The following is a 115,965-nucleotide window of genomic DNA, read 5'->3' as shown; positions in this document are numbered from 1 at the left end:
CATTAAACACAAGATTGCTTTCTTAATTTAATAACCATACTTACACAAAGACTTAAGCCATAATCCAGCTAATTGAAGTTTTCAGTAAAATGTTTCTGTTGCTTTTTATTAGTAATAACTAGTTCAGGTTACTGCTGGCCAAAGTAAGGGTCCATTAAAGAGAAGACTGAAAAGCAGATTGCTTTAGTACTATCCTCCATCAGGGCAATTTGTAAATTAAACATTGTGTTGGCCATTGGACCCAGGGAGCCTTCCAAGAAACTTCATAAATCATCCTATCAGACAAGGTTCAAAGCTTTAAGCAGAAGCTGGTAAAACTCTGAGGCCGGAGTGTGGTTTTAGAGAAAGCTGCTCAATTCTAGAGACAGAATGCTACCATTGTCCACAAAAGCTTTCATCCAAAAAGCACAGGGCAAAATTTTGGAAGATCTAGCCAAAAAGACAATGGCTGATATTTAACTGACATTCTTGAAAAGAGAGCCTTTCAAGTCCAATTCAACATGCCAAGTGGAGATTCTCAATTTAACAGCAATGCCTCTGATTGCATCAATGCAACAATACTTTTGTAAATTACATTTTGGGCTCCCAAATACTCTAGAGTATTTCTTCCATGCAATCTGGAATCATATCCAAGGATCCTATAATACTTCAATTTTCTATTTCAGTTTTTGTGTGAAATGTTTGAGGCTTTCTGGAATTGCAACATAAGTGCAGAACAGACTCCTCTGATAAAGCCAAATGTACTTAGATGGAACAATACACAAATCCCATCATCTTTCTATGTACAAAAGCTGATGCATAAAAGACTCAATCATGTTATACAAGAAAACAAACAATTTCAGGAATATGAAGTAAGACCAGCTGCACTCCAAAATTTTTAAATTCACAAATTCCTTCACAATGTAGCAAGAAAGACAAAATAATAAGTGAGCTCCCAGGTTCATTCCAGAACCTGACAGACTATGCTTTGGCTATTCTTGGGACAAAGACAAAACATGATTTAGGCAGTTGGTAAGTTACTGAGTAGCAAGTAGCTCTTAAATCACACCTGTCTCTAGCACCATATGTGCTCCGTTGGGAATGAAAAATCAGACTATTTTCTTCAGAATCAGAAATCACAATTATATTCCTTGTATGAAGAACAAATAGAAGCTCAAAGCCCCAAACATAAGAACATTTGCACTTTAACATTTTCCCAATGAAAATACTGCCTGTTAAGCTTAGTATAGTGCTACTACCTAATTTTTTTTTCACCTATTTGGCTTATATTTTATTTCTAAACATTCCTAATATGCATTTGCTTCCAGGCATTATTCTGTGACCAACCCTGTTTACTATCAGAGCCCTTAAGAGTTCATATGAATGCCTAGAAAGCTTCCCAGAGCTCTACTCACCCTGCCTTTTAAACTAGACTAGTAGCTCAGGTTCCTAGAAGTAAAAACAAAGACAAAAATTTAAGAGATGCATTTAATGCATCATGGTAGCATAAAGCCTTTAGGAGTAATGGTAATTTAACCATTCTCTGCATTTCCTGAATGTCAGTTTATAATAATGCATTCCCTTATATCAATGGCTTTGACAAGTCAGGAGAAGTAAAGTAAATGGTGACAATAGGGAAAGTGCCCAAAAAAAACCCAACAACAAACAACCAGACCATATTTCTCTCAAGTAAGCATTGTAGCAGACTTATTCAATGCTTTTCCTCCATGTTAACCTACATCATGGTGAAGCAGTGGAACAGCCATACAAGCACAGAGTAAATAAAGACTCTTGATGCCACCCTGCTCTAATGCAAAGGGAACAAATGGTCAAAGGCATTCACTAACAGCAATCATTGAAACCCACACATCAGAACTCCTGGAGAGCACCATATATCAGAAAGGTGTTTTAAGTATATAGCTGTACCAAAGCCGGAGACAGAACATTCCTTGTTGGATTTGATGATCAGACTCCTAGTGAAGTTCCTCAATGAAAGCAAACCCTACTAAACCAGTTCTAAATACATACTGGTTTTACGTATGTTTGTGAGGGAAAGTAAGGAGTTCTTATCACATCACTTATTCCAACTGGTTTTGTTCTGCATTTAGGCATTTGCTTTCAAGGTCATCCTTATTCTGAGCAGCTGGTTCCTCACTGTGGGCCACAGAGATTTCTGACTGGTCTGTCTTTGTGCTGGGATCAGCCAGCTCCTCTTCAGCCGAGGCAGAGCCGTGCAGCTCCTTCACGTGGAGGGTGGGGTTGGTCATTTGCTCTGTGTCTTGCTGAGAGGCTGGCACACTGCTGTCTTTGGGAAGCTGAGGGCAGTTGACAGGAGCTATCACCACAGGAGGCTGAGGTAGGTCTTTCTGTAAATGGAAGATCACAGTCAAAATGATGGAAAACAAGAACTATTGTGTCCAGTTATCCAAGGTAATGGTCATACAAGAGGAAGATTAAAGGTCCATCAACTCTGTTACCATTCTCCAGCAGTGGACATGCATACAGTTATCCTTTCTTTGTGTTTTATAGGACACCAGGAGAATTCTTCCTTCCAGAAAAGTGTTTGCTTCCTGAGTGATTGCTCCTCACCAGTTTCAGATGTGCTCTGCTGATAAGGCAGCAACAGGCACTTGGTCCTTGGCCACTATCCAGTTCTGCCCACGTTTACTATCACTGTACAAGAACTGACAACTTTTACATAACATTTCAGATGATCTCTAACAATTAAATTAATTTCTCTAGTGGAAGCTTGTGAAAGTTATCACAAATAGTTGAATAATAAAATAAAACTCACTGGGGGAACCTCCAGCTTCACATGTTTGGCCTTCTAGTAAGTATTCAAAAACTAAAATAATGCATGATAGAAATAATTTCTTTTTGAATCAAGTTAATTTCACTTGCAGCACAGTGAAACAAAGGGGTAATTTACAATACCGAACAACATTTCCACCTTCATAAACAATATGCTATGAAAAAATAGAAGACAGCATTTTAAGGGTATATTTTATATAGTACTAAACCCCACATTTTATATAATATTATAACCTTTTACTACTACTGATACTTTCAAGAGAGATCAAACAAGTAACATTTTGGGAGAATCAAGGATGGACAAGTCTACTTTATTTTTCACTACTCTGATTTAAGTGGCCATAAACATTGCGAAAACCAGAAAAACTTACTGAGGCAAAAAAATTATTTTAAAAAGCAAACAATCAAGCAAAACCAAAATCTCTGTGTTTGTGTGAGAATACTGCAATATTTTACTCAACTTTAATTCTAGTTAGGTTTCTATAATATTAGTATTTCCTGAAGACACTCATATCAAACTGGTATTCACCGCAAAGCCGCTGCCCGTCCAGAACATGGCAAGCTCCCTTCTCCAAAGGGCCACCACCAAGCTGGTGAGGAGAGTACAGGGCACCAGGTAGAGGAGAGCAGGCTGGCCCATCTGCATCAGTGCCAAGGCAACAAAGGTCACAAGAAGGCCTATGCCATATGCTGGAAGAAAACAAACCCAGCAAAACACAGTTATTCAGATATAGCTTTGCTAAAGCACCACTAAATAACTGGCTAATGGAGCATTCTCACTGGAATTTTTTTAAAGCAATATGTACAACATCTCCAGAAGTTTTTCAGGCCTCTTTAGCATTATTTACACCATGTAAACATGGAATACTACAGTTTTTCTATTGATAACGTGAAAGTAGTGTGATTGGCCTAGTCCATACTGTACAATTAAATAATTACCTTAAGCAAAATAAATATATGAAATATTGTGCATCATATTATATTTATGAACTCAGCAGATACAGACAAATATTTTGACCACTATAATGTGCTTCTTGTTTGGGTTGGCTTTAGCTGTTTCTTCCTATCCTGCCACACAGCTAAAAAAAAAAGCCAGCCTGCTCTAGGTTATATGTTTTTATTGCTTTCTATTTAATTTCTGCATAAATGTGGCAAAATTTATTTAGTAGAACAGAAGTAGCTTGGATCTCCTAATGTAATTATTTTCAATTACATTTTCAAGACAATGAAGTCAATCCAACTTTTTCTTCAGATCCAGATTCCAGATTTTTCTTCAGAAAGTCAAGAAAGACATTGAGGGGCTGTCCAGAGAAGAGAACAGAGCTGGGGAAGGGTCGAGAGAAGCAGCTGAGGGAGCTGGGAAAGGAGCTCCGCCTGGAGAAAAGGAGGATCAGGGGGACCTCCTCACTCTCCACAACTCCCTGACAGGAGGGTGCAGCCAGGTGGGCTCCCAGAGAACAAGGGACAGGGCCTCAAGTTCTGCCAGGGGAGGTTTAGATTGGATATTAGGCAGAGCTTCCTCCCATAAAAGGTTTTCCAGTCCTTGCACAGCTGCCCAGAGCAGTGATGGAGTATTTATCTCTGCAGGGATTTAAAAGATGTATGGATTTTGCATCTGGGGATATGGTTAGAGGTGGGCTTGGCAGTCCTGGGGGACTGGCTGGACTTGATGATCTCAGAGGGCTGTGATTAGAATAATCAATAACTTTTTACAGCTCTTGAAAATGCTTTTTGGGCAGAGGCATATTCTGTTATTATTGACAGTTCTGTATATATAATTATTTCTTATTGTTTCTTATAATGATTTAAGTCCATTGCCTCACACCTGTAGGAAAAGCCTCTGTGTCCTCTCTGCAGTCTCCCATTAGGCAGCTGTGGGAAGCAACAGAATCTCCTCTTTGCCTTCTCTTCTTTTTACAACCCTGTGCTCCAGTCTTCGTCCATCCTGACGGTCTCCACTGGATTTACTCCAGCATGTCAATGTCTGTCTGGCACCAAGGATCCTGCTTAACTCAGTCTTAAGTGACAAATTTTGAGGAATAATCACTCCTCTCATAACTGCTGACTACATCTTGCTAACTCAGCCCTGTATGTGGCTCATTCCCAGTGCTGCAATAGCACACTGCTGCCTCTTCATCAATACAACATTTTCTGATTTCTGCAAACATATTTTTAAAGTACCAGATAAGACAACAATTTTGTTTTACTATATATGAGACAACGATTTGGAACATCAATAAAAGCATCTCTCTACCCCTGCTAGAAGTGTCCGTGAACCTAGATATTTTTTCAAAAGAATTTCTAAAGAAGTTGTTAATGACAATTTCTCATGAAATTCACTGCAAGCATTAGAAGTCTTTGCTAGCAGAAGTACATTGTAAGAAAGACAACAGGAATCTGTCAGATCCTATTCATGTGTGTTCATGGCACATAACTCCATGGATTTTACAAACTAAAGAAAGCTTATCCAGAGCTGTTATAGTCATCATAATAAAATTCCATAAATCATAGGTTATAGATTTTAAGAATACACAAGAAATTAAGAACAAAGTCAAAGGATGATATCCCTGAACCTGAATTCTCATGCACGATAAACTCAAAGGTTCATGAATCAAGAAACCATGATGAGTAGATGAGCACATGTAATTACAAGGGGTAGACTGAGACCCTTGGCAGCCATGGTAACAAGAGCTCCCCTCATGTAAGGCAGGCAAAACAGCTCAGAAAAGCAACATCAGTTAGTTTGGTGATGGAAGATCTAGCCTTGAAAGCACTTTGCAAAATGTTTCTGCTTAATAATAAAAGGAGGAACAGGATAAAACCCCCAAACTATGCCATGCAAGACTGATGACATGCTTTTAGAGGGAGCCACTCCTGTAGGTCTTGTGTTCAGGTGGCACTGTGGTACATACCTATTGTGCAGGCTACAAAATAGACTCTGGATGACTGCACCTGAATATCAAATCTATGGCAATAGGCTACCAGTAAGCCTAGGAAAAGAAAGAACAGTTACAATATGCTTTCAACCTAGTCACACACTTCATGATAAAAATAAAACCATCAAACCAGCTAGGAACTTGCAAGAACTTTTTTTTCCCAAAAAACTTCCTTGGCACCCTGTGTATAAGCACCATGACAACATATCCAGGAGGCTGCACAATTTACAAACCAGTTATCTGATGGTGCAAGCCCCTTGTATTGGAAGCACTCCAAAAGTAAAATACACAGCTACAAACATGCAGATCATAGATAAAAATGTCACCTCATCCCTACTAATCATTGGCAAAAATACAGTGTTCACAACAAGAGCAAGAGTAAGTTCAGCCCTTCGAGCTGGTACTGAAGACAGTAGAATTTTATGGTTAATGACTATGCCTGCTTCAGGTTGGGGGGAGGCCGGGAGACTAATGGGCATGACAGAGTTAATATTTCCCAAAATACAAGAAAGTAAAGAAATTATTTTGCAGAAGAAATCTGAAAGCCAGAAGGCGCATAATTTTTTCATCTGCAGTGATGCCAGGGATAGTTCTACATACTATCTAAAATCAAATTTGAGAGAAAGTGTGGCAGAAATACTGGGTGTAGTGTGACTAACAGTTAGGAAGTTTTGAGTGGTCAGGCATCTGTACTTAATCCGTGTGCAAATGGACAAATAATTTCCTCTATCACCACACTATCAAAGATGCTTTATAGTATAGAATCAGTTGCTAAATCTACTCCTGCAATTTCTCTACATTTCTTGACATCACTGCATGTGAAAGTGAACCATGAGATTAATGTGCATTTTTCTTGTTGAAAAGGTGAATAGTGCACAAAAAAACCCTATACTTGAAAATTTACCAGGTTTATAGTAGTCAAATCTAACCCACCACTTGAAGCAGGAGTACAAGAAGAATAAACTAATATGACAATGCAACATGTAAAATTCTTAACATGCTAAACAATACCTGGAACTAAAATGTCTCCAAATCCTAGGAGAGAAAAAGGCCTGTCACATAGAGCCAAAGGTGAGGAATTCAGTCGTGGAACCTTCAGGACCATTGGGAGCTTGGATTGAGAGAGACACATGTCTGATGAAAAGCACAGTGACACTACCTACCAGAACTTGTTCCTGTTGTACTCAAAGTGCAAGTTTCAAATACATCAAATGGATCTTTTTATACATTCATTATATACAATATTACTGACAACTAACAAAATGCATTTAAGATGGGAGCAATGAAATACTTTCTAAATACCAGGTTAACTTCAAAGTTTTCACATACAATTGGGTATCAACTCTGCTTTAGCTGCAGGTATGTACAAAATTTAGGTAAGCTGCTACATGCGTAGGAAATAATAATTTATACAGTTCATTCACCTGGGTGCAATAAAAGTCTCAGAAGACCAAGACATGAGTAATTTTAAAAAGTAATTTTTCAAATCACTTTAAAGACTCTTCCCTAACCCCTGTGTTCCTATTTATTACATAAATTGCAATGTGAGGCACAGTCTGCCACAGTCCATTGCAAACCTGTATTTTCTTTATTACAGTACATTAAAGAAACTTTCTTTTTCCTTTTCCTATATTAGTGCCAAAATAATTTTATATACTTATACTTTCATGACTTTCATGACATACTGTTTTATACAATTCTTTCTGTGCATAAAGTTGAATCCAAAGGGGTACTAAAGGGGTACAGGAGAGAAGAACAAAAGAAGTCAAAGAAATTAGCATGGACTGTATGGATTGATCCACATCCTGCAAACAACTATTTTCTTTGCTATTTTCTCACATGACACTATTACATTCATTGCTGAAATAGATCACATTAATCCTTACATTAACATAACTAGGTTTTCCTACTGATTAGTTTTTTTGTTTTGTTCACTGTATCTCACTATCTCCTACATCTCACATACTTTTCCTCCCTGAGTCAGCCACATCTTGTAAGGTGTTCATGCAATTGGCTGCTGTCCAACGGTGAAAACCCACTGAACACTGACTTCTGTTTTCTTCTGTCTCCAATTTGTGGTTCTCTCTTTTACCTACAGCCTCAGCTTTTCATAAAGCAAATGTCAAAAAAGGGAAGGAGGGGGAAGAGACAGACTGATTATATGTTTTATCTCTTTAGGAAAAGATGCTCATGCTTAATTAGAAACAAGTTAATATTTACAGATGTGGTCATGTTTGTGTGAAGCTGAGCTAACCAGCTTTTTTATATTGAAACCCTGTCAAAAAAAGATAAAGGAAAACCAAAGCTGGTGCGATGAACCACTACAAGTCTGCTTTGCCCCTCCAGAATAAACATTCAGGAGCTCTTATTCCCATATTAAGTTCTTTTCAGACTGGCATCTTCATTTCAGCTTTGTGGTCTTGAATTTTAGAGAAGTTAAAAGTGTAATAGTTGAAAGCTAGTGCCAGATTTTCAGACAACATGCAGTACCTTTTCATGAGTGGCAGAATCAGATGGGCCTGCAGCCACCTCCACCATTATACTCTCCCCAGTCTAAAGAAAAAAATGGGAAAATTGTAAATCAGCACTTCACTCAGCAGCTCTGGGATCATTTAGGAACACAAAGAGAAACAAGTCATTACACTTTGCTCTGTGGGCAGCAGGCAACAGAGAAGCACTGTACTTACCTTTGTTAAAAAAGGTGTGATAAATACAAAGAATACATCATACACAAAAAGAACCAGGAGGAGTAAGGTACAACCCTGAAGGAAGAGACAAGATATTTGGTATTTACACAGAAGGCATTAGCAAACAGCAAAGAATTAATAATTAGAAGGCTATTAAAAGAAAAAGCTTGCAAAGACTAAAACAAGTCAGTAATGTATTTTTCTTATTACCTAAATATTTTAGATAAAGGAATAGGGTCTTGCATGCACCATATAAAATAAAGTAATTCTTAAACACAAAATTACATGTTATTGCCCAAAATTCTTTATGGTGTAAAATCTGAAAATGGTGCCACTTCAGTTTGCTGGGAAATATGAAGCAACTCTGCACTGGAAGATGGCAGGCATAGCTTGAAACACTATATACCATTTACTGTCAGTCTATACAAACTTATAGGTGAAGATAATTTGAAACAAGAGTTTGAAGAGCTGCTTAAGGGGCAAATAAATGACTAATACTGATTTTTGTCTTAGGACAGTGACTAAGGTCAGAAAGATTTGGAAAAAAAACCCTGCTAGATTGATGCATTAGTTGTATGTCAATTTGAAAAACAAAATCAAAGCAATCAAAACAGAACAAATACACCCCCCCTCCCACCAAAGTACTCAAATACCAAATACATAAATAAAGAGGTGGTGTGTGATTTACTAGTCAACACTCTACAGATTCTACAGAACAATCATATGCCACTTCTGGGTCTTCATTATACTCATTGCATGCCTTTTTTCCATGCTGACATATGAATGGAATTGCATTTCCAAGACAATATACTCCATTATAAGTGACTCCTCTGTTCAAACGCATACATGCAAACTTCTCTTTAACTTTCTTCTGAAAGTCTATAACTTCTGTTTAACTTTCATACCTTAAATGTAGGCAGGCGAATTGTTTTCAACATGTAAAGACAGAAAGCAATTCCTAAAGCATCTTGTAGAACCCAGGCCCACCTTAAAAAGAGAAAAATAACATTTTTGCAGGAAACAGCAGGAAAAACAGACCAAGCCTTGTCCTCACTAAGGGACAAGGGACAAAGAAAAAACCCTTTTATTCAAAGTACTTGCTTCAAATTGACCTTGTTGTCAGCATGAGCTTGCAAAAGAGAAGTTGTTTTTCATCAATCTGATAACCTTCCACAAAGAAGTGCCTGGGAGATGAGGGAAAACCTGTGTGATAGTGTCTATCTAGACTTCAGTAAGGCTTTCCACTGACAATCTTCCATAAAATCCTCACAGAGAAACTGAGGAAGTACTAGCTGAATGAGCAGTGAGGTGGACTGAAAACTGGCTGAATGAGGTCAGTGGATACCAAAATGGGAAGTGCTGGGGTCCTTTGTCCTGTAGGTGTGCACCCTTGTGTGCTGAGGCAAATTCACAGCTGGGCCTGGTTTTCAATTGTGTTTTGCAAGTTGAGTATAGAAGTGCTCTTTGCTCTACTCTCAACTGCTAGGGTTAAAGACAAGTAGGATCTGACAAAAACAACACTAAGGTTTCCCAAAAATTGCTATGGTCTAGGTACAATGAGAGATGGTGCTGTTGGATCAATACATGTGTACTTGCTGATGGAGCTCTTGCAGGAAACACTCAGGCCCACTTCAGCTCTGATGCAGAAAATGGATTTCCTAGTCCTAAATATTTTGGAACATTTCTATAGTACTGCTGTACTCCTCAGTCTGACACTTATCTCTCTAAAGGGTCTTTCAGAGTTCATGATTCCTGGATTTGAGTTCTGTCATTGAATGGTCCACACAGAACACAGATCCCACAAAAGCACTGACATGCATTCAAAGCACAGGTCAGACATCTTTGATATCATCAACAGAAACACAGCCAGCATTTCAGTTCCAATACTGAACCCCCAGTAGATGAACCAAGAAGATGAACACAACCTGTATATATGGGAAAACTGGAATATCTGGAAGTGAGGTAAGAGGTAAAAAACCCCAAATAAAAACAAAAACACAACACTCTGTAAAAGATCCACCTCTAACAAAAGTGGTAAGAACCTGCTACAATTAGGTACTACAGCAACACTGGGTGTAGAGAATTACTGACTTGTACAAGAAAGCTGAGAGAAACTAAAGATCTGACAATCTTATCAGTTCTTATTCTCATGAAGAAGTAAGTTGGACAACTTGTGTCCAACTTTCCATATCACTTCTGAAAAGCTGTCTTAAGTCAAAGAGATCAGAATACTGACTGAGACTCAGAGAAATTCAAGCTTAACTAGAGACAGTTTTCTGTAATTTAAATGAACAAGAAAAAGACGACGCACATAAGGAACAACTAAGAATTTCTGCATGTCTCTATTTTTTTTTTTCCTGTCATTCCTAATTTCTGGATACATGTAGACTTCTGTGGATGTCAGTTATTTATATTATAAAGTGTATTACAATTTTTAGCACAGAAAAAATTTTAGCACAAATCACTTACTGATCTTCATTTCTGAAGATTCCCCAGACTATGCTGACAGAGATACAAAATACTGCCAAGAGCAACATCCGGACCTGGGGACGCTTGTGAAAATATGGCAAGTTGTTGTCTGGGATTCTGAAAAAGAATCACACCAAAGCTACAGTTGTCTATGTATATAGCCTCTTCCTTCATCAACACTTTGAAGCATGAAGCCACCTTTTAAACTCCACACCTAAGTTTCCCTATTAAAAGTTTGAAAGTTGCCACATACCTACACTTTCCCAAGGGGAATCTTCTTACAAAGGGAGACAGACAGCTGTAAAGACCAATCGAGGCAGCCAGGCAGAATATTCCTATTATAACATAGACTGAGGGGAAAAAAAGTATTAAGTCCAAGTAGGACAAGGCAAGAAATGCTTTTTGCATATCCTGGCTGAATAAAGAACAGAAAGTCAGTAAGACTAAATGAGAAATAACGCTTGCATTTCAACAGTGAAAGAAATTCAGAGACTTCAAATGATTGATTAGATTTGTGCTCTTTAAGTATCTAACTCTAGCTCCTTTTACTCAGGTGTACTTTATGCAATACCTACTTAAAGTAAAAAACTTCTATCCTGATCTTCTTTAAGTAAGTCATAAGCCTCAAAGGCAACCTATGGTGAAGCATTTATCTTCTCTTTATGAGTACGTAGGAGCATTATAAGGAACTATTAAAGGCACTAAGTAGCAAAATGAATCAATACAGATGGGATGCATGTTTCACTACTTTCTCAAAAATATGAAGAAGCATTAGGCTCTCATGTTTTGTCAATCTGGTAAGTGATCAGTAGAAAATTATAATCTTTATAAAGATAAAAAAATTATCCTTGTCTTGACTTCAAACTGAACAATAATGGAGAGAAAAAAATAGGTCTGAGAACACCTTTAACAAAAATAAAAGGTAGTAAACACTAAGTCTGTATCTACTTAATAGTCTTTAATGTTTGAAAGAAGCTTTATGATTGACCTCACAAAAAGAAGGATTAGAAATCTACTCAGTGAGTTTTCTTACAGTATTTTAAATCATATTGGGATGAAGACACATGACAGAAGAGAGATGTTTCATTATTATTTTCACAATAAAGTGTACATTGAACGATGTCAGCCTTGTGATATTGAAGATGTATCAATACAAATACAACCTTAAGAGTACCTAAGTGGTCATAGAAGAAATAAAGGAGGACGAGCATTGAGCAGCACATCACTACAAACACACAGATCATTATGGGAGTCACATCCACTGTTTCATCATCATGTTTCTCTGCCCCATCATCACGCTTGTGCTTCATGTATCTCCTGAAAGAGTAACATGCTACCATCAGTTCATTCCTTCTGGAACAAAATACACAACAAGGATGCTGAATCTTCAGCAAAAAACCACAAGGGGTTGAAACAACACCAATGGCTGCTTTGATTCCCACTCAAGTCAGCGGGACACAGTATTTTCCATGGAGGTATGAACATCAGCTGTAACACAAATGCATAAACCAGTAACCGCTGTGTTAACTTATCTAGAGAACTATTTCATTTGCTAAAAACTCAACTGAATCTTGAAAACTACCACAGAATAATTTGTTAACTTCAGAAGAAATCCTTGAATCAGGTTGTATGTACAAAATAAATGTTAAAATTAGTGTGGCACAATGACTGCCTTCTCCCAATCCCACTTGCTGATAAAAAGTAACCATAAAACTTCATTTAAAAGTTGGTAACAAACATAGCATATATTAGCCATCCAATCAATTTGGTTTGCCCTTTACCAGTAAAAGCAAATTTTATTATTTTTTTACAAAGCATTTATGTGGTGAATTTTTGCAAAAGGGAAGCCTATTAATAATTTTCTTTCTGAGCTTTTCAAATTTTTGGTCTTTTAACATGGCAAAATCCTAAAAAAATCTACATGCAATTTAAACTCTATCCTACAGTGACCAAACCAATGCAAGGCTCAGGGCCTTTTAAACATCACATCAGCATTTTCCCTAGTGTCTCCTAACCTCGCTAGCAGAGCTGCCAGGTGATGCTTACATAAACACCACCTTTTTTTTTTGGTTCTGTGAAAAATACAGGAAAACTGGTATACTGCATTTAGTTACTCACTTTTTCACATCTCTGCTTCCTGCCCAGTAGCCTCCAATTGCAACAGTCCCCACTGCCATGACAAAGATAATCACCATGTTGTAGTCCAGCACAGGTTCATTTGGTGCATACATTGCTCCTTTCACTGAGCTGCCAAAACTCTGCGGAGGTAAATACAAGTTAGGAAGGACATCCAAAAATTCACCTTAGCAAAGGTTCACTTACTTAACTTTCACTAAGCAACCTCAGAATCAGGTTTTATTATAAACACATAAGAGCCATCTATTGGCTCTTCTATTAGTGATATTTATTTCCAGCACCAGGCTGTATTTTGATTTTATTCCAAAGATGAGAAACAACCTCCCAAGAGATTTTTTTTTTCCAAAACACAATAATGCAATCTTCATGAATATACTCTCTACATATTCAAAGCTCTTAAGGTGGACTTAATACTGTTGAGCAGTGACTCATTTACATGAGATAATATAAATGAGAGCTTTTAGTATCAAGTTTACCTTGCCAATATCTAACATATCCGTATAGCTAAGCAGAGCCACAGGAATATCAATCTCTTCATACTGGCTCCTATTACCTCCAGGAGGAACCTGAAAGACAGTTCAGACCAGGTAAGAATATGTTTATTTCTGCAAATACTTCTACTGGTTCAAAAGGGTTAAAGTTGCAAATTCTGTTCTGGCTAATTTGAAAAATACTCTAGAAGGGAACTTAATGACAGCAAACACTCAAAAGTCAAAATATATGCCTGCTCCCAGTAAAACAGAAGTAATATAAGACTGTAACAGCAAAATGAAGCAACCAAATTTCAAGCAGTTTTTTTGTAAATCAGGGTCACAGGTTTCTGACTGATGTGTACCTCTAACATTGACCAGGACTCAAACCTACTAATTTTATTTTCAAAACTACTAATTTTACAAAATACATGCTGTGACTGCTCCAGCTGAATCTAAAGCACTAGATTCAGTGTGGTAGTATGATGGAGTCACAAACCAACCTCATCCTTTGACTCCAGTTTCATTTGGAACAAGGATAATCCTGAGCCCTTAACCTGAATTTCACATGAGCTCTGTGCCAACCCTTCCTACTTAAATGAGGGTTCTTGTTCCATTCATTCTTCCATCAGATGTATGGTTTCCACACATAATTATGCAACATACGTACATGCAGGAACACACATGCATTAATTACTTTAAAGAGGAACATCAAATACCAGCAATGTGCACTGAAGACAAGACAATATCTAGCATCAGAGGAGTATCAGCAGCATAGGAAGATAAAAAGCAACTTACCAGTCTCTCTCTACTAACAATCAGCAGCCCACGGGCCCCATTTATCTGAGCAAGCCTCACTTTCTCATAGAAGGTGCAATTTCCTCGCATCACCATGGGGATTTGATTATTAAATCCCCCATGAGGTACATCAGAAGGAGAGCACAAAACAGATGCTGTCTGATCCTGCAGTTGCAGGAGTGACTGAAAAAAAGAAATTAGTTAAATACATATATATAACATAAAATAATAAAAGAAGTCAAGACCAGAAGCCAGAGTTTCTAAAGAGTAATTTAAAACCTTCCAGTAATGGAGTGGTGGACTAGTCTCAGAGCAAAATGAAAGCTGAAACTATGTAGTCTTCTCTACTATGTAGGGACCTGCCTTGTTTCACCCTATTGTACAGAATTCTGCTGGTAATAAAATTTGGGATATGACCTTCACTTGCATTTATTTCCTTCAGCATTATTGCTGTTCTGATGCACAGAGCCAGGATTTGGGAGGAGTACAGCAAGGTTTTATCTTTGATGGGGCAGCAGAATGGCAGGCTGGGATGATGGAGAGTATGAACAGCTAGAAACCAAAACACAGGCTGGATAAAAGTACAGAAGCACGTGGAATAAACTTTCATCTTGAAACCTACTGTATCCAGTGACCTGAGATTTTGCATGCCAAGTACTTGAATACTGGATTCTAAGCTACTTCTCTCACCACTTGTGATCCAGAGACATTGCAAGCCTGTCCCAATTCCTTAATTTTGCCCTTCCTCAGACCCAAAGGCATCTAATCTGGTGTGTTTCAACAAGAACATCCCAAAGACACTTCAAGGTTTTAGAAATAACACTGGCATGAATTGTTCCTTGCAAAATCTAAACAACCACCAGCATCTTTGCCCAGTTCTATTTGCAAGTTGCCAGAAAACTGCAATAATCTACCAAACAACCAAGCTGTGCTAAGAGAAGCAGGCCTCAGCCCTTGCTGAGGTGAGCTGGCAGATTTGAGAAGAGGTAAAGTTTTAACCTGAAAAAATGGAACAGTTTGTATTAGAAATCCACAGGTACACAACATAAAATACCTGTGTAATGGACTCTACAGTTTTAGGAGGGAAAGGGAAGTGTCAGGTTGTCAGGAGCTTCCACCTTATTCAGAAAACTGCTGTCTCCAGCCTGACCTCTGGAGACAGCGAAATGCTCCAACCCACACTTCCTCGGCAGGCAAGTCTCAGCATGGACCACAACACAAATGCAGAGTGAGCTCAGAGTGCTGCACTGCATGGCCTCATGCAGTGCAAGAGTTTATCAGCTGAGTCTATACAAGGCAAAGACAACTTCTGATGTATCTAGGGACTAATCTAGAGGTGCAATAAACCCACCAGAAGTAACTGAGACTTGCCTACACACTGGTAAGGAACTCTAATAATTCTGTGGGGCTCATTCAAAGTGCATTTGCTGATTTCATCATTCAGTGCCAGTAACTGTCTCACAGAAAAGAGTGAAGAATTTACTCCATTTTCAGCTCGTACAGCTTTGAATAATGCAGCAAAAGCTTGACACAGTTTATGACTACCTAATCTTACACTTGACACTGAGAAAGCACTAAAGGCCACAGTTCACTATATAAGAAAAGCCATGTGGTATCTTCTTGTACCATGCTGACTACAAAAACTCCTTTGCAAGCCCAGATATGTGCCATTTTAGTTTCATTGATCACATCATTGAAAATGAGTATTTTTGTTTTGAACAGCAACAGTCATTATCTCTGCACAATGCCTGGAAATGAGCATTGCCATCCTAGCACTGCCTAGTGATCTTAGGAGATAAAACACTTTCTGGGCAGAGCAAACAAAGCAGTTGCTTCAAATTCTACCAATCCAACTAAGAAATCAGTAGTTTCCTTGTAACAAAGGCATTTCTATACATTTTTTGTCAGCAGTTAGCTAGGTACTTACAGCTTTACCCAGATCATGCGGCAAATGGGCCCACTGAGAGTTGAAGAGAATACAGTAGTCTTTTCCTTTGCTGCTCCCCTTCTCTGAAAGGACATGTACCATCCCATACTCACAGCACACCTGAAAATGTAAGAAAATTTCACAAGAATTTTGGGTTACATAAAATATCAGAAGTGAAGGGAGTAACTTGCTGTTGACTGGCCTGCTTTGTATTTTTAAAGAAAAACAAGAATCTAAAAAGTTTCCATATCTGTGCAGGGAGTACAGTGGAATTTGTTATTATTTCCATCATGCTTCAAAGAAAGGCTTTAGATATATTAGGCAGATTCCCTCCTACACAGCAATTGGCCAAAGAATCAAATGAAACAATACTGGATGTGTTTAAAGAAAAAAGACCAAACCCAACAAACCAAAAAGCCAACCTCAAACAACACTGGCGCACATATGTACATAACCACAGCAAGGGAAAGAAGCTGGACAAATGCAGAACAGATATGAGACCTGGAGTACTCTGTTCAGCTCTGGGGCTCTCAACAGCAGGAGGATGTGGAGCTGCTGGAGCCAGGCCAGAGGAGCCATGGAGATGCTGCAAGGGCTGGAGTCCCTCTGCTCTGGAGCCAGCCTGGCACAGCTGGGCCTGCTCACCTGGACAAGAGAAGGCTCCAGGCAGAGCTCAGAGCCCCTTGCAGGGCCTGAAGGGGCTCCAGGAGAGCTGCAGAGGGATTGGGAACAAGGCCTGGAGGGACAGGACCCAGGGAATGGCTCCCACTGCCAGAGGGCAGGGCTGGATGGGATCTTGGGCAGGAATTGTTCCTTGGCAGGGTGGGCAGGCCCTGGCACAGGGTGCCCAGAGCAGTGGGTTGCCCCATCTCTGGAAGTGTTCAAGGCCAGGCTGGATGTGGCTTTGAACAGCCTGGCCTAGCCCACCCCATGTCAGGGGCCTGGAACTAGATGATCTCTAAGGTCCCTTCCCAGTCAAACCATTTCATGATTTTATGAATAAGATACCAACTCCTGAAAATACAGCCTGAAATAATGATCAATTCTAGATTTGTATCACTCCAAAACTCAACCTTGGACACCTTTGCTGAAGATGTGGCAAGGCCCCAAAGCAGCAGCAGCAGCTCTTTTTCTGTCCTAGGTAGTACATGTAGACTCTCAAGTCTACCTACTGCATTTACTTATCACCGCTTCAATGACCCGTTGTCACTGTTGTCAAAACTCCAACGACATCTGCAACAACGTAAGTAGTGAGATTACATATCTAATATTTATAATTAAAGGCCTGTCCTGGGTCTGGCTGGGATAGAGTTAGTTTTCTTTATAGCAGCTGATGGTGCAGTGTTTCAGTTTTGTGCCCAAAACAAATTTATTTTTGCTGATAACAAACTAATGTTTTAGCTATTGCTGAACAGTGAGCAGAATGTCAAGGCCTTCTCTGTTTCTCACCCTGTTCACCTGGTGAATAGATGCCCAAGAGGTTTGGAAGGGGTCACAACCAGGCAGATGATACAACAAAGAGATATTCCATACCCATAGCATATCACGTTCATTTCTATAAGGAGGTTAGCCATCTTTTGCATCATGTACATGTTAGAATTCTCCTGAAGAACTCATGGAAACTGAGATAACAGAACCCAGATCCTGTAGTAACATGGAGAAAGAGAACAAGAACTACAGCAAAAAATAAAAATAGTAACATACAGCAAATCTACCAGCTTTAAATGCCTCAGTTCTGATACACAGTATGTAGCTTGCTTGTTCAGTGAACTGCTCATACTACACCTAACTGCAAGATGTGTTGATTTTAGCACCAATATTTTCAGCTTCCCATCCCTGCAAAAAAACAACCAAAAAAACCACAGCAAACACAGTAATTTCCTCATTATTTTGGTTAGGTCAGATTTTACCAGGCCACTTCCCAGCAAAACTGGAAGATCTGGGGGCTCACAAGTAGGTACTTGCAAACACTTCCTTAACACAGATGTTTTCACAAATCTTATTCTTCATGATGAGGTCTGTTCTTTTAAACATCTACTCCTATCCTTCCCTTCCCTGTGTATAGTGACACAATTTTGTGAGTACTAGGTATATTCCTCATCTTCCACCCAAAAAGCTGAACCTAAATCACCTACAAGAGTGTATATATACACACACACACATATACACATGTATATATATACATAACCTGCAAAATATAGTACTTTTGTGGAGTTGATGCAGTTGTCTGTTTGTACCGCAAGTCCTAGTAGATGTTTACCCAGGAAATCAGGAAGTAGGAAGACAAACAAAATAACAGTGGAAATATGTATAACTCCCCTATCACTAGTGGTGGTTTCCTTTAATTAATGTTGACTTCATTCTTGTATTAACTGAGTCAAAACAATTGTAAATCCTCCCTGATCTTGGAAATTATTGAAGAAACACAAAGTAAATGATAAGGTCTGTTTGTAGTGTTCTAAGGACACTGAAATAATCCTCCTGGCCATTTCTAAGTGGCAAACAGGTCCCTGGCAATGCTTCTCTCTCTGACAAGAGGCTCTTGTCCTTGCTTGAACAAGAAGGCATCAGAGCATCATCACTTTATCAGTCAGCCATCAAGTTCTAAAGGACACTTGCTCCACAGAGCAGCAACACAGGGACTGCAGGCTCTGTCTTGGGAGGACTGTCAGGCACCATTTCCACTCATTGAAAAAGAGTAAGTCAATAAGTCTTTCCTTTATACAAAATACTGGACATCAGCTCCTCAGTGTGAAGTTTGCTTATATACATTTCTGTGGCCATCTGGTCAGGTTTGAACATCAACACACTAAGAATTCAATTTCAGATTAAGACCTGACCAGCTGCTGCAAAAAGATTTTAATGCTTCACATGAAAATACATTAAGATACAAATGTAGTGCTCAGAAAGCAAGACAAAACCTAACTTTTAAAATATAATTCAATTATACAAGCTCAGATCTATCCTTCTTTTTGTAGGAGAGTCTTTCTAATCTTCAGTTGCTGCTTTAGAGCCTCACAGTGCTCTTACAGAGTAATTTCAATGTTCAAGTAGTGCTGTCTGGTAATAGATTACAAAAGGATGATGCTGAGAGCAAATGCAAATCATATCTGTATTTTAGCTTCATACAAGCTACTAGATAGTCAGGAAAAAGTTGACTGCATATTAAATGTAGCAGTCTCAAAATACTATTTCAGCTTGCTGATTTGGAAATCCAGCCCTTAGGAACACCAAACACTGTTAATGTGACTGGATTCTTCCTCTTATCATTTTTGTGTTCCCAGAGCATTTGTTTCCTATTGTAGTGGGAAGTTTCTCCATTTTATTGAGGACATTCACTAATCCTTGCTAGAACTTGGCACTCGGAAGTTGCAAAAAACCCAAAATCCACCAACCAACCAAAATCCCCTCAAACCAAACAAACAAGCCCCCTCCCCTCACAACCATCTTATCTTTCTACCATCCCCCTTTGTGGCATACTCCTCTCTCATACCACACATCAAATTCCTTCCTTTCCATTCTTCCTTCTCTCTTTCTCTTGTCCAGCACGCAAGCAAAACTGAAGTCATTGACTGAAGATAAGTTTAACTGGTCTATTGCTCTGCTTTAGCTTTCCCCAAGGAAATCACTTTGTGCCTACCAGAACTGATGAAACTTTGTTCAGAAGATAAATATAACAACATATCCCTAACCATCGCTGCTACTAATTAGAATGTTGTGACAGACTAATTTGTCAACATCTAGTTTAACATTCCTAACCTAAACACACCAATGATATGATAATTATGGAGTTACACTCTTACAAATACACCTAACACATCTGTTTCTTCATGTAGCAACCGAGGAACAAGATGCTAAAGATGACTGGAGTCAGCAAAAATGTCGCATTTTAACATGCTTGTTCAAAACTCCATTAAAAGAATCCATCACATTTATTTCTCCCTCTTTATTTCAAACCCTACTACACAGAAATTACCATGCATCCCTAGGAGACACTCAGGGTAAAAATATGTTTTTTGGAAAACTTCTGAGAATTACAGAATGGTTTAGGTTGGAAGGGACCTTTAAAGGTCACCCTGTCCAAATCCCTGGCAATGGGCTGGGAAATTGTCAAGTAGACCAAACCTTGTTCAACCTGGCCTCCAACACTTTCAGGGATGGGACACCCACCTCTTCCATGGACACAGTGAGGAGTTGTGTGTTTTACTAGTGTTTTACACTGCGCCAGTTCTTACCACCTGCATTCTTACCACCTGCAGTGTGCCCAGAGGCAATGATGGCATTCTGCTGCAAGATGTCAGCAAGCAATAAAGAAACGTCACTGTAAAAATGTACAGGAGGTAGATATTTTTATATTTAGCTCTTCTGCATATAAATGGTCTTTGTTAACATATGCAGCAACTTTTCCCCTTTTTTATAACGAGCGTTAACTAAGTCCTTTAGAGGCAGTGACATTTGTCCTGACGCATGCTGATAGGGGAGATCACACCGATTAGCTCAGTGCAGACTAAAGCCACTTGAGCACAGTGCAAGTTTCCAAGATATCTGTGGAGAAAGAGAGACACTACTGCACATATGCTGTGAGGAAACAAGAACTCCAACTCCCTGCTATAGTGGACTTGTTAACTCATATCTCAGGTATCCAACCATAGGACTTAAACAACAAAACCAAATAATTTAGAAAAATAACCTGTACTTATTATCTTGAATTTGATTTTGAAGAGTAACAAGCAACAGAGATGCAAATATAGTCACACACAAAAGACAAGAACAAAAGAATGTTCCCTGCTTATTGTACGTGGCCTAACTGGACTTAGATAAACACACAAATCATGGAGTATCCTAGCTTTGAATATTACATGTACAACTCTCTCCAAAATCTTCAGGCAGTTTTGTAGGAGCTCTCCTGTAATTGAACAGCTTTATGCATATGGGAAACAATCAAGCTGTACAGTTAAAAGTTTTACATCTGTGAAATATATCTTTATATTGCACACATCTTTAAAATGAGAGTAAGTATAGGGTGTGTTGCTACATTTCTGTGGAGAAAAGCATTACTGGAACTCAGGAATAATTCCTAAAAGGCACCCGGGGGTAGTTACACACTATTTTGCTTTCTGAGCCATTTAATGGATGTGCTTCAAAGAAATATTAAGGGAGTAAAAGGTTCCTAATGTGAAATGCTCAAAACATTTTAGAAGCTATGTGGATTTGTGTTCCAAAAGCCAAATGAAAGTCAAGGAGGAATTAAAGGCAATATGAGCAGGGCTAAAAGCAGAAGAGGGAACAGAGACTTTTAGAAACTCTGTAGAGAACATAATCTGTGGATAATGTGGATTAACAGACATTTTTACAATGCTATTATCATTTAGAAGCAAAGCACAGTTCTGAAGTTTATTCTTATCCACTTTCATGCACCCAGGTTTGTTTTTATTCATGTCAGTAGGTATGAGACAACAAAAGTTCAAGCAGTGCTGCTTATGCACAGGCATAGTGGCAACATTTATGATGATTCCTTACTCCTAGAGACTACTTCATATCCTAGATTAACCCAGGAGAAAATATCATCTCCTGTTCAGATCCTATACAATGTGCCTACAACACCAAAGGCTCTTTTCCAAGTGTCTGGATATCAAGTCCAGCCTTTTTCAAACACAGAAAAACAACAGCTGCTGTGACAATAAGGTATATTATAATACTTGCATCTTATTGATCCTGTGGCTTAAAAAGCACACAATAGTGTATAATTAACACAAAAGGAAGTGTTTTCTACAAAGCTGCAAAACTGGAAAGAGTTTTCACACAACAGAAATGTAAAATCTGAGGGCAGAATTTAACAGATGAGCTAATCTAATGTTTGTGGTAATAGAAGGGCATACTTGTTAGCTCTAAATCTTATCAGGGCTTTTTTCCACAGACCAATGTATAAAAGAGAAGAATGCTCCCCAGCAAGTTTTTTTAGGTGAATTAATGTAGCTCAGAGGCAAGCACTGGACTCGCAAGTTAAATGATAGAAGAAGGCAGAGAGGAAGAATTCACCTCACCAGTATTTCAAGAAACTTCAGTGTGTGTGACTGAGCCAACCCAATGTCTGTCTTGTTTTTTCCTCCCTGCCTTAGGCCCCACACTCACTGGATGTCCTATATACCTTTTCTGCTTTCAGTAGCTCTATTAACTGACCTAGCCACTCATATCTCAAGAGAGATTTCACAGACACTGGGAGCTGTGTTCCTTGAAGAAGGAATGAACGAGCTATCCTACTCTTACAGTAGGTACCATGTCTGAGTTCCCAGGAGCTGAAGTCATTCTTTCCCATGAACTGCACTGATCCATCTGGAGACCAGCAAAAGCAGGCAGTAAAGCTGCACACAAATAAAACACTCTTTCAACAAACATAGTGCAGAGAGCTACGTATTCATAATGCAATAATTCCAGGAGACTAAATTGTCAGCCATAATGCAGAATTTCAGACAGACTTTCCAGTTCTTTGGACCCATATCATAGAGTGCCTTAATTTAAAATACAAACCCATCACCTCAATTCAACATATTCTGCTGAAAGCTGCTATAGTGAAGGCCAGCTAGATCCAACACACTTGCTGCAGATCATGTTGCTATGTTCGTCACTAGTCAAAGGCTCAAATATCTGCTGTTGTTACAGGAAACTGAGGTATAACAATGCCTGGAAAGAATGGGAATTTAAATGAAATGTGAGAACTCAAATACCAAAGCAAGATCTAAGTGCAGATTGTACTTGGATCTATAAGATCACACCACTCTTAAAGTGTTCCCAGATAAGGACCCAGATTTGGAAGAAACATGCTTCAGTAGCCAGGCTGATCCTTCTCCCTAAATCAGAAAATAGAAGCAAATGTGGACACTACCTCCTCTTGCCCCAGAGAAAACAAATAAACAAAACATTTCTATTATCCTGTTTCAAGGCGGGAGACAAAGGTATATGCTCACTAAGGCAAGGGTAAAGCACTGAGAATGAGTACAGCTGGCACACAGCAAACCCACACAGCAGCTCCTGACAACAGCTGTCAGCTCTGTCCCCTGGAATGACTCCAGCCATCAGTCACAGGGGTACCAAACCAGGACAAGTGCAGCAGAGCACTCTTCTCTGCCTCACACTAAGGAGGATGTGCTACTCAAGCCATCCCAACAACTGCAAGCACAAGAGATGCAGAAGTTATGCACAATACAAGATATTCAAGCAAATTTTTAAAACACCAGTTTGGCTAACAGAAACATATTGGCAGCACACAGTACATCCACTTTTCACTGCAGCAGCAGGACTGTTTCAGCACCCTGGCCAGTCTGCCCAAGCTTATTCAAGTACATTAACACTTCCACTGCACAAATACACCAAATGTTTACAGACAGGAATGTGCTGCAATGCATGGAGCTGAACGTAAGACCTCCAAGTACCCACTGGTGGAATATCCACCCACTGTCCTTCTGCACTGCCATATGCTCACTTTCCCCAAACTGATGGATCAAACTGACTCCATGCCAGTCTTTGACTCATTCTTGTTAATTCGTAAATTAAATCTTATTAATTTGTTGGGCCTACACGCGCACTACCAGTCCCTGCGAAGCATCAGTGGAGATGACAAAATGCATGGGGCATGCAAGAGCATAATGAACACATAATGAAGATAAAGATAATGGATGAAAAAAGGGAATGATACAGAAACAAAGAAGATAGCTGACAACGAGACTACTCTATAACTAAAGATTATTGGCAAGGATACCGTAAGGAGACAGAGGGAGAGGAAGGAAAAATTAGAGTTCCATGTTATGATGTTACACTAGTAATATTCAAGAAGCCATAATACACTCCAAATTACCTAACAAACAATCAAGAAGTTTAAATGACACATTAAGTGACATTTCAAAATTTCCAGAACACAAAACACCAAACTTAAAAGGCAAAAGCTATATACCATGCAATGCAATTCCTAGAAATCCACTCTCTCCTGTATCAGGATTACATGCCTCGTTCATCACACCCTTAGAAACGTATTCCACAAAATAATTAATATTTTAGTAATGACAATACAAGACTCAAGACAGACTACAGAGTCAGGGTCAGCAGAAATCCCTTCTTTTCTGCTGAACGCTTCCTCACAGGTAGTTTGTCAGTCAGGATAAAGCCAGAGCCGTCACTGCGGGGATCTGGCCCGGGGGCTCGGCTGTGATCCCCTCCCTGGGGCTGCCTGGCGAGGATGCTGGGCTGGGCCCACGGGGGCCCCGAAGTTTTAGGAACTACGAGGAAAACGCTAGTTACTACGGAAAGAACAAAAAAGTCTCAAACAACCCCAGACCCACAGATATATCAATGCTGCCAAATCGCAAAGGGCAGGGCCAGCAGCCCCATGCGCTCCGCTGTCTTCCTGCGGCCACGGCTCGGCCCCGGCCCACTGCGGGGCGGCTGCAGCACCTCCGAGCGCCCATGGGAGGCGGCTCCGGGCTCGGACGCACCGCACAGCCCGCCCGGGCCCGGCTGCGCCCGCGGCCGCTCCCCGCCCTCAGCCAGGCTGGGCGCGTAGCTCGGGGAGCGCACGGCCCGGCACGGCCACTGACCTGCGGCAGCAGATGCAGGAGCAGCCAGAGGCGGAGCGGAGCCGGCCGCGCCGCCATGCCGGGCCTGCCGCGCCGCCGCCGCTTTGTTCCGACCTGGGCCGGGCCGGACCCTACCGCACCGGGCACCCAGAGCCCGCACCGGACGTCCCGCCCCAGCGCCCCGAGCCGCCAACCGGCTCCGCCGGGGCATGACGTCACTTCTGGCGGTGCCGAATGAAATGGCGAGTGGTGGCGGTGGCGGCGGCGGCGGCGGCGCGGGGAAGATGGCGGTGAGGAACGGGGTAGTGTGGGCGCGGTGCCGCAGCAGCGTTCCGGGTCTGTGTCTCCGCGGATGGCGCGCTTTAACTTGAGCCGCCTGTGCTCTGCCGTAGGATAAGGAGAAGAAGAAGAAGGAGAGCATCTTGGACCTCTCCAAGTACATTGACAAGACCATCCGGGTGAAGTTCCAGGGCGGGCGGGAAGGTGAGCCCAGCGCGTGGCTGCAGTACGAAGCTCTTTGGCCTCTCGGCGTTTTCCCTCAGCCGATGCCTGTCGGCTCTGCCCTCCTGCTCACGCTGCTTTCCCATCAAGGGAAGCGGAGGAGTAGCGGGTGCTTTTACTTATTAGTGGTTGCAGTTACTGGTGCGAAGTTTCTTTCGTTTAAATATTCCGTTGATCTCCTGGATGCACTTTTATGGCTCATCTGTGCATCTCTTTTATTAGTTGTTTTGAACAGCCTTATTTTGGCTGGGGTTGGTTTGTTTTTTGGTTTTGGTTTTTTTTTTTTTTTTGCATTGCAAGGATGCACTTAAAGGAACAAAGAAACATTTATGGATGTAACAATTAATGCAACTGTCGTGTCTTTCATCTGTTGACATGGTAAGCATGCCCGGAGTTCGTGGTTCAATATATGCCACGGTGCCTTTGCGTCCCCGTCCCTTCCCAGCTGCGCAGGTACATCCCAGTGCACTTGGTGCCACCCGCAGGCACTTATTTGTGTGAGTTTACCATGTGCTGCATTTTCAAACTCTACTCCAACCTTGTGCTTATAAGGGTTTGGAAGTTACTTGAAGTTCTTACTGAGAAGTGTATTTGTCAAACTGGGAAGTCGCTCTGTGTAATTTTGTGATATATTAAGTGACTAGTCTTGTGGAATCACGTTCTCCATTAGGACAAAGTGCTGGTCTATCTGCAGTGCCTCTCCGTGAGGCAGGGCTTATGCTAAAGACATGATGTACCAGGAGGGCACCTGGAAGATGGGGTTTCTGAGGAAAGAACTTAAAATATGGTCTTGCTTCATTTTTAACCATAACCTTTCATTAAGGATATTTATTTTGTGTTGGAGTTGTCTTTTATTTTCTTTGTGTGACTTGTACTGATTTGTTATACAGTATTCTTAAAGTGCCCTCGAAATTGTCTGAAAGCAAAAATGTTAGTATCTTGAAGAACATTTGGAAGAATTGATTGAAAAGTCTGTAAGTTTTAATTGGTGCAATGCAGTCCAGCTTTTTGTGTACTTGCCATTGATAAAGAAGACACTGTTTAATATCTCTGGCCTCATTTGCTGGGACTTGCCTGAAAGAGAGAACAGGCCTGGAGAACTGAATCTACCTTTCATGAAGTCTTATGTTGCTGTATACCTTGTTTTGGTCCTAATCATTGTTTTCTGTGTGGTCTTCAATAGCAAGTGGTGTCTTGAAAGGATTTGACCCTCTTCTGAACCTTGTGCTGGATGGTACCATTGAGTATATGCGAGGTAAGTAATGTGCAATCTTTGGAAAGCTTCCCTTCCCTGGGTGATTTTCTTGACAGAAATCTTACAGCTCTGTAAGTGAATAAGCAGAAACTGCAGATTAACATCACCCAAACTGCAGCGTGCTTGGGATAACTATCTTGTAAAGAAAGACATAAGGTGATGGGTCTATGGGACCTGATAACATGTTCCTGAGGGAATTGGCTGTTACAGTTCCCAAGCTACCCTAAAACGTTTAAAAAGTGATGGCAGTCAGATAATGGGAAAGAGGAAAACATTGAAACCATTTTTCAAAAGGGAAGAAAGGAGTCTGGGAACTACTGTGCTGTCAGCCTGACCTCTTGTGCCTGGGAAGATCATGGAAAAGATCCTCCTTGGAGCTCTGCTAAAACATTTGGAGGACAAGGAGGTGATTTTAGACATCCACCACGGCTTTACCAAGGGAAGATCCTGTCTGAACAACCCAGTGGCGTTTGACACAGTCCCCCACTGTCGCAGCAGTGGGCCCCCAGCTGGGTAATAATTAGCATTGCCTCCATGGTTCACAGAAGGCTGATCAGTATTTTTATTTTATAAATATATATTTATATATATCATTATTAAGAAACCCATTGCTTTTATAGACCGTTACAATACACCTGAACTGAATTGGTCCTCCTATCCAAACACTATCACCATTGGCTAATTAAGAAATCAGCCTTTGGTAAACAAATCTCCATAACACATTCCACAGTTCACAATAACAGGTGCAGCAGGCCAAGATAAGAACCATTTCTCATTCTTTTCTCTGATCTTCTCACAGCCTTTTCCCAGAAAGGCCTGGGAAAGTTGTCTGTTGCTCTCTGTGGCCTAAGAGCTGCTGCCACACCCACAACATCCTTCTCTCTAAATTGAAGAGAAATGGATTTGATGGGTGGACTGTTTGGTGAATGTGGAATTGGTTGGATGGTCATATGCAGAGGGTAGTAGTCAATGGCTTCATGTCCTTGTGAACATCAGGGACAGGGAGTGTCCCTCAGGGATCTCTGGGGACCAGTACTGTTTAGTGTCCATCAGTGACGTAGGCAGGGGGATCAAGTTCACCGTCTGTCTGCAGGTGACACACCTGAAGGATGGGGACATCCAGAGGGACCTGTACAAGTTTTTGAAGAGGGCCTAAAGGAACCTCATGTGGTTTAGCAAGACCCAGGCTGGGGGGATGAATAGATTGAGAGCAGCCCTGCTGAGAGGGACTTGGACTTGCTGGTGGATGAGAGGCTGGACAATATGTGCTTGCAGCTCACAAAGCCAGCTGTATCCTGGGCTGCATCCCTACCAGGGAGGGGATTCTGCTCCTCTGCCCCTGTCCTCAGGTGAGACCCCATGTGCAGAGCTGCCACCAGCCCTGGGGAACAGCAGCAGGAGGACATGGAGCTGCTGGAGCCAGGCCAGAGGTGGCCACAGAGATGCTCCAAAGGCTGGGGCCCCTCTGCTCTGGAGGCAGCCTGGGAGAGCTGGGGTGTTCACCTGAAGAAGAGAGATCTTTGAGGAGATGGTATTGTAGCCTTTCAGTTTTAAAGGGACATAAAAGGAAATGCAGGGGGTGAATGCTTCAGCAGGCCCTATTGTGGCAGAGCAAGAGGTAATGGGTTTAAACTAAAGGAGGGTCAATGTAGATATAACAGAAGATATAGATATAAGGAAGACGGGTTTTTTTTATAATGAATATGATAAAAATACTGGGACAAGTTGCTTGGAGAGGTGGTAGGTGCCCCATCCTTGGGAGCATTTAAAGATGGGACTCTGAGCAGCTGGGTCTAGTTAAAGATGTCCCTGCTTGTTGCAGGGGGGCTGTACTAGATGACCTTTAAAGGTGATTCTGCAGCAGAAGTTAGGTTAAGCACATTCCCTGTGATAGAAATCCCTGGTAGTCCTTGCTTGAGCTCCTCTATAGTTACCTCATTGGCTGCCTTGTCCTCTAAAGCTTGAATAAAGCAGTGTCTCTTTCTCTCTGATACAAAAGCTATCATTTGATAGGACAGTGTTTTTGAAGAGTATTCTCCTACCTGTTTAAAAGGGAGCGCAGAAGCTTTGAATTTCATCTTTAAAAGGGAGTTTTGAAATGTGTTGTTCATTTCTATTATAATGGAAGATAGAAGTTGTTGGTTTGTGTTTGTCCCAGTCCAGCCCTGTTTGGCCTGGTCTGAGAATGGACTGGTGCTCTCTTCCCTAGTGCATTGAGAAGTCAGGGTCTTTTTCTGATCTGCGTTAATCCCCAAGTGTTTGTCTATAATGACATTTGAAATGGGATCAATAGCTTTTTTTAATCACTTGCACGTATATTATTAGTTAGAGGCCTATGAATTCTTTAATAAATGTGTTCTGCTTTTTGTTGCATACAAAGCAAGTTTTGTTATTACTTACTGTAGGTAAGGTCTTGAAAACATCAAATGTCACTGCTGCATCATCTGTATGGTCCACGTGTTCAGTAAAACAAAGCAGCTATGCCAGGAAAGAACATGCGTGTCTGTGCCTTTTGAAGTTGATGGAATTTGGTTTCCTTTTCTTATTTTCCTGTTCTAACCATGGATCTCTGCTTTTTAGATCCGGATGATCAATTTAAATTAACAGAAGACACACGTCAGCTGGGACTTGTGGTTTGCAGAGGGACTTCTGTGGTTCTGATTTGTCCACAGGATGGAATGGAAGCTATTCCAAACCCTTTCATTCAGCAGCAGGATGGTTAATGCTTTCTTTGGATTGTCTCTGAAAACTTCAGGGGTGCAAGTCATTGGAGAAAACTGTCAGTGTGTGAGAAGCTTCCTATTTTGGGGGGGGAAGTTTGAATGTGTATTTGTTAGTGTGAAAGAAGTCAACTTTTATTTTTGTGGCTTTCATAAATGATGAGAGGATGGGGAATGTTCTTGTTTTCCTCCCGCCCCCAAATAAGCGTGTAACTATGTTGTTTAGAGTTGACAGAAGAGAACATATTGTCATGAATTGTCTGAGACCTTCTTGATCTTGTGAGTTTTGAAACAACCCCATAAAATTAGTTATGAATGCCCTGAATATTGGTTATATTCTTTCAATTTTTAAATACATTAAAATGCCTTTAATCCAAATTAAAAGCCTAAATACAGTAGAACATGTTTTTCTTCCTCTTAGATATCAGTACTCAATTGGGGAAGCATTATGTTGTAGTTTTCTGCTGTTGAGTTCAGTCTCTTTTGTGCAGGAAAATTACTCCCTTGTGTAGTGTCATCACCTTTACAAGGGATGTAACCAAGAAGGTCTTTTTCAGCATTTGTTCCAGAACTGGTGGGCTGTGACCTGTGTATCAGCAGGCTCACACATTTCTACAGATGACTGGTCTAACTTGTGGGATAATTCTTGGTTGAGTGACCTAAACCTTATGGAGGTAGCTATTTGTTACTTGGAATTTTAGGGGGAGAATATTTAATATCCTAACATTTGTTCAATTGTAGGCAGCGTCTGGAAGTACTGCATATTTTTATATTGTAGCTATCCACTTGTGGTTTTGCCTGTTATAACTTGATTTGTAAGTAAACATTTTTATTTCTTTTATACTGCAGAAAATGTAAGATTTGAGGAGTTCTGGGTGAATAAAGACAAATTGATCTGTTTCTAAATGTCTGGTTTTTAGTCTGTAAAAGTGCACTACAGCTGATGTTACAGTTCTCCAGCCATAAATCTAAATTAAATTAGTTCAGGAGGTGCATAAACACTGCAGGATCAGGAGGGACCAGAGCAGAAGCTGTACTTCAAACAGGGAAATTGATGGAAAAGGCCTCAAAGCATCTTGTCCCTCTTCTGAAGCATTTTAAAGACTATTTGGTTAAGACATGTGCCTGGAGCCTGTAACCTGCTTCTGCCACCTGCTCTTGCCTTTATAGAGGACACTTTATGAGGAGGCTGTGGCAGAGTGAATTGTTTTGCTGGCAGAGCAGTTTTGTTCCTGAAGGGTGTCAAGAATGTCACCCTGTTTTTTTAAGATTTTCTAGGCCTTCTGATGTTGACATTCTTGTAGTAAACTTTCTCAGACACTTTCTGTAAATAACTTATTGTTTTGTCTTCTTTTATAAAAGAAGAGAAAGTTGATAGACTGTTAGTTTGACCAGCTTCATTAGAGAAGTGTCACTGTCACCCTCCAATCCGCTGTCACTTTTGAAAAACTATAAATGTTAGAGTCAGAAAATAAACCTCCTCTTTCTTCCTTCACCTTAAGAACAGTAGTGTGCTTGTGTTCTTTCGTGTCTTATAGTGACACAAGAACACATGGCAAGTACAGGTTGTATTGGTTATTTTGGCCACAGCACTTTTCTCCCATGCATAACCTTTCCTGGGTCAGCTCCAAAATGGGTGGGAACTTACAGTAAATTTCATTTTAGTGAATCTGACTTCCAGGAGGCTCTGAAACTAGGGACCAGGTGTTGTGTGTGATGTGTTGCCTGTGTGAACTTGGATGCATCTGGATTTTAATCTGGGGACTCACAGAGCTGTCTATAAAGTTGCGCTCCTCACAACCTAGTTTCTTTCTAATGCTACAAAACTTGCATGTAAAACTGCACAATTCAAAAGAGAATCCTTATTTAGAGTGTGAGGAGTAGAATTTGCTTGCCATTGGTCTGAGCAGAGTCTTGAACTGTCGTTTTAGGTGGGAGAAAGATTGCTGGTGTTGATGCCAATAATGTGCTGCACTATTTTTGCACCCTAAGTATAGCATCAGAAACAGACCTGCTGGGGCTCTCTGGGGTGGATTTTGGGCTCTCAGTGCTGGCAGATCTGCCTGAAGCTGTGGGTCAAGTGTGTAAACTCTGGAGAGGGGCATGTTCCCAACATTTCCTGCTCAGGTGGTTGGTTGCTTGGTCTTTGTTGTGAGCTGCATGGTTCTCCTTTTCTGCAGCATAGACTTTGAGGTTATACTTCAGAGTCAAGTAGAGAAAATTTGAAGAATTTGAAAATAACAGGGGCCAGACATTTTAGCAGGGCCTGTTGTGATAGGACAAGAGGTAATGGTTTAAGCTAAAAGAAGGATGATCCAGACTAGAAATAATGAAAGTTTTTATGATGGCATGGTGAGACACTGGCAAGGCTTCTGTTTGCTGAGCTCTGCCAAGAACTGGGAGCGAGTCTTGCTGGTATGGGCTCTTTGGGTAAGGGCCTCTACTTCAAGGTCCCCATGCAAGTCTCTTCATTCAATACCTTTGGAAAAATTCACTGTGGCATTAGCTGTTGCTTGTCCTACGTCTGTGTTTATTTAGTGCTTTCAGATTGAGGATGACTGAACATGCGAAGCCATCTGGGTTTGAATGGGGGCTCACTCCTTCTCTTACTAAAGTATAAAGTTAGATATGTAATAAAAACTGTAATCACTTTGGTATTTGGTTAAACTTCAACTAATGAAAGATGAGGTAATGTTCAATGTTTTTTACAACTTCTTTATATTTACTCAGTGCTTAGGAATCTTTTGGTTGTTTCTTCAGTTTTTTCTTTTTAGCCCGGGCTCTTTGCTTGGCTAACAGCTCCCCTTATTTGCTGTGGCCTTACCTGGTAAAAGTAGATGCCAGTCAAATCTGTAATTTTTAGGTTATACAGCTATTCTGCTAATGCTGTTCAGAAAGCAGCAGAAAAGACAAGAAGAACAAAGCAGGAGAGTAGAAAACATGCTATTTTTAGGACAAGATCGGTTTATCTCATACTTATCCTAGCTAGGGGGATAGTGTTTCCAGAGATGGAAAGGGCTGCATAAGACTGAGTTAAAATTAACTGCCTGGCAGTATACAAGTATGGAGCCTGCACAAGAGCCACAGGAGCTGGGACCTCAGACAGAAATGATTGCAGACACAATTCTTGAGGTTGGAGAGAGACTCTTCCAGGTCAGCCGTAGGGTGCTTTCAGTACACAGTCGATATTTTGAAGCCATGTTTTTTGGAGGAGCAAGAGAGAGCTCTGAACAGCACATAGTGATCAAAGGGATCGATGCAGTGCCATTTCAGGCGCTACTTGAGTTCACTCGCACAGCCCAAGTGCTCATAGGTCAAGAAAACGTGACCAGCTTACTGGAAACAGCTGATTTTTTTCAGTTTGACAGGGTGAAACTGTTGTGTGAGAAATTTCTGGAGAGAGAACTGCATGTTTCAAACTGCCTGGGCTTGATGACCTACTCACAGCAATTTGCCTTTACAGAGTTATATGTGTCTGCTATGAATGTGGCTCTCACTCACTGGGGGGATGTGATATGCCAGGAAGAATTTAAGGCATTACCCAAGGAAATGCTGGTGCAGCTCCTGAAGAGTGATGACCTCTTCATTTCAAGAGAGGATGTGGTTTTTGACAGTATTATGATTTGGATAATGGACGACCCAGCAACAAGAGAGGAAGAATTTCTAGATTTGGTGGGCGAAGTCAGGGTCACTTTTCTGAGTTTGTCCTTCCTCGATATCTTGGTGAAACGCAGCAAGCATGCTGGAGAGACAGATATCTTCTCCAGACTAATAAAGAAGTTAGACAGCTGTCCCCCACCCAGCTGGCAAAATCCGAAACTGTGTCCTTGTGCTGGCCGGAGCTATGATACCTTATATGTCCTGGGAGGAAAGCATGACAAGGAACAGCAAGAATTATTTCTCTTTCAACCTAAAACAGGGACCTGGCAGGCTTGTTCTCCACTGCAGCGCAAGAACCTCACCCAGTACGCAGTGGCAGCAGTAGGTAACTTACAGAGGAGGGAGACTGAGCAGACAGAAGTTGAAACTGAGTCCCAAATGCAGGGAGTCCAACTGTTGCTGTAAAACTGTTGTCCTCAGCATTGCTAAAACCTCATTCATATTGGTGTTCATATTTGTTCAAAGAATGTTTTTTCTTCCTTAGTCCTGGGAGACTGCTAGACAACACTATTCTCCTATAGCAGAAACTATGCAGTCTACCAAGCTCCTTACCTTGGCTTTGTCTGGAATTAGTCTAAGAACTTGGCTTTAAAGCCAAGTGTATTTTTTGGCCTTCTCTTTTGTAGTGATTTAGACCTATGACAGGTGACTTCTGATTTATAGTTGCCATTACATTAAACTTATCTACAGATGATGGGAAATCTTCATGCTTGGAGACTTTGAAGCCAGCTCAATACTATGGCTTCCTGTATTAGTGTTGGTAATAGTCCCATTTCTGGTAGGAGTTTAGAAGTAAGATCTCTGAGGTTCTTTCCAACCAGTGTTTCCATTATTCTGTTCAAAAATGGGAGCAGGCTTGGAAAGACTGGCTGCATTCCGTAGGCCCAATGTATTAAATACTGCAAACTGATTGATAGAGCAGTGATTTTCTCTCCTCATCTTGCACCTTATCAGTACAGCCCAGGGTGAAATGAGAACCCCAGGTATCAGAAGCAATTTTTAGCCTTCACATGACTAGTATTTTCTTTGATGTGCTTCCAGGGAGCTTCCTTTTTGTGACAGGAGGATATTTCCGGGATGAATTTGTGTGGTACAGTGTGGATTGGGTGCTCATCTACAACTGCTTGGACAATTGCTGGCTGGAAGGGCCAGCCATGAAGAAGTCCCGCAACAGCCACTGTGCAGTAGGAGTAGGGCTCTACTTGTATGTCCTCGGAGGGAGCACAGATGAAGGGATAATCCCAGCAGTGGAGCGCATGGCTTTGATGGAGTCAGAGTGGGAAAGCATGAGTCCTATGGCTCAGCCTGTGGAGAGAGGCGACGCGGCCAGTGTGGGAACCAGGATCTATGTGGTCTGTGGCCTGGATGAGAATGGACATGTGTATGATGGAGTGCAAAGGCTGAACACAGAGACAGACAGCTGGGATGTCATCTCATTCTCCCCTCTTCCAAGGTAAGAAATAATATTCTGGGACCTGGCAGAAGATGAAGGATTCTAGTGTTGATCTGGCTCCAGGAAGAGGTTATAGTGTAGAAATCCATAAGTTCTGTCCCTGCAACACTTCTGTGATTGTCTGTTTAAATAGGACTTCCGATCTGAGGATCAAGGTCACCCTGAATATTTCAGGGGCCAAATCTTTCTGTTGATTCTGATCAAGAGTTTCTTCTCTCTCAGGTATGACCTCTGCATCACATCCCTGAATGGGGCTCTGTACACTGTAGGAGGGGAAGCTTTTCGATTTGATGTGGAGACAGATGAATGGACCCAGGTGAATGAGGAATGCTTGACCCAGAAGTTCTTCATGGGATGCAGCACCGTGAATGGACAAATTTATCTCCTTGGACAGAGGAAGGGAAACAGCACCCTCCCCATTGCAGTCCTCTTTGATCCCTACACTGATGTGTGCCGGGTCATAGATAACAAACTCCCTTGCCCACTTCCTATTCATGGCTGTGTCTCTGTGCGAAGATTTGATACGTGGGCATAAGAGTGGAAGATAGGTACTTTACAGCTGAAGGGAGTTAGATTGCATCAACTTTGGCCTGTGACATTTAAAAAAATTTATTCCTTTGTAATTTTACCTATTTTTTTCTACTTGACAAATGAACTTGAAGCAAAAGCCAGTGCAAACTTTGTCTACACAAAGGCTGCAGGTCATTATCGAAAATGGTTATTGGTATTGTTACGGTATATAAACTCCTTAGGGTTGATGCTTAGTAAAGGGCTGTTCTGACCTTTAACCTCTGTCTCTCTGTTCTTTGAACAACTGGAAAATCACTGCCTCATTGTTAGAAAATATCACAGGATTTAAATAATCAAATGGGTGTCAAGGGAATCTTCAGCAGGATTATAAGCCCATAGTGCGGTAGACAGAGCCAAAAACCCAAACAGCAATTGCTGTCAAGCCATACTTAATATCAGTACCATTTTAGCCTGAAATAAGCAAGTTTCACAGGTTTATTATGGCTAAAATTGTCTTTAGTCAAGGTTGAAGAGCACCACAGAAGGAGGGAGACTGTTCTGGATTTATGGATTCAGGTATGTGATGACAAACTTTTGCACACTGAGTCTTAAGAATCTGGCTTCAGTTTCCTTAGTTGTCTTTGGGTTCACAGCTGCAGAGACTCAGAATAAAAATGCCCATCCCAAAGCACTAAAATGAAGTTGCAAGGAGCAGGGTCCTGCACATGGCTGTAATTAAAGACTGTGTATGAGGAAGAACATTTCCTAGGCAGAACTATGGCCTTAGGGTGGTAGGGATTGATCTCCAAGGGCACTCAGGCGTCCCAAGTGTGGAGAAGGGAGAGACTGACTGCCCCACCGGTGCAACAGAAGCGAGCTGGGAGGCTGCACTGCAAGCACTGCTGTCATCTGTGCTGTCAGTCTGTTCTCTGATGTGACACAGCAAGAGAGCTCCTGAGCTGAGTTATTAACATCTCCAGAGAAGGGGAGAGGCCTTAAAAACTGAGAGGTGTTGGTGAAAAGCAATCCTGCCACTGTGACAGCTCTGTCAGGACAGCAGGCCTGCAGACATGGAGCCCTGAGGTCTGGTTTGGCTTCCTCTCCTTGCCAGTTCCCCCCCAGAGCTGGGGGTCCCATGATGGGGCTGCAGCAGCCAAGGCTGGGCATGTTCTCTGGGCCCAGAGGCCAGTTGTGCCTTGGAGACTGTGTAAGTCTTTTGAATTTTGAAATTCTCATGTATCATTTGGGGCTTTAAAAGAAAGCATCGTACTTGAAGGGACAAGGTACATTAATTCATGGACAAACCCTTACACAGGGGTCCCAATGAAGGGTCTTTCACCTCACCAAAGGGCAGCTAGTGGGGGTGAGGTGACATCCTGCTCAAGGCTGTTGTGCCACAGGGAGAGGGTGGCTGCCTGCCTTCCAGCATTGCAGCCTGCAGACCCAAATTCCAGAGTCCTTCAAGTGAAAGCTGGTTCAATGTTTGAGTTACATGATGTCAGGCTGCCAGCAAGCTTCAACGATTTTCCTACTGACATATGGTCTGCTAGTGTAAAAAGATTTCATGCAAAATGTACATAAAACAGACTTTTTAGGGTGTAATTAATTTTTTACATTTACTTAAAATGTATTGTTATGCTATAAATTCTGAAAATTAGAACTTATGCAAAAAATTGCAAGGTGAAGCATCATCCAACTCCTAAACTATCCAGGTGAAATGATAGTGTTGTAATGCTCCTATTTCCCATTTTAAAAACGAAATCTCAACAAAAATTTTACATCCATATAGAAAGCTTCCATTTATGATGTATAATTTCTGCTGGAAAAAATGCCTTTGGAAGAATTTAGTTCCTTTCCATTTTAGGAGACTTTTCCCTGAGTGGACATTCAGTAAGCAAAATCTTTTAGACATTATAGCTATTTTGAATAATTCATACAGAAAATACAGCTTGTATAATTGAACCTGGTCTTAGCTGCAGAAATGGTTTATCCCAGAGCCTGAGCATTTTATACTTCCCAAGTGAAAACCTATTTGCCATTCAAACCAGTACCTTTCACATGCAAGTCCTTTCATGGGGTGGCTGGCAATGAATGCCACTGTCTTTTGAAACTGCAAACTGGTTAAATCTTCCCCAGTTTTAGTTTATTATCTCATTAAACTTTTGGGAAGGCTTTGAGATAATCACAGACAGGAGTCATAACTTCAGCAGCTTGTTCAACCCCTCTTCTCTTTATACAGTGGGTCTTTGGCTGGTATACCCTTTTCTTCCTGGATTAATGACTATAGAGTAGTAGTAAAAGAATAATCCTAACAGAAGAATTATAGGAAACAACTCCTGAAGTGACTTAACTGCCTATAGATGTGATGAAATTCACCACCTAGGCCTCAGGCACACTGCAGTGAAGCCCTGTCCAGCCTCTCTCCCAACTCCTGTTCAGCCTTCCTGCATTCCAAAGACTGCCTGGATCCTGGTGTTTTGCAGCAAGCCCTGTCTTTGTTCTTTGCCACATCCTCTCCTTGCTCTTGACACTCTCTTTGGTGTCACTTCTGGCATCTTGTCTTTTCTGCAGAAAAGAAAGTTTAAATTGTATTTAAGAAGACTAGTCCTGTATTCATTCACAATCCTCGGGGCCTAACGTGGCAGCTAAAATAAAAGTAAGAGGTGTGATCATGTTGTAAAGCCAGTGCCTCATTGTCCCTGCTTTGGGAAATTGACTTAAGCTGACAGGTGTTCTATTATGGTTTCACCCAATTTTTCTCACCCTGGTAATGTGTCTTGTAATATGATTTCCTGAAAATAAGTTTGTATTTATTCTCCATATAGTTGTTCAGTATATTTTTCTATGCAATGTATTACTGTTGAAGCTGTGAAAGCCAACACAGATGTGTCCAGCAAGCATATGCACTGGACTCCTTCTTTTGCTATTGTTTACAATCCATGAGCATGTCTGTCTCAGGTTACAATGTAAGATGTAACCAAAAGTATGTATTCTATCACCATCTTCATAAACTGTTAAAAGCAGGCAGGGCCGTGTTCTTTATCTCTGCATGACTCAGCCCTGATAACACCTCCTGGGGATATCTTCTGCCAATGGGCCATCAAATCTCACTGCATGACTCAAAAATTACATCCTCTCACTGTGCAATGCTCCACCCATAGTGAGGAACCAAGCATTTATACCCGGGTATAATCTGCGTTTGGAACACCGTGAGGAGCCTTACCTACTGGATTCCAAGAGGAGAAGCTACATAACCTCCCTGGACCTTCAGAGGAAGACCAGACCTTTCTACAGGATCAGCCCTTCAACAAAACCACATCTGTCACTAAAAGAGGACTGTAGCCACCGTTTAATGGGACTGCCACCACCACCCTGACTAACAGTGTGTCAGGTTGTGTCCTGACTGTCACTTTAAGCCGGTGTTCTCTACCTTTATTTTAATTTTCCTATTAAATTGTAGTTCTGACTTGGAAGCTCCCACAGGTTTGTTTTCCAAGTAGTAGGATATCCTCTATCATTTCCTCAGAAAAACTGCTTCTTTTAATTTAGCTTTGATGAAGGGAAAACTCAAGAAAGTTGAAGGCATAGCACCAACATGGTGGAGAGGTTTTTTCTGACCACAGGTCCTCAAAGCTTTCACAAATCTTCTCAGATGCTCCCTCAATGTCATCTCCCTCTGTTAGCAAGGCCGGCTAGGGAGCTGCCCTCTCTGATGACATTTATCCCAGTGATCCCTATACAAACTCTGGCATGAACCAAGGGCCTGTGGAAGGCACCCAAAACTCAGAGATGCAAATACACAGTGTGTTATCTACCAGGCTTACGTGGTTGCTCCTTCCTTACTCTTCTTTGGACGTACCAACAGGTTGCAGTTCTCTGATACTACATACTGAGAAGCCATTAGGCAGTGAGGAGAAAGGTCTGTGGATAGCTCCCATGTCACTAGAACATAGCTGCAAGCTAGAAGTGAGCTCCTGCTCTGATCTTTGTGAGATAAGGTATCCATACAACTCCCCACATACGCCTTAAGAAGCTGTTGGCTGTTCGTGGGGCAATCTCATTTCTCTCCTTCCTTCCTGCAGGAAAGTAGGAGTCACCCTGAAGCTCACGTTCTCTCATGAGCAGTGGTGGCACAAAGGAGACAGAGACTTTTCATACCTCACCAAAGAGGATGACATTCAAGATCATCTGGATGATCACAATAGGACCAGAAAATGTGTAACAACTGCAGGATCACCCGGAAAGCATTTATGAGACAGCTTATGGGGAATGTCTTGGTTTGGAAAGACAGGAGTCTGCTAAGAAAGGCAGGAGCCTCCCCTGAAATGGAGAATGTAAACCCTCCCCACCCCTCCAAATTGCTATAATTTTAAATTAAGGGGCTCTCAGGCAAAAATATAGGAGCAGGAAATAACAGTTCTTTAATAGGGAGAAAAAATTAAAATAAACAATGCAGTCCACTAGAACAACACTGACAGAGTCAGAACCCAACCTGACACCCTGTGTGTCAGGGTGTTGGTAGCAGTCCAATTGAAAATGTGGCTGCAGTCCTCTGAAGTATCAGGTGTGGTTCTGTTGGAGCAAGGAGGATCTGTAGAGAAGGATGTAGTCTTCCTCTGGAGATCCAGTGGAGGAAAAGGCAGCTGCTGTTCCTCTGGGGAATCACATGGAGAAAAACCGAGTTGCAATTTCAAAATCTCAGAGTATATTGGGGTAGCAGTGCTTGGCTCCTCCCTCTGGGCGGAGCATCTCACAATGGGATGTTATAGTTCTTATCAGTCATGCACTGATATTCAATAGTCTGTTATCAGCAGAGGTCCCCTCCTGAGGGAGGTGTGAATGTGGCCACTCAAAGAGAGAGGTAAGGCAAACTGCTCACTTGACAAAGGTAATCACCCATACAGATGGTAATGGAAAACATCTTGCATGCAATCTTCAATAGGGAACAACCAAACTTTTGTAACGAAATAATAATGTACGCTGTGGGAAAGAGAGGGAGAGGCAAATCAGAAGACACAAGAGTAAAGAAAGCAGGTTAAGTCTCTTCAGACTTACATGGATCAGGTGTCTTTCTGCAGGATGACTTGGCTGAGGTGTTCTCAGGGCAGAGCTGAGCTGAACCAGGATGGCACCACCAGGCTTCACGCTGTGCCCAGCTCTCACAAAGCAAGTCCCAGAGGACCTGCTGAAGCTCTGTATTAAAATCACCAGCAATGCAATAGGCTCTGCAGACACGTCAGTTATCAGACACCTGCAATGCTCCCTTAGAAGAGACAGGAACTGGCAACATTTCTCCTAACATAAATCTTAAGAGGAACAATGGGGAAAAGTGAAACCATAAAGGGACCTCACTTAAATAAAAAGATTTTAAAATGAAGTTAGGGAAGAGTTAAGGGTGCAGATGACCAGCTGGGCACAGCATTATTTTTAGCAAAAGTCACAGAAAATCTGTATCCTCAGTGATGAGAACAGAAAAGAGGACAGCACTGGTTTGGAAATGGAAAGCAGACAGTACAGAGAGCAGTTCAGCACAGGAGAGAGATGATGAGTTGCTAGTATGTCTTCCTCCACAAATTACCCATGACATGAATATATTGTATGCTGGGAAACCTTGTTGGACAGAGCATGTATTTGCTCTGCACTTGCCTTCCTCTGCTGCTTGCTGTTGGTGCTGAGACGTGCTGATCTCAAGGGACCCTTAGTCTGATCCAGGACACCTCTTACCTTCTTTGTCCTTACATTATGGTACAGCAGTTTGAGATTCTGGGACTTCACACTTCGTAGTGGAGACAAGTGAAGTTGTGCTTGTTCTCAGGAAAGTTGCCTCAAGCTTTTAATGCTTTTCTCTCTAAGGCAGATATACGACCACCAGAATCTGGGACTTGTCATGCAAAGTCAGCCTCATAGGCATCCAGACTAAATGGCAACATGACCAAAGTTCAAAACTCAGCATCTTTAGTGGTGGTATGCAGCAAGAGCAGGGACAAAGGACAGTAACAGAGACTTACCCCTTTCTGTCTGTATAGCATGCCCTATTTTTGAAATTCTTCTTGGTGTAACAAATGAAATGTTTGGTTTGAAAGAAAATAGAAAGATTAGACTATAATGCTAGTGTTGTGGAATAAGTTTATGGGAAGTTAGTCACTATCAGCTTTTCCAGGCAACTTGGCAAAGGTAAAGAAAAAAGAACCACTTCAGCCCAGTTAAAGGCTGGAAGGGCTGCCAGATGTGTGTATGTAAAAGCCATTCTCCAAGGCTGGTACCTGTTTGTGGCTTCTGGAGGAATCATTGCCAATGCCCTCCCAGCATGCCCTGAATGCCTCATGATTTTCTTGTTTTATTTCAGATACATGGTGGGTAACTTTAAATTTACTGTGCTGTTTTCTACTATACTAATTGTATCTTAGTAGACCTTGAGCTTTAAGGCTTTTTCAGTCTGTTAAGAATTTCTTGGGAAATTCTAACCAGTATGGTTTGCACCTTCTCTCTCTCATAGGAACCAGTGCTTATAACATTAGGAGTGGGAAAAGAGGAGCAGAGGCTGTGGCTCTAGATTAATTAGTAGAATTAATTCATTAATACAGTTAAAACCCTAGGGCTTTTTTTCCCCCTGTGTGTTCTTCTGTTCCAATTGAATTAATTTTTGAACTTGTAGTGTTCTGTTCTCTGCCTTTCCTCCCTCAGTGTGGAGGGTGTCTTGGTTTGGAAAGACAGGTGTCTGCTAAGGAAGGCAGGAGCCTCCCCTGAAATGGAGAATGTAAACCCTCCTCACCCCTCCAAATTGCTATAATTTTAAATTAAGGGGCTCTCAGGCAAAAATATAGGAGCAGGAAATAACAGTTCTTTAATAGGGAAGAAAAAATTAAAATAAACAATACAGTCCACTAGAACAACACTGTCAGAGTCAGAACCCAACCTGACACCCTGTGCGTCAGGGTGTTGGTGGTAGTCCGATTGAAAATGTGGCTGCAGTCCTCTGAAGTATCAGGTGTGGTTCTGTTGGAGCAAGGAGGTTCTGTAGAGAAGGATGTATTCTTTCCTCTGAAGATCCAGTGGAGGAAGAGGCAGCTGCTGTTCCTCTGGGGAATCCCATGGAGAAAAGCTGTGCTGGTGTTCTAGAATCTCAGAGTATATCGGGGTAGCAATGCTTGGCTCCTCCCTCTGGGCGGAGAATCCCACAATGGGATGTTATAGTTCTTATCAGTCATGCACTGATATTCAATAGTCTGTTATCAGCAGAGGTCCCCTCCTGAGGGAGGTGTGAATGTGGCCACTCAAAGAGAGAGGTAAGGCAAACTGCTCACTTGACAAAGGTAATCAGCCATACAGATGGTAATGGAAAACATCTTGCATGCAATCTTCAAGAGGGTCACCTATCCAGAAACTAACAACGCATAACACCCACATGCAGAGGACAGCAAAATGTTATTCACATTAATGGGAAAATGACAAGCCAGGAGATGATGAAAACCACAGCAAAACCATTGAATACTGTTTCACAGACCCACTTCTATTCCAGGTAATGGAGTATCTTGGCAAGCTGTAGAGAAACAAATTTCTGTATGTCCCTTGTGCCTGTGTTCTCCATCTAGGGGCTGAGGGATTTCCCACATCCTGCAAGGATGACCAGGCTTGTAGGCGTGTGTCCTAGTCTCTTTGCATCCAATTACCTTTCCCCAAGAGCAGTAGAACAAGTACCTCCTAAATGCTCTGTCACCAACTCACACGTGTCCCACTCATGGGCACTGCACTGACATGTGTCATGTGTAGCAGTGTGCACAGCTGCCAGGGCTGCCCACAGGCACGAGCACAGGCCTGCAACTGGGAGAGTGACTTTTTACGCAGGCAACAGTTTTAAACTAGGAGAGATTTAGATTAGATGTTAGGAAGAAATTATTTACTCAGAGGGTGGTGAGGGCCTGGCACAGGTTGGCCAGAGAAGCTGAGGTTGCCCCATCCTTGGGGTACGTTGAATAAGTTTTGGAGAAATCTCATCTAGTGGAAAGTGTCCCTGCCCATGGCAGAGGATTGGAATGAGATGGGCCTTAATGTCCTTTCCTACCCCAAACCATCCTGTGATTCCATGATTTCCAGGTGAGGATAACACTCCTCTAAAATATAATCAGAGGCATCATGGACCAGCATGACTACCATCCCGAACCGTATCATGTTGGCACAGTAGGAGACACAGATCAAAGTGATGGTGGTGATGTGGTGGACAATCTGTTCCTTAAAGTCCTGTCATGAGAGGAGAGATTGTCAGTCTTACCTTGCCCTGGCAGCATCTGATCCTGCACACTGCTGCCTCACTGGGATGGGTCAAACATCTCCGCAAATCATCAGTGCTCCCCACCACACTACAGCTCTCTGAGGTCCTGCACAATCTCAAGAAGAGAATTTTTTTAAGCCCAGCTGATGGAAACCGAGATAAATACCCATGAGACATATGTAGGTGCAAACATGCTGTAAGATGGGTTTTTGTAAGTTTTCGTGAATCGATCTGCCCTTCAAAAATTGCTCTCCTAATACCCCATTTTTTCTTCCAGATGCCTCCTCTGTGTATTGAAGGCCTTTTGTAATGACAGCAGATTGCCCTTGGCCCGGGGCAGGTCCTACCCATGGGCTATAATGGAGGAGCTCTTCAATTGCCTGTGCTTCTCCAGCTGACTGTGCTGCAAAAGTCACACATACATTGTGTGACAGGACCCCCATCAGGGGGGCACAGCCCTGTGGTGCAGGCAGCACCTGAGGGCTGGGAAAGGCTGTGGTGTTCACCCAGTGCTCTCCCTTGACCAGCCCTGGGGCCCCAGCACCTCCCCAGCCTGGCAGACAGGAAGGCCATGCCACACATGAGCAGGGCCCAGTGCAGGGTGCAGCGGTGAGCTCTGAGAGCTGAAGGGGTTCAGATGCACAAAGGACTTCACAGCAGCATTTGTGCCTTCACCTTTGCACCCCCAGGGAGGTGACAGTGTGGCATGGGCATAGGGGGCTGACTGAACCATCTGGTTGTGGTTGTGCTGTGGTCAATCACCTTCCTCTTCACATCCAAGGGCAGAGTGGCCACCAGTGAGCAGTAGAAGGAGAGCTCCAGCAGGTAAAACCAGCCCAATATGGGTGGTAGAGGCTGTAAGACAAGTGACAGGCAGTATGACAGCCCTGCCTACCCCTGGGTTCAGGAGAGGGGAAGAGTCTTCCCCTTCATTCAACCCATGTTTGGGACAGCAGGTGTTGGTCATGCCTAAATTTTCCAGTTCCCATTGACTGAACTGTTTGCTGATGTACTGACAAGTCCAAAGCCAGGACTAGCCCTGGTCTGTCTGCAACTGGACTGGGAGCAGCTGGGGTCTCCCCCATTCAGAGGCTCAGACACCTTATCTTTATCCTTGCTTTGAGGTGTCAGATATCCTGATCACCTTTTGTGGCACAGACAGCCACTTCCAAACAGACTTGGGTGACAGAGAAAGTGAGAAGAGGTGTCTGCTCTGAGCAGAGCTCTCCATGGTCTGTCATGTGGGAGCACACGTGAGGAGCTCATCAAGCAGGTGTCAAGCTGTTTGCATAATGCATAATGTGAGGATGTGAGACCAGAGAGCTGTTGAAATAAGACAGGTGGATATAATGAGTTATGAGTATAAAGCTTTTTTGTCATAAGGTGGTGCTGTCTCCATACTTGAAGGTTTTCAAAACTAAACAGGAAAAAATAAACTGGGAAAAGCCTTAGGTAATCTGATCTGATCTCACAGCAAAGTGCTGCAAGCAGGAGGTTGGACAAGAATCTTTCTTATCTCTCTTCCAATATGAATTATCTTGGGATTCCATGTATTTGCTGCTCACCTGTTGTGGAAATTTCAACCAGCACTTGGTGTGGTTCCAAAACCAGGGCTTCTGTGCATAGAGAAGGCAGCAGTAAGAACCCAGTGCCTTTTAATGACAGGTGAAGACCATGGGAAGAGGTATTGCAAGAACTCAGTGTGCCCATGCTAGATCCAATCTGGCTCTGAGCTTTGGAGAAACTGGTTGGCAAAATGCATTTATCATTAGTGAATGTACAAGATGTCATAGGGAGAGTCTTTGGAGCAGCGGGCAGCAGCCACAGCCAGGACAGGGTCTGCTCTTGTCTGAGATGCAGGAGCTGTGTGTGGGTATCTGTGGGGAGCACTTACACCAGGATCTAAGACAAGAACAGCAGAGTGACATCATTGACACCTAGCCAGCTCCACCCAGGGAAAAGGGAACTTCTGAATCAGGATTGGGGATGATTCTGCTCCATACCCCTGAATTTGTCCTTCTTTGGCTTTCCACCCACATGACCACACATCGTCTTTGGATGGGCTCTTTAAAGTGGCCTGGGACATCAGCCTCATTTGCAATGAACAAAGAGCCCTTAAAAGGTGTCACTTCACAGCATGACCCTGCTCACATGCTTACATCATACAGAAGAGGCAGTCCTGAGAAGAATGAGGTGAAATAAAATGTAAATCTCCAACTAAAACAGAAAACAAGGAATTAAGACCTCCTCCAGAGCTGAAATAGCTCCCCAGGCTGTGCCCAGGATGCCCACAGGGGAACCTGTGCTTGTTTGGACAGAGATTTGCAGAATCTCAGCTCTGCTGGCACATGGAAGCATGTGCTGTAAGGCTTCAGGTATCCCCTGCCCAGCCTGGCTCTGCTGAGGTCCACGCTTTGCCCAGATTCCTTGGGCGTTCCATCAGTGCTAAAGAGGATGCAGTAAGACTACCAAGATGCCTCTCCCTGTCTCCTTTTGTTGTGTGGATGTTTGTAGATCACCTATCAGATGCTTATACACCCCAGATAGTGGAAGGCACCCAATTTTTCTCAGTGATGGCACAGGAATACTGGGGGACTTATAAGTTTCTTCAGAAATGCTGCAGTAGGAAGTACTGCACAAGCTTTCAGGGGGAGAATATATTTTTTTAAACATAATAATATGAGTCAAGCACAGAATAATTTCTTTTTCAGAGGGGGAAGAGGAGTAGATCTCTTACCTGATGGGGGTGTTTATGTACATATAGAATTAAACCTCAAGGCGAGACCCAGAGATAACTTGATTCTCTTGATCAAGACACTTGGGGACTCCTCTCTCCACCATGACTCCATGTATTACTAAGATATGCAGGAAGATTTAATATAAGAGAGCAAACAACTTAGGGAAAAGGAAAGCTGTCAAGATTTTGGTGCTTTCTTGGGCTGTTCAGTTTTAACCTCCCTCTTTCATGGCTTGCACTGCCTCCTAACTGCACTTTATGGATTCATTTTCTGCCCAACCATCCATGCTGACAATATCTTAAAATTTTTATTTTGTATCAAGATCACCTTTGAAAATAAGTTCAACACATTTTACAAGTGGCTTTTGTGTTCAAAATCCCTCTGAGGGATTTTGAGATTTAAACCTGTTCTCCATCAAGGCCAGTAGACTCTGTTGAGGCAAATTTAACTTTTCAAAGGTAAAAATGGGAAGCGGGCAGTGCCGCAGCGTGGCGCTGTGTGCAGTAAGGGACCTCCCCTCATGGGACAGAGGCTCTGCTCGCAGCCACAGCAGCTCCCTGGGAGTGGGTTTGGGGTAGGGACAGGACAGAGGGTACTGATGATGTTCAGGCCTGTTGGAGGTCTCCGTCACCAAAATCTAACCCAGCTACCTGGCCTCATGGAACTTCTTCATCAACCTGGGGTGGTCCTGGGCCCGCCAGTGCCTGAACCAGGTCTCCACCTTTCTGACAGGCAGGTCACTTTGCTTGACCAGTGCAACCAGCTCCTTCTGGGAAACAGAGCAGGGAGGAAGGACTGAGCCTTTTGGAGGCTGTCATTCCCTGTGAGGGAGGAGGAGCTCTGCTCCCAGGGCCTGCTTGAACTCTGTTTGCATTTGTGAACTCCCAGATTGTTTTGGCCATTTTAAAACTCCAGGTCAGATATGTCTAAATGCAGGTTCAGAAGTTAGCACAGCCTCTCCCTGGTTAAATTTTTCACCTGTACATAATGGGATGTAATGTCTGGCTATAAAAGTCTAAATACATTTTTTTTCATCTCTGATACAATTTTGGCTTATAATTATCAGCTATTGATAAAAGAAGTTTCAACTTGGAAATATAAAGAAGCAGACACACGGTTCACTCCATAATGTCAGCAAACCATTCAGCTGTTGAAGTGGCAGTCACAGGCTCGAAGGCATCAATTCCATCATTCTCATTTTCTTCATGAATTCCAAATAACATGACAAGAGTTAAGGTTTATAAACTGTGATTAAAATTAATTTAAAGATGAGCTCATGAGCATTTTATAATTAATCTGACAAAGCTTAATCGTGATTACAGTAAACTATTTTTTAAAATCAATGCATCAGTGTGAGTCATGATCTAGGCCCAGAGACTGGTGGCGGATGAAGCTAAATCCAGCTGGAGACTGGTGACCAATGGTTTCCCCCAGGGCTCAGTTTTGGGGCCAGTCACATTTAATATTTTCATCAATGATCTGGACGAGGAGATCAAGGACACCCTCAGTCATTTCACAGATGACACCAAGCTGGGATGTTGATTTGCTGGAGGGCAGGAATGCTCTGCAGAGGCAATTTGACAGTCTGGATCAATGGGCCAAGGCCAACAAGGCAAAGGGCCGGGCCCTGCCCTTGGGTCACAAGAACCCCATGGGACAATCCAGGTTTGGGGTAGAGTGGCTGGAAAGCTGCCTGGTGGAGAAGGACCTGGGGGTGCTGGTCAACAGTGGCTGAACATGAGCCCAGGTGTGCCCAGGTGGCCAAGAAGGCCAATGGCACCTGGCCTGTACCAGCCCCAGTGTGGCCAGCAGGACCAGGGCAGTGACTGGGCACTGCTGAGGCATTTCAAATCCTGGGTTTAGTTTCAGGCCCCTCATGACAAGAAAGTCACTGAAGGGCTGGAGCATGTTCAGAGAAGGGAACAGAACTGGGGAAAGGTCTGGAGCACAAGGCTGATAAGGAGCAGCTGCAGGGGCTCAGCCTGGAGAAAGGGAGGCTCAGAGGACACCTTCTCGCTCTCTGCAACTCCCTGACAGAAGTGGAACAAGATTAAATGGCCTCTAGTTGTGCCAGGAGAGGTTTAGATTGGAAAAACTTCAAGTCCTGGCGCAGGCTGCGCAGGACTGTGGTGGAGTCCCCATTCTTGAAGAGATTTAAAACACAGGTAGTTTTAATGGATGTAGACAGTCACAGTGGTACATGGGGACGTGCTGGGAGAATGGCTGGACTTCATGATCTCAGAGAGCTTTTCCAACTTAAATGATTCTGTGATTCTGAAGGACTTGGAGTACTTCCAAAAATAAGCAGCCTTAATAGACTCTACCCAAAGGGGTGGTGGCTGCCTTCCTGCCAGAGCCAGCAGCTGTCACAGCAGCTGCTGTGTTTGACAGGCAGCAGGTCAGGGGTGCTGGGATTGCAGCTGTTGAACATGTTGGAAGCTGCTGCAATATCTGCTGGTACATCTCTTCCCTGAAGGGTGGTGAACAGCAACTGCCTGGCTTGTGAGGCTGGTGGGCCTGGCCTGGGGACAGGGAGAAGGTGTTGCTTGCCTGGGCTTTTGGGACAGTAGGACACAGGGGACACTCACCTTCTTTGGGGTTCTGCCCAGCAGAATGTAGAAGCCTTCCAGAGTGGCACTGGTCTGAACTTTGGGCCTTTGCTTGTCGCTCACCCCATGCCCTGCCCAAGGGCAGAGTCAGGGCTGTGTAAGAGGAAGGAGCTCTGGCAGGAGAGGACCTGTGTGCCCACACCGGCAGACAGGGTCAGCCAACAGGAAGATGCTGCCAGTGCCATGCTCTGTGCTGGATGTAGAGCTCCAGCACCAGCAGAGTGCTCCCACACCTGGCTCAGGGCACAGCCCAAGGCTCCCTGTGCTGCTCCAGCACACACTCAGGGCTTGGTACCTCTGCCAGGTCAATGCTCTTTCTTCACAAGCACAATGGCACCAAAGCAAAGGTGGGGTGGAGACAACAGTAACGATGGCTAAACAAGTAGTAATTAATTTTGCTGAGGCAACAGGACACAGAGCATGCCTCTGTGTTGGAGTATATGCTGTCCCTCCTTACTGCGCTCCTGAGCAGTCCAGAGGATGCCACAAAAACAGTCTGCAAGTGTCTGAGTGTCCCATGGGCTCTGTGTCTAGGGTACCTGACCACTGTCTGCAGCAGGAGCCAAGGACAGAACACATGGGAATATGCTGAATCCTGCAGGAAACCCCAGCAAAGCTCTAGTGGGAGGCATTGTGTCCTAAATCATGTTGTTTCTAGGAAGCCAGGCAGGTGCAACATGCCTTCCCTTCTTTGAGGGAAGACCTGATGATCCTGGAATTAAATCTGGCTCTTCCTACATCCCTCATCTGCCTCATCTTCGTACATGGCTGTGCACTGCAGGCAGGAGTCAGCACTTGGGGCAGATGGGTCAGTGCTCCCTGGCTCCTCCAGGAGAGACCCTCTGTCCCAGCTTAGGGCAGGTTTGCTGACTACAGCTTTGATACTTCATGTCCTCCCCTTTTTCCCTGTGGAGTCCTGCTGTGCCTGATGGGAAGCATGCTGGCAGTTCTGCCCACAGGGGCACACAGCCCTGCTTTAACTGACCAGCTTCCAATTTTCCAATCGTGAGGGCTGATCTGCACCTCCCCACATGTCAGTCCTTGTTCCTGAAAAAGGGGCTCAAAGCCCTCTCTGAATCCATCTCATGGGATGAGCAATGTGGATCTGCCTCATTTCCACACACAAGTTCTGGGGAGATGCTAACGAGTCCTCAGGCTCCCTGAGGGTGACAAGCCTGCAGCTGGGACCCTGGAGTGGATCATCACCCCTGGCAGAACTGGGGTTCTCTGGCGTCAGGAGGAGAAAGTGAGGCAGAGCTGGGCAAAGAGTGGTGTGAGCAAAGAGGTCCCACGGCAGCTGTAGGAGCTGTGGGCTAGGGAGCTCTCATAGCACCTTCAGGAGCATCCTCTAGGATCAGGCTGAATCTTGGCTCAGCTAGGGGCTTCCAGCACTGACATACCCAGTAAATCCCTTATCTATGCTGCAAGCTGCCTTATCTGTCTTGGACTGTCTCCAGAGGGACCCACCCACAGCTAAGGTGTGACTGAGAGATTGACTTGTCTTTTCACAGCTACAGGTACAGGAGAGAGGGAGGGCAGGGGAAAGAGCTGCCATACCATACAAATACCATATGGTATGAAAAGCAGAGAGATTCATTATTCTTGGGGACAATCCTATGTGCACTTTGTAGTGGTCAGGAGGCAGGCAAGGATTATTCTGGAGCAGCTCTGCAAAACACTGGTGGCAACCAGCACAGGAGAAACCAGAGGTGCTGCACTCACCTTTCAAAGATGCATTGGACAAAGATCAATAACAGGGCACCAGGCATGCAGAGCAGGAGGTGCTGAGGCTCTGGGTACTGTATGTCTGCAGACTCCTTCAAGTCTTCTCAGATAGCTCCAGGTGGCAGCCAGTATTCATGGTGCCAGAACCCCTCTGACACTCCCATTCTGGTCAAGAGAGTAGGCAGAGAAACCAGAGGCTGCCTGCAGCAAGCAGGTATTAGAAAGGCATAAAGCTCATTGCTAAATCAGGATTCCAAACTCAACAGCTCATCACTCACTTGTCCCAACCTCTTGCTCAATCCCATGAGTGTGTCAGACCAGTTGAAATATCACTTGTTTTGACGTGTCTGTGAGTTTGGAGGTCGGGTAAGATGTCCTAGTACACAAGAATAATTTAGAGGGTGTCAAGGAGGTGGCTGATTTCAATTTCACTCTGTTTCACAGATGACACCTACCTGGTGACACCATCAGTAGAGTCATCTCTCTTGCCCCCTCTTTCTATCCTTCTCACTCTGCAAAGCCCTCATCTCTTAATCAGCTCTGACACCCAGCAGAGGGTGTGGATGGAGGTCCCAGGGGAGACTGTCTACATCCATTAAAATCTTCTGGCATCTTCAAGGCCCCAGCAGTCCCAGTTTTGGTTACTTCATCCTGGCCAGTGACATCCCATATCCTGTTTGCATTTTGAATCCTCATGTACTGAGCACAAAGCTGAGGCACTGCTCCCCAGAGCGGTTCTGGAGTGCTCACACACAGACCAGCACTTCAGGACATCCTCTCTTCTGCACCAATTCCTCTGCTCCACTCAGTTTCACTGTGTTCTGTCAGTCTCTCAGTGCTGTGAACTGCAGCAGACAACCTGCAACAGCATCATGAAGAACCTTCATTATCAGCTGATTTTGCTCTTTGCCTTTCCCTCCCCCTTTTTGGGGGCACCTGCACCAATACACAGTTGCAAACAACCAGTGTTGGTCTCTCATAGTCAGCTCAGGTGGGTTTCCTCATCAGGCTGGTGAGGGACCTTTCTGAATGCCTTTGCAAAGCTGAGCAGGGTGCAGGTTCTCTCCACTAGATGTGCTCACCAATTCTTTGGGGTAACTCCAGCAGAGTGAGACAACATCCCCACAGACCCCCCCCGCCCATGGGGCCTCTTTCCTATTATGTTCATATCTATTTCCAAAAATTCTATCACATATAATACTTTCTACTGCTCTGACCAGTCTTCATGTCAGACTACAGAAGGCTGAAGTTTCCTACATTCCCTCTGGAACCTTCTTAAATTTTTCTGATAACAAGATGATTTGAAACAAAGAACAGCATTCCACAGCTAGTAGTTGAACTCCTCTAAGAACAAATTTCCTCCTGCCAGTGGGTTTGAAGGTTTGCTGTTACGCAGGTAATCTGTGTACTAGGTGACATTTTATCTCCTGTTGGCTTGAAGTGGATCCTCTTGCAATATGTTCTCAGTGAGATGTCAGGTGTTGAACCCTCTCTCCCTCAGCTGGGGAGCCACACAGGGCAGCTCACTGCATTTCTTGGCTCTGGCCTGACCTATCCCCATGTTCCTGCTGTCTGCCACCATCATTTCTGAATCCAGCCATCTTGCCAATGTTTCATATTGCCTTTCAAGTTGTTTCTCGGGATATTTCTCGGCCTGCTTTATCGCATGCTTACATGCATCTGACAAAGTTATAGGTGCCTTCCCTTGTTTAGACATGACTTCAGCTTTTTGAACAAGGCCTTGTCTTTATTTGCAGGCACTGTGTCTGCTGTACCTGTGAGAGTGAGAAAAACAATGTTGTTGCAAGTGCAGCCATCCAAGAAAAGGTTCCCTTGGGCATACATTTCTGAATGAATTAATGTGAAATAACATGATAGTGGAGATCTTTGAAATTTACTCTGTGCAGGAAAAAGGAAACAACCGTCCCAAATTATTCTTAAAACAAGATCTAAAATGGCAGCAGATGTCCACGTCTCCTGGAGTCAGCAGATTTGTGTCAGCCATAATTTTGGGCTAGGGCAGCCTGGGGGCCACACTGTGCCAGCCTTGAGTCACCCACCTCACAGCAGCCTGGAAGCATCTATACATGCTCTTTTTCTCATGGCTCACCTGGAGCTGGATGCCTCATCTCCCACAGCTGCTCACTAACATTATGTGGGCACACACTGTGTGATGCACATCTCATCAGTGCATATGGGGGATAAAAGTATGGGGAAAAGAGAGTCAGGTCCTGCTTGGTGCCCAGTGCTCCATCTGGAGATAGAACTCTCCATCAGAGAGTGAGTCCTATGAGGAGAAGCTGAGGGAGCTGAGAGGCTCAGCCTGGAGAAAAGGAGGCTCAGAGTGATCTTCTCTTGACAACTCCCTAACAGGAGGGTGCAGCCGGTAGGAGTTGGGCTCCGCTCCCAGGAAACAAGTGACAGGAGCAGAGGAAATGGACTCAAGCCATGCCAGGAGAGGTATGAGTTGGACATCAAGAAGAATTTTTTTCATGGAAGGGGTTGTTAAACATTGGAATGGGTTGCCCAGGGAGGTGGTGGAGTCTCCGTCCCTGGAAGTAATTAACAAGTGATTGGACTCTGCTCTGATTGACAAAGTGGTGACTGGTCACAGGTTGTACTTGATGATCTCAGAGGCCTTCCCCAATCTAATGGATTTGGTGGTTCCATGATATGCTCTGCTGGGTTTCTCAGCAGACAAGTGACAGACCAGCTGCAAGTTTTCTACAACAGCTGTTCTGTGGGGGGAGCCGTGATGCCCCATGTGTGAAGAGAGGAGGGGATGGATACACTAAAGTCTTAAACACTGTCACACTACTCAGAAGCTTCCCAGCCCTGGAGCAAACATAAAGAGAGAAGGTGGAGGAGCAGGGAGGGAGCTGAATGCTTCTTCAAGCCTTACCAAGTTGATGGCAAGAAAACAAATTCATCAGCTGATCTGCCTCAATGACTCATGACTGGCTCAGCTAAAGGCAGCACTCAGTAATCCTTGCTCAAATCCAACAGCTCTCCTGTATCCTTGATGTATCTTTCATAAGAACCAGATTTGCCACCTAACAAGCTTATCTCAATCTTCAGGGACACAGCAAAGCCCTGAGGATCAACTCCAGCAGGCATTTACATTCACTGGCTCCATTGGGCATTATGCAGACTCTGGGAAGCATTCTGCTCCTAGGAGGAGAGGTGATGTGATTTTACAATAGGGATCTTTCCTAGCCTCCTAAAACTTCACAAAAAAAAGAAGAATAGATATTAATTTCTCTCCTCCTACCCTTGCAAGGCCAAAGCACCTCCCCAGTGTTGCCATCTTGGACTTGCCATTGTCCTGGCAGTACCAAGTAACCTGGCCTGCCCCTAAGTCTAGTGTAGGGGTGTTCCAAATTATCCCTTGTTCCAGGGCCAAACACAGTCTTACTAACAGGAGACAAACGTGGCAGCTGCAGGTCTTTTCTGGCATGGCTCAGTGTGACTGTGTGTCCTGTACAGGTAGCACCTTCCCCTTGGCAATGGCACCCACATGGGTCTCCCTCATCACACATCCACCTGTAAGGTGCAGCCAGCCAGGTTTACCTCCTGGTAGTTAAAGAAGTAGAAAAAGAGACCAGACGTTCAAACCTTTAAAAGTAATTTATAAAGAACATTTACATTCAGTAGTACAAAATGATGTAGCATTTCAGTATCCCTCCTGAGCACAGCACCTGCAGAGAGGTGAGACCATACGCTCAGATCACAGTGTACACAACATGTGCTTCCAACTTTCAATTATCACAGAATACAGAATTACAGAATATTATGTGTTGGAAGGGACCCACAAGGATCATCGAGTCCAACTCTTAAGTGTTGAGAAACAGCTGTCTGGACTTCCCAGCTCTTCCAATGTGATTTGTGTGGGTACTCCTCCAGCCTGGGCTTTGGAGCTTACAGGCAGTAAGTAGGGACTGAGATCCATACCATTACAAAACTGGTCACTGGCTCAAAGAGTACTTCCTTTGAGAAGAGCAAGTTTTATCTTATGCCTTTCCAAAAGCTTTCATTTCACTATACTCAGTTTTAATTTTGTGAGTGTATTCAGGGCACCTGTTTTCTCAGAAGAGGTATCCCAGTGATAAGATTCATCACTTGTCAGCCATAATAATTACTGGCAATAGGCCAGGGCCTCCAGAGGCTGATCCAGGCTAAACAGATTCCTATCATACATTAGGTGGGTAAAACTTGACACTGCCAGAGTTTATCCACCTCCTTATTTTTAAAGTATTTTTCAAGATTAACACATTTGACAACAATTATGGTACAGTCTTAATACAAGTCAAACCACTTTGATCCCTTGCTATCTGTTTTGAGGCTACAACCTATAGTAAGCTTTTACTGAAGGAAGACAAAAAACTTCCTTCAAATATCCACTGGCTATAAACAGTTTGGTTTATGGGAAGCAGGAATTCAGCTACAATACTGCAATTGCACTCCAGTTTATCTACACAGTGAGCAAAACTGTTTCTACAGATGGTGGCCTAGGGTTGCTGGAGGCCAGGCCAGCAGCACAGGACAGCAGCTATCTTTCCTTGGCATGGCCATTGGCTCGGTGGGCTCTGTTGTCCAGGGGCTCAGATCCATTCCTCTGGATGTAACCATTGCTTGTGACGTTGCTGAAACACGTGATCCCATTTTTCTCCTTTTCTCTAATTTTATCTCTTTCTTCATCCTTGTCACTTTCTTCTGTGTCACTTCTCATGTCCTTTTCCATCTACAAAGGCAGGTGAGTGAGAAGCCAGATAAACACAGCAGTTGCACAAGCAGCAGTGATGGCTGAACCACAGGCTGACCATGCACCTGCTGCCTCAGCCACTCAGCACAGGCTCCCTTCAGCTTTTACCTTACCCTTGTGAGCAGATTCTCCCTGCCTCTTTGCTTTCAGTCTCACTGGAATCTCATCTGTGACCCTGATACACATTCCTGATACACATAATTCCTGAAATTGGGAATTACAGGCTGTGAAGCAGAGCAAACCACAAATGCCCAGGACTGAGGACAACTGTGTAAGCCTGAGGAGATCCGCGTTGCTGCCCTGGTCATCAGCATGAGGGAGAAGGATGGGGGAGGCAGTTAATCAGGCTCGTTTACACTTTCCGAAAGGGACAAAGAGGTAACTTCTGCCTACATGGCCTGGGTGGCTTCAGGCTGACAACACTCGGGACAGGCTGGAAACATGCTTCCCAAAGCCTCAACACAAAGCCACTCCACTCTGACTGCATTCAGGTTTATGGTCAGGTTTTTCCGCTTGCTGTTTATTGACTGAGAGACCTGTAATCCACTTCTAAGTATTTAATTATCTGCCTTAAAAGGAAGGCAAAAAAGAAATAATGGGATAAAATGACAGCTTAGAAAAAAGCAGCTCAGCACTTCCTGGCTTCTCAGGCTGTCTCTACTCTGCCATATAAGATGCCAATATTGGGGACAAATTCACAGTGTCACAATCCTTGTTGGACAGAGGGAAAGTTGCAAACCCCTTCTGTGACCTCAGCTTTAGAAACTGCTCAGGGGAAAATCAGGTGCTGCCCAGAAATTTAGTCTCCATTTATGGCTGTCCATTCTTGAGATTTCCCAGATCATACTGAGAATTTTATTTCAGCTCATGCTCTTTCCAGAGATCACTACAACCAGATGCAGACAGGATTTGTAAAAATCTAAATTTGCACTGAATTCACTCTACCTCCAAGGACAATATGGGTGGGAGATAGGATCTGCTGTGAACAACCTGCACCTTGGATCACTCTGGAACTGACAGATCAGGAAATATGCAGGAGCCTGGACCTGCAGCATAAGGACAAATAATAGTCAATATTTCTAAATATATCCATTTATAGCCGAAGAATGTGGCTGAGGTCTTAAATCTGGCAAGATTCCCAAAGGAACTATAAAGCTGCTCCCTCTATGAGGGAATGAAACTTGTACTTCAGGATCTAGGCTGAGTGCTAATTACTTGGGATTAGGAAACATCATGTGAGAAGGTGGTAAAGATTATTCTGTAGCCAGAGAGGAAAACCATAGAGACCAGAAAGGCCTGCAAGAAGAACATGAACTGATTGCAGCAAAAGTTTTGTAGCTCTCAAAGAGAGAATGTCCCGTATTCTTGCTGATATTGCTTTAGGCTACTAAATATTATGATTGAAACGGATCTGTTTAGGACAATTATTTTTTGCTTTTTACTGCTCAGTACAGAAAGTTCTCAAATATATTTTTATATCAAATCTGGCATATCCATTTTAGAGAAAATAGGGAAAATTCTGGATATGCTTCAGGATTTTCTTCCCTGATGGCTCTTTACTTTCTAATAAGACTTTATTACCTCATCATTTTACACTACAGTAACGGCAGTTGTAATTCAGCCCCCACAAAAACTAGGAAAACAATAAAAGGCCGTATTCAGTTGTATCTTCATTTCCAGCCCTGTTTCCTGATCTGCAAGTAATTTGCTCTGCGCTACCTTAAGGGAAGGCAGATAAAGAAAATGGGGACAATCAGGATAAAGAGGAGCCTTTAATGATTGCTCTCAGTTCCTGTAAGACAAAATTCCTCAGCTGGATACTAATAAAACAAATCATCCTGGGCTCTGAGGTCGCTTCCCACAAGGCACTGACTGGTCACCTTTGGACTGCATCCTTGGCATGTGGCCAGTCATGGCTTTGATTTTGGGAACATGCTGAGCAGCACTTTGGTCTCACAGTAAATACTACAGGCCAGAAAGAGTGGGATGTGGGATGCATTCCATTTCAGTTTATACAGCTGGAGCTCAGATACTAATCTCTGGTTGCTTTGTGCCTGTTGAGTAGCACTGCCAGGTGAAGTATGGAATGGATCATAATCTGGGCATGCCTGTTGCCCTCCACTCCTGAAAGAAGAGCCCAGGCAGCTGGTTTAGACAGAAATACCTACTGTGTGAAATTGTAATAAAAAGTCCTGTACAATAAGGGGAAAACTTTTGCACAGACCTCACCAGTCATGACAATTTCCTCTTCTTTGATTTCTTAGTCTTGTTACAAATGCAAATCACACTGCACAAAGTGTTGGGATTTTTACTCGGATGTCACTGGCATTGTTCACAGACATCTCTCCTGGAGTCCAATCCATATTTTTGTTGAATATAAGCATCAGGAGTGGACTCAATATTGTAGTGATTAATAAAAAATTTTGGGTCAACTTTCCCTAATACAACTGAGTTTCCTTCTACCTCACTGTTGGAAATATGCATGTATGATTTCAACAGAACAATAAGGAATCTACGCCAGATGGACCCCTGTATTCTCAAGCAGTCTAGGTGGACCCTCCCTCCCCATGTGATGTAAAGGACAGTACAAACTGATGCATACCGTGCCCTGGACGATGAACTTGTAGACCATGTGAATAATTAGGCAGGACCAGAAGACATGGAGCAGCTGCAGAATCATCAGGAGAACATTCACAAAGTAGTATCCAAAGAAGGGCTGGAATATCTCCATGGAGTAATAGTAGGTGTTATAAAGCACTCTGCAAAACAGAGGGGATTGCAGTGGAGGGAAAGCATGTTGTTAACAGGGCCACAATTAAGCCCCAGAAATTTGTAGTCACAGAGGAAGTTTAAGATCAGCCACTTCCATCTTTACCCATCCCAGCTCTCACTTCTCCACCCGAAGTACACTGGATGGAGCCACTGGCCCAGGGCTCCAGGACTGCTCTATGAACCCAAAGAGCAGCCATTTTACCCCAAGGCAGGTGCAAAGGGGAAGAACACATGCTCCAGGACAAAAACCAAAGGCTGCAGCCCCCAGATAATCCTCCTGTCTCAGGAGGCACCTCCTCCACGTCCCCTCACTGAGCAGACTCACGTGTAGGGGTAAATGACCAGGCGGCTGATCAGGAAGACAGCTGAGAAGATCATAAAGAGGCTGTCACAAGTTCTTTTCCACTTCATGTAATTGAATATCTTAGTTGGCTGGAAGGAGAAAGAACAATTAAACAGCAGCCAAGACAGCATCTGCACACACTCCAGGGGGTTAATGAGACATGTATGACACAACCTGCATGCAGGTAACCATAGCTCTTGCCCAGCTCTCAGCTGGGCACCCTTGGCTGGGTCAGCAGAGCAGAAGATCTGTGGAACACCCAGTGCTTGGCCTGTGTTAGACAGAAGGACATTCTATGACTGAAGAGCACCATTGCTGATTAGGCTCTGCCTGGCTCACCTCTAGGAAGCAATCAGAAGCATCATGAATCACCATCACCAGTGTCCCAATGCGGATGTAGTTGGCACAGTATGAAAAACTGATCAGGAAGATGGTTGCAGCATGATGGACTATCTGCTCCTTGAAATCCTAATGAGAAGGGGAACAGCAGAGAATAAAATACATAATGTACCTCCTGCCCCAGTCTAAACGTGGTTCCTGCAGGTAGCAATGATATCTCTCTATCTAGTGACTAAGAAACCTCCCTCTACAAAGTCTTACCCGCATAATTATTTTACCAAATGTATTCTAGAAATGTAGGCAACCAAGAGACCCAGGAATGAAGAGCTCGTGGTGTAAACTGAGGATCTCACAACAAAGAACATTCTTTCCCTCCACCAGCCATGGCCTGATGCTGCACCCTGTCTGTTGGGACACTGGCACCAGGAACACAAGCAGCTTTACTGGCAGAGAACCACCTCTTTTTCTGTCTCTATGATCAGTGCAGCCTAGAAGAGTTACAAAAGAGCAATTTTTATATTTGGATTTTAAGTTTGGATTGAGAACTCCGCAGTACTTTGCACCTTTCTATATCAGGGCTGGTGCTCTCCACTTCCAATGAGTGGTAATGAAAATTCCTGTGAATGAGCAAGGAGAGACTGCCACAAAACCTTGATTGGCACAATACACATGCTCTTCGAGATCACTCTCCTAAGTGTTCAGCTTGAGTCCTGTTTGTACCTGATTCTCCCCTGAGACTGCCACTCACCTTCCTCTTCACGTCAAAGGGCAAGGTGAAGACCAGTGACCAGTAGAAGGAGAGCTCCAGCATGTAGTACCAGAACAGGGAGGGTTGGAGAGGCTGTGAGAGAGGGAGAGACAGGGAAACACCCATCAGATACAAGTGATCCTTGAAGTCTTACCTTCCTATTCAAGCCCCACTTGTTTGTATGGTTTAATTTTTACACAGAACTACAGAGTTGCCCCCAAAATTTTTGTCTTCAAGCAATACTGGATTGTTCAGAGACTTATCCTCCAAGGCATTGCCTCACTCTTCAGTCATTAGTCCCCTTACATTTCCTGTGCCTCACACTGCTAGAATTGGGCATTACTTTTCTCTTTATGGGTTTGCAACCTCCACATACAGTCAAGGGGTCTTGCTCTAGCTTTGACTGTCAGACAAAACCCCTGGAACATAAGTCTTCATTTTCTCTTGGTAGTGACAAAGTGCTCTGCCAATTCATCTTCTCTTGCATTAGATGAGACCAGATACAAAGACTTTATCTCCAGATGAGGGTCTGACTTTGAATTCTTAGGTCTTCTGTGTCTGAATTTAATTCAGTGTCCTCTTTTTGTCACTATCATAATTTGATTTTCAAAAAATACAGAAACACAAGACAAGACTGATAACAGCAATTCTCCTTCTTGTGTGACTCACCTGTTGTGGATATCCTGTCCAGCACTCTCTATGGTCCCAAAGCCAAGGCTTCTGCAACAAAAATGCAACATATATGTGAGAATATCAGAAGAGTTCTTTACTTATCAGTTGTCTTATTCCTTTAGTTTGTTACTACTATTGTCTTCTATTACAGGCAGAGCTGGTCTCGCTGTCTGGAATCCAATTGCCAAGAGATTTCCACGACAAGGACTTGCATCTGCTTGTGACATTTCCAAATTGAGGCTGTTTGCCTGAAATCTCACACACTATTTAACTGTTCCAAATAAAATAGCTCAGAGAAGACTTCTCACAACTTTTTGCCATCTTCTACAAACTTGAGGTGATGGTGATGTTTTCAGCATTTAAAAATAATCTTACAAGTATTTTATTAGGAATATTTGTGATTTAGACAATAACACCTAAAAGTGGATAGAAGGTTGAAAACTGGTGTGTCAGGTATGTATTTATATTATGTATGTGTGTATATTTACATACACTGAAGGTATGTACCTTCACCTTCAGCGAAGGTTATGCTGCAGTTTGTTAAGTTATGAACCCCTGAAAAGATCCTACTCTGTTCAATAGAAAATTGGTAGTTTAGAACTCGGCAGTTTTGAAACCTTCATAGAAACATGGCAACTAAAGTCCCCAAGAGTCCTCCCTGCGTGGAGCGTGCTCTGTCGAGCTGTGCCCAGACTGGGTCAGAGCTCACAGAACACAGCAATGCCTCACACCTATGAGGGTAATTTTCTTTAAGTTCTACAGGGCTCCAGGTATCAGAGCTGAGGCAAGAAGGCAGCATTTCTTTTTCCCACTGAGCACTGCTGGTGTGTGGGCAATACAGAGGCAAAGCAGGAGGCAGTGGTTTTAGGTGCAGTGGTAATTTGGAACAGACACAGTTCCTGCTGACTGGGAGTGAGGTTGGGAATAGAATTTACAGCAAATACCTGTGCAGAGCCAGGAGAGATGTGTGATATAGAACCAGAAAGCACAAAGCAAAAACTATGAAACAACTATGGCATACTGTTTACCTAAGCTAGAAAGGAACTCCAGATCCCTGAATTTCATAATTCGTCTATTCTCAGCAAACATAGCTGATTTCTAGTGGCCTGCTGGAAGATAATTTTCCTTTGTTACAGGCTGTTCCACTGACTTACGGGCAGCGGTTTTTGCTATCAGTCCAAAACTCCTAATGCAGAATTTAAACATTTGATTTTTTCCTAAAGAAAGAAGGGAATTTCACAAAAACAAACACATGCTTAAAAGCTACTCAGGTTACAAAATAAACCTGTGAAAGTCAGAAAATCTCACAGGTATATATGCCCTGTCATGTTAGTTCTTCATCTTTCTTTTTAAAGTAGTCATTTTAGTACAATTTAGACAACAGAATAATATATTTGCTACAGGATCTAGAGGTGCTGTCTGTAGGATGGATGTCTCCCTTTTTTGTGAAAATTTTAAGATGTATGTTGAATAAAGACATGGGTCACAAAAAGTGAAAATGGTATTTCATCCATATAATGGACAGACAACATGCTGAAGAATATGATTTTGTCCCTTGCTTTCATAGGGCTCTTGTACAATGCTAAGTAGATCATGCAGACCAAATTTCAACAGCTGGTCTCAAAGAGCAGTCTTCTGTTTTGATGTACAGATCCACAGAACATGCAGCTGGGGTTCAGATACCTTCACTCCTCAGCTAGCTCATCCTCTAATCCTCATACTTTTGAGTACCTTAAAATCTGACTTAAAAGTCTGTGTAAATGAAAAGTCCTTCACGTGTTACAATGAGAGCTTACAAGGAGATTTTGTGCCTGTTGCCTTGGGATGTGCACATTTTACATCACTTAACTCATCAGACTGTACCAGAAGACTTCTGCAAATCTCATCTAGGGAACCAGACACAGCAAAAGAATCAGGGGAACCTTGAAAACAGAGGCAGCAGATGGCCAGTGCCCTAGTCCCAGCTCAGTGACCACAGCTCAGGGACAAGAGCACACCCATGGCTCCTGTTACCACTTCTGCCTGATGAGGCAGTACAAATTGTATGAAGAGAATTCACTATTTATCAAATTAGAGAAAAGGCTGAGGCATGAGCCTGAACCAATCACATCTTGGGTAAGGAAAACAAAATTAGCAGATAAAATTATTAAATTGCAGTCCATGCTCCAAAGGAAGACCAATTTATTTGCCTTAAAGAGGTATTGGATACAACACACAAACAGACCCTGCAGCTTCCAGCTTAGGTAAGTGTTCTATGTCCTACTCTGCAGAAATTTACTTTTATACAATCCCAACTGCCTTCTGCTTTGCCAGAAGAAGAGGAAACATCTGGTCTCCTAAGTGTGCTATGCAGGGGATACACACCAACAGGTATGGAAAACCTCTAGAGGAAGATCTGAAAAGGCATGTTTGACAACAAACTCTGCCATTCTTGCAGGCATTGGCTGGGTAGAACAGCAGGTGGCAGCGTGTGTACTCACATCATACAGGACAGCAAGTCCAGTGAAGAAAGAAATGATGTAAAATGTAAATCTCCAGCTACAAACAAACAAACAAACAAACAAAAAAGGGCATTAGAATCCCATTCATTAACCCCTGAGCAGCAAGTCTGTGTATCCTCACACTAATTTAAATAATAAGACTATTAAGGCAAAGACACATTAGTATGTTCAAGGTTTGACCAAAACAGGACCAGCTCTTTGCATTTTACCAGCACATTTCACAGACTTCACAAAGAGCAATTCCTTTGCTGTAGAGATGGCAGAGGACACAAGAATCTTGCTGACTAAAATCCTGAGGAGAATAATCCCAAAGCTTCCCAGCAGTAGCAGATGCATTTGTAAAACTGAAACAACGCCAATCTCTCTCCTAGGCCTTTGGAGAGCAAGCCTGCTAAATTTGTTACCATGTACAGAAACTAATTACTGTCATGTTTGGCCCAGTGAGGAGCCAGAAATGATTTTCCAATATTAAACCCACACAGAAATACATACAAACTGTTTGCCCAGTTCAGTGGACAGAGGCAGGTCACCTGAATATTCACACACATAGTAAGGAATGGGGGGAATTTCAGCCCAATTGAATAAACGAATTATTAATAAATGAACCACAGGAAATATGAAAAGGAGTAAAACTGTCTAAACTAGTGTTTTAATTCCCAAAAATCTCCATAACAATTCAGACATAACTGCATTTTGAGAGACTCCACCTGTCAATGAAAGCCCCAGGAATTCCAAGACAAAAATAAACTCTGTAAAGCTGCTATGTCACATAGAGAGACATTCTGTCTACAGACTGCACATGGCAACAGAGGGCCAGGGGAAGGACTCTGTCCTCAGTGGGCTGTGGCAGAAAAGGATTTACTGTTTCCTACTTACTGTTACTATTTACTATAAGTGCAGGGAGAGCTGATATTTCATCCAGATGGAGAGAGAATAAACATTGTTTATAAATAAACAACTCCTTATTCACTATTTCTGTAAATATTTGTAACTCTATGGAATATTAGAAATAAATAATACACATCCTTTTCTTCTTTTTAAATTAGGGTTTTTAGGCAGGGGTTTCAAATTACAGGTGGAATGTTAAATGGAGCACATGCTGATGAGCCCAAAGTTGATGCCTACCCAGTGGATACAGATACACACTTTTAGATAGATGAACAGTACTCCAAGTATTTAATGATTTCTTTTGCTTATGTGGCTTTCCTGGGGGAACCCAATTCCTTACACAAATAGCAGAGCAGCCCCTTGTAAATGAGGCATTCCAACCAACCTGTGGAGAACCCTCCTTTTCTGTGGAAAGCTGAGCCAGGACTGACATGCAAATTTGTCTGTCCTGAAATTTATTTTGTGCCTCCACATAACAAGGAGGATTTCCACACAGCAGTTTTTGCTCTTTGTTCACAAACTTCCACCCTCATGGAAGGATGCTGGTTTGTGACTTTCAGGATGCTGAAGACAAACGACAGCAGAATCCAATCCAGCCAGCTGCCTGTAGCTTTTGAAAGCAACAGCGTGCAAAATAGTTGCAGAAAAGGTGCAGCAGAAGGAATCTGTGCAGAAAGGGAAACTATGGGGAAGGCAACAGAAAGGATGCCTTTATAGTAGGTACTGAAGCAGCAGCAAAGCACTAAGATATAAACAGCAGAGTTTTTCAGGTTCAAATGTGTGTCAAAGCAGGATGCCAGTGTGACAAAGTCAGGAAAAGACAGAAACAAGGACCCAGTAAGGAATGAAGGTACAACAGCAAAAGGAGATTTGGGATTGCAAATAAGGGGGGAAAAGCAAGAAATGTTTCTGTAACAGAGAAGCAGCAGAGAGTAATAGCAGAGCCAAGTATGTCAGGGAAACCCAAGATGCTTTCTGTGGAGGGAGCTGGGATCTCTGCACAGGGATGGAGGGCAGACAGGGAGCTGAGATCTCTGCACAGGGATGGAGGGCAGACAGGGAGCTGAGATCTCTGCACAGGGATGGAGGGCAGACAGGGAGCTGGGATCTCTGCACAGGGATGGAGGGCAGACAGGGAGCTGGGATCTCTGCACAGGGATGGAGGGCAGACAGGGAGCTGGGATCTCTGTGGAGGGATGGAGGGCAGGAGGAGGCAGTGAGCTGTCTGTGGAGCTCAGCTCCCATGAAAACCTGAGTTCATGGCTTGTGCTCCTGCTCACCAGGCCTCGCTGAACTTCTTGGACAGGCTGGGCCGGTCCATGTTCCTCCGGTGCCGGAACCACTTCTCCACCTTCCTCACTGGCAGGTCACATTGCTTGGCTAAACTGAGCAGCTCACCCTGGAAAAGAGGTGAGGCAGCAGGCTCAGATCCAGATTCAAAGGTCAGACAGGGCAATATCTCATCTGACCCATCACAGAGCCCAGCTGGAGCCCCTGGCCAGCCTAAGTCTGTTCAAACCAAGGCATCTTTCTGAAAGCTGTTCACTCCCAGCGTAAAGACCTTGGATAGTAGAAAATCTTTCCATTCTCCTCTAATCAATTGGTTATAAATACTAATGTTGAAACTTCTCATTTTTTATGTTAACTTCCCCAGTTTCAAACCAGTCTTGTCTCTTCACATGAGTTTGTTGCCTAATCACTTCCTCACCCTGTCTTCAGAGATCAAATCCTTAAAATCTGTCACTCCAATAAAGATCACTGCAGTTTAAATCCTATTTTATGGTTCTCCACTGAACCTTGTCACGCCTCTCAGCAATTCTGATGCAGTATCATGGTGGATGTCATAAGCAGAGGCAACATCATTTTCCTACTGGATATTCTTCTCTTGTGGTAAACCTGTTGGGGTAATTCTTCAATACATAACTCACAGAAATCCTGCAATTACCTTCCTTCTTGTCCTTAGGCTGTTAAGAGTTTGTCATGTTTTATATTCCTACTTGGAAGTGTCATCATGGATAACCTTATTTTTTAAGTAAAGCAATAGTTTTTCATGGAATGCATTTACCTGAATTGGTATCATGTGAGACCGGCCTACATACTTTAAGCATGCTGTACAAAAATAAGTTGATTACCAATTTTCAGATATGCTGCTTTCAGATGTGCTGTTTTATGAGCCCTTTTCTGGAGGTGGAGACAAATGGAGATGCCAATTTACATTCTCTAACTGCTCCATCATGTGGAATTCTCCCGAGAAATGGCTGCCAAGAACTGCAAAATCTCATATTGTACTGGACAAGTAAAAGCTGCCTCTAAGCAGTGGTTTGAGAGCTCTTGGGAGGGGAAGGGAGCCAGCAGACTGGCTGAGGTGCATCCAGTGAGTGGAGAGAGCCAGGTCCTGCTTCACCTCATACTGCAGTCTCATGGTGAGGATCTGTTCCAGTATCCCAGATCTGCTGGGAGAAAAGCACCACTTAGTGCAACAGGGGTGCAGGAAGAGCCGCAGGAAAAACCTGCTGGCAAAGCCAGGACTTGAGTTAGATCTCTGACATAGCAGCAGTTATACTGAGAAATGTTTGGATTTTGGGGACAGAAAGGCAAGAGGAAGGTCAACCACTGACAAGTGTAAGTGTCCCTCCTTCCCACTGCTGCAGAGATGGGCTGGCTGCACTACTCAGATCAATGCCTGCATTTTAATTTTAGCCTCTTCTCCTTTATTCCTAACCTGGTACTGCATATCCTGGGGCTCCTCATGCCCCACTGCATCAAAACCATGCTGCAATAGCCTTGGTGAAGCAATGTGTTTGGAGCAGGATTGTTGCTTGGGAATGGAACCCATGGTGAGCACTCTATTCACCCATCCTCTATAAGAGTTCACAACTATTGCTTTGATGCCAAGAGAAAGTCTGCAAAAACAAGCTGAAATAAAATCAGATTGCTTTCCCTACCACAGAGTTCACACTCAAGGACTTCCCTGACCAGGTTAAATTCTAATATTGCCTGATAATTCATAATCCTGCTAGTGGTTTTTCCCATCAGCAGCAGCCATTATAACTCTGGGTCATCTTGCCAATTTCTTGAAAAACACTCTTCTTACCCTTCAGGGAAAAACTACCCACCAGTTGTGTTTGCAGGTTTCTGAAGCCCCTCCCAATCTCTGTGATGATGGCCAAGACTCTGGCTTCTTGCAAGGCCAATCTCAAACTCAGGGATTGCATGGCAACAGAATGACCCAGTCTGGGACTAGGAGATCAAGTAAAATACACTGGCTGAGCTGCAGGGACTAGCAATGTGGGAGCTCAAGGCAGCTGATTTTTTTCAGGATTTGCCAGTCCTGAAGTCATGAAAAGAAGTCATCACAGAATGGCTGAGGTTGGAAAGGACCGTGGAAATCATCTCATCCAATGGGCCCTGCTCAAATGGGGCTGCCTGAAGCCAGGTGTCAAGGGCCATGTCCAGAGAGCTTTGAGTTTTCCAAAGGATATAAATTCCCAAGCTCCCTGGGCACCCTGACAGTAAGAAGGTGTCCCTGATGTTCAGGCAGAGCCCCCAGTGCTGCAGCTTGTGCTGTGTATGGGTGAGCAGGGACAGGAGCTGTCACTGTTCAGAGCTGATGGAATTGCTGGAGGACCCTCCTGGCAGGCTGCTCTCAGATAACCAGGGCTACAGTGTTTCCTTTCTTGAGCTTCCAGATGTGAATGGCATTGCTAAACTTCAGGATTCCAAATGGGATTTTTGGCTAAAGACACTAAATCTACAGGAAAGCAAAGAAAGAAGGGACTCACCTCTTGAGGGTTCTTGCAGCGTGTACTATAGAATGTTTCCAGCACGGGGTTGGGCTGAGCTTTTGGTCTCTGCTTGTCTCTCACACCCAGTTTGGTACTGAGGGGCAGGGCTATGGCTCTGCAAAAGAAAACATAAAGGGTCAGCCAAAAATAGAACAGTGATTTCTGATTTTGCAGCACTGTTAAAACATGGTGCAGTAAATAACAGCTGCTTCCCACATATAAATCTAAAGATAAGTATTAGGTTGAGCAGGTAAAATCACAAACTTACAGTAGAAACTGTTGGACTTGCACCCTACTGCTCTGAGCTCTGTGCTGTGATATTCAAAATTACATGAGGTTGGCAAACGCAATATCCTCCTTTGTCAGCTTCTGAATCACCAGTCACATGCCTCTGGCATCCTTGCAGCTGATGGGGAGTACCACACTGGTGATAAGGCCTAAATGTTGTTCCCTGCTTGATCTAGAACATGGAACATACATGGCATTCACCTGAACTAAGGCCTAGGCTCAGGATCAAGAGGGAGGCTCTGCCAGAGGTGTATTTTTAATGCAGAAGAAATGTCCTGCTGAAACAGGAAGCCATTTGGTCTTTCCTGGAGTAACTTACCCCCATGTTTCCTAATATAAATCAAACACAGTTACTAGCTGTGCATCTTCAGTCTTTCACAGTGAAGAAATAAAGAAAACAAAAACAAAAAAAAAATCTGCATAAATAGAAAAAAGTTATCCAAGGGAAACTGTTCAGAGAATTCCAGTGCTCAACAACTCAACTCCTCTACTACCAACACTCTTCTCTATCTCAGCAGCAGGAAACATCCTAATTGAAGGTGAAGTGAGATCCTGCATAAATACCGCACAAAGAGGAAACTTGTCAAACAATTTTTCTTTAAAATATCCAAATAATCTGAATTTTACTTTAATTTCTCAAGAATTAGCTGTTCTTATTAATTGTTCCCTTTTACACACTGCCAGTGGGGAAGGGTCTCTGTGTTACTGCAAACTGGTGCTGAAGCTGTTTGAGCTGACAGCCCCAAGCAGAGGCAGTGAGTGCTGAGCCCACACCTGCTCTGCCTGGTCACTCCTGATGTCCAGGCAAGTCCTCTGATCCATTCTCCCTAATGATTTGGACACAGAAGAAGATTTTTTTTCTTTCACTTTGGTTAAAAAAAGCTGCAAAAGCTATTTCACTGTTCAGGTGCTTAAATATCTTCTACTTCAAAATAGTATGGGATATAGTTATGGCTGTGATTATCTGGTGTGGTTACCTGTGGTTTCTGCTAGTCATAGAGCTTATACTCCATATGCATATCTTTAGGGACTATTTCAGGTCCAGAATCCTCCAGATGGGTCTTTCAGAAGTTTTCTTTTCAAGAACTCATTTCTTAATTTAATTATCAAGTATTAAAAAAATTTATAAAAAGACCCCCTACCTAAGGAATGTTGTACCTTCTCTTAAACCACAGGATGGGTACACATTTCGCTCACTCATATAACAGCTCTCACTTTTCTTTTGCACAGCCAACCCACCTGCCTGTGTATCAATTTTTCTTTGTCATTATCTCTGGGAAATCCCTTTGGCATCACTGGCTATAGGAACATTCAAAGATGTACCAAGGCCAACAAAAATTACATGTTTCTACCACAAAAGAAGGACCAGGGCTAAGTGTGCTTGCTGGCAACAAGACACATAGTGATCACAAAAACATGGGGAAGCATTAACCAATTTCAGTGAAATTTAGCAGCACTCTGGCACTGCTGCTGGGCAGCAAAGGAATATAGCCATCACTGGGAATTCTGGGGTTTGGCTCTGACTGCTCTCAATAAATGTTTTCAGTGTATCTAATGGCTTTTTTGTATATGAAGTGATTGGTTTAATAAGAGTGATACTGGACCAGCAGAGCCTGTGCTAAGAACAATAACACAGTATTTCAGTAGTATCCATAACTCCACTGAAGTTGGGAAAACATCTACCTTAAGCTCTGCACTAGATCTTGGTTCTTATATTAAACAGTCGGCCTGATCTTTCTGTTTCAAAGAACAGGCATCTATATAAGCACCTCTGAAGAGGAAGATGTAATAAATTATATTGTTGAAAACAACCTTATTGCCACTTCTTATCAGGCCATATTGGGAACTGAAATGTATGACATTTTCCAGATACATTAAAAAAAGAGAATGTCAGGTGTCAGTGCAGCTTGCCAAAATTTATTTTACTGAAAAGTATCCTGAAAATTTTCTTAATTTTGTTTAATCCCTGACTTCTCTATATTTTCTGATGATTTCTTATGGTTGTGGCATAAAATCTCTCTGTAACAGAAACAAGCCACTTGCAGTGGATGAAGTCAGGGTGTAACCAGTTACAATTACTTTGTTGTTCAGGTTTTGAGTTTACCCATGATTTATGGAACCAATCCTACTTTTATGAACATCACTGGGAAAACAAGGCCTGAAATTCTTCCTAAAGGACATTTGCACGTGTCGGCTGTATGCTCTGACTCAGTTCTCAGTTCAGTCCTGTTCCAACACAGCCCTAAAAGGATGATGCTTGTACTGATTTCAACATCACAGATATGTCATCTCAGTGGCAGAGACAGCCTCACCATGGTACTTTATCAGCTCTCTGCAAGACAAAAGGGTAAATCTGAGGACTAAATGTCTCCTCTCAGAGTCAGACACAGTCAGGGAGATGATTCTCATCATCAGCCTACTCCTGCACCAGTGAGCACATCTCACTCCACGTTTTACATGGCAGAGGTCTCATCAAGGCACTTTATTCAGTAATCACAGAACAAGCTGTCTTGTGCAAAGCCTCCTGAAGTTGAAACTAAGTGGATTTATCATGAATGGGCTTAAACTGCTACTCTCCCACCTTTCAAAAGTGGGCTACACTCCTGCAGAGGCTTTCAGAGCTAGTGTGAGGTAAAAGAAATATTTGACTTTGGAGGTGGATTTTTTAATATTATTTATAAGGGTGCCACTCGCAAATACCTTCAAGTACTAAGAAATGCAGAACCTGTGACAGCAGCAATCTGAACTTCTGTTCTTTGAACTGCACATTCTCTTTTGGCCTCCTGCTGTCCTTTGGCAGAGGGTTATTGCTGTGCTCCTGGTGTAGTCTCTGCCTTCTCCTGCTTGCAGGAGAATGTTTCACACCAGTTAAACTGACTGCTCCATTTGATACAAGGCCTGGATTCACTACAGTGCTGCTGTCCAAACTGAGTCAGGTCCGTTTTCAGTTCAATGCTGCAATGTGTCCCTCATCCTTGCACCAAGCCCTGCCTGTAAGACCTTAACAGGAAACTGTTTCCAGATCCTTCCTGATTACTGATCAACAACAAAAGTATCTATGCAAAATAAACTTTAGAAAGATACATTTCTAAATAAAGTATTCAGAATTTGTGTCCCTTCCTTCTTCTGGTTTTGAGTTCAAGTATCTGTTTCTGGCTGATAAGGAGTGTCCATTTCTTAAATGTACACATCCTGGCACCACCCTCCCACAAAGAGACCTAGTATTTCTGACTAAAATCCTCTTCTAGTGAAATCTGGGAGCTGTGTGGATTCAAATTCACTGACAATTCCTTTCAATTGCCCAACACCCAAAAATTCCTGGACAAGCCCAAAATCAGACAAATCAAAAATTGTATGTAAAGTCTGCTTTTCAATGGCTTTACTATTTCTCAAAGGACTTTAGTTGCCACATTTTACTAACCATGCAGGTAAGAAACACTTTGCAATATTCCTTCAATATCATAGCTTTCCAAGAACTTGATTCTTACAGAAATGGTCTTAAACATTACATAACTAGAAGAGTGGCCAACATCCTTGCAGGACTGTGTCCAGGGAAAAGTTCTGCTAAGTAAATCCAAGTTATGGTTGCAGGACATATCTCCTACTCTCAAGTGCAATCTGGAAACATTAAAGGAACAGGGGAGGTTCCCAAGTTCTAGGTCCTCTCTCTTCTTAGGACATCATTAACTGCTTCCCCCAGTTCCTGCCTCAGTACTGTGGCATAGCTCAGCACTGCAGCAGAATTGCATTTCTACTCTCCAGCACAGAATCCACCTTTCCCCATCTTCCTCAGCACAAACCAGCTCACAGGGGAGTTGCTTCACAATCTGTGAGCTGTTTCTTCCCCCCCAGGGCTGCACCACAACCTCCTGAGCTCTCCCAGGCACACCCAGACACCACAGGTCCTCTTCCCACAGCCACCACCTCATCCCCAGCATCGCTGCCTCTGGGAAGGACGTTGCTGTCTCAGTTTTCCTCAGTTCAGCCAGCTGGTGCAAAGCAGAGGAAAATCCATCCTTTCACAAGTTTAATGCCTAAAAAAAGGATGAAACAATTGGTCCCAGCACAGTGGCTGATGTGGCCAATGATAGCACACTGCAGAAAATCCTCCAGACTTCCCCTGCCTCTTATTATTTACCTGGAGTTCTGACAGTCAAATCACATGAATCACATCATAACATGTCTGAAATCCCAAAGCAGATACCACCAGGAACTATCTAGAGAGAGAAAAACTTGGCACCCAATGCAGAGTTGCAAGTAATAGCTGGTGGTGGCTGAAGGTAGAATAAATTGCCACAGGGCAAGCTACAGCCACCAAACCCAAATCTCTCTCTACTTACAGCCACTCGTTTCAATCTGCAGACTAGGGGTCCAAAGATATACAGTCAGGGTTATCTACACAGAAAATGAGAAATAAACATTTCCTTCAGCAGTTCTCAAACTTGGTGTAAATTATTTTAAACAGCGCCAGTGACACGGTTTAAAGATACAGATAAGGCAATGGAGAAACTGAGGGCTGGATTCACAGCTCACCTTCCCAGGGGAAGATTTCTTCTCCAGGATGAACTGGATGTGAAACAGTAATGATTCAGAATGAGAAAAAGTCATGCTGAAATAAATTACTGCAGAGTTAGGACAAACAAGAATACAGCTCAGAACACCGGCTTGTAATTTGCATAGGTAAAATAGTGCTATGATTATAGGTTTCCTGGACCTGTAAAATGGGCTTGTGATGTTATCTTTTTCAAGGGTGTGACATGCAGCTTTAATTTAATGAAGTTTGTGAATCAAAACAGCTTTAAAATTAATGAGTAGGACCAGGCTTGTGGAAACACTCCCAGCTGAGGCAGCACTTGGATGGGAAAGAAAAATCTTTTTACTTGGCTATCGGCATCTAAAAGCAGATGAAAAAGATATTTAGATTGACTGGGAGTGGTGTGTCAGGAGGTAGGCAAATAAAGGGACAGAGTGACAGAAGCACAGAATCAGAGATGCTGAAAAGGGTCTCTGGAGATGACCCAGCCCAGCTCTGCTGCTCCAGCAGCTGCCTGGGCTGTGTCCAGCTGGGTGTCCTGTATCTCCGCCCATGCAGACTCCTTCCCCCTCTGCAGAAACTGTTCCAATGTTTGACCACCATCACAGTAAGAAGAGAGTTTTTGTATGTGCAGATGGAGCATCATGCATTTCTGTTTGTGCCCACTGCTTCACGTCCTGTCAGGAGCCACCACTGGGAAGAGTTTGGCTCCTCCTTCTTCCTGGCCATGTCTTGCACTGGGGAGCCATAAACTGGCCAAGTGCCATCAGTGGCACATGGGCCCCATTTCCAGCTCCACACCAGAAGCACATCTGTGTCACCCACCAGCAGGGCCCACCCGGTGGAGCAGGAATCCAGCCAGGCCTCTGCACCAGCAGGAAAGAAATGTGAGTCACTTGTGTTTTAATGGCGACATAGAGCACCTTGGTTTCCACATGAATAGAGGTAACCAAGATGCCCTGTACCCAGAAAAGTGTAGGACAAAAACCATGGAATTTATGGAATGCACACTGAACATATCGTTTACAAAGAAGACATTTTAATTCCGATCTTGTATCATCCTAAAATTATTATTTCAGTAATTATTCACACATTTAGTTTTAATAAAATACCTCAACTTACAGCCAGTATTTTTAGATAAAAACATTCTTATAGGAGAGCTCTGAATCATTTCAACTTCTATAGGTTTTTTCAAGCTACCCTTGTGTCACAGAGAATCTGCAGAAGAAACATCCTTCTACAGAAGGATCTACAGAAAACTCCATTTCCATTTTGTTGTGCACCCACTTTTCAAAAAAGAATGATAAAATGTTTTTTAAATTGTCATTTTCCCCTCTTTCTAAACTTAAAACCACTGAAGATTTCAAATTATTACCTCTTCAGAGAGCTACTAAGAATACTGGGTTTTGAATGTACTGAAAATCACTTTAAAGTGTATTCAAAATCATGAAGGGGACTTGCTCTGCAGTCTTATCAACAGTTAATGCTGTAGTAAATCTCGGTTTTCCACCAGCAAATCATGTGTCACCAACCACATTAACTACCGACCAAACTGCATTAAGCAATGGCACCAGTTCAGGACTTTAATGATTAAACTCAGAGTTAGTGACACCTGCAGGATTTCTTGCTATACTTTTGTCATAAGGCCCAATTTTTCTGTGCTGAAGTGTAATGTGAAAAACATTCAAATGGTTCTGGCCAGAAAGATCCTTGAGTCAGAGTAACTTGTGCCAGCACTGGAGGATGATATCACAGAGTTTGCAAAAAGCAGCCCCAAAAGCAGATTTGGTAGCAGAATGAGAGGAGCAGAAGTCCTGGCAGCCCAGCACTGAAGGGCCTGTAGCAACTTCAAGTCAGAGGAAGCAGCTGCAAACGTCTGTCCCTGGCAGAGGAGAGCAGTGGCACTGCCAGCCCACATGGGCATCAGTGCCACACATCCCTGTGCCAGGCAGGGCTCATGCTGAGGCACAGGGCTCAGCCCAGTCTGATGCATCTTGCTCAGGTTTGTCTGTCAGGTGCAATACTCCAGAGCCCCATCACCCAAGATAAAGGAGACTTAACTGTATGATGGAGTCTTAACATGATTTCTGGCACACTCAACCCAGAAACAGCAAGTAACATGCAATACACACAAACCAGCAAAACACACACAAACTTCACCTACACTGATCTGTTTAATGCGTACAAAGTCACAATGCTTGCAAATAGACCCTAAGGGTAGGGTTTGTGCTCTACATTCAACACACTTCTTTAGCCAGTACACAGGGCTGAAAGGAAGGAGCTGAAAAATGCCAGCAGACTGTGTGACATGGAGTCTCTGTGGACCTCTTCACCCATGCATTGGCACAGACAATAAAGCCAGCTTTTGGACCTAAATTTTTTTTGCTCCCATTACACCTAAGAAACCACAAACAGTATTAAATAACTTACCTTTCAAAGGCACACCGAATGACTACCAAGATTAAAGCAAAAGGGATACTGAGCAGGAGATCACGAGGCTGAGGGTAATGAGTGTCTTCAGACTCTTGCATGTCCTCCCAGGTGATTCCTGGGGGCAGCCAGAACTCGTGCTGCCACAGCCATTCATACAGAGAGCGAGCCATCCTGGAAGGAGGAAAGACCAGAATCGAGTGAGCCCTGCACACAGAAAACCTGTCAGCACAAGCCAAGGAAGGATTACACCCTTGCTGAGGTGGCATCTGGCTGTGGGACGCAGCACTGCCCAAGGAACTGATAACCTGTTCACAGATCCTTATCGTGTGCTTGGGAAATGCTGACTCCTGGCACCGAACCAAAACAGGGGTAAAATGGAGAAAAGTGCCTCAGAATTCAACGGAGTATTAGCACCAAACTTCTCAGTTCAGAGATTCCTCTCTACAGCTTGGTATTGTGGGGATGTGGCAAGTCTGCTCTACTTTTTATGTATGTATCCTTATTTTTCAGTTTTTGATCTTTTGTATTTATTTGTTTCTATTTACAGATTTGAATTCCATTATCTCTGTGTGTGTGTATGCATTATTATTCTGAGACTTTGCCTTACAAAAGAAAAAAAAGTCACCCTTTTGCTTTGAATTATTAAGGAAGGTACTTCAGGTAAGAATTTTTGTGCTAGTTGGATTTTGTGCTGGGTTCTTAATGTAATTTTAAAGACTATGCTTGAATGTGGAATCTACATATATGATCAGCGAATTTAGCAGAAAAATGGACAGCAGAATGTTGATGCGACAATTCAACACACAAATACTGTTTCTAGATAACTCTACCTCATACAGAAATATGACCTGCACCACCCTCCAATACACATTGCTCATTCTTAGCTGGTAACAACCAACATCCCAAACACAAGCTCTGAAGTCAAACAAACTCTGTGTAAGCACAGAAGAAGGAAATGGGAATGAAATGCCCCTTGGGATAATCAGAACAGTGCACAGGAAATGCCACCTTAGAAAACTAGGGAAAAAGCATACAATTTAAGTGTCTGGCCCAAGTATTATAAAGCTTCTCTTCAAGCACAGTCCCAAGGCCTGGCCTATTTTCTGCAAGAATTGCCTATCAAATAAAAAATTAATCAGTCATTTTATTTTGAAGATATCTTTAATTCTGATGCAATTTCTCTGTTAAACTCATTCTACAACTTTGGTACCTGAGGGATATTTTCTGAATCACAGCTATGGAGTCATAGAATGGGTTGGGTTAGACAGGACCTTGAATCTCATTCCATCCCCTGCCATGGCAGGGACACCTTCCACTGTCCCAGGGTGCTCCAAGCCCTGTCCAGCCTGGCCTTGGGCACTGCCAGGGATCCAGGGGCAGCCACAGCTGCTCTGGGCACCCTGTGCCAGGGCCTCACCATCCTCACAGGGGACAATTTCTTCCTAATATCCCATCTAAATCTACTGTCTCTCAGTTTGAAGGCATTCCTCCATGTCCAATCCCTCCAAGCCCTTGTAAAAAGTATCTCTCCATCTTTCTTGTAGGCTTCCTTCAGGCACTAGAAGGAAATGTGACATCATTTCTTGATTTGGACTTTACTATTCCCCTCAATCTTTCTTTTGATCTGACTACAACAGGGAAGAACAGGATGCTGTTTCTTCAGATTTGACTCATTTCTCTGGCACATGCACAATTTGGTTTGAGGACAAAGCTGATTAAAAATATATGTGTAATTGATAGTAAGTGGATGCAAACTTTCTAATCACTTATAGAAAAATATTATAATATATAGAACGTATATATCATATATAGAAAGGAGGAAAAATTTCCCTTTTTCCCCAAAGAAAAAGAAAAACCATCTTATGAAAAATGCATTTTTCTCCTCCACTGTGCACTGCCTGATTTCAGCTTTTCATAGTAAAACCCACAGCATAACAATCCTCCTAAAAGTCAAGAACCTGACATAATGAAGAACTGCAACCAAAAGAAGTGGACATATGGCTTCATTAGCACTGAAAAGAACATCCAGGTTTTTACTAGAGTTCAGTTTGATAATAATCAACAATATTTTCTTTCTGGTGTAGCTCCTGGGCCTCTTGAAACTGCAGTTTTGATACCACTTCCAGGCTGCTCTCAATTCCTTCTTCTAGCTCTTCTTCCAGACAATACCTGGACAAAAACCACTGGCACATCTCCACTAAATGGAGATACAGAGGGTTTATAGATTCTTCAAATCCTGTTTTAAGAACCTGACAAGCAGGATGCAACAGTTTTTGAATTGCCTGCCAAATCTCGAGTCTCTACAGCTCTCAGGGGCCTGTCCCCACCAAGGCTGTTTGGAGGTGGGAACATTTGCTACCAAGCACTGTTCCTCTGGCAGGGCTGTAGGATCCTTTGGGACAGTTTCCTTTCCCTTTAGCGCTCCAGCAAAAGCACCTGAAGCCAGGACCACGGAGGTTGGTGACGGCTCCCTGGTGACAGAGCTAGCTGAAGCACACATACACACCTGCCAGAAAAAGCTTTGCAGACTGCTCAGTAAACATGCTACAGCTCCACTTGGGTGACACAGCCCTGTGCCCATGGGACAGCGTGGCTCTGCTGAACCCCCAAGCCTCGGTGAACCATTTTTTCAGGATGTCCCCAAACTTCCTATAGACTGTGTGAACCCAGGTTTCTCCATAAAAGTTTGCATTTTTAGAGAAAAATGTGTTTGTGTAGAAGCAAACTGTATATGGGCTTAGCTTACAATGAATTAAACATCCCGTCACCATGAAGCATGGTGACGCCACACCAAAACAACTCATGTACCTCAGACAGTACTGGACACCAGCCTGAAGAGCCAGATAACCAGAGTGAGGTGTCTGAACTGCAAAGAACTCTACAGGCATTGAACATACCAACCTCAAAATGTTGGTAAACTTTCTCAGCTGTTAAAAATCTCAGCTGTAGCTGGGAAAAGCATTAGGAATACCTAGGAGAACTCCAGGGAAAAATTACACTTCCTCTTTGGCTCAGCTCTTCAAAAACCATTTCTTCAGTAAGTTTTCCCACTGTGCAGACAGAAGGCGTGCTGGGGAAAGCTGCCATCACAGCCAGCTTTGCAGCTACACAATCGCACATTCTCCCTCCAGAACTGTATATATCTGGCAACAACACAAAACCACACCTGGTAGAGAACAGCAGCTGAACTCTGTGGGAGAATATAAAATAGATGTCCAATTTGCTTAGGGGGGATATATAGATTCAGTGTGCTAAGGAAGCAAATAGCCAGTACCTAATTGACTCTCGTGTGCAAAACACAGATAGCCAGGATCACCCTCATGGAATATTTCTTCATCTTTGCAGCAGTCTTTACACATTGCAGAAAATACAGAACAAAAAATACAAAAAACCAAAAATACAGAACAGAGTACTACATGAAGCAACACATATATCTTTTGCAATTTATACAGGTCAAGTTCTCAAGTCAAGGCTGCTGGAAAGCTGAAGACAATGGTGTGTCTAAAGGGCCCTTTAAGCACCCACAGAAAAGTGTAAGCGGGCCCATTCTTTCTCAGTTCTTTACACCTCACACAGCACCTATCCTGCACTGCAGCTTTTGGACGTGCAGAACCAAGCCCTTCAGCTCTGAACACAGGTCTAACAGAGAAGACACTCCCTCACACAGAGCTCAGCAAGAGCAGAGATAACAAACAGCAGTGGCAAACACTGGACAGATCAACATAAGGACTTCACAACCAACCAACAAAATAGTAAATGTTGAAAGAACAGCTTTAGGTTGGTTGTAGAAAGGTACATGTAAGGATGAAATCAAAACCAGAGAAGTATCACAGCTACACCATTGGGTAAGGGAGGACAAGGCTTCAGCACTCCCTGAGCCCATAGTGCACCAAGAGGAGACTGGCAAAGGGGACTTCACTGAGGTTCTTTGAGGTGACACAGACAGAAGGTCTTGAAGCAACTGGACTCTGCTGCCCAGCGGCCTCATCCACTGTATTTACTTTGTTGAATCTTGCCTTTCCTGGTGTTGCTTGTTTTTTTGGTTTTTGTGAACATAGTGGTTTCATCTGAATCCTCAGCATTGCAAAGGTCCCTGCTGTTGGGCTTGCTGGGCTGCTCCAAGGAATTGCTGCATCTGCAGTGCCTGCAGCAGAGCAGCACAGCAGGGCTCCCCACCCTGAGCCACAGAACACCACTGCACTGAACCCTGCAGGGCCAGGCTTGGGCTTGGTTTCGCTTTCAAAGCAGAACTGTTTGAGAAGAAGCAGGACATCCAGCTAAGGAGGTTACTGCTCGTCTCAAAGGTAAAATGGCTAAGCAGGTTTACCCAGGCAATGTTAACTGTTGCTTACATCTTCAAAGAGTTACTCTTGCTTCACTTACAGACTCCATTCCCAAGCAAAACATTAATATATAGGTACACAAATATTCATGTAAATTTACATGTGTGACTATAGCAGATAAGGGTGGAGACGAAACAGAGAGAAACAGCTTACACATCTTGGAAAGAACTGGCTACAGAGGCCTTCGAGCGCTCAATTACAGCAGACATGGGCCATTGTCTGCAGGTGGATTATACAGGTTTGTGGGTGAACCATGCCAAAGGTACAAACATCCCTGCAGTGGCTCTGGGCCAAGCCATTTAGGTCAGCCAAGTCTTATTCGTTTAATTGCAGCACCACATTAATGGCCTGGCTGCCAGAGCAGTGCAGGGATTCCTGCAGCAGCCTTCCTGGCAGGGCCAGTTTTCCCAGGATGCAAATATCCCCTGCAGCACAGCACTGCCACAGGGGAAATCACCAGTTAATGGGGAAGCACACCACCACAAGGATGCAGTTATGCTGCTTCTCGAGTCAAGCTGCTTTATTTTTCCATGGGGTTAAGGCTAAAGAAAACCAAAAAAGCCTCTTCAATCTTGATATGCTGGAGACCAAAATGGAGAGGCTTGTCCTATCTCCCCAAGAAACTGGGGTTGAGAAACAAAGTCCTCCGTAGAGTTCTAAAGGTTCCTGTCAGTTCAAACTGGAATTTGGAGCCATTGTGTTCCTGCCCTACTCTGGTCCATATTGCCTAAATTTGAGTTTTCATTGCATATTATGCATTTGAACCTTTAACTCATTTTACTAAGAAATCAATTAGCCAAGAACTCCATGAGTAAATTCCCTCCTGATAACTTTTCTAGGCAGTTTCTTATTTGATACTTCCCATAATCCTGATGTCTTCAACTAAAACTACTTGTTAGAGCAACCCAAGAGAAGTTACTAGTTTAGACATGAAAATTACTGTGTCTCTTTTAGGCAGAAATAAATAATTATATCAAATAAAGCTCTGACTAACATAGCACAGGCTATCTTTTGAACACCCATATTGTATTTAATATCTTAATCTCCATCTCCAAGGATTTTTCTTTTTTTAAACTTTCACAATAATGATCACAATACTGGTATTATAGTATTATAGTTCTAGGATAATTTTTGCTTCTTTTTTCCTTTTTGTTTTGGTAAAATCTTTTATACATTTCTTCTAATATATATCAAGACTTGGTAAAATTTATAGATAAAAAAATCACTAAAGATTTGGTAAAATTTATGGATAAAAAAACCTTTGCTCGAAAATTTTTAATTACATGTAGCATTATTTTCAGCATACTGAGATGGAGATTAGTTAGTTAGAGTCACCTGCCTGAAGGGAATACATTAGGCTTTTCAAATTTCACTTCAGTTTTGATATGTTCATTTCCATTTCCTCATCTCTGTTAGCCATCCTGGAGTCATACCTGGTTTCAGATATCACCTTACTCAAAACAACACCTCCCCTGCCCACGATCCCTTTTTTAACTATCTTTCTCTTGGTTCTTCACCATTTAAGGCTTTTATTATAATGTAAATTTAACCATGGATGGACAGTGTCCAAGGGACTCAACTGAAATTTATCAATTAAGAAAAATGCCTAAGAAGGTCCTCCCATGGTAATGAAAAACTATTTAAACCTTTCCATATAGTTCCAGTCCATGAACTACTTATTGACATTAGGTCTCCTAGCATGCTTCCTCACCCTGTCAAAGTAACATTCCTAGGGAACCCATCACCCTCTACACCTCCATTTCTTTGAACTTCTTTTGCAGATTTTTACAAGCCTGCTTGCTCCGGCCATAACTGATGCAGAATCTCCAGCCACATGTACAGGTTTTCTCATTAATCTCTTTTTACCTGCAGACAATTCTGCTTTATTTCTCTAGTTCCTCAGCCTTCTTATCTCTTTCTCTTGTGACTCTACATACCCTTTTCCCTAAAACTACAGCTTCTGGCAGAACCTCCATTTGTTTTTGAATCAAATAAGATGTTTCAACTCTGACCAGTAGCAAGAGAAATGAAACCACAACTTCCTCACCTTTGTAATCACCATCACTATGTTCTCCAGGCTCACCCTCCTCACCCAGACTCCGTTCTCCATATCCTCTTTTTTGGAAGGTAATTGAAAATTTGAAATTATTTGTGCAGCCTTGTTTCTCCACCAATGTCCAGTTACCCTCAACTTCCTAGCTTTTGGATGTTCTCCTCACTTAGATCTACCAGCTGACATTTCCTACCAAATTATTTCATGTCTGTTGTTTACACAAGAATAAATTCATTTTCCAAGTCATATGCTGCTCTGTTCAAAGGCCAAAATTTCCGTCTTTTGGGAGAGCTCTGTTGCAGAAAACCCCTAAAATGCCCAATTAAACATTTGAAACTGCAAACAAAAGTCCCACAATAGACAAACTTGCTTACCTAGATCTGCAGAGAACAACTTCCTCACCCAGCATAAATTACATACTAACCTCCCATACCTTATGCTCCACTTGCCAGCTCCTTCCCTGCTGGGCTGCTGGGCTGCTGTGCCTGTGGGTGCTGGCTCTGAGCAGACTGCAGGTATCACCTCAGCACAGCAGGGTTTCAGCTGATGTCACTCACCACGTCAGAATGCAAATCAGACAGCTCTTCTCATTCAGTCATCCCTCACTGAGAGGAATGAGAACAACTTCCTGGTTTTGCCCAGTGAAAAACAAGCATTAGTTTATTCAGCTAAAAACAAGGCTTCACCATGTCTTTGGTCAAAAGGTGGTCAGAGCAGTGTGCCCAAATTTTTCTTAGTCTCTCTCTCTCTTGCTACCAATGTTCTTTCAGAAGCTGCTCTGGGTGCTCTTCACATCCCTCACTCCAGCTGAGCTTCAGCTTTCCTACCTGCATCCTTCTTTCCCCAGGCAACATTTCTATATTGCTCTTGGCCATTCATACCTCTCCCACCTTCCTGATGCTTCCTGTTTGTGTTTGAGCTCAAACAACAGCTCTATGCTCGTGCTTCTTTGCCTCCTACCACGTTTGTTTGTCTTCTTGCACATTGCAATGGACTAGACGTGCTTGGATCTGGCTGTCTTGGAAGATCAGCCCCTTTACCTGCCAGGAGAGTCTCCCATGAACTCCTGCCAAGCAGATCCCTGAAGAAGTACAAATCTCCTCTCCTGAAACTTAAGAAAAACCCAAGAAGGTAGATAGAAATTTTGAAATACCACAGCTGTTTCTACCATATCTTTCCTCCAAGAACCTGAAGATACTTCCCTACTAATGCTGCAAAAAACCTGGGCTGAACTGCAGCACTCATCAAACTAGTCTGAAAAACAAAGTGCTGTTTGTCAGGATAAAGGGTAAAAGCAAGAGACAAAAGCTGAAGGCATTTGCTGTTTGGCTGGTACCTAGTTCATGGCTGAATTATTAAATGCAGCAACATTCCTATTACATGCTAACGTGAAGTAACACACCTTCCAAGGGCAGAGTGAGGTAACAAAAACCTTGTTGTACTGACACTGGGGAACAATGTTCTGCTACTGAACATTAACTGTACAAACAAACAAAAACAAAACAAACAAAAAATCAGCAAAAAACCACAGGAGGCTGCATGCTGACTGTTTGGCCACATCCCTGTGCAGAAAGCTACAGACCATAGTAAGAACATCAGACACCACTGGTGTCACAGCACCAGCTACAACATCTCCACAAAACACACAGTCCAGACCTATGTGTGTTTCTCAAGAGTGCAAACGTAAAATATAAGAAGGAGGTACCTATAAACCCCAAATGAGCTACTTATCAATTTCTTTGCATTTTTTCCTTCATTCTTTCTCCTGACTTCTGCTATTTCCTCCAGTCTCACTGTAGAAACAGCCGTCACTGTCTGACATCACTTGATAGAACTGAGGAAGAAAATCAAGTCACTGGCCTCAGGCCACAGTGAGCTAAGAAGTCAGGTTGGAAGATCACTCAAAGAATCAAGAGGGAGATTACTGCTCCTAGAACTGCTCATCTGTTTTCTCTAAATTTATCAGTATCAAAGAAAGAGTCAGGCAATCGTAATGAGATCATGTCCTTCAATCTGAACTAAGAGACAGTAAAAACTGCCAAAAAGCCTCTAAGCAGAAATGCTATTTATCCACAAAGATTGTACCAACAAGCAGTTCATGCACCAATAGAAACCTTCTGACAGATTTTGGAAGAGAAAGGCACAAAAAGGAATCACACTGTGAGAATACACACCGAAGAAGGCTCAAGACTTTGAGCCTGGGCAGCAATAACTTTGTGAGAAACTCTTCCAAAGGCAAGTTCTGGACTTACAACCCAGTTTATGTGCATGGATGTTCAGATGCTGGAGGAGCAAAAAATACTTGTCCAGATAATTCATGACAATACATACCCATGACACTGTTTTTACTACCAACTGCAATCACTCAACTGATTATCACTAACCCTGTTACTCAACAAACATATATCAGGCCTTAAAAAGTTTAATTCTAACTTAAAAATTGAGAATAACAAAAAGCAGGTAGTAGTTTCAAGCTTCCAAGCCATACTTGAATCACATTAAAATACCAACACAGCACTCAATAAAGCCTCTTTCCTATGAGCTCATGTGACAGTGCAATGCTTCTCCAATGCATTACCTGATTCTCCAGTCCTTTTGAAGCATAAACATTCCTAAATAATTGTACTGTTGTGATGGCCGTCTCCTCCCCTCTAAGAATCACCCTTGGCAAGCCCTTCTGGTCCCTTCCAGGACAGCTCCTCTTCTCCTGTCCTTTTGCCTTCAGCCACACCCCAGGTTCCATAGTCTGTGCAGCCCTCAGAAGCTCTTCATCCATAGTTTCACCTACAATTCCTACTTCCCTTCAGCCCAAAGTGTCACCATTGCTCCTAACTCATACAGTCAAGCCCTACAGTGAATCAAGCACTCTTATCCCTCTTTCTCCTCCAGCCAGGCCATTTCCCCAGTCAAGTTTTCTAATTCATCACACCAGCACCTCTGAGCATCCCCCTGAGCGCTGAACTCCTGAACAGCCAATGTTGGGTCAAAACAAGAGAACCTGCTGTGTTAAATAAGGAGGCCTCAGGGACCAATCTGTGCAGACCTCACAAAGATCAAACAGCAAAGTGGAATTGGATCATCTTTAATGCCAACATAGATTAGAAAAGTACTTACCTATCACTTGGGATTAATCTGTTGCATGAAGTTGAGGGAGGCATCCTGTATTACAATGCAGTACAACTACACATGCAGTGAATGACTCTCCACACAACCCTTGCTCTCCTCCCTCATGCAGGAAACACACAGGCTTTAATTACTTTCTATGAGTTGGCTTTAAATTTCAGTATCAACAGTTCCATCAGTTTCCCAGGTATTTGTTCTTGCAAACTCCCCAGCCTCTTCCAAAGCTTAGAGAAAAAAAAATTAATTATTCTAAAATTAAGATTCTTTTAAATTATACTCCTACCTGTAAAACTAGTACATGCTTTCATGATTTTTCATTTCAAAACACAAAACGTAAAACCTTATCTGAGAACATCTACATTCCCAACATTACTGCAAAAGCAAAATATGTCAAAAACATTGAGATAGCAACTGAAAGATTTGCCTTTCTCCAAGATTAAAACCATTGAGAATCACCTTTCACTAGCATTACTGCTTAATGAGTAATGCAATCTATCACATGATGATGTTCATTGAAAAACAAATGTGAATATGAATTATTCTTCATTAGCACAGATAACTTAAAAGCACTGTGATAGGAGCAGCCTATAAAGCAGAATGTAAAACTCCAGTTGTTTCCATAGGCATTATGCTCTTTGCTGGAAGGTGCCTAACATGAAGAGAATCTGCCTCCAATGGAGCTTTATCTGTTACATAAACAAATCACCGTAGGACGGTGTATTCCTTGTCAAGATTTGAAGGCTGCAACAACTGTGCTATTTATCCAGTAATTCTGGCATTATGGGATGGTATAACCACATGTGCAGTGGGACCCTTTCAATGAGGGGTCCCGCTGGACACAGACAGGGCTCGTTGGGATTGCTCAGCCCCAGGGGTCCTCTTGGTCCTCTGAGGAACACGGTCCCTCCTCAAGCTGCACTTCTCCTCTGCTGAGGAACTCTGTGTTTGCTGAAGGATCTGAGAGAGAACTCGGACACCCCATTTATCCCTCCAATTCCTCTGCAGAACAGACACTGATTTACCTCACCGCAGCCGGCAGTTCTGCCCTGCCCGAGGCTGCAGTGGCTGCGGAGGGTGAAGAGCCTGGCCCTGAGCACACGGTGCCAGCCCCGGGCAGCTGCATCCCCCATCCCACCAGCAGCACCTCCAGCTGCATCCATCCCCCATGCCACCAGCAGCACCTCCGCTGCATCCATCCCCATCCCCAGCTCCCTTCTCCATCACCAGCCTTCCATCCCCATCCCACCAGCGCACCTCCAGCGTCTCCCCCCCCTCCAACCCCCACCAGGCCCCGTCCCGGGCACAGCCCTGACTCACGCTGCCTGAGCTCAGGGTTTATTTTTAAAATGCTGATACCAAGGGTCACTTTCTCCTTGCTTCAATTCACCACAAGTAACTTTACAAGAAAAGTCACACAGAAGTGATTATTTGGGGAATTCTGCTTTCATGCTTTTAATTCAATATCCTCTCTAAACAGAAAAATTCCTCTGATCTTTTCTTTGAAAACATTAAACACAAACTCTGACAATTCATCTTTCAAACCCTGCAGAAGGATCTTTCAAATATCTATGAAGACAGACAGATGAACAACAGGGAAGCCGTTGTCCCAAAAGCTCTCATAGTACCTCAGGGATAAAAATAACACTGCTCATTACAAACAAAATAATGTGAACACAGCCTGTAGTTTACTTCTTTCACAATTTATTTTTCCTTATCTGTTTTGATTCAAAGCCTTGGCATTTATTGGGTTGGAAGGCATATGCCATAACCTGTGACTACCAGCGCAGCAACCTCAGAAAGAAAAGTATTTTAAGAATTTCTTTATTTTTGGAACTGACTTTTAAAACAAAGACACTAGCTCTGATCAAAACCAGTTTCAGTAAAAGGTGAATCAGTCTCGAAGTTTATGGAATTACTGCAGTCCTCTTTGAACGTATTTCCTATTTTTCCAAATAAAACTCCTGGATTAATTAAAATTAATGCATATTGGAAAAGGAGTGGGGAGCATGCGCTGGGTTCTTGACATTGCTGTTCAATTCTGGACAAAACTACTGAGGTGTACTCATTAGTAAAGACAAAAACACTATGAAAACAACCCCCAACAGAACAGCCTTAAGTGGACTTTCAAAACTGGGAAAATTATGACTTTTTTTTCTTTTTACTTAAGAAGAACCTGCTGTAGAATGCCAGTAGAATTAAATATGAAACCTTCAATACAGATATACTAAAGGTGAATACATGCATATAGCAGAGACCCACAATAAAATACAAACCTTTGTTTGAATGAGGAGCGTGGCTAAGGGCACAGAACAGACTTGCAGACACCTAGTTAAGGTGAAAAGCACCCCACAGCCAGGTCCATGTGTGAGCCCAGGAGCACTGAGTCACACCACAAACAGGCCCAAGGACAGGAGCTCTGCCAACACCTGTGGTGGCCAGGATGCATCCAGTGGAGAACAACAATTTGCATCCTCAGCCCTTCATGGCAGCTTCACACAGGCCCAGCCTGGGCTGGCAGCAGCTCCTGGAACTCATCCAGAACCAGAACCTGCACTGGACATTCCAGGGCTGTCCATGCTGCTGGGCAGGGGGCCGTGCCCAGCTCCTGGCAGAGGTTCCCCTACAGCTCCTCTCGGGTGCACTCCAGGTCTAGGGGCTCCCTGAGCTCCAGCTTTTACAACAGAACCTGCAGCGTGTGGCATTGCAATGAAACGGTGCTGGAACTGTGCAAACTCTACACCTGCAACAGATGCCAATGAAGTGTTCAATATCTCAATATTAACTAGAACGAGGATAATTAATTTTACTAGTAAGAAATAATTACAAGATTTTGGCTTCCTAAAGAGCAATCTATTTTTAAGTAAGCCTTTTGACTTCTACTTTTCCTTTACATGAAAGCCTGGCTTTTCTCCCACACGGAAGAAACCTGGAACAGACAGTAGAAATACAAGCAGGATATAAAACACAGAGCACAATAAACTATTCTGACTCCAGAAATCTCATGACACTTTTGTTCTTATCAACAGGCTCTAAATCCACAGCTAAAGTGGAGTCAGTTCAAAACTGCATGCCCCTCAGTTCAGCTGCACCCCACTGGATTTTAGTGTGGACTTGTTATGTCATAGTAATGTCTGGATATATCCAATGAGCCTAAATGTATTAAACAAATGTGATTTTTCAGAAAATGCTGTGATATAATGACTCAGCATTTCAAAGAACAATTACATGTTACTTACACCCTACAGTACAGAAAATCAAGATGGACTATTTGTTCTGAATTTTGCATGTCAGTTCTTTCATGTTCTACAATCTCCTTTCTTCTAAGTTTGTTTTCACCTGAACAAAGCCTAAGACTGGAGGACCACAGTGGGAAAAGAAAAGATGTGCTTCCTTTAAGATTATATCAGCGGGTGGAGAGATCCACTACAGTCCTTAAAATGAAACTGCTGCGCTTTCCAGCACGAAGATCCCCCTGCTGAGAGAGGCTCCTTACAACTGAGAGCCAGTGTAAACCAACAGAGCCATCAAAGACTGGACCCCGGCCTCCACCCGTTCCTGGCCAGCTCTCCCATGTCACTGCCACCACCCCACCACGCTCAGCACAGCAATTTGTGAGGCTTCACAGAGAACCAGCTTGAGAAAAAAGATTTGGGTTTAAACCAAACTTTTCCTGCTTTTACTTGGGGGTGATTTTACCCTGTGCCTGTTCCTCAGTGCAATTCACCTCCTTCAAAATCATTTGTGCAGGCCCAATGCAAGGTGTAATGGGAAATGAGAAGTGGCCTGGACCTGGCAAAGGTGGCACCTCTCTCTACAGGAACGCAGCTCAAGCTAATGAAACTGTACATCTGCTGAGCTCCAAATGCCCATCTGCTACATCATACCTGGAAATATAGGGATTCATAACATCAAGTCCTTACTGACCTTTGCAAAAGAACCTAAAAAACCCAAAAAACCAAACCAAACAAAAACAACAACAAAAACAAACAAATGAACAAAACAAAAAAAAAAAACCAGACAAACAAACAAACAAACAAAACCCCAAAACACACACACACACACAAAAAACCCACCAGAAAATTAAGCCTAAATATATGATAGATGCATCCCCAAGCAATTTCTGGGTGCACATACACAACTGGGGGACCCTCTGGATCATATCACAGCAAACACCATGCCTGTATTTTTCTCCTATTTCTCTCAGGAGCGAGTAACAAGCTTAAAGAACTATCCCCTACTCATCTTAGACCTGAAAAAGTAGCATACAATAACATTCTAGCTGCATTTTACCCCCTTGCAGAGAAATTTGCTATGAATTAGGATCCAAAGATTCCCTGAGGGATCTTTCATTACCAACCACTGCTTCCAAAGTCTGGACAAATCATAATGGCCTTGGCAGGCGGCAACCCGGCTGCTGCAGCTGAGCTGTGAGGTGCCTTGATCTGCTGCAAGCACTGGTCACAAACCCAACTCGTGTACTAGTTCTGTGCACAGTACTCTCCAAAAAGAGAAGTCCCATGGACTTGTACCTTGAAACTGCCTTGAAGAAAAGGAGACCAAGCTCAGGCGTGTGCCCAGATGGCTGGAACCTTGTCACCTGTAGCTGTATTGACTAAACACCCCTTTACCACAATCACTTTTCACAAGCAGAATTAGCAGCTTTGCAGTTTGACTTCTGTGTATTGAGCCCACATAAGCCACTTCCTAGAATAATGCTAAAATAAGTGATCTACAAAGGCTTTCACTTCCTTCCCTGCCTTGCAAAGTATTGTTCTCTGCCATAAACATGTCAGAAAAGAAAAATTTGGATAACTCTATGAGCCTGAAAGCAATTTCCCCCAAAGAGCTCGGCAGGGAAGAGTCTAGGGTTTTATAAAAGCTAGAGCTAAAATAGAAAATAAAAATTTAGAAAAACAGTATAAATTTTCTTGTTATGTATCTCAAAGAACAGAAAGCAATTGGACTTTCCTGACACCTTTTCGCTTCTTGAGCCTTCTTGGGCTCATGAATATGATCAAGGATTCTCATTAGCTGCCTGTCAGAAAAAATATGAATTGCAGGAATGCCTAATTTAGTTATTTTTGTGTTTATTGGACACTACCAGGTTTATAAAAGATTGGATGTTGTCAAGATATTGACTTTCCAGAGCTCATGCTCTCCTTCAGATCAGACATCATTTAAGTTCTGCATTCAAAAGGACATGAGAAACTGCAAGTGGTGTTTTTTAAAAACCCAATGGAAATGCGCTCCATCAATCTGGTGACCTCAGGAAGTTAAGGGAAAAGCTCCATCATGAGGAGAAGCTCTAAAAAGAAGCCTTCTCTAACTCTATTTTGACAGAAAGGCATATACCAGGAAACTGAACTTGGAAGCCTGTGAGGATGTCTGCGCGAGTACACAACCGTGAGCCTTTGGAGTTCAGGCAGGTTGGTGTCCCCAAACAGACTTGGGAAGCAAGAGCAGATAGCCGAGACATCCTCAAGCACCACTTGCCTCTCATTTGGCAATGCAGGGGCTTCCCAGACACTGTCCAACAACATGGGAAAAGGACACCAACTCAGACGAGTTTTTTATTTTGATTAGAGCTGAAATCCTTAAGCTCAACATGAAAGGTTGGCAGCATGAATCTAATCTTTGCCACATGTGAACAGAGGAGCCAAGTCTCTTGTAGTTACTGGTGGGACAGACAGCAAAAACAAAGCCATTTCTGTGGATTTTGGTAGACTATAACAAAAGAAAAGGACAATAATAATTTTTCATTGCAGGTGTTTACCCTCCTTCCTGTCTGGAAGCAGTTGTCAAGCTGTGAAGTCTCTACTCTGCTTTAACATAACTCTGATCTCAGATGGCAATTAGATTAAGAAAATTAATATTGTATGCAAATTTCAACAGATTTTAACAGCTAATAAGCCTCAGCAGCTTTGATTCTCGGTAAAAAGCTCTTTTGGCTGCAGTTTTCCATTTTGGCAGCTTTTTTGCTGCTCTGAACACAAGCATCTCACAGTCTTATCTTTCAGCGTACAACTCCCAGGTAGAAAAAAAGCTTTGTCCTTTTTTTTTTTCTTTTAAACAGAAATACAGAAAAAATTCCTCTGCATTTTCAAGCCTCATGGCTATCTTGATAAACCTGATTCATCAATCACCAGCCGAGTCTCACACCTCACCCCAGTTCTCACTGTTGGCTGAAGGAGAGGTAGGTTTGTTCTGAGGACAAACTTCACCACGTGCATCCTTCTCACACACATCTTCCATCTGACTTTGACAAAACTTATCTCACAAAACTCCATATTACATTTTCAAAAAAAGGAATTACCTTTAAATGATCACAAACTGATAGATAAAGATGCATTTTCCAGTCTGCCGAGCTAATATTCAGCTGTCAGACTGCAAATTAACACCGGTCTGCTCCACTCGCCTCATGCCCTGACACCGGACTTTACTCTTATCCCATTGCCATTACCTCCTAAAACCTACCAGCTGGTCAGGCTTTAAAGGATTCCAGAAGTGGAATTTGCTGTCAAGTATCTGATTTGAGGTTTTCGGCAACTCCAGTCTAAAATTAGGGTTGGTTGGTTTGCTTGGTTGGTTTTTTGTCGTTATCCTACTTTAATTTTGATCATTACACAAATCTTTCTAAAAACAACTCAAATCACAAATCACAGAAATATCTCAGCCTCCTGCCCAGCTTTGCCGTCCTTTTCTCTGGGAACAGTTTTCATTGCTAGCAAGAAAATCTTCCTCAATTGCATCGTTTTTCATACCACGGGGTAAAAGCGACACTCCCGTGCTCGCCGCGGGCTGAGCGCTCCGGGCCCCGCAGCCCCGCCGCTCCCGCCGCCCGCTCACCCGCTCACCCGCTCACCCGCTCACCTCCGGCCTCCCGCGCCGGGCGGCGCCGGCCCGCGCCCCGCCGCGCCCCGGGAGCGGCCCCTGCGCGCCCGGGCGGAGCAGCCGGCGGCGGGCCCGGCACTGCCCCGCTCCGCTCCCGGCACTGCCCCTCTCTGCCCCGCTCCCGGCACTGCCCCTCTCTGCCCCTCTCTGCTCCCGGCACTGCCCTGCTCCGCTCCCGGCACTGCCCTGCTCCGCTCCCGGCACTGCCCCTCTCTGCCCCTCTCTGCTCCCGGCACTGCCCCGCTCCGCTCCCGGCACTGCCCCGCTCAGCTCCGCTCCCGGCACTGCCCCTCTCTGCCCCTCTCCGCTCCGCTCCCGGCACTGCCCCTCTCTGCCCCCGGCACTGCCCCTCCGCTCCCGGCACTGCCCCTCTGCTCCGCTCCCGGCACTGCCCCTCTCTGCTCCCGGCACTGCCCCTCTCTGCTCCGCTCCCGGCACTGCCCCTCTCTGCTCCGCTCCCGGCACTGCCCCTCTCTGCTCCGCTCCCGGCACTGCCCCTCTCTGCCCCGCTCCGCTCCCGGCACTGCCCTGCCCGCCCGGCCCCGGCTCAGGGCGGCCGCGCGGGGAGATCTCGGCGCAGGGTACCCGGGGCTCCTTCAGCGAAATTGCAGCTGCTCTTTACACGGAAAACAGTGGTTAAAGTAATACATAGAATTTCAGTCGAAACAGGGAGAAAGTGCTCCTTCTGTGGACCACGGCTTTGGAGTCAGCGTAGTGCAGCTGTGCAGATTTTAAGGCCGGAAAAAAACCCCCTTGAGATGATCTATTCTGTCCTGTGTTACGCAGGGCAAAAAAAATTCTACTTCGTCATTCTTGCTCTCAAGACTTGGGAGCACAGATCCTGTTTGCTGTTCCTGTGCTATAATGCATTCTTGGAGCACTTAATGCTGTTCCCTTGTCTCACTGAAATGCTGTCCATCAGCTCTTTCTTGCCAGACTTTTTTAAAGCTGTAGTCAGCACGGTTATGATGAGCATGGTTATAAATACCTTTGCAGACAGAAATGTGAACAATTTTAAAACAAACACAGCGACTTGCTGATAGTTTTCTCACTTACCCATTCGAGTCCACCTGCTCCATTCCCACCAAGCAATGCACAGTCCAGCGGCTGGCAAAGGGATGGCTTGTAAACAGTCTTGGTTACAGTAGCCAGGTTGCCACAGCATATCAGAGAACATAGTTGCACAAAGTACTGGGGCCCTGGTTTTACAATCCTGTCAGGAAACTCTGGCCATCTCAGAGCCCCAGGGGACACCTGTACACCTACAAGCAGGTGGTCATCCAGTATCTCCTTGTGCGGCATCACTGAAACCATCTTAAAATAGTGCTTGATCTGCAATGACCATATTTATAGAGCCAGTTTTTCTGGGGCTGATCTGAAGCCCACTGACGAAAACTCCCACTGACTTCCAAAGGATTGGGATTGGGCTTTCCACAAGCAAAAGTCTGCTTGTTTCAGTGTGTGCAATAGGTGGAACAAAACCATCTAAGACCCCTGGAGCAAAGGAAGGTGCTCAGGTGTTGTTTGCCTTTTTTTCCCTTGCGTTCACTTTGACTCTTTTAGTTACAGAGGTGTGATCCAAGTCCTCCCACTCAGAAGGACCCATCTGTGTCTTCACCAGAGGGTCCCCAGCACACAGAGCCACAGCAGCACAACCCAGCACCAACCTCTGCACAGCAAAGCAGCTCAGAGCAGAGCCTTGGTCAGGAGTGCTAACCCTGCATGCCTCAGCAGTCCATAACCATAAATCATGGTGAGTCTAGAATTACAAGTGCTGAATACTGCTACTCAATCCCTCTGCAGAGTGCTGCCTTCAAGCCATGAAAGATACCAGCTTTTATGGGATCTGTACCTTGAGACATCCAAAGGGGTCTGAAGGACAAAGATGGGCACCCAGTCTCTTACCTATCAGGTTTGTTCAATACTCATTAAACAATTAGGATATGAGGTACTTCAAAATCACTTATCATTTCAGAATATGGACTGCTATACCCCTGCTGGGTTAGTATTTATATGACAATGTATCTATGAGTGTACATAGGTTTATAAAAATGTAATCATTTATCCAGCAGATGCCCACTGTGAACAGGATGATAATGTGTTCAGAGGTCAAACAAGTCCTCTAGTTAGAGTCCACAAGAATGTTACCCTCTGAAACCCTGTTCAGTGAGTCCAAATGAAGCTCTGAGCAAGCCTGATGGCCATTTTGTCTGTGAGCTCTGGGATGTGATGCTGGGCACTGGAAAAGCAGAAGGGTGGCCTTTGCCAATGGGAACAGCACCCTCGAGTGGGAAAATGAAGTTCCTTCCAGTCAGCAGGACCTGAGGTAAGCAAAATTAGTTCAGGCTGGAGAAGGTTCGAGGGAAACCTCAGAGCCCCTTTTACTCCCTTAAGGGGCTCCAAGGGAGCTTGGGCGGGACTTTGGACAAGGGCCTGGAGGGACAGGACAAGGGGGAATGTCTTCCCACTTCCAGAGGGCAGGCTTACATGGGATTCTTCCCTGTGAGGATGGTGGGGCCTGGCACATTTTGCCCAGGAAAGCTGTGGCTGTCCCATCCCTGGAAGTGTTCAAGGCCAGGCTGGATGGGACTTGGAGCAACCTGGGATAGTGGAAGGTGTCCCTGCCCCATGGCAGGGATGGGAATGAGATGGACTTAAAGGTCCTTTCCAATCCAAGCCATTCTGTAATGCTATGAAACTCCAAATGCAATTGAGCACTGGTACCCCCAGAGCTGGATGTGCTCAGGTCTGGCAATGGCGAGTAAATGCTTGTGCCTGCTGTGGCACATGATCTGGGCAGAGCTGCTGGCCATTGCAGCCTTACTGGTGCATCTGCAACAAATCTCACCTTGTGTGGATTCTTGCATTTAAGTCAGTCTTCAGTTGTGACTCTCATAACACTTCATCCTACTGTCTTATTCGTGCACCTCTCCATCCTAATGAGGATCCCAAAGCCATTATAACTTAAGACCAGGACACAGCATTTTCATGGAATTGGTTCATCTGCTCTTGAAATAGATCCTGTTTATGAAGAAAGGGGGAGGCTTGTCTTCAGGAGATACTGCAATTCCTCAGGTCTTGAGAGAGGATGCTGTGAGACAGTGTCTAACTGGAACTGCACAGGTAGTTCATGGAAGAACATGCAATTATTTACACCTGAAATTTGGTAAGATGCTGTTGCTAACAGGACTATCCTTTTGAACATGCCTTTCTATTATCACTTTACAGCTTTTTTGTCAGAGCAGGGTAAGGTGGGAGTTTTGAAGGAATCATCACTAGCAGACAAACTCAGAAACTGACATTCCTGCAGATCATGGTGAGGCATATGTTTATGGTCAGGCAATGAGGGTGTCAGGGGGTAGATACTATGGCTGACACACCACTGATGCTTCTCAAGAGGAGCCCAACCATGATTAACTGCACCAAACCTCCTCTCTAGAAATGCTCATGTTCTGAATCAGTTGTGCTGAATCATTACTCATGTCAACACTCCTAACACTAACAGTCTGAGGAGTCTTAAAGTCTTCATGTCATCAGCTAAGCCAGGTCATTAAAATAAATCCCCACTGTCTTCACAGAAAGCAGGTATCTCTGTTCCAAGTCTGCTGTTGATTCCTCCTGTAGAGGCTGTGAATTCCAGCTCCACCTGGGTGCCTCCACATCTGCTTGCTCACAGTACCAGACGTGGCATCATCTTGGCACTGGCTGTGGCCAGTGGGGTATTGGGTTTTACATGACTTAAGCAGAAGGAGTCTAGCAATTAAAAAAACTGTACAGCAGGAATGGAATGGAATGGAATGGAATGGAATGGAATGGAATGGAATGGAATGGAATGGAACGGAATGGAATGTATGAGCCAGTGGTGCAGAGCCTGGATCTGTGAATGCCATCGAAGCCTGCACACTACAGCAGCAAGAGCTTAGTTTTACTCACAGGACCTTTATAAATTACATACTCTCCTAGAGAGTATGCTCAGAGTGCTTTGAACAGGTCTTTGCCATCTTAGTTACCCTGAAATGCAGAGTGGCTGGTGGGATTTAAAGAACATTCTTGATTAGGAAAATTTGAAAATCTTCTAGGTCTCCTTCCATTTACCAGTGGCTATTCCTGTAAAAGCAATGTCTTCTATGAATTTTCTGGAATAACAGCTCCTCTCTGAGGGCCAACACCCTCTCAAGACATTCCTTTTGATCATACTATTGCCTAGGAAGTTAACGTGCAGCTTCCTGTTAACACCATTGTATTGACATTTTGGTGTATGTACTTTCCTTTTTCCCACTTAGATAATCCTGAATTCTGTGCCATTTAGTTTCGTCATTTGTTCAAGCCTTATGCAGAATTTTTTATTTGGGCTTAATTGGGTCCCCCTTATGTGTCTCTCAGCAGCTGTTTGCTACCTGAACTCTGCCCTAAATCCTGCAGTGACAGGTGATGCCCATTGACACAACTCCACTTACTCTCTTTCCCACTGGCACCCCCACCCCAATATTCTGACTCCGGTGTCTGCTCTTATGGTGTCATTAGGATTCTGAACCCTAATGTTTAGGGTCACAGAGGGAGCTCAGATTCTCTGTGCAGAGACAGCACGTCCCACACCGCACACCCATCGCTGCTTATGGCAGTTCACTTACCCGCTCCTGCTGCTGGCGGCTGCTGCACTGTCTTACTTCCACATTCTTCCTGCCATGTATCAGCCTGAATTGGTTGTCCTTGGATGTCCTTACAACCTTGGGTGTGCAGAGAAGGTGGCTTATTGCCTGGTGACAAAGTTCGGTATCTTGAGAGAAAGGTACAACTTTGTAAGTGAAGTAGAAAGAGGAGAGATGCAGACAGCACGGACACTCTCAGATATCATGTGAGCCCCTCCCCCAGTTCTGTGGGGAGGCACATGGGAGCAGCTTTGTTCCTATTTTAGGTACAGACCTAAGTATCCAAGAGCCATTTGTACTCTCTGTGCAGCCTGGCAGGATTTGGGTTACAAGCCTCAAAGACCTGCTATTGAGTGTGCTGCTCCAGGGGATTACAGGCAGGAAAGCTGTCCCACAACCTCTGTCCTTCTTGAAAGGCTTTCTAAAGTATCCGACCTGTGGCTAATATTAGACACTGCAACTTCAGCAAGCAATCCAGTGCCCTTTCTGTAGTGCTTGGCTCTGCCCATACCTGCTGTGATTTCATCCTGTAGCACCATTTTCAGGGTGAATGTCAGGACCTCAGGACTCATGTCACTGGACACTTAAGGGTTCCTTGCTGATATTTTTGTTGAAGAGGGTAAAGTGTCCCAGGCAAGCCTGCTGGAGTGTCAGAACATCCTCCCCTTCCCTTGCACAGCCAGCACAGCAAAACTCAGGATGATATACTGAATAGCTGACTTTATTAGAAACAAAACTGACTTCATTTCCATTAATTTGCCTTTAAATTTCATTCACAGGTTCTCTGACACTCATACAGAAGTACTGAGATGAATGTGTGTAAGTGGTGTTACTTGAGGTAACACCATGAACAGAACACTGGCTGCTGAGTCCTCATCACGTCTCTCATGCGCTGCATATCGCACACACCTTTCATACCCACCCGAGGCTCTTGCTCCAGAGAGTGCCAGGGCTTCACCAAGCCTTGCAATGGCACAGGTGGGACCCTGCAGCCCTACAGCTAGCCCTAGGAACTAAAGAGACTAGAATATTTCAGTTGGAGGATATAATGCAGCTCTGGGGTTTTCGGGGTCTCTCCGACTCTGTCTGCCGTGGGTGTCCCAGACAGGGAAGTCCAGTTAAGCACAACCTGTCCGGGCCCCTCAGGCAGGCTCAAAGCTGCTGGCAATCTCAGCAAGATCAGCTCTTAAGTGAGATCAGCTCTTTGGTGATTTTCAGCTCTTTGGTGATTTTCTGCTCTTTAGTGATTTCAGCTCTTTGCTTGCGAAGTGCCTCAGCAGATGCAGGGAGAGAGAGGAGAAGGCTGTGTGAGGTTCCACATAGGTGTCTTTTTTGGTATCTTCTGCAAAGGGTCCCAGTGACAGTTCTTCTGCTGAATTGGGCAGAAATAGGGGTTTATATAGGGGTTTATATAGGGTATAGGAGTTTTGGGAAACAGTCCAATACAGGGTCGAGATGAAAATGACCTTTCATTTTACAGAGAGACAACAAGGGTCCGAGGGCAGAAGAGGGGTTTCTTAGGTCCAGTCATCATGACTAGGCATTTCTTATCTTAGTCTGCTGACCTCCAGAGAGACCTTGCAGGCTCTGTGCCTGCTACGGGAGACCTACAACAACCATCTCATCCACCTGCCTGAGCCCTTCAGGGCTGACCAAAAACTAAAGCTTGCTCGTAAGGCCATTGTCCCAATGCCTCTTCAACACTGACAAGCTGGGGGCATTGACTGCCTCTCAGGGAAGCCTATTCCAGTGTTTGAGCACCCTCTTCATAAGGAAATGCTCCCTCATGTCCAGTCTGAATCTTCCCTGGAATGGCTTTGTACAATTTCCAGGAGTGCTGTCCCTGGATCTGAAGATGAAGAGCTCAGCACTTCCCTCTCCATATCCCCTCCTCAGGAAGCTGCAGAGAGCAACAGTGTCATCCCTCAGCCTCCAAAGGAGACAAGATCAGAGCCCTCAGCTGCTCCTCAAGGGCATGCCATCCAGCCCAACCAGCTTGGTTCCACTCCTCTGGACTCATTCAAGGACCTTCACATTTCTTTTTAAATTGTGGGGCCCAATGTATGGGATCGCATTCCCATTCTGTGGGGGGACAGAACAAAAATACAGTTATTACAGCTATAGTAAATTGTTTCAGGATTTGATATGCCAACATTCATTTGCAATGTGTGGCCCTTTGCAGAGGGGAGAGGATGGTTTTAAAATGTACTGGTTACCAACTTGTTTTCAAATGTAATTCAAAGCACAGGTTTCAGCTCATAAATCCTGTGTCATTTGCAATCCTTGCTGTTATAGACTAGGGGCATTCAAGAAAAGGGAATTTATCTCTGTTGTGTTTTGACACTGGTTAAGACACCAGGCACCCAGGAAAATCACAATGAAGGGCTCATGAGCTGAGATAAGGATTGGAAGAAAACACTCTAAGGGCAAAACAGGCTCAAACTTAAAGGTATAAAGTGAATTTAATATTAACAGAGTCAGATGAGGATAATGAGGAGTAAAAGAAGCCTTTCAGTTCGTCACTTGAGATCTTTCTACACTTTGCTTAGGAAGAGGAGTCTTTTTCTTCTGCTATGCCGTGGAGTCTTTCCCGTGGGAGACAGTTCTCAGTGACTGTGCATGGTTCTAATTTCAAAAGTAGCAGTCCTGCCCAGCTTGCTGTAACATGAGTCCCTCCCACAGGCAGAAGAGTCTTCTCAAAACCCCATGTCATGGGTCACTAGTCCATGGGATGTAGTCTTTTAAGGCTAGGTGCTCTAGTTTGGAAGCATGGGCCCTCTCTCTTTGTTCAGGTCTCCCACTAGACCACAGCTTTTTTCGGATCCACCAGCTCCAGCATGAGCACCTTTTCTCATGGGTTGTGAGTAGATCTCTTCTTCCCCCGTGGACTTCATGCATTACAAGGGGACAGTTTGTTTCACCACAGTCCTCACTACAGCTTGCAGAGAAATCTCAATTCTAACACTTGGAGCACTTCCTCCCCTTCTTTCCTTCCACCGACCTTGGTGCCACCATGTTGTCTTTTTCCACACGTCTTCACTTCTTCCTTTTTCTCTGACTAGGAGGAAAAAACCTGCTGCTCGTAAGTACCACTGCCAACAAATCCCACGAATTCAAGGATTCCTGCGGGATCCTGCAGCGCTGGGAAGTTGATCTCGTCTAGGTTCCACGTTGGGAATCACTTGTCATGCTTCTGCTGCCAGCCATGCGGCTCTGCTGCCATTGCACAGGCAGTGGTGGCTGCCGTGGCGCTGGCACCATTCAATGCCTCTCCACGTGCACCGGGAAGGGGAAGCCACTGCTGCCCCTGCCCTTCTGCCCATGGCACATCTGGCTAGGAGTGGCCAGGCGGACTCGGCTCACCGCGGGCTGTGCCAAAATGTGGTGGCTGTGGTGCTTGTATGGCCACACCCAGCGCCGGATCGCCCCTTGGAAAAACCTTCCCATGTGCCATTGATTTCCTTCTTAAATATGTCACCACAGAGTGTTACCAACCTCTTTAATTGGGCCAGCAGCACGTCCATCTTCAGAGCCATCCGAGATTGTCTCTGTCAGACATGGTTACGCTTCTAGCAGCTTGTCAGAGAAGCTACTTTTGTGGCCCTTCTCTGATACTAAGAACTAGGCTGTGCCAAATCAGCACAGTTTCTAGCCTCACTCTCACAGGCCTGTTGATGCCTGCTGATCTATCAGACCCATGTTTGGACATATGGAAGGATCTGTGTTGTGACACTGAGCGTGTGTCATGGCTAAATCCCAGCTGGCAACGAAATACCACGCAGCTGCTCCTCACCCACCTCCATCCTGCCCTTGGTGGGAAGAATCAGAAGGAAAAGTTAAAGCTCATGGGCTGACAGAAGAACAGTTTAACAATAAAAAAAAACACAAGAGAACCCCATCAATAATAATAATAATCACAATACTAATAATTGTTGTGAAAAGGAGACAGATAAAATGCAAAAGGAACAAGTGAAGCCCAATACAGTTGCTCACCAATGCCCAGCCCATTCTTGAGCAGCAATCAACCCCTCCTGGGCAGCTCCCCCCTGCTTACACACTGGGAAGGATGTTCTATGGTGTGGAATATCCCTCTGGCCAGTTTGGGTCAGCTTTCCCAGCCGTGCTCCCCCCAGCTTCATGTACAGCTCCTCACTGGCAGAGCATGAGAGAATGAAAAATCCTTGACTTGGGGCGAGCACAACTGAGAAACAATGAAATCAGTATGTGATCAACATTATTCTCTTCATGAATCAAAAAACCACAACGATGTACCAGCCACTGGGAATAAAACTAACTCTGGGAGCCATTGTGCAGCTGAAAAACTGTAGCAGTGGGGAACAAAGTGACATGGACCCCCTTATGCATCCAAAGGAGATCGCTTTATGGTAGAATCAGCCCCTTTCTGTACTGTGAAAAATGCCCATCACTTGTTTTAAAATTTTAAAAGTTTAATAGTAATAAAATGGTTATAAAAATAAGAATACAAATTAGTGCAATAAGAATTTGGACAATCAGAGTTAGGACAATAAAGGACAATATAAAGGCAAAGAATTATGAATGTTTGGATGCTTTCCTCAAAAAATCATGCCCACTAACAAAGGATTAACCCTTAAAAGCAGTAGCCTGTTGCATATTCATATATCTCATATATGATGCAAACTTTCCTTTCAAACTAGATTTTTCTGTTTATTGTTAACTTCTCCCCCTTCTTCTTGTAAATCATGGTTTGGGTCCACGGAGTTTGAAAGGAGGTAGAAGCAGCCTGGTTCTTCCTGATAAGGAGGCAATAATTCTTCTCTTTGGGATTTTAGTGTCTTGTTGCTGTTATCTCTGTGCGAAGAATTTCTTGATTATGTTATCCATTCCTTGAGCTAGTTAGAAAAATATCTTACATTGCATAGTTTCTATTTTAATATTATGTTGTAGCCTAAAACTATATTTAACATACTGTTTAAAAGGATTAATACAGCATAACTTTCTAACATAACACATATAATATTCATTTTAATATTTGCGACAAGCCAATCATATAATACGCATTTTCCACATATACCTTTAACTTTAACCTGACATAACTGAAACCAAACCGAGACTTAACAGAACTGAACAGGAAGAATGCACCCATTGGCTGGCTCAGCTGCCATGCTGCTGTCCATGCGTCCCACCATCCAATCAGATTCCTGCTCATACACCCTCCTCGTGTTCCTCCAGCCAATCACAATCTCACATCCAGCTGACTGACTCCTCACTCCCAGCTGCCTCTCGCCCCTCAGACCATTCCCGCCCATCCCGGCTGTGGCTGTGTCTTTCCGTGGGGCTTTCTGGTGAGCGTGAGCCGTAACCACTCTGATAATTATTACCCCATGTCCTGCAGAAAACTACGGCATCATTGCTACCACAGAGAGATGGTGGGATAAGTCACATGACTGCAATGGGTGGCTGCAGATTCCGAAGGGACAGGCAACGAAGTAACCAAGTTGGGGTAACCATATGTGTGAGTGAGTGTTTTGACTGCTTTGAGCTTAATGATGCCAATGATAAGGTTAAATGCATAGGTTTATGGTTAAGTATTGGGGAGGAACATTGACTGTCATAGACTGACCAACCAGGAAGAAGAGGCAGACAAAACCTTTTATAAGCAGCTGAAAAAATCCCCACAATCACTGGTCCTTGTTCTTGTGTGGGATTTCAGCTTACCAGATGTCTGCTGGAAATACAACACAGTGGAGAGAAAAGAGTCTATGAGGTTTCTGGAGTGCATGGAAGAGAACTGCCTGACACAGCTGGAAAGTGAGACAACCAGGGAAGCTGCCCTGCTGGACTTGCTGTTTGTGAGCAGAGATGGACTGGGCGGGGAGTGACAGCTGAGGCCATCCAGACACAGCGATGAAGTGACAGAGGTTTTGATATTGGAGAAATAAGGAAGGAGGAGGGCAGAACTGCCCCCCTGGACTTCTGGAGAGCAGACTTGGGTCTGTTTAGGAGACTGATTGAGAGCCCCTTGGGAAGCAGCCCTGAGGGGCAGAGGGGTCCAGGAAGGCTGGACACTTTTCAAGAAGGAAATCTTCAAGGCACAAGAACAGGCTGTCCCCATGTGCTGAAAGACAAGCAGGTGAGGAAGAGACTGGCCTGGCTGAACAGAGAAATTTGGCTGGAACTCAGGGAGGAAAAGAACATTTATCGCCTCTGGAAAAAGGGGCAGGGAACTCAGGAGGACTTATGAGGATGTTGGGAGGTTAGGCAGGGAGAAAGTTAGAAGGGCCAAAGCCCAGTTAGAAATTAATCTGTCCCATGCTGTAAGAGATAAATGGATAGTTTTCTGTGTTTCTATAGATACATCAGGAGGGCCAAGGAGACCTTCTATCCCTTCCTGTAGTGAGAAAAAATTTCCACAAAGGATGAGGAAGAGGCTGAAGTACTTAATGCTTTCTCTGGACCTGACTGTGCTGGTCAAGAGCAACTGAACATCAACTGGTGTGTGCCCAGATGGCAAACAAAGCCAATGGTACCTGGCCTGTATCAAAGATAGCACAGATGAAGTTATTTGCTACCGCCTTAATGGTATAGTTATGAGCTGAGTTTGCACAATTTTGTTGCAAATTTGATACTTTCACGCACTTGGATCTGGTTTCTTCCAGCAGCAAACTCACTTGCACAGAAGAGGTCAGTTGTTGAGTTGTCTTGAGCATGTTTTGGAAGCAATCTGTCTTTGACACTATCTTATGTCAAATGCTGTACCCCTCTTTGGTGTGCAGAGGGGCCACAACAAACCATCTAAGACCCTTCCATTATGAGCTAAATGCCAGAACATTCCATCTCAGGCTGTACTATCTCACCCGTCCACTAAGAGCTCGTGGCCAGAACATGCCTAGAAGGCCACATTCTCCCACCACAGCCCACAGTTCACACTGGGGAAGGGTGGCAGTGGCTGTAGCCGGGTCAGGGGTCTGCACCCCTCACAGAACCAGGGAACACAGTTGTTGGTGGCCTTGGCACCAGCCTGGTGGTTGACACCATGACATGGTGTGTTGGGGGCTGGGGGCCTCATGCATGTAGTCACCCTTTGTCCCGCTGCGGTCTGGAGCAAGCCCTGGGCAGCCTTGGGAGAAGGAGGTGAGGACGTGGGAGCTGGAAGCACTATGGATTGAGCTGGAGCAAGAGTGCTCCTGGACCCAATAGCAGCCCTGCTGCCCCACTGCAACCCTGCAGCTGATTCAAGCCTGGCTGATTGAATTGAATGGTCAGTATGAGAAGCTAAATTAAATCAGTCAGCAGCTGTTTCAGGAATTGGAATGGCCAGAAAGATCCAGCTCTGTCATTTCCAAGCTGCAGCAGGCTAACCTGGAAGCAGACAAGGAATCTGTCCTCCTGGAGGCTGTGAGTAAGCAACTGGCAGAGCTTCAAGCATTTGGAGCTTAATATAACCATGATCCTCTTGATGGTCCCAATGAGTGGCCTGAACTAGAGCTTCTTCTCATTTCTGGACAGTGTTTACATCTTTGGAGATACGTATGAAGATGGTTGGTATGTGGGAGAACTGCATGATGGCACAAGAGGATTTGTCCCGTCCAGTCTTGTAGAAGAAGCTGAAGTGATGGACGCCCTGATGGCACCACATCTGATGGAGACCAACTGATGGTGTCTCCAGGGGCTAATGCTTAGAGGATGCGGAGGATGCCCACTCTTCTTATATCTTCCTGTTAAATGTTTTCTTAATGATCTATGTCATCTCCCTGTCCTGTGTATATGTGAATAGAAAGGACAAGATGCATTCTGGGCAGGGGTACCAGAGGGCAGATGATGGCAGCATTCACGGAATCCATACCCGTGTGTGCTTGCGACTGTAGAGTGTCACATATGTGCCTACACTAGTGACATCCTTCCTCTCTGCCAGCCCAGGACAAGGCACCAGGCTGGCTTCCAGCAGCCAGGCAGGTCTGTACTGTACTGAACTACAGCAGCACAGCAGGAGAGGTCCTGTTCTGGAGTGGCTGGAAGTTGTCTAGGGATGGCTAGTCTTGACATCCCTCAGCGCTCTGGGTCTCTGGGTTGCATGGGGGAAGCTGAATCCTGCTTCATCCCCAGGGCTTCCTGCTGGGGATGAGATGACTGTACTGCTTCAGCTGAGTCCCTGCCCTGCACAGGATTCAACCAACATCTCCCTGTCACTGCCTGTGTGTCCTTGTTTTGTTGTGGGTCAAGGATACCAGAGACCAGAGGGAAATATTTACACCTTTTGCAGACATCCGTCTCTGGTAGGACAAACCTGCTTTCAGAATCAGTCTTTCTCCTCTCTTTAGCTGATTGGTGATTATTTCAGTCAGCTAAAAGATGATTTATTGAGGGTGACTCTGCTGCCCTTTTTCCATATGTCGTCACTAGGAGCTGTCAGACCTGGAGCCCCGGGACATCTCCAGGGAGGCCAAAAGGGGCAGAGAATGTGGCACCTTGGTCTGGCAGGGTGTGAGTCTAGGTGTGTACCCAGAGGTACCCAGAGGTACCCAGGGCTGTCCTTCTGAGCAGGGTCTGTGTGCCAGGGCAGGAACTCTGCTGCCTGCCAGGGTCAGCGCTCAGCCAGCCCAGGGAGCTTCCCAGAGCACTCTGGGGAGAAGCTGGGGGTGGAAGGAACCACGCTGGGAAGGGCAGAATCCTGTTTCTCTTGAGAGGATGCTTCATGGGCCAGGGCTGTTCACAGCTCCACACCATCATCAGGATATTTCGGATGGCAGTTTTGAAGAAGAATATCAAAGCAGGGGTTGAATGAAAGGGAAGGAGTCTGTGCATTGTGTTTTCTCCTCTTGGTTCCCTGAGTTGGCAGACTGCATTTTGGAAAAGGCACCGAGCCCTCAACTCTCATTAGGACTTGGCTGCCCTGCTCCTCAGGCCCTGCACACACCTCTGTCCCTGGGCAGTGTGCTGCTGCCAGGAGATCTTTGTAGGGCAGTGCTGAGGACGCAGCGGGTGGGAAGGGGTCTGTGAACACTGACAGGGAGGAGTTGTAGGAACCAGAAACAGCTCCTGGCAGAGACATCTCCAGGCAGGGAGGGAGAGGAAAGTGCCACCCAAAATGCCTTGGTGATTCAGGCTCCTCTCTGCCATCCCCTGCAGTGCAGATGCCTTAGCCAGAGCCAGGTTACCTGACAGGAGAGACACCGTGATCAGGAACAGGGTATTCTCAGGGCAAGCCTCACCTCCTACACTAATTTTTCTTCACCTGAAGGATTGAAAGGCATTGAGCACTGGTGCAGTGTAGCAGTGTGGGGTTTAGATGTAGCAGCATGGTTGCTGCTACCTATACTTATTTCCCAATAAGCATCTCCTGTGGAAAAGCCACTTGGGGAAGCATTCAGGCAAAACCATCAAGTCCACACACACCACGTTCAGCACGGCTGGCTCAGTGAAGAGAGGCAGAGGGGCTTTTTGTACGGTCAGTTCCAGCAAGGTTTATTTCAACACGCCGAAGGGAAGCCAGAGACAAAAGTCAGGACTGTGTGCTCTGCACAAGATTAAGTAGGGGAGGGCATGGGGGTGCCACAAAGGGCAGGGCAAAGGGCTTTGGCTTTCAGGGAAGATGGGGCTGGCCACCAGGGATACCACAACCAATGAGGAAACAGGGAAAGGACGAACCAGGGGAATTTGGGATATATGGAGGAAGGAGCTGGGATGGATCAGTGTTAAGCAAGAGTCCATGAGGAAGTCCTTTCCATTTGCCCAGGTGGAGTAAGCTCTATGGTGAGTCTCTCCAAGGCAATGCTCTGGGGATTTCCCTGAGGGGGAAAGATTCCGAGGATTCCATAGCACAGGTTGCCCAGGACAGTGGTGAAGTCACCATCCCTGGAGGGATTTAAAATATGTGTAGAAATGCCACTTGGGGATGGGTTTAGTGGTGGTCTGGACAGTGCTGGGTTAACAGCTGGACTTGTGGTATTGGTGATCTTAAAGGTACTTCCTAATTTAAACAATTCTTTGCTTCTAAGCCCCTGCTCTGTTCTCCCACCCACCAAAGTCTCTGCTGTTAAGGCCATTGGTACAAGGATGAGGTACCTCCTCAGCAACCCAACCTCTGATGAGGAGATACCTCCTTGTGCCCATATATCTTCCCTGACCTGCCCCACTGGCAGGAGCATTGGGGTATTTCTCTCTGTTTCCCTTCTTTGTCACCATCTCATCTGGGGTCTCCTGGTGTTGCAAAAAGTGAGGCTGCAATGAGGTGAACCACCCTTCATGGAATCCAGAAGGTCCTTTGTAAGACTCCTTTCTCCAGGCTGACCCCCTCGAGATTCCTCAGCTGCTTCTCATCAGACTTGTGCTCCAGACCCTTCCCCAGCTCTGGAATGCCCCAGCCCCTCAATGTCCTTCTTGTCATGAGGGGCCCAAAATTGACTCCAGGATGTGAGGTGAGGCCTCAGCAGTGCCCAGCACAGGGGGACAGTCACTGTCTGAGTCCTGTTGGCCATGTTAGCCAGTCCTTAAGTGCTTACTCACAAACTCTTAGCTTGGATGGATGGTCTTCATCCATCCCTGGGCACAGCTTGATCCATTCTAGTTCCTCTGTCACTTAAAGAGCAGCTCCAGCCCCTCTCCTTGCTGACCCGTCTTTCTTGGTGTGTAGCCATCCACACCAGCATTCCAGTCATTCCAACTATCCCACCACATCTCTGTAATGGCAATGGGACCATGGCCCTGTGAGCACATACAGCTCCCCAATCCTTCCCATGTGTTCCCCATGCTGTGTGCTTGGTCTGCAGGCAGTTCAGGGGTAGTGGAGCAGGCAACCTTCCCAGGAGGGATCCAAGAGGATACACAACAGCCATACATACCCTGAGGTGGCTGGTCTTCTGCTCTCATCTTGGGAGGCCACGAAGGAACATTTGCCACTGCTCTGGGGGTCCTGGCTTATTCCTTGATGTGATGGTGGAAGTGCCCTCAAGTCCTTCAGTTTAAAGCCCAGCTGTCCAAGGTGTCTGGCCTGCTGTCAGGTTTCCTGACCTCTTCTAGACATGTGGATCCCATCCCTCCCTAACAGGTTGTAGTCATCAAAGAATGTCCTCTTATCATAACAGTCAAACCCCCATGATGGCACCAGCCGCAAAACCAAAAATTGATTTGCATTACACATCTATTCCTGGCTATCCCCTTTCCTCTTATGGGTGAAATGAAGGAAAAGATTACTTGGGCACCAATATTTTTCACTTGGACCCCCAAGGCTTTGTAATCTTTCTTGATTTTGCCCAGTTTCTGGGTTGTGTGTCATTTGTGCCAGATGGAAGAGCAGCAGTGGAGAGCAGTCTGTGCTCTTGAGAGGTCATGGCACCCTCTCAACCATATCTCAGACCTCAGCTGACAGAAGGTAGGTTACCTCACATGGCTGTCTGCTGAAGGCCTCACGGTCCCTTAACAGAGTCACCCACTGTGAGCACTCATAATTTATTTTACAGTGTTCCCCTCTGTGCTTCTGGTACAGTTTCTCCTTGCAGACCTTGCTCGTGGGTGTTTAGAGCTGCTAAAGTGCTACTTCTGGGTCTGGTGTGGTGCTGGAGGGGGAGACTGAAGCACTGCCCTGCTTCTGGGGGTCACCAGCTCTGAGGCGCCTCGTTCTCAGTGCCTATCAGAGGAACATGGTTCTGAAATCACCTGTGCACATCCATCTCAGGTCCTCTAATACTGCACAGCCTTTCAACTGTTTCCTGTTTGTGACATAACAGATCATCAAACCTGTGCACACCTTATGAAGGTATTTACCTTTTCTCCAGGAGAAAGGTCTGGGCACTTGTTGCAACTCACCACCTGTACTGAAGTCTCCTTCCTTATCACTTGTATCTGGGTGAAGCCTTCCCTTGGCAAGGTCCATGCCTGCTGGACACCAGCTGATTGGAGTATCTGGTGTGAAATCATGTCTGAGAAAGAACACACTGCTCTCCTCCCTTTGCAGGGGGAGCTTCCCCTACAGCAAAATAATCAGGAGTTACCATCTCACAGTTGTTGGAATGTTGGGGGACACAACACAGATGATGGACTTTGGACCTGGTTAACATAAGGGATTTGATACCAGGATGCCTTGGCAAAAGCAAACTTTGAAAATTAGACCTGGATAGCAAGAAGATGCAATCAAATGGGTTTACTGGAAAAAGAAAATCCCATTCAAGAGATGTTGTTATATGCATAAGTTTGTGTATGTGATTTTAACCTAATCATTGTAGTAACATTACTAGTCTCCCTGAAATAGTATATAAGTGTTTGTATCCCACAATAAAATGGGATTCTCATCACTGAGTCAGTCTCCCCATCTCTCTCCATCGCCGACACACAGTGTGGAATATCACCAGGTCACAGGTGAACTCATCCCCAGGGTTTGTGCCGCTGGCAGGTGTGGGGACAAGCACAGCCATGGAGCTGTGTGACGTATGATGGCAAGGGACACAAGCTAGGTGCAAGTGAATTTACTTCATTTGCAAAGCTCACCAGATTTATATCCTTAGCACAAAAGCTATTTTTAACTGCAAGCTTAAAACTAATCACAGTTCTACAATAAATCTGTCCTCTCGACATCTTCTATTATTCTTTCCAGAGTCACGAGTCAGTAGAGCAGAAAAACTGTTTTGTTTCAGATTCTTCTTGTTCTGAAGTGGTTTCTTGTTCAGCTGGCAGTAGTTTGTTCAAACATGTGATATTGCTGCCACTGTTTTTTCTGTAACCCCAGCAGACCTGCCCCACTGACATGACTTCATTGGCTCCAGCAGGATGCAGTGAGCCATTTTCTCCTAAGTGCCTGCAAATCCCACGGGCTGAAAGGAGCAGGAGACATTGCTCAGAGACAATGATGCTGACACACATATAGACAAATGGCACCAAAGTAATTTCATTGTGTACATTTCAAAAAAATTCCTTGTTCCTGGAACATCTTTTCAGTAGAAGTTGTGTTCAACAGACCAAGGAGAGTTGATAACACGAGTTGCAACTGGAGAAATTCTGACCAAAGAGAAAGGGTTGGTTCAGACCCTTGAGAGAGATGCAGCATTGGACAGAGGTCCAGAGATATAACAAGATCTCTGCCCTAGGAAACCCTACACAACTCAGCCAAACAAGGTCCAAAGACACCAAAGGCAGCCCTCAGGTTAGCCCAGCTCTGAGCAGCTGGTTGCCACAGAAACTCCACAGGTTCATTCTAACCTCAGTCCTTCTGTGAGTATGAACTACCAAGTTCTCCTAGAAAAGCCTTATCTCATTCCCTCACATTCATCACAGTCATATTTTGAGAGGTCCCAGGACCCAGATAGAACCAAAAGAGGATTTTTTTCTCTCAGACAATACCAGTGGGAATGGGAAGATGGAAATACCCTCACCAACACTGAAAAATGCCACCCATCTCTCTTTATAATCCAGACAGATCCAGATCCATCTGGGGGTACTGATTTCAGGAAGGAGAGTGCGATCAGGAGAGGTGAGAGCTAGGAAGTACTCTGCCAACAGCCCCCCTGCCCACCTGCCTTTCTCAGGCTTAAATTCAAGCCAGAGAATATCATTCTTGTTTTTCACATCTTCTGTAGAGTCCCCATCATGGGCCATCTTCCTGCATCCATCACCTTCACCTCCCAATAGTGTCTCCCTGAAGGTGAAGCCATCACAGCCCAGCACACAGCAGCATGGGTTAAAACTCTCAGGGATGTCCTGTTGTGTGTCACCTCATTTCACACCTTTGCCATCATCAAACAGGACAAGATCCCAGTGGGCTGTGTCTGGATCCAGAACCATGTTCACTGCAGGTAGAGATGAAACCAACACATCAGGGCAGAGCTCATCCCAGGGGAGCTCTTGGCTGGTGCTGCTGAATCCGTGGGTTTTCTGGGCTTTATATGGGTCCAACCCCGCCAGCTCTGACCCAAGCCCAGCATGGACTTAGCATAGACAAAGGATAAAAGACGAGAAGCGCTCTTCCCCACGTGGATGCAAGGATCCGTTTAATTGCTTGAGACCGGACACTCCTGCGATGGCAGCATCCAGGCAGGAGAGAGGGCGTGGCCTCCTTGCAGCGGAGTTTTGTGCCCGGGGAGAGGGGGCGGGGAAAAGGGACCGTGGCCAATGGGATGCCAGTGGGGAGGGGCGAGGGGAGGGGTACCCACGGGGCCGACGACCAGGGGGGCATGGGGAGGAACCATGTGATAGGGAAGGGGGAATACACCGTCCACGTGACCCAGTAACAATTCTTGCATCACTAGTGCAAGGACGGATGCAATACAACATGGGGCTGCCTGAGGAAGAGGCAGAGTGGGCAAGGGAGCTGGCAGACTGTGGCAAGGGAAGATGCATGTCCTGGGTTGCAAGATGTGGGTGGAGGTGTGTAGTCTATTACCATCTGTTAGAGGTGGGCAGTTATCTTCTGTTAATTGTGAAGTTTATGTCTTCCACAACCAATCCTCCCTCCGGGGAGACATCTGCTGTTAATGGGCCATTGAGTCTCACTGATAAAATTACATTCTCCCATTGTGAGATGCTCCACCCAGAGGGAGGAGCCAAGCATTCCTACCTGGATATAATCTGAGAATTGAAAGACCATAGTCAGCCTTTTCCCACTGGATTGCCAGAGGAAGACCAGGCCCATCTACACCCCCACTGGATCTTCAGAGGAAAACTCCACCCTTCTATAGGATCACTGCTTCAAAAGAGCCACACCTGTCACTGCAGGAGGACTGCAGCCACCACACTCTCTGTGGATCTGCAATGATTGTCCTTAAAATTACAAAATTGATTCATTCAAATTAATTGCATGATATGTAATAATTAATGCAATTAACCATTTCCATCCCAAATGTCCCCCAGAAATGCAACCCATGAATTCTTCCATTTGAAGATTTCTCCAGTTTCTGGAAAATGGAAAGTTAAACTTATATATTTTTTTCTGATGCTTTCTCATGAAGAAAATAAAGAAATGCAAATCATTTTAAAACTCATCCCTTCCACCAAGCACTGATTAACCTCCAGCAGGTTACAGTGACCCACATGGCAGAAGGGCTGCAGGGTCTGATGTGCCTCAAAGCATGTGCTGCTGCAGTGCATTTTGGTACATGCTTAGTCCAGTTCACCATTGCATCTCTGCTTTGATATATTTCCAGCCCCAAATCAATCATTGTTGTGTTGCACTAAGTAGTTTATTTATTATAAACTAGTTATTATTTTGCACTGGGTGATTGGAATTGTTCACTGAGTAGTTTTTATATTGCACTGAGTGGTTTGTTTGTATGACATGGTTTGTCCTTTCTCCCCTCTCCTCCAAGGCCCTGTGGTGCTGGTCTTAGCCCGGGTTACTTCCTCCTCTTGCCCCTCCATCAGCTGTGTCCCATTGGCTGCAGCCCCTCTCTCCGCCCCCCTTCCCCCGGGTTTAAAATCTCCCACCATAAGCCATTCCTGCTCTTTCTTCTCCTGGACAGCTCCATCCCAGGCTCTCTTTCTTCTCCTGATGCCATTACCTCTCTCCCAGACTCTCTCTTTCCCCAGAGGTGTTCCACAATAAAGCTGTGGGACGTTCGTCCCAAGAAGAAGAGCGTCTCTCGTCTTTTGCTTTTGTCCTTGTCAGTGAAGCCAGGGTCCAGATGTTATTGATGGATAATGAGATTATTGATTCTCACAATTAAAAGATAACTATTGTATGAATATTAAGAAAAGATTTAGTGATGTATAGTTATGTTATTGTAGTTTAGATGTCCTCTGTTCTCCCCATAGTACCCCTTTCCCCCCTGTATTATAACCATCAGACAGACTGGGTTGTCTAGGACAGGTAAAAAGAAGGCATGCACGTGTGTCCCTTGCATGGGGCAGCTGGGAATGGAAAAGCTCAGGGGGTGCTTAGGGGGTGCAGCATGGCAACACCTGACCTCCAATGCAGTTACAAGAAGCAGTCTCCACCGATAAATGGCAAAGAACAGCAGACTGAAGACTTTGGGAGGGGCCAGGGTTGGCTGATGCAGCCCCCAGGGGTATAAAAGACTGAGCATCCATCTTGAAGATGAACCAGCCACGTGGTGTGCACGAGGGGCAGTTCCCAGTGCTGCAGCTTTTTCCGTATGTAGTCCTTTGTTGTATTTTTGTTAAGGTTGAATAAACCTTTTTAAATTTTCAAAGTGAGCAGTTGTGTCTCACACAGAACTTGCCAAGCCAGACCCCCACGAGGCTCTCAATCCAACAAATCATCCAGTGAAAAAGGAGCTTTCCTGTGACACAAGGGAAAATAAAAAACATATTCAATATCTTTAGGTGCTAAATTGAGACACAAGGATTTCTTTCTCATACTAAACCTGTAGGACAGGATTTCACAGCGGGGGAGACTAAGGACATAGGTTGGTTTTCCCTTTTTCATTTAGTTCCAGTGTTAATTTCAGCCAGGGGTCTGAAGAAACTCTGCCACACTGAAGGCTGTTCCTTTTCCCCCCAGCCTGTACTTCCCGATGGAAGTGATGCATTTAGGAGCACAGCCGCACAAACCCTATCAAAATCGCAGCTGTTTGCCCGCGGAAATAGAAATGGAATGGAGACGGCCGTGTGCTGAAATGGAATTGGAATGGAGATGGCCGTGTGCTGAAATGGAATTGGAATGGAGATGGCCGTGTGCTGAGCGCCCCGGGGGCCTCTGCTGAGCGCAGCTCCCTGGGCACGGCGGGGGCGATGCCCTGGGCTCGGCTCAGCTGATACCAGTACTAAAGGGCTGAGCCCTGCTCTAGTCTGAGCGGGACATGCTGCAGTGACAGGAGAGTTCCTGGGTCACACCTCTGCTCAGGATGATGCTGTTCTCCCCTGCAGAACCCGTTGTCATCCAGGGTAGTGTCTTCCCAGTGGGATGGGAGCTGTCACCCACGGAATCTGGCTGTGGGTACCAGCTGCCTGAGCTGCAGGACACCCGGATCCCCCCAGCCCTGTAGTGTTCCAATGTGATGTACGGGGCAGAGCCACTGGCTGAGGAAACAGAGACACCCCAGGTGAGCCTGTGGGGTGCTGGATATTGGGGGATGTGGTGATTTGGCTGTTTCTCTTCCTGACAATGACAAACTTTGACATAGGCAAATCAAAGAGTTTTTTTCAGACAAATGTCACCTGGAGTCAGGACATTTCTTGCAATCTCATTTGCATAACATAGAGATCTGCTCTGGAGGCCAGTTCTGCACGAAAATAATCCACAGGCCTGGTTATTAAAACATAAATACACAAATTACAACATTCTTTGTTACCCAATGCCTAATATTTTCTTACACCTTCTTATATGAAGAAAACAATAGCAAGAACACTTCTGAATGAGGAAGCATATCTCCTTATAGCCACTTGGAGGGTAATTTCACCTCTCTGAGACAACCTTGGTATTTTCAAACATGGGACTTAAGAAAACCCTATTTCCAAAGCAGCCACCTCAAACTGCTTCTGGGCAGGAGGACAGGGAAAAAGCACTGGCTGCAAGCAAGTACATTAGAGGTACCAAGGACACAAACTACAGACCTGTCACCTTGAACTCTACCACAGCCTCGACATAATCTAAGCCATGTTAAACAAAACAGGTGTAATTCCCTCTGTCAGAGAGTTGGACATGGAAAATTTTCAAGTGTGTGCTGCCCTGGGCAGGGCCATCCTTCAGCAGTTCAGTGCACCCTCAGTATTGAAGCATCTGCTCCCCATACTGGTCCTGTCCCCGCTGTGGCGGTGCACAAAGGGTGAGAGCTGCTCCCAAACCCAGGTCACCTCCGTGTCCTGTGCGTGCTGCTCTGGGGAGAAGCTGCAGGGCAGCATGACATTCCTGCCCTTGGCCAGGTGATGGGGTTGGGGTGTCCCCTCACCTTGAGCAGAGCTTGGAGAAACACCCAGAGGAAGAAGAGAGAGCTTGGGCACAGCAGGTGCTGCTCAGCACTGTTCATGTGCTGCCAGGCCAGGTGTTGGGGTGGTTTATGATGATATTTTATTCCCTAATCATCTGCTTTATGCCCAGAAATGTCTGCAGGATCTTTAACATGAATCAGGGGGCAGGGCCAGAGCCTGGGAGCTCAGGCACAGGCTCTGTTCAATCTCTGTCTCTCTGGCATGTTAGCAGCTACAGGGACTGTTACTTCATTGCTTTTGCTGGATTCATTTTTGCCAATTTAGGCAAGAAGCTTCTGGGTGTGTTTTACTGGTTTTTTGGGGGGGTTTGTTTGTTTGTTTGCATTTATTTTTGGGTTTCTCTTCCCCTGGCCTGGAGGCTTTTCAGCAGCAAATCCTTTTGGAAGCTTTTTGGGGTTTTTTTCCGTGAACTGTTTTGGTTCGTTTTCTTCTTTGGCCCGAAGAACCCACAGTGGCGGCCCTGGCCAGTCCAAACCCCAGACAAACCAGCAAAAGAAGGGACATTAAAGTCCACCAACTTCACCTGCCATGAGGAGAAGTCCCACGCCAGAAATCCAACAGGTTCCCAGGCCACTTCACAAACTCTTTTCTCACCCCTTCCCAGAGACAAATAAGGGCAGCCACCATCTTTACCTCTCAGCGAGGTGGGGATGGGGTGAAAGGTTCAATTTTTTTTTCTTGTGCTTTGTGGGTATCTTGCTTTGTTAATAAATAGTTCTGCATTTTTTTCATTTTCATCCCCTGATATCTATTTCTCTCATTGGCAGTAGAAAATGGAGTTATTGAAGCTCTTTCCCTCTAGAGGAAATGCTCATTCCAGGGTGTTTCCTCCTGAAATTTGTCTCCAAAACTGAGATACCAGGTCATCGTGCTGGCAGCATCCCCATGCCAGGCACAAGAGATACTGAGGGGATCTGGGAGAGGGACTGTTCCAGATTGCAATGCAAGATGTATTCTATTTGCCATCTGTTAGAGCTGTGGCAGGTACTTCCTGTTAATTGGGTAGTTTTTCTTTATCTCTTCCACAACCAGTCCTCCCTTGGGAGGGGACATCTGCTGATAACAGCTATTGAATGTCACTGCAGGACTGATAAGAACTTCAGCATCCCACTGGGAGATGTGAGCCCAGAGGGAGGAGCCAAGCATTCCTACCTGGATATAATCTGGAGATTTTGGAACACCAGCATGGCTCCTGCACTGGATTTCCCAGAGGAACAGCAGCTGCCTCTCCTTCCCCTGGATCTTCAGAGGCAGAGACTGCACCTTTCTCCAGGATCCCTGCTCCAGCAGAACCACCTCTGACACTGCAGGAGGGCTGAGCCACAATTCCAATGGGACTGCTGCCAGCACCCTGACCCACAGGGTGTCAGCTTGGGTTCTGACTCTGTCAGTGTTATTTTGTATTACTGCACTTTATATTTATATTTTCTTCCCTAATAATGAACTGTTATTCCTGCTCCCATATCTTTGCCTGAGAGCTGCTTAATTTCAAATTGATAACAATTTGGAGGGAGGGGATTTACATTTTTCCATTTCAGGGGAGGCTCCTGCCTTCCTTAGCCGACCCCTGTCTTTCCAAACTGGGACAGGGACCCTGCTCTGTAGCATGGGCAGTGGGCTGGGGCCAGGCCACCACTCCTCCCTCTGCTTCCCTGTCCTGCTCTGCCAGGAGAGTTCTTCAAAGCCCTGCTTCTCAAGGGCACAAGTGGTGCCCATGCAGCTCAGGGCAGGCAGAAAGCAGGACAAGGAATGATAGAAGTGGCTGGAAGGATTCTGGGAGGTTGACTGGAGCAAGTGCCAACTTGGTTACAAATAAAATTCAAATATCCTTATCTCTTCTCATCCTTTACAAACATCTACTAAAAAAGTAGAAATGTCTCAGGTACTCTTGGCATCTTCGAAAATTTAAAAGAGAAAGGCTTATAATAAACGGGCCACTCAGCTCACTGAGAAAGTGGTTCTGGATGAAGGGAAACAAAAGCAAATTAACATTTTTGACAAGATCACTTTTGAGTTAAGTGCTCTGCTGCATCCTTTGCCAGGGCTGCCTTGAAGAAGATGCTTCAGGTCAGCAACATAAAAGAGCCCAAGCTAAATTTGTTGTTGCTGGCTTTTTTCCTTTATTGATCTGGTTTTCCAAAGGGTCCAACACACTCTGGACACTGTGCAAAAAACAGGAATGTGCAGGAAACAAGAAAACCAGGGAGGGACATGGCAGCAAATTATAATCAATTCTTCAGCATCATCTAATCCTCACCCAGGTTCAGTGAGATTATTCCAAAGCCTGTGCTGCCATGGCCGGAGGGATGCACCAAGATCCAGAGGGATGCTGGTGCTCCCAGAAGTGGAGAAGGTTTATGGAAAGGGCCTGACCCTGCTCTGAGCTCTGCTGTTCACAGGGAGCTGCTGCACTGGCAGCCAGGAAGATGCTCAGGCTGGAAGCTGTGCCACAGAGATCAGCAGGATCCAGGGGATTCTTACCTAGTGCTGCTCATGAACTTGGAAAACTGTAAATGACAAAAGCCAGCAGAGAGAAGGGGAGCTGAGAACAGGAGCACCACCTGGAGATGAGGAAGGAGAGGGAAAGGGAGGAAAATCAAGGGAAGAGAAAAAAAAAAAGAAAGGCAGAATTCACCTTTAAAGGGATTCATTGCTGAATCCAGATCCTTTTTGTAAAGCCTAGTGAAGAACCTCAGATGCCAAAGGTTGAAATTGATTTTCCATCTTCAGCCTGGCGTTGGTTAATGTTTTTATACACAAAGTACAAG

At 44.2% G+C, this 115,965-nt stretch overlaps 4 protein-coding genes and 1 pseudogene across 6 annotated transcripts; 2 read left to right on the top strand and 3 right to left on the bottom strand.

Annotated features, from left to right (window-relative positions):
* Window positions 1-724: 724 nt before the first annotated feature.
* On the bottom strand, window positions 725-25,088 carry SPPL2B (signal peptide peptidase like 2B). 2 transcript variants are annotated; one of them, XM_030966553.1, is made up of 15 exons: window positions 24,802-25,082; window positions 16,214-16,333; window positions 14,287-14,469; window positions 13,495-13,584; window positions 13,001-13,140; window positions 12,057-12,199; window positions 11,136-11,232; window positions 10,883-10,999; window positions 9,319-9,400; window positions 8,414-8,488; window positions 8,217-8,279; window positions 6,738-6,837; window positions 5,703-5,780; window positions 3,320-3,480; window positions 725-2,345 (listed from the first exon to the last, which is right to left on the bottom strand). In XM_030966553.1, the coding sequence occupies exons 1-15, from the start codon at window positions 24,856-24,858 to the stop codon at window positions 2,058-2,060; spliced, it is 1,794 nt and encodes a 597-aa protein (XP_030822413.1). In that variant the 5' UTR covers window positions 24,859-25,082; the 3' UTR covers window positions 725-2,057. The 2 variants fall into 2 exon arrangements, with proteins under 2 accessions (XP_030822413.1, XP_030822414.1); XM_030966554.1 differs by having other exon boundaries at window positions 2,047-2,345; window positions 3,252-3,480; window positions 24,802-25,088.
* On the top strand, window positions 24,930-30,162 carry LSM7 (LSM7 homolog, U6 small nuclear RNA and mRNA degradation associated). The gene is made up of 4 exons (XM_030966555.1): window positions 24,930-25,070; window positions 25,173-25,263; window positions 26,465-26,536; window positions 29,117-30,162. Exons 1-4 carry the CDS (start codon window positions 24,990-24,992, stop codon window positions 29,257-29,259), a joined length of 387 nt encoding a protein of 128 aa, XP_030822415.1. The 5' UTR covers window positions 24,930-24,989; the 3' UTR covers window positions 29,260-30,162.
* A 2,109-nt stretch (window positions 30,163-32,271) lies between these two features.
* LOC115914185 (kelch-like protein 24) lies at window positions 32,272-35,254 on the top strand. The gene is made up of 3 exons (XM_030966556.1): window positions 32,272-33,241; window positions 33,958-34,369; window positions 34,592-35,254. The coding sequence occupies exons 1-3, from the start codon at window positions 32,320-32,322 to the stop codon at window positions 34,902-34,904; spliced, it is 1,647 nt and encodes a 548-aa protein (XP_030822416.1). The 5' UTR covers window positions 32,272-32,319; the 3' UTR covers window positions 34,905-35,254.
* A 2,011-nt stretch (window positions 35,255-37,265) lies between these two features.
* LOC115914441 lies at window positions 37,266-50,384 on the bottom strand (annotated as a pseudogene).
* A 3,490-nt stretch (window positions 50,385-53,874) lies between these two features.
* On the bottom strand, window positions 53,875-95,476 carry LOC115914270 (ceramide synthase 4-like). Of its 2 annotated transcripts, none has more exons than XM_030966702.1 (11): window positions 95,327-95,476; window positions 74,283-74,456; window positions 67,028-67,145; window positions 64,526-64,644; window positions 62,337-62,394; window positions 59,854-59,904; window positions 59,185-59,277; window positions 58,437-58,565; window positions 58,080-58,186; window positions 57,585-57,741; window positions 53,875-54,961 (listed from the first exon to the last, which is right to left on the bottom strand). In XM_030966702.1, the coding sequence occupies exons 2-11, from the start codon at window positions 74,453-74,455 to the stop codon at window positions 54,770-54,772; spliced, it is 1,197 nt and encodes a 398-aa protein (XP_030822562.1). In that variant the 5' UTR covers window position 74,456; window positions 95,327-95,476; the 3' UTR covers window positions 53,875-54,769. The 2 variants fall into 2 exon arrangements, with proteins under 2 accessions (XP_030822562.1, XP_030822563.1); XM_030966703.1 differs by lacking the exon at window positions 95,327-95,476 and adding an exon at window positions 81,115-81,167.
* Window positions 95,477-115,965: the final 20,489 nt, after the last annotated feature.

The sequence above is a fragment of the Camarhynchus parvulus genome, chromosome 28 (genome assembly GCF_901933205.1).
Source record: "Camarhynchus parvulus chromosome 28, STF_HiC, whole genome shotgun sequence".
NCBI lineage: Eukaryota > Metazoa > Chordata > Aves > Passeriformes > Thraupidae > Camarhynchus > Camarhynchus parvulus.
Note: the sequence above shows the minus strand (reverse complement) of the source record. Positions and strands in the feature narration are given on the sequence as shown.

Bases quoted from the DNA above. Each gene is read 5' to 3' on its own strand.
- SPPL2B (XM_030966553.1), bottom strand. From the start codon at position 24,858: ATGGCGGCGCGGCCGGCTCCGCTCCGCCTCTGGCTGCTCCTGCATCTG. The intron at 14,470-16,213 runs GTAAGTACCTAG...TCTTTTTTTCAG, and splicing joins CGCATGATCTGGGTAAAGCT to TCACTCCTGCAACTGCAGGA. The intron at 13,141-13,494 runs GTAAACTTGATA...TTACCTCCGCAG, and splicing joins ATATGTTAGATATTGGCAAG to AGTTTTGGCAGCTCAGTGAA.
- LOC115914185 (XM_030966556.1), top strand. From the start codon at position 32,320: ATGGAGCCTGCACAAGAGCCACAGGAGCTGGGACCTCAGACAGAAATG. The intron at 33,242-33,957 runs GTAACTTACAGA...ATGTGCTTCCAG, and splicing joins GTACGCAGTGGCAGCAGTAG to GGAGCTTCCTTTTTGTGACA. The intron at 34,370-34,591 runs GTAAGAAATAAT...CTTCTCTCTCAG, and splicing joins TCATTCTCCCCTCTTCCAAG to GTATGACCTCTGCATCACAT.
- LOC115914270 (XM_030966702.1), bottom strand. From the start codon at position 74,455: ATGGCTCGCTCTCTGTATGAATGGCTGTGGCAGCACGAGTTCTGGCTG. The intron at 64,645-67,027 runs GTGAGTCCCTTC...CCTCTTTTCCAG, and splicing joins GCTGCAAGAACCCTCAAGAG to GGTGAGCTGCTCAGTTTAGC. The intron at 59,278-59,853 runs GTGAGTCACACA...CCTCTCTCACAG, and splicing joins GGACAGGATATCCACAACAG to CCTCTCCAACCCTCCCTGTT.
- LSM7 (XM_030966555.1), top strand. From the start codon at position 24,990: ATGACGTCACTTCTGGCGGTGCCGAATGAAATGGCGAGTGGTGGCGGT. The intron at 25,071-25,172 runs GTGAGGAACGGG...GCTCTGCCGTAG, and splicing joins GCGGCGCGGGGAAGATGGCG to GATAAGGAGAAGAAGAAGAA. The intron at 26,537-29,116 runs GTAAGTAATGTG...TCTGCTTTTTAG, and splicing joins TACCATTGAGTATATGCGAG to ATCCGGATGATCAATTTAAA.